We start from the raw sequence: 144,179 nt of genomic DNA, 5'->3' as shown, positions 1-144,179 counted from the left end.
CCTTACAGCAACAGAGAGAATCCTTCTGCAAATGTTGAGGGAGTTGCAGAGTCAGGTCCAACACCTGACAGATTGTTTCCCAAAGACCTCCCTTTTGGATAAGTCCTGCAGACACACCATTAACAATGGCAAGTGCACTGTACAAAAATGCTTTATGATCCATTTTAATTAAATTATTTTAGATTGATTTTGGAAATGTTTTTTTTCCCTAGTCTAAATAAAAGTTTCAAGGTGTTTTTAAGTTTATATTTCATACCAATTATATTTCTAAGTGAATTACTATTAACTCAATTACAGAGATTTTTAAAATACTTTTTACAGGTCTTTCTATAAGAATCTATTATTTTTTCATTGCACAGAGGATGTCAGGAAAACGTCGTGATTACATCACCTGGACGGAGCTGTTTCAACGCTGCTACGTAGGGCCAATGTGCAAACGTCTGAAATGCTACTAGATACCGACCTTTCAAAAAACGCATCAACAACATAGCACTGACATACTTGTGCTGACTGGGATGCTGCAGACAGACGTTTACATAAATCGTGTTAAATACCGCTCGAGCGTTTGAGTACGCAAGTTCTTACGCCCACGAGGACGTCAACTGCATGGGCGCTCCTTCAATGCAGCCCGGGACACATTCGCATCCACCCTCTGGTAAGAATGCGGCCATATGCGTCCCAGACTACCTCAGAATGTGGTTTGGGCAATCTGATTTTTATACGTTTTCAATGCGGTTTGGCTGCGTTTCCTGTTCACACCTGTATTTGGTGGTGTCCACTTGTTATCGGATCACCCAGGACACATGTTAACAGGTGTGAACAAGGTCATAGAATAGGCAGAAGGCAAAATAACATGCAAAAAACGCAGGCCATCTTTAAATCTCTGTACACTTTATTAGCACTGGAAAGAGTGGAAATATGATCACTTTTTGGTCTCTTCTTCCTTGGACAAAGTCTTGATGACCTCCTCTTTCTTGGCTTGGAGACGCTCTTCCCTGCGCTTGCGGGCTTCCTTGGTCTTGGAGCGGCGAGCTTCAGCCTGATCACTGTGGGGGGTAGGAGCAAAAAGTCAGAGGTGAAAGGACACTATCCTTACTAATTCCCCCACCAATCTAACTGAAGCCTGGTAGAAAAATAAAAACATAACAAAAAAAACATTAAGCATTTCATTTTTAAGCAGTTTCTATTGTGTTTAAATTTTCCCACAATTACGATGAAAAACTGATGCAACAGACGATTAAGCAGTATGTAAGCAATGTTATAAATATGTGTCAGACTGTTCTTGCCAAAGTATTTCATTACATTTTGTTTGGTCGTCGTTTGAGCTATACGCCAATCTTTAGTGTACTTTAAGTAATTTTACTTACAGGTCTGTAATTTTAAACAGTATAATGAAATTTGCTTATTGCAATGCATTTTAAGTTAGGTACCTTAGCCAGAAAAAAAAGAGCAGCCCCTCAGCGACCTAATCAGGCAGTTTTTTTGTTTCCCCATTCTCCAATGCCCACTGTTATTCACCATGCTACGCAATAATGCACATCAACGATCCAAGACTTACGCCAGGAGCTTCTTGCGAGCCTTGTCTGCCTTCAGTTTGTGGATGTGCTCCATCAGGATGCGCTTGTTCTTAAAAACATTACCCTTAACCTTCAGATAGAGGTTGTGGTACCTGGAGGACACATTTGGGCAGGGAGTATTGATCACAGCAGTGCCCCAAAAGCAGAGTATCATTCATAATCCTATTTGTATCTCCTAAAATACCAACAGTTTTGTGTGTAACACAAATTGACAGCCCCTAAAAGATCTGCACCTGTCAAACACACAGCTATCGCTCTATATGTATAACATTACGACGCAGGTGATCAATACATCACTGAATTTACATGTGCCTGTCGATCTTCTTGGATTCCCTGTAACGACGCAGCAGGCGACGCAGGATCCGCATGCGCCGCATCCAGCACAGCTTCTCTGGCATACGGGCGTTGGCTGTACCCTTCCTCTTACCTGAAGAAGGGAGGCACAAGTGTGTTAGCCCAGCAACAGACACAAATTCGTCTTTAATAGCTAAAATTTAAAAGCAGGATCATGGACACAGCTACATGTCGACAGGAGACAGAACTCACCAACACCCATATGGCGGCCTTTCCTCCGTGCCAGAGTGTTCTTACGGCATCGTGCTCGCGAATGCACTGTCACAGGCTTCCTTATGATAAGACCATCTTTCACTAGTTTACGGATCTGCTGGCCTGAAAGATCAAAGATCTTAAAGATACAGCCCAATCATATTCTAGATAAAAATCAGTTTTCAAATGTCACCTCAACTGATATTTTCAGTTTCAGAGGGGTTGACGGTGTCATCGCATGAAATTACTTACGGGAGTTGGCGTTAGCGATCTCATTAGTCTCGTTGGGGTCGAGCCACACCTTCTTCTTCCCACATCGCAGGACACTGGACGCCAGCCGCTTCTGAAGCCTGAGCATACTGGAAAGGGACGAGAAATGACTGGCCTAAATATAGGCACCCGGATGGGGACAGCAGAAAACTGTCACGCTATCAGTCACATTGACCATAACGTTACAGTATGTCGGAATTATACATCGATTTCCAATTCTCTTCTGATAAGTAAATGTGCAAGACTCAACAGATAGTATTATCTTCTAAAAGTGAAAATAAATTCAGTTCTCATTAGGATGACACAGGATCTGATCAATGTTAGAGTTAGCGGGTATCTTAAAGTAGAGTTAACACACGTTTTGGAATAACGTTCAAAGTTGATGACAAATGCTACAAGGATTAAATGTAAGCTTTCTGATAAGAAAATGATCTGCGGCATTTACGGCGCAAACGCAGCCGGAAGGTCTACGCTTGTACTACAGCTCAAGATCACAAATGCTCTATCCTGCACAATGATCAATTAAACGAATGATCAAACAAACAAACAAAAATCGTTAACACATTTTAACATCCACGCGAGGGTGACATGTCCAAGCATGGCACCGACCATTTTTAACATGGGTATCCAACCACATTGGCTAGGCCGAGAGTACCGATCTCACAAAAATGTCTTCCTTTCAGTTATTATATATTGGTGAAAAGGAAAAACGTTCATAAGGTAAAAAAGCAAACCCACTTTTACTTGAAATAAGTTTAGTTAATTCCCACGAAACCAACTGTGGATAACTTACCTCATGGCTACAGCGACTTGACAAAAATGAAAGAACTGCGGACGGGGGAGACGCTACCATAATGAGGGAAGGGAGGAGCCATAGTCAAAGTTCAAGATGAAATGGTTCAAACAAAATATCTTTAAGAAATAATAAAATAAAAATGGCATGATATTACTAATGTAAAAAACAGTTTTTGCATTGTTTTACAGCATTAAAAGTAAATAAAATTGGACTTGATGCAAAAATAATTTAATGTCGACTGTATTAGTCTATTCCAAAACCGAAGCGTCTCCATTGCATGATGGGAAGGGAAGTCTTATTTTAAAATGAATGCTATCGGTAAAGGAGATGGATCAGAAGATCACAGTAATGGCACTACAGTGGGTGGTGAAGATAAAAATAAGAGATACTGTATTCAGTTCGGGCGGGCTCGTACAACTGTATATGCTGAGAGGCTAAGGGTTTTCCCTTAATATTCGCTAATATTTCTGTAGCACTCATTCCCCTAGTCAAAAATTCCTTTAGGATTTTCACCTTTTCCAATAGAATCCTTTAGGATTCCAATAAATTTATCCAAATCCTATTGGACAATCTATCGACTTTATAGGAAATCTGTTTGGTTCTATAAGAATATTCACAGTCCTATTGGAAATGTATATATTTCTTATGGGACCACCCGTGACCCTGAATAGGATAAGCAGTTTCAGAAAATGGATGGATGGATCTTACAATATACTAGCTGCTTTCTATATGAATTACCAGTCTGAATGTTAATTCATACTGAGAATAAATTGTTTCTAATAATGCATTCAAATTAAATATATGTAATTTCAGTTCTGTACATTTATATAATTCTTCAAATTCACTAATTTGTGGACATCACAATCGTACTTAAGGTTCTGTTGAGTGATCGAACAACAGTATGTTTACTATAAAAAATCTATACATTTTTCACAAACAAATCCAAAAAATGCCGGTAGATAAATTATTTTTATATTTTTATACCAGATCCAAAAGACATAGCATTTAACAAACATTACTTAATTTAATCATTACATTTGAAAGATATTTGTCAATGAGGCTGCTAAAAAAAGAAATGTTCTTATTTCTAATTCTGTCAATGTATACATAGATTACATAGAAGTTCATATATCTCTATCTGAGTTAAAACCAACTAATCTATCTCAATACTGTTTGGTTGTAACAACACATAACACATCTTTCTGTTGCACTGTCCCATGTAAACAACTTTTCGGACTATATCACAGGGTTTGGCAGCTATTTGTTTTTCTGTTTGTACAACAACTTTTATATGAGGCAGTGACACAGAGGCAAACCTGGCTACCTTGGTATGAAAGAGTTGAATTAGAAACAGTGGATTATTTGCATTGTTTTTGGTGATGTTAACAATTGATTTAATCACCCTAATACAGCCATTTCTTAGTTCAACAGTGTAACTATTATGCATGTGCCCTTTTCCATAATTTTCAGTTGCAAAAACCTTCCCTCTAATAATTGCTCTCTCATACACTCTAAAAAACGCTGGGTTGTTTTTTCAACCCAAATGCTGGGTTGAGACTGCTGGGTAACAAAGTTGGGTTGATTTAACCCAATTTGGGTTGAAAATCGGTCTTGATCTATAACCCAGCAGTGCTGGGTTGGGAACGCGGACGTGAAAGAGAGCACGCACGTCACGTCAACATCCAGGGACATCAGCGAGAGTTGACGGAGTTTTGCGCCGTCTTTAGAGGGAAGCCAGTGAAATTCTGTCTGAAACGTAAGTTATTCAGTGTGTATTTAACAATGTTCATAATAAATAAAACATTTGCTTTACTGTATAATATATATATTTTAGGCTTTCGGTCAGTTGAACTGAGATTACCTAAAGACTAAGCGACGGCCGATCTCTTGCTCAGTGGACGGGAAAGCGCGCGTGACATCGTCATCGGAAGGAGCTTGGAAAGGATAACGTAAAATTTTTAAATATTACTTTTGTATATGTTAAATCTACTTTGTTTATTATTAATGATTTACTGTGTTAGATACGGTTTTGATATAGCGGAGTTTACTTAACTAATTTGATTTTGTCAGCACATCCACATAAATTTCCCGCTCTGCTTGTAAGGTACATTTCGTTCAATTCGTTTGACTTAGTTGTACATTCGACAGCAAACGATGTTAATTTACTACGAACATGTAATTTCTTTAATCCTGTAAATGGTTTGATGCAGGCGGGAATGTCTGAGCTCAGCTCAGGCTAAAGGAGGCTTGAAACTAAGCATGTTCGACGGACATTTTCTAAGCATAGTGCTAAGGCCATGGTCAGTGGTTAACTAATGCTGATAGCTTGGTGTGTTATGGTCTTTAATGCTCCTAAAGGTTTTTTAGGTGTTCTGAAGGTAGCTCTAACGATATTTAACTTTTACACATTTTTGAGTTCTTAATGAATCTATACCATTTCTTTTTTATTTATTTTTCCTTTTTTCAGATTGGGACCAATATGGCTGAGTACCTTCGTTCAGAAGAGTCCATTGAATTTTCTTATGTTCTCATGCTTGGAGACAACCACTGCTTTCAAGCCTTTGCTATAATAAATGGCACAGCATTTGAGCAAAGTACATTACTTGCTGCAGTGGACGTTTGAAATGTTTTCATATTTTAAATACATATTTTCTTGGAAGTAAATTTGACTTCAGTCACTTTATATCTCAGGATATATTGATGTTTGCACATAATTGTTAATGGGAAAGTTATAAAATGTTTTCCTATTTTTTTCTAATCTTAAATTTGTATTTTCTTAAGTTTTTTTTTCGTTTGTTTTTTTCAGTCAGTTTGATGCCGTTTCATTATTGCTTCTACATATTTTTTCAGTTGATGATTTATATATATCAGGATATGTTAATGTTTATGCACAAATTTGTATTTTAAAGTTAATCTTTCTGACTTCAGTCAGTTAGATGCTTTTTCATTATTACTTCTACATACTTTTATTTTTCCTCTACTCTGCAATTACATTGCAATTGATTCTTACTGATGATTCCTGTATATCTCAGGATATATTAATGTTTATGCATGATGTAAATGTTATGAAAAGTTTTCATATTTCAAATTGTGTTTTTCTAAAGTTAATTTGTCTGACTTCAGTCTGATGCATTGTTACTGACTTCAGTCACAGTGTTTCTGTGATACAGTTTGATACATTTTAATAGAAATTGTCTTGATGCTGAGGTGGAGATGGGAAAAATGTCTTAAATTCATATGGACACATTTTTTACATGTTTTGTCATAAATAAAATTCCATTACTGAAGTATGTATTGCTGTAGAATTGTTTTTATTTTAGTAATTTTAATCACCAAAGTTTCTAGATTAAATTTCTGACCCATTTTGGGTTACATTCAACCCAGCAGTGTAGTCATTTTTAACTAATAGTTGGGTTAAAAATCACAACCCAGCATGCTGGGTTAAACGTGTAACCCAACTTGTTGGGTCAAAATAACCCAGCGTTGGGTTAGTCCCTTTTTTACCCAGCGCTGGGTTACCAAAATAACCCAAATTGGGTTGTTTTTAACCCAGCAGTTTTTAGAGTGTAGACTTCAGCCATGGCAAGCTCATCTCCAGCAGATAAATCACACAATGTGAACAGAATGTTTTTTTCAGTTTGTTCAAGTATTTTCTGGTGGGGACAACCCAGGAAAACAATATCATGAATTTGTTTTGCTTTTGTGTCAAGAGGGTAGCCACTTACCCAGTCATTACCTAGCTTGTTAACTCTATGTGTGATATCAGAACTAGATGTGGATTGAGATAGCTGAAGATATGTAGGTATGGACTGGAGAGTGATGAACTGACGTGCAATTTGTGTTGATATATAATTAATACCATGACACATTTTTTTCAGTATCTGATTGTATCCTTCAAAACAAAATGTAGATGTGGACCACAGTGGCCCATGCCTTCTGACAGATGAGGGCAAATTGGTTAGTGGGTGAACATTGAAGGACATGTGGTACAAGCCATACATTGCTGGCATCTTTTCCACAAATGTTTTGATTTTGAAGGTTGCCTCTGCTAAGTCACATTCACAAATGTTCTCTTTAAGAAACAAGAAGATTGCAGCTACTAACAGCATCCAATGTTTCAAAAACTTGTCTGGTAGAATATTATCAAGTACAGGCACACTGTAAAACAGCAGCCAACTTCGGCACTCTGCTGCCTACCAATTATGTGCTTCTCTCACAGTCCTTGGCAATCTCGGTACATCAGAGGGGGGATTTATAGACAGCAACCTCTGGTCAACTTGGTATTTGTATGTCCCAATATACCAAGGACTATTGTTGTGCTTGCTATTGAACCAAAGGTCCAACAATTGTTTTGTCACTCCTAACGTCACACAATGCATGTAGTCAACAGGAAAACTCTTGACTAAATCGAAGCCAGTGGAGGGATTCAATAAAACAAGTGGTGAGATTACTTTTACCCGAAATACATGGTCAAGCCCATCCTCATGCAGTCACCCTCTTGCCACATTCTACAAGATGATCATGGGTTCTTGGCTCACCTTCAACAACTGGATAGACCCTTGTGAACCCTTTTCCCTTTGTCACAGTTTTTCCCTCATTCAGGCATTGGCCACAGCCATATGTACCATTGAACTGATGTATCCCTTGAAGCTTGCATCTAGCTACAGCATCCTATGAGCAAAGTATAGGAAAGACTTTTGAGGGTATCAAAAGTCTCTGTGTTAGTTTTTGGGTCTCTCCATTTCACCCCTTGTGTGTTGATTGTTTCAATATCATCCGCAAACTGCTTAAGGTAGAAAGACATGTCAGGTTTTCCTTTTCCAAACCAAACACCTGCTAAAATTGTTTTTGAAATGAATGTTGGGTGGGAGTTCATTAATTACAGATCTAATTGGCCACAGAGAATAGGAAGAGGAGTTGAAAACTTTGAGCCCATCACAGTTCCATAGAAGGAATATATCATCTTTTTCAAAAGGGAGAGTTTTAGGCATCTCTGCTCTGCACACATCACTCAACCTGAGCTCCTTTCGAACAGTAGCAGATTCTCTCTCTAGAATGTCTGTAATTTGATTTGACAAAGACAAACTAATAAAAAAGTTTCCGGTCTTCAAATGATCATTTTCATCTACTTCTGCACAGCAGTCAGGGCACTCTTGGCTCCTACCTGGCAGATAGGCATTGCATTCTTTACAAAATAAGTGTATGCTGACTGAATCTGATGGCGCTTTGAAGATTTTCTTAAAAAGGTGAAGAGACTATGGCAAAAGGTTGTTACATGGTAATAGAATATTTTAAAGCTTAAGGAGGTCCTGCATAGCACATGCCGCCATGTTGTGTCTTACAGAATATGACAGGAGAAGTACTACAGACTGGGCAAGAGTTATATCTGACCCTAGGAAAAAAAAGGGGCCCAAAATTTTCAAATTATGTAAAACATGCACTGCAGTCTTTATCAGGGTCAATGTCATGGCCACAGTGGTCACGAGTGTCCTCACAAATAAACTGATCACCACATCTGTCTATATCCACAATGTTCATTCCATCACCAGTTTCTTCATCATTGTAGCTTGTGGACATCTGACTATCAAGACATTCATCTGAACAAACAGAATGCCACCGACTGGTCTTAGGAAGTGGGCAGGATGAATCAGGATTAAGGAATCTGTCAACAATGAAGTAGGGCCACTGTAAAAAAAAAAAACCTGCTTGCTTTGATACATTTAAAAGATATATATTACAAAAATGATATCAGGCAGTTTAAGGATCATGAAAGAAATTTTGTAATAGCTCACTTGAAGGACAATTTACCTTTTATAAGAACTTTTCAAGACTTTGGACCAAACAGTTTCTATGTTAATGTCCTCCCTGTAAACTCAAAAAGATATAATCAATAAATATAATTAATCATATAAATAGTCAATAATTTTTGACATTACAGTACATTAGTAACGAAATATTTCTTATTTAGTTAGAACTGGCCTCTGATCTCGTTGGTGAGGTCACTTAGGATTCGCGCATCGGGTGGTCGCGAGCCCAGCTGGGAAGAGTCACCGGTGTTCGCGCTTCTCTCCTCAGGGGGGTCGCGAGCCCGTCTGAAGAGAGGTACGTTTGTTCGTTCGTTTACTTAACAATCCATTAATGACATTAAAAACTACGGTATAAAGTTTTAAAAGCGCTATGGTTTTATTGTTAAATAGATGATGAATTGTTTTTTTTTTTTATCTTGTTCGTTCTTGAAAAAGTGTTTTGCCGTGTACAGCACTAAGAAAAGGTCTGATGCTGGCCGCTTAGTAAGTTAACAGTATTGTCACGCCCAGCTCCGTCCGATCCTTGTGTGTGCCACGCCCCCTCATTACCTCGTGTCAATTCCCGGTTGTGATCACCTGTGTCCTGTTATTTCTGGCTAGTCTTATGTACAGGTCCTTCTCAAAAAATTAGCATATTGTGATAAAGTTCATTATTTTCTGTAATGGACTGATAAACATTAGACTTTCATATATGTTAGATTCATTACACACAACTGAAGTAGTTCAAGCCTTTTATTGTTTTAATATTGATGATTTTGGCATACAGCTCATGAAAATCCAAAATTCCTATCTCAAAAAATTAGCATATCATGAAAAGGTTCTCTAAACGAGCTATTAACCTAATCATCTGAATCAACTAATTAACTCTAAACACCTGCAAAAGATTCCTGAGGCTTTTAAAAACTCCCAGCCTGGTTCATTACTCAAAACCGCAATCATGGGTAAGACTGTCGACCTGACTGCTGTCCAGAAGGCCATCATTGACACCGTCAAGCAAGAGGGCAAGACACAGAAAGAAATTTCTGAACGAATAGGCTGTTCCCAGAGTGCTGTATCAAGGCACCTCAGTGGGAAGTCTGTGGGAAGGGAAAAGTGTGTCAGAAAACGCTGCACAACGAGAAGAGGTGACCGGACCCTGAGGAAGATTGTGGAGAAGGACCGATTCCAGACCTTGGGGGACCTGCGGAAGCAGTGGACTGAGTCTGGAGTAGAAACCTCCAGAGCCACCGTGTACAGGCGTGTGCAGGAAATGGGCTACAGGTGCCGCATTCCCCAGGTCAAGCCACTTTTGAACCAGAAACAGCGGCAGAAGCGCCTGACCTGGGCTACAGAGAAGCAGCACTGGACTGTTGCTCAGTGGTCCAAAGTACTTTTTTCGGATGAAAGCAAATTTTGCATGTCATTCGGAAATCAAGGTGCCAGAGTCTGGAAGAAGACTGGGGAGAGGGAAATGCCAAAATGCCTGAAGTCCAGTGTCAAGTACCCACAGTCAGTGATGGTCTGGGGTGCCATGTCAGCTGCTGGTGTTGGTCCACTGTGTTTTATCAAGGGCAGGGTCAATGCAGCTAGCTATCAGGAGATTTTGGAGCACTTCATGCTTCCATCTGCTGAAAAGCTTTATGGAGATGAAGATTTCATTTTTCAGCATGACCTGGCACCTGCTCACAGTGCCAAAACCACTGGTAAATGGTTTACTGACCATGGTATTACTGTGCTCAATTGGCCTGCCAACTCTCCTGACCTGAACCCCATAGAGAATCTGTGGGATATTGTAAAGAGAAAGTTGAGAGACGCAAGACCCAACACTCTGGATGAGCTTAAGGCCGCTATCGAAGCATCCTGGGCCTCCATAACACCTCAGCAGTGCCACAGGCTGATTGCCTCCATGCCACGCCGCATTGAAGCAGTCATTTCTGCAAAAGGATTCCCGACCAAGTATTGAGTGCATAACTGAACATAATTATTTGACGGTTGACTTTTTTTTTGTATTAAAAACACTTTCCTTTTATTGGTCGGATGAAATATGCTAATTTTTTGAGATAGGAATTTTGGGTTTTCATGAGCTGTATGCCAAAATCATCAATATTAAAACAATAAAAGGCTTGAACTACTTCAGTTGTGTGTAATGAATCTAACATATATGAAAGTCTAATGTTTATCAGTCCATTACAGAAAATAATTAACTTTATCGCAATATGCTAATTTTTTGAGAAGGACCTGTATTTAGTCCGCGTCCGAGTATGTCTCGTCAGATCCGTCATTGTAGTGTCAGTGGATGTCCGTACCTGTCAACCCCCCGTTGCAAATAAACCCTGTTTGCCTGACTTCACGGCGCCGCTCACCTGCTTTCCGGCTCGCCCGTCCCGCGATTCCTGACGGGTATATGGGGAGGGTTTCGTGTTCACTGTTATATTCTTTTAGAAGGGAAAGTGACTGAGACCTGTAACCCCAGATGTGCTGTATATGTGTCTTTTTTACTTTTATTATTCAGAATAAACCATCCGATCGGCAGAAGGAGACTGGGTCATCATCTCCTGTTCCGTAGACACACACAACCATTGTAGCCCGTGTGTCCAACACCCCAGGTTGACACTGGCTAAAATATTTTCTGCGGTGTGTGAGTGTGTTTAACACCCTTAAATTACATAAACATCGTATTAACATAAATAAACGTCACAGACAAAATAAAAGAGAGTTCACATACCTGAAAAATAAAAGTCAAAAAGACACATGTACAGCACATCTTTTTTACACATCTGTGTAAATGACAGTAATATAGTTACCTATATTCTTTCTCTATATTAACCTTTTATAATAGGAACTAACTGGTTCAATTAAATTATGATTTGTGAAATTTTCGGATTTGTTACAGAATGGCTTTTATGCTCATTCATTGGGTTGAGGACCCACCCTCATGTGACGTCCTCCCAACAACCAAAATCATAAATGGAATCTGCAAGATCAACAGTGTATGCGATGTATCTTATGGAAATTAAACAAGCCCAGCAAAGATACTGCATATAGGTTGGTGTTTCTATAAGAGACATTCACAAATTTTCCATTCCATTTCCTTTCCATTTATTTGTAGTTTTTTTTTTTTATCCAAAGTATTTTTTTGCCTTATAAATTAGTTAAGATGAATAGGTGACACATCAGCTGAGAAACAACAGTACATCTGCCTTGGTTTTGCAGTCTTAAGCCATTTAGCAAAATTTCATGTCCACTCCAACTACTTCTCTGACACTGGTGTTAGTGCTGACAGTGTGAATCTATCGCTGTCATGACCTACTCGTACGATCTTCCTGTGTGCCACGCCCCCCTCGTTAGCCTCGTGTGAAATCCCGATGTCATCAGCTGTTGCTTGTTATTTTCAATTAGCCTTGTGTATTTCAGTCCGCGTTCGAATACATTTCCCCAGTCTTGTCTTTGATGTTGTTTACCGTTCTGTACCTGTCTGCCTGTTTGCCCGGAATAAACCCCGTATTCTTGACTCTCCGGCTTCCCGACGCTGATTCCCCGATTCGTAATTCTCTTCTTGCGGTCATAACAATCGCGCTATCAACCCTGGTAGTGGTTGACAGTATAATTTGTGTATGCCATCACTGATGTATCTTTTGTTGGAGTATTGGATATTCTAGATCAGGGGTGTCTAACTCAATCGCATAGGGGGCCAAAACTCAAAGCACACTTTGGGTCGCGGGCCGGACAGGATAAACATTTATTGAACAGACTAACGTTTTTTGCACATAAATATGAATCGAAACAGACAGGATACAATATTATTCCAAAATAAACAAACAAACTTAAAATAATTAAAAATATTTTGCCCTCCATAAAAATATGTCCTGTCAAAATTATACAAATTAAAAATATTAATATGCTGCAAAAAAACCTGAAAATAAACAAAAATTGTGCCAAGCATCCAGCTCTGGCAGAATGGCATAAGAGCAAAGAAAATGGAATGTTTTGATTTATTATTTTAACTATCTATCTGTACTGATCTGTTTTTGTCAGTTTTTACTACAAGCGTAACAAAATTTCCTATACAAACTATTTGATGGAAATATTTAAAGTATTGTCAGCCTTTAAATATTTTTTTATATTTCACATTTGCTCTGCATAGGAGACATTTTTTCCATCAAAAGCAAAAAAGAAAAAGGAAATGTCAAACAAAATGTCAAGATCCATTTTGATGGGCTATAAGGAAAAACAAAAGGTAGCATTTTCAAAATGACTACGGTAGATATGTAATACTTGATAAGATACATTTGAAAATTGTTATGTTTATCACTTATCCATTTTTTGTTCTCTTCCTCAATAGGAAGCTTGTGGTTCAACCAAAATATCTGGATGTCCATCAGCTGAGTAACATAGAGTAAGTAACAGGCTATTATTAATTGTACATCAAATGTTTAACCTAAGTATTAATGTCTCTCAACAGAATTCACTTAATCTACTTCCTCAGAGATGCCATTCCAGTGCCACTGAAACTTCTGTAATAGCTCACTGAATAATTGTTTTGCTATTGAATGTCTAGATTAGTAATTGTTTTTGAGTGACTGTCATTCTAGTGAAAGGTGCCCTTAGTGTTTATTTACATATGCTATATGTTTATGCTATTTTTACAATTAACTAATGATGTAAAATGATCAGTCGCATATTAAGTGAATTAGTATATAAACATAAATTCAGCTAAAATTTTCCTGCTTAATATTTGTTTTATCACATCTTTTTACCCAGTTGATAATCATTGACCTTAATGACCATACCTTAATGATACATTGGCACTTCAATTATACTGAACTAGGGTTTACTGAATTGAATACGTGGAACATTATTTCTTTGTTTTCTGACATTATTTGCCCATCTGTTAGAAACAGCTGCTTTGTTCATAATTTTCTCCTTATTCAAGTTGCACTCTTCTGTTTAGTGTATTTTTACTTTGCTTGTACCTAACAATCTTATCTGCATATAATTTACTATGTACTGTAGTAGACTAGTAGTCCTGGCTATGTATAGTTGTCAAATTTGACTGTATAGTAAAAATACTGGAAAACCACAGCAAACTGACTAGTACCATTCCGTTAACATTTTCTACACAGCTGAATTTGAGTCTAATGTAATTTCATTAACAGAACACTCTTGCATGCACACAAGATAAATATATTACAATGAGGGAGATATATAATGTACATCCTGTGGCAACTTATTGAATACAACACAATCATACTGTCACGTTTGTGCAGGCAGGCGAGCAGGAAAACAGGCGAGTAGAGCCAAGCGGACGGGTAAGCTGGGTTTATTGGCTGGATAGAAGGCACACTAGGCACAACAAGCACGAGACACTACAACATCAATGACCGATCTCCCAAGACTAAATACACAGGACAAGTTAAAAGGAAAAGGAAACAGGTGATGACAATCAGGGATTAACACGAGGTAACGAGGTGGGTGTGGCACACACAAGGATCGGACGGAGCTGGACGTGACACATACGTTACTCTTTGTTTTTTGTATGCACAGTGAATCAGCTAAATTAACCGCTAAGAATATTGTTAAAGACACAATGTTTAGTTTGAACCTCATGCATATTCCTTAAAAGTAACTATACAAATTGTATTGTAGGCCCTAGTACCAGTGTAGCCTGCCCTGAGGCAGAACAGGAGCCCAATGAAGTTCCACCAGATTCCAGCAAAGTAGGCTTACAGAGGGAAGGGGTAAATACTTTACCACTTGTTGCTTTTTTAATCTCTTAAAATTTGAAGGAGAAAAAAAAATCCAATTGCATTTTAGAAAACAAAATTATTTTAGAAAAAAAACAATCCAAAAAAGACGATCCAAAAATTTAGAGTATGTTTGTCTTTAATGTATTGACAAGCACTTAACTTTAGAAACAGTATCTTTTTGCATGTTTATTCTGTAAACTCCAGCCTAAGGCATATTCATCGACTCCTGCAAATTAATCAGTGAATTTTCTAAATAGATAAAATTTATGTAGTTTTGTGGTCTTTTGAAGGTAACCATTGGTCCAAACACTAAAATAACAATGCACCTGTTTCCACATATTAAATGGGGGAGCTGTGCACTGCAGTCTTTGGTAGGCATGTACTTGCATCCCACAGTGTGACTGGTAAAACATCTAATGCATTCAAAGACAGAGGCAAAGTCACAGCTGGACCCTCTCAAAGTTTCTGACATTATTGGTAAGTCAAAATTTATTTCATATTCATTGATTTCTTCATCTGGACATCTTTAAGGCTTATTTTAAACAGTTATCATGCAATATGTGCTAAATAGAGATAAATTGCCCAAAAGCTGTTATACAGATTTTTATAATTTATTTTTTTCCCCACAGTTGGATAGTTTATCCTTCTTTAGTGTAGGCAGTGGTAGAAATGCTGTTTACTTTGGTTGGCAAGTGTGAAAATCCTGTTAAGAAAATGTTAATTTTATTATAGGTAAATAACACATTATCCTGCCTTGGTCAACATGAACTCCATAGCAAAATAAATCTACATATACATATGCATATTTTTGTTTCGTCTCCTATAAATCATGCTTATAAATTCTGAAGTCCCAACTACACGAACAAACTGTTCTGCTTAACCCATGGCTGAATATTTATGGGCCATTTTTTTTTTCAAATCTGCAGCATACATGACGGCCAAATCTGGCTTGGATAAAAATGAAATTAAGAAGTTGATTGCCCGGAAGTGTGCAGATGAAGACAAGATGAGTAGAAGAACTTTGTGACATGAAGGTGAGGTAGTTTTTTTTTTTTTTTCCCCCTAATATTTGTTTCTGCAATCTACTGTTTCACATGCCTCAAAATGATTTGAAGCAAAATTGGATACCTGCTTAAAATGAGTAAAGGCACCACATAAGTGCTACTGTTATGCCGCTCTGTCCGGCAAGCAGGCAGGGCGCGGGGAATGACAAGGCAGATAGCCGAAGATCCAAGAAACTGGTTTTATTAAGGGCGGACAGGACAATACGGAGACTAACGTTAATGACGGATCTAGGGATACTGACACAGACGCGGACTAAATACACAAGAAAAGCCGGGATTCACAGGAAACAGGTGCACACAATCAGGAATTAACATGAGGTAACGAGGGGGGCGTGGCACACACGAGGATCGGACGAGCCCGGCGTCACAGAACCCCCCCCCCAAAGGCGCACCTCCGGCAGCAGGAGGAGCCGCGGGCGACCGAGCGGCCGAAGCCGGAGGGCCCCCGGGCGACCGCGAGGCAGGAGCCGGAGAGGACAACGATGGGGCAGAGGAGGAAGCCGGAGGGACCAACGGAGGGGCAGAGAAGGAAGCTGGAGGGGGCACCAGTGAAGGCGAGGAGGGCAGGCGCGGAGGCAGGGGGTGGCCGTGGCCACCCCCCGCCGAACCCCGGCCACCCTATTGGCCCCCCCTGGTCTGACCACAGCCATCCATGCAACCACCCGCGCGACGCGGAACCTTTTTTGTACTGCCACAGCAATGCCGGACACTTTTGTGTGCGCACATCCTGGTACCGCCAGTGGAGTGGCAGTGGAGTTCTTTTACTGTCGTTGAGTGGAGCGGATATATTTCTATGAGTGGAGTGGAGTGGAGCGGAGAGGAGTCCAATACCACTGGCGGGAATTTGAAAATGCGACGGAACAAAAAATAATTACAGGTAATCTTGTTTAAACACTATTAATCTAATACAAAAGAAAAGATAGTAAAAGTATAAGCATTTTCTAACTTCTTTATGCCTCGGTGAATTCGTAATTAAACTGTTTAGTAAGCTACATGAGGCAAAAAAAGAGAAAAAAATAAAATTATGTCACATTTGTCATTTGCCACCCCCAAAATGATCACATAATCATCCTGGCCACCCCACAGAAAATTTCCTGGCTCCGCCACTGGAGGAGGGAGCAGAAGGGGAACACGGCGAAGGCAAGGAGGGAGGGGAAGCCGCAGCAGGCGACGGCGCAGCCACAGCAGGCGGAGGCGCCGTCCACCGACAAGCCAGAGTGGCGAGACCCGCAGGCGAGCAACGAGTCGGAGCGGGGGAACCCGCAGGCGGCCGCCGAGGCGTCGGAGGCGGGACCACAGGTGACACCGCCAACTCTCGGCCAGCAGGGATCGCTGCAGCAAGCGGCGCCGGGACCTCGGGCGCTGCAGCTGCAGCAGGCGTAGCGGGCACTGTCACCTCATGGCCAGTAGGGGGCGCTGGTGAGGTGGACAGGGCAGACGAGACAGGTGAGGCAGGCGTGGTGGCGGCAGCAGGCAGCTCTGACTCGCAGCCAGCAGGGGGACGCCTCAGCAGGCACCAACTACTCACGGGCAGCAGGGGGCGCTGCAGCAGCAACTGCCCCAGCAGGAACCTCACTGGGCGGTACGGCAGCCGGCGGAAGAAGCTGGACGGACAGGGCAGGTGGCGCCGGCGAAACAGGCAGATCAGGCGCCAGCAGGACAGGTAGATCAGGCGCCGGCAAGACAGGCGGGACAGACAAGGTAGGCTGGATGGGCGTGGTGGCAACAGCAGGCGTGGCAGCAGGCAGAGGCGGTGCGGCCGGAGCCTCGGGCGGAGTAGCAGGCGGGACCGCAGCTGTAACCTCAGGCAGAGCCACAGCAGGGAGCTGGGATGATGCGGCAGCAACCACCAACTTGGATCCAGCAGGGGGCGCCTCAGCAGGCACCTCGGGCGTGTGGCCAGCAGGGGGCGCCTCAGCAGGGGCCTCGTGCGCGGCCGGTCAGGAATGACGGGCAGGTCAGGAACAGGCGCCAGGGTTGCCGACGGGCGAGCAGGCGCTGCCCCTTTACGGGCCTTGGGGATCTGGGGAATGGCGTCCCAAATGGCCCTGATCCCCTCATATTCCAGGTGGCCACCTTGGAATATGGAGGCTGCTGGTGATGGCGGCTGCGGTGATCCCCCCTGGCTTCTGTGTCGGGAGGAGCTCCTCCCAATATTCAGCGGGGAGAGAGGCTGAAAGGAGAGAGCAAGCCCCCAGGTAAACGGTCGGGGTTTCCTCCAGGGCTGTGGAGTCGGAGTCGAGGAGTCGGAGTCGGAGACAATCTTGGGTACCTGGAGTCGGAGTCGGAGTCGGCAAAAAGTTAACCGACTTAAATTTAAATGGGAATGAAATGTCCCAATTCACAAACAGTCATAATGAACTACTTCTCTGCTGGAAGAATAAAGCCCAATGCATGCAGTGCATAATGTTACCACAAAACGAACATGTCAAGTAACCATGAAGCATGCTTTTCATTGACTGTATGCGTCACTTTATGCAGGGCTAGATATAAGCCGCGGCACCGCGGCCAATGGCCGTCGTGCCTTTCAAAATTGACCGCACGCCTCCTCAAAATTGAAGTACCTTACGGCCAAGATTGGCCTGCCTTTAATGTTTGTCTGGCCGTATGCCCCCTTTTTACCGAAAGTAACGTTCATTACACAAAAGACTTGCGCACGACACAGTCCACTTTACCTCGTCAACAATCGATGCATCTGTACTGAACCCGAACCCAACCTTCGATACGAGAAACGAGGTCGACCCGCACATCTCGTAATTCCCAACTACTGAATGAACCGCAATGAATTCTGGACTAATACGATCATGTGTTCATCGCATGATTGGCTGGTACGGTATGTATCGTCCAGCCTACTATGGAGCCACAGCAATGACAATGGTGCATCATCGGGGGTTACGTTTTTGATTGGAAAAGCCATCCGACAGTTTCCGAATAACAGATAGGTGTCCTCTTCGGTAATCATCGTGTATTTGTCGTCTGCTGCAAATGCCTCGCAAAGATCGAGAACGTAAAAGAAAGCAAGCTGAACTCGCGGCTACTGCCGCAAAATGTTGCAAATTATCTACTTTGTTCAGGTAAGTGTCAGATGGTGTTGTAAAAAAACATTTGCCGAGGCAGAGCAGATTTGACTCAGAGAAGTACCAAGCTCTGCTGGGAGGATATAGGACTGGTAGCGTGCAGTGTGCAAAAAACGAACGTCAAGTCAATTGTCATGTACACTAAAAGAATACGGGTGTTCTGAGCAAACAAATACAAAAATATTGACGGCTCCTTTATTGTTGGATTTTGTTTTTTGAAATAAAGCTATATATATATCTATAAATATATATATATATATATTCTGTCTCAAATCGAAGGTCGTATTGCGTAGGTTGTCTAAACTTGGTAATTACAGTAATTGGTAATTAGTGACTCAGTATTGGCCCAATGCCTTTTTGGAAAGTTTCTGCTTTTTTGAAAATAAAAAAATGCATCCTTTATGGAAATAAAATTCCTCCACAAGGCCCGAGTGTCACACCCTGCTCCGTCCACTCCTGATGTGTGCCACGCCCCCACATTATCCACGTGTGCTTTCCCGATCGTGCCCAGCTGTTCCTTGTTAGTTTGGCTTGTCTGCTGTATTTAGTCCGCATCTGAGTCTGTTACCCGAGATCCGTCATTAATGTTCGTTGATGTTCGTTGGTGTCTCTGTCCTGTCCGGAATAAACCCCGTTTGCCTGCAATCTCGGCTTGCTTCGCTTGCTTCCCGGTTCGCTCGCTCACCCCATCACAACAGAATGACGGATCTCCCCAACGCACCTCCGCCGGTCGATGACCAACACATCGACCTGCTCCACGAGGTGCTCTACTGGCTCCACCAGCCGGAGGTCCGGGAGGACTCCAGACTGCTGGTTTTAGCCAGCAAGAGCGGGACCCTCCTCCAGGAGGTCACGCCGCTCACAGCAGCGCCTGTCATGGCGGAGGTTCGAGAGAACCTCCGGCGGCTCGTCGAGGGGGTAACAGAGAAGCGGCTCCAGCCGCTCACGCTCCCTGTGGCAACCCCGCCTCCATTGACTGGTCCCGGCCGCAAGAAAAAGAAGAAGCGGAGGGGGAAAGGGGAAGCAGCCGCCCCGACGCTGCTCTTGGGGGCCTGCTCCTTACTCCCCGCCGGGGATGACATCGCCGCTGCACCGCCTGCAGCAACAGCGGCTGCTGACGCCGCACTGCCCGCGGCTGCGCTGCCTGCTGCAGCTGCCGCCGATCTGCCCGCGGCTGCGCTGCCTGCTGAAGCTGCCGCCTCTCTGCCCGCGGCTGCGCTGCCTGCAGCTGCCGCCTCTCTGCCCGCGGCTGCGCTGCCTGCAGCTGCCGCCTCTCTGCCCGTGGCACCGCAACAGCCTGATGCCTGTCTCGCTGCTGCTATCCTGCCATCGCAGGCGACTTCCCCCTTCCAGGGAACATGGCTAGCCCTTAAAGGGGCCAGGGCCGTCTGGGATTCGATTCCCCGGATCCCCAAGGCCCTTGAAGGGGCAGCGCCAGCACACCCGGCGCCGATCCTGGCGCCTATCTTGGACCTGCCTTCCCCGGACGTGCCTGCTGCAGCTTCTGCCGCTCTGCCAGCGGCACCGCCTGCTGCAGCTTCTGCCGCTCTGCCCGCGGCACCGCCTGCTGCAGCTTCTGCCGCTCTGCCCGCGGCACCGCCTGCTGCAGCTTCTGCCGCTCTGCCCGCGGCACCGCCTGCTGCAGCTTCTGCCGCTCTGCCAGCGGCACCGCCTGCTGCAGCTTCTGCCGCTCTGCCAGCGGCACCGCCTGCTGCAGCTTCTGCCTGACCCGCCTGTCCTGCCTGTGGTCCCTACTGCTGACCGCACGCCCGACGAGGCCGCTCTGCCAACTGCACCGCCTGCAGCTCCGGCCGTCGCCACTCTGCCCGAGGTACTCGCTGGGGCGGCCCCTGCTCGCCTGACCTGCCCTGCTCGCCTGACCTGCCCTGCTCGCCTGACCTGCCCGACCTGCCCTGCTCGCCTGACCTGCCCGTCCTGCCCTGCTCGCCTGACCTGCCCGTCCTGCCCTGCTCGCCTGACCTGCCCACCAGCAGCCACGCCCGCAGCTCCCCCTGCTGATGCTGCCGCGCTGCTTACGGCGGCCCCTGCGGACCGCTCGCCGGCCCTCCCCGTCTCACCGGTCCAGCCCGGCTCACCTGTCGGCGCGACTGCCATCGCCGCTCTCCCTGCAGCTGCCACCACTCTGGCCGCGGCGCCCCCTGCTGGCCGCGTGGTGGCGGCGCCCCCTGCTGGCCGCGTGGTGGCGGCGCCCCGTCCTGCCGGCACCTCAACTGCCTGTCTCGCCTGTCCTGCCGGCTCCTGACCTGCCTGTCTCGCCTGTAATGCCGGCTCCTGAACTGCCTGTCTCGCCTGTCCTGCCGGCTCCTGAACTGCCTGTCTCGCCTGTCCTGCCGGCTCTTGAACTGTCTGTCTCGCCTGTCCTGCCGGCTCCTGAACTGCCTGTGGTGGCCGCGGTGGCGCCCCCTGCTGGCCGTGTGATGGCGGCGGCCGCTGTGGCGCTCCCTGCTGGTCGCGTGCTGGCGGCACTCGCTGAGGCGCCCCCTGCTGACCGTACGCCCAAGGCGCCTGCCCAGGCGGCCCCTGCTGGTCGCGCGCCCGCGGCTCCGTCCGAGGCCCCTGCCCGCGGCCGCCTCTCCCGTCCTGCCCGCGGCTCCGGCTGCCCCGCCTGCGGCCACGCCCGAGGCTCCGGCTACCCCGCCTGCGGCCACGCCCGAGGCTCCGGCTGCCCCGCTTGTTGCCTCCCTCCTGACTCCCTCGCCCTTACCCCGGCAAGGCCGACGCCCCCCAGGACCCCGCCTGTCGGTGTCCCATAAGGGACGGGGACATAGGCGCCCTGCCCTGCCCCGCCCCGCCCTGCCCTGCCCTGCCCTGCCCCCTGGCTCGCCCGTTCGGCCCCTGGCTGTGGCTCGGTGGCTGCCTGCGGGTCCTCCGGCTCGGGGTCGGTGGTCGCCTCCGGGTCCCCCCCTGGTTCCTCGGTGCCGGTCCTCGGTCCCGCCTCCGGCTCCGTGTCGGCCGCCTCCGGGCCCCCCTGCTCCGGCTTGGCGTCGGACGGCGCCTTCGCCGGCTCCGGCTGCGCCTCCGCCTGCCGCGGTTTCCCCTCCTGCCTGCCTGCACCGGTGTTCCCTCCTGCTCCCTCCATGTCCCCTCCGTCACTCCCTCGTCCCGTTCCCTTGGTCCCTGGGTGCTCCCCTCCGGCTCCCTCCTTCCTCTCGCCTGCGGCCCCTCCGGCTGCTGCCCGTCGCCCGCCTGGGTTCCCTTGGGCTCCCCTGCTTCCTCCTCCCTTTCCCTCCGTCCCGCCTGTTTCTGCTCCTCGTCCCTCTGTGCCTCCTTCGTTCCCTTCTGGTCCCTTTGTCCGTCCTGTCTTTGCTCCTTGTCACTCGGTGTCTCCTGTGTTCACTCCTTGCCCTGTTGTTCCTTCTGTGTCTCCTTTCTCGGTCTGTCTGTCTGCCTTCCCGGTTCTTTGTCGTGTCCTGTCTTTCGTTTCGTCCTTGTTCTTGTTCTGTGTTTCGGTCTTGTTCCCTGTTCTTCGTTGATGGTTTTTGGTTTTGTCTTTCAGGTCCTGTTCCCCGGTCTCGTCTCGTCCGTCGCCTCCTCTCGGGCGCGCCCAGAGTGCGCGCCTTTGGGGGGGGTTCTGTCACACCCTGCTCCAGCCGCTCCTGATGTGTGCCACGCCCCCACATTATCCACGTGTGCTTTCCCGATTGTGCCCAGCTGTTCCTTGTTAGTTTGGCTTGTCTGCTGTATTTAGTCCGCGTCTGAGTCTGTTACCCGAGATCCGTCATTAATGTTCGTTGATGTTCGTTGGTGTCTCTGTCCTGTCCAGAATAAACCCCGTTTGCCTGCAATCTCGGCTTGCTTCGCTTGCTTCCCGGTTCGCTCGCTCACCCCATCACAACACCGAGGTGTCCTATGAAATTTAAATAAATGAAAAAAACATTTTTTCAAATTAAAATTTTTAATTTGTCAATGACAAAACAATACCACTGCACACTAGCTAATAAAATTTATGATCAAAATTCGAGAAAAAGATTTATGACCAAAGCTCTAATTTGAATTGGTGGTGCAGTGCACTAGGAAAAGATACCCAGTGACTCATATTTCTTTGTACCAAGAAATTAGATGGTCCAAATACTTAATTAATGTAAGCTTTGGAAATTGTCAAATTACTACATAGTCTGCGAGCCTCGGATATGTGGCCTTGGTGCCCTGGATTTACTCCAGATTTTGGCCTTGTGCCCAGGCTTAATGGCCTTGTGCCCTAGAAAAAATATGAATAGCCAAGGCCAAAGTGGCTGTGCCCTCCTAAATCCTTATGTCTAGCCCTGTATATGGGATGTAATGCACAGGTAAGGTGCAGCACCGCTTTCCATTGTGTCGTGTTCCACTGTTACAGGGAACTGTGAACCTAGCCTAAAGCCCCCCATACATTTACAGATGCACTGCCGATTTTTCGGCCGTTCAACGAGTCATCACGCGTCAAACGCCTGAAAAATCACCTGGTGTGTTCTCAGCTCCGTCGGCTTCCCTTCGCTATGCGCTACCCTTGAAACCTTGTTTTCATTGCGTTTGTCTTTAATCTGGCATTATAGTAGAGTTTTGGCTTCCTAGCCAGTAGTTCTGTGGTGAAATGACATGTATGTTGCCTTCCTTTCCTTCAATGGATGTAGAAAATACATTAGCATAGTATATACATACAGAGGAGTCGGAGTCGGGGAGTCGGAGTCGGAAGATTTAGAAACTGAGGAGTCGGAGTCGGAGCATTTATCTACCGACTCCACAGCCCTGGTTTCCTCCAGTCCTTTCCCCTTGCGCCTCTTCTTTCTCCGGCTCCGGCTGGTCGGTAGAGGCAGGGCTGTCTCGGAGAGGGTGAGTGGCTGGAGCCGCTTCTCCATTACCCTCTCGAACAGCTGCCGGAGGTAAGAAATCAAACCAAAGCGAAAGTACAAAGGGGCAAAACGAGAAATCAGAATCTGAAACCCAAAACCATCATACACAAATATGAGCAGAGCTCCTGACATACACCAGTCGTGGCCTTTTCTTTCCTTCTGTGAGCGGAGTAACCTCCTGCAGGAGGGTCCCGCTCCGGTTGGCTAGGTCCAGTGCTCCAGGGTCTTCCTGGACCTCCGGCTGGTTAAGGCAATAAATCACCTCTTGCAGCAGACCGATATGCGTGTCCCCGGTCTGCTGCGGCGATTCCTTGTTGAGATCCATCATTCTGTTATGCCGCGCTGTGCGGCAAGCAGGCAGGGCATGGGGAATGACAAGGCAGATAGCCGAAGATCCAAGAAACGGGTTTTATTAAGGACAACATGACAACATGGAGACTAACGTTAATGACGGATCTAGGGATACTGACACAGACGTGGACTAAATACACAAGAAATGCCGGGATTCACAGGAAACAGGTGCACACAATCAGGAATTAACACGAGGTAACGAGGGGGGCGTGGCATACACGAGGATCGGACGAGCTCGGCGTTACAGCTACAGTAATCTACACAGTTCAGTCAATCTACAGTACAGTTCATTTGATCAGTTCAGTTGAATGAAACATGTTGGGATAAAAAATTTTAATTGACAATACACTGTGCGGTAGTGTACTCAGCGACGCTTAACAGGTGCAGGTAGAGATGTATTGTTCCTTGAAGGTGAGCTTACTTCTTGTAAACTACTCTGTCTCTATCCTCTCTTATCTTTGTGTCATACCACCCTCCCCCACCCCTGCTTACATGGATTTTTCTTATTTTGGATGGACTAATTAATTCAGCACTATCATAAGTAATGTTTTTGACAATTGTTGTATTGAGTTTAATAAATTAAAGTGAAATCATGTATTTGGTTGTAGTGTTTTTTTCCTGGTAGTTACTAAAATGGTTCATGGAAATAAATATAATTATTTAACAAGCATAACATGTATAGGATTTATAATTTATTGTAATGCATTTAAACAAGAAATACACCTATATTCCTACAGTATATAATTTCAAATCTTTACATAGGTTTAGAAAATGTGGTATTTTGAACTTTTGTAGGACTTATTCTTATAGGATTAGATGCATGTTTATAGGGATAATCATGTGATCATGTCATATTGGTTTAAGAACATAAGAACTATACAAACGAGAGGAGGCCATTCGGCCCATCGAGTTCGCTTGGGGAGAACTTAACTAATAGCTCAGAGTTGTTAAAATCTTATCTAGCTCTGATTTAAAGGAACCCAAGGATTCAGCTTGCACTACGTTATCAGGAAGACTATTCCATACTCTGACTACACGCTGTGTAAAGAAGTGCTTCCTTAAATCCAGTTTGAAATGTTCTCCTGCTAATTTCCACCTATGGCCACGAGTTCTTGTATTTGAACTAATGCTGAAGTAACTATTCGGTTGAACAGCATCCAAACCTGTTAGAATCTTATAGACCTGGATCATGTCCCCCCTCAGTCTCCTTTGCTTGAGGCTGAACAGATTTAGCTCAAATAACCTTTCCTCGTATGACATTCCTCTAAGACCAGGAATCATTCGTGGCCCTACACTGCACCTTTTCTAAGGCCGCTATGTCCTTTTTAAGATATGGTGACCAAACCTGCACACAATATTGAAGGTGAGGTCTCACCAAGGAATTGTATAATTAATTTATTATTTATTAGTTTAGTTCTTATCCTATAGGATGTGACCTATAGGATTCTACACAGGATTTTATCCTGCAAGACAAAGGATTCAATTATATTGAATCTTATAGAATTCCTATAGGATAAAGGACAAAAGCTATGCAGTGTCAAGGTTGTGGGCGGCTCGGGCATGGGAACGAGGCATGGTGCAGGCACAGAAAGGATGGACGACCCACTTGCGGCTCAAAGAACAAAAATGGGGTTTATTTAACTGAACTAAAAAAAACACAAGGAAGGGCTAGCAAAAACAAAGGACCATGAGGGGTCAAAAACTAAAAAGGGATTAATTAACAAAAACCAGATACACATCTACCATCAAATATGAAACACAATCCACAAACCAACAACAACACACACAGAATACAACAACTACTACAATGAACCACTAGTGAACTAAACAGAAGCAGGAACTAAAATACTAAAGGGGTAACGAGACTAACACAGGATAGGTGAGACTAATTAACAAAGACCAGGGAAACAGGGCACAGGTGAAACTAATAACTCAAAGGAACTAAAAACAGGGAAACTAAGAACTAACCAAGGAATCATAAACCAACACTAGGGAATTAAACAGGTAAAGACACAAGCAGGGGCACAAGGAACAAAACCAAAACCCAACTACAAAATCAGACACTAGACCAGAACTAAAGAACTAAAGAAACTCAAATGAAACACTAGGGAGCAAAATACAAAAACAGGAGGTGGGATTCCAACATAGGACAGAAGGGTACTCAGGACAGAAGGGTACCACATGCTCAACACATTGAGCCACATGACCAGACAGGTAACAGGGGAAACTCAAAGACAAACATGAAGGACGGGATGACCAGCAATGACTGCTGGTCAAACGGGGAAGGGACACGGAAGGACCACAGCAGGGGCTGACCCTGACAGTACCCCCCACCTAATGCGTGGACACTGGACGCCCGCAAGGGCCACAGAGAACGGGCGGACAGGACAAGGACGTAGAACAAGACAAGGAACCCACTAACGAAAACCAAGGAACTGGACAGACAGAACCAAGAACTCGGACAAGAGGGGAACAAAAACAGATAGGGCAGACACCAGGAGCTGGGACAAGAACGCTAGACGAGGGATCACAGTAGGGGGCAGAACTTGGGGACCAGGAACAAACGGTGGAAACCCGAAAGGAGGGCATTACAGTAGTCCAATCTGGAAGTTATAAAGGCATTAGTATTAGTTTTTCTGCATCTTGAAAGGAAAGCATCTTCCGAAGCTTGGCTATGTTCCGTAGATGGTAAAATGCCGTACTGGTAATACTATTTATGTGAGCACTGAAGCAGAGGTCGGAGTCTACCAGGACACCAAGATTTCTGACCACTGTTTTAAATTGAGTAGGGAGGCCGCTAGGGTTGGGGTTTACAAACTTATTGCGAGCATCCTTAGGACCGATTAAAAGAACCAGTTTTTTCTGTATTTAACATGAGGAAATTCCTTGCCATCCAACAACGGATGTCTAGCAGACAGTCGGCTAAAGAAGAGAGCTGGGATGCGTCACTAGGTTTGACAGATAGAAAACAATTGTGTATCATCAGCATAACAATGAAAATTAACACTGTAATTTCTAATAATGTTACCAAGTGGTAGCATATATAGATTGAACAGTAGTGGGCCCAACACTGATCCCTGCGGGACACCATATCTTACTTTAGTGGCTATGGATGACTCATTGTTTACATGGACAAACTGGTAACGATCAGTTAAATATGAATGAAACCACAGGAGTGCTGTCCCTTTTTTTTTTTTTCCCCCTTTTTTTTTTTTATTGCCCACCACCACCCCCCCTCTTCGGAGGACAACTTTATTTTACATTACATTCATGAGCAAACAGTGTGGCCGCTCCAAACTCACCAGTACCGTGGAAAAAGGAGAAAAACAGGGGGGATACAGAAACAACAAGCGTCACAATAACAGACTTCAATCAACATGGGGAGAGGGGGAGAGAGAGAGAAAAAAAAAAAAAAAAAGGTATACAGAAATAATAACACTAATAATGTAGGTGGGATGGAAAAAAAATTAAGTATAGGGGAATACAGAATACAAACAACCATAAGAAACATAACACTCGTCAAACAACAAGAATTATAACAACATCAGTGATACTAATAATAATTAATACAAATCGGTATTATATATATATGTAGCATACACACACGTAATCGTACCGTTATATATGTATATATGTATATTATAACTCTATAACATACCCTAAAAAGTAATAATAATAATGATATTGATCGCTCAACCAGTCTTGTATGCATGTGCAAGTGTAGGTGTGACCTGATTTGTCATTGGATGTGCTGGCATTTAATGCCGTCAGGGGAGGCGGCAGCACCCCCCCTCCCCCAGGCCCAAGGCGAAGGCAGGAGAACCAGGCAACCGAGGCCACCCTACCGCCCCCCCGGCCCACAGCCACGCATCCCCGAGACAACCACCCACCCAACCCGAGAGGGAGCCCGCGAGGGACTAAGGGGGCACCAACCCCCGCACAGGGAGGCCCGCAGAGGGAGGACGGGCGGCGAGCCCCACCTGCCTCAACCCACCTCCTCAGCCCTAGTGTCATGTGGTGTCTAACATGCATGTAAAAATTGAGGGGCAGTGTCTCGGCGCACCTCCCCACCGCCCCTCAAGGCCCTAGTGTTGTGTGAAATGTGGTGTTGGGCCCAGGGGAGCAATAAGGGCGTGCCAGGAGTGGGGCCCCCCCCGGCACCGGGGCCAGATCCCCGACTGGCCCCGATTAGTCCCCATCCCTGACCCCGCACAGCCGGCAGGGAGTGCTGTCCCTTTAATGCCAATCAATGTTTCCAGCTGGTCCAAAAGAATATTATGGTCTACAGTATCGAATGCTGCAGTTAGATCCAGTAAGAATAATAGCGATATACAGCCACGGTCGGAAGCCATAAGCAAGTCGTTTATCACTTTGACTAAGGCCGTTTCTGTGCTATGATTGGGTCTGAAACCAGACTGATATAGCTCGTTAGCATTATTATTTTGAAGAAAGGAAGACAGCTGGTGAGCAACAACTTTCTCCAGAATTTTAGAAATTAAGGGAAGATTTGAGATGGGTCTATAGTTTCCTAAGTCACTAGGTTCAAGATTTGGTTTCTTTAGGATAGGTCTAATAACAGCCATTTTAAAAGATTTAGGAACATATCCAAGCCTAAGAGATGAGTTTAACAAGTTTAACAATATAGTGCTAATCAGTGTTGCGATTTCCTTAAGTAGATTGATGGGTATTGGGTCAACAAGGCTAGTAGTGGGTTTGCAAGAGGAAATTAACTGAAGGAGTTCTGTCTGCACTACAGGAGTGAAACATTCAAAGGTGTTATTATTAGTACTAATAGCACTAGCAGAAGATTGGTGGTTGTGTGCAACCGTGGGCGTGCTCGTGATGGTATGTCTAATCGTGGTTATTTTATTATTAAACGCAATAAAGGCATCACTCCTAAGAGCTTCTGGGACTTGTGAGTTTAACATTGAATGATTCTTTGTTAACCTAGATACAGATTCAAACAGGAATTTAGGATTGGTTTTGTTATTTTCTATTAGTTTAGAGAAATACATAGACCTAGCAGTCATTAGTGCCTGCCTATACTTAGACAGGCTCTCTTTCCAGGCAGATATAAAAACTTCTAGTTTTGTTGACCGCCATTTGCGTTCTAGCTTTCGTGAAGCTTATTTAAGTTCCCGTGTATGGTTAGAGTACCAGGGGGCAGGTTTCTTGTCTCTATGTTTTATTTTCTTGAGTGGTGCTACTGTACATGATCAAGAGTGGTACGAAATGATTCCACCATGGTCACGGTTACCTGTTCAAGTTCATTTACACATGACACTTCAGAGGTTAGGTTAAAGGACTGTGGGAGCTGATCCAGAAAAGTTGCAGCGGATAATGAGGCTGTGGAACGTCTAGTATTGTACCTCTGACCTGGGGCCTTAGGGGGGTCATGTTATATTTGAAATGTTAAAAGGTAATGATCTGAAAGTAGAGGATTCTGAGGGATAATTGATATGTGTTCTACCAGGACACCATGACTAAGAATCAGGTCTAGGGTGTGGTTACAGGCATGAGTTGGCCCAGTTACATTCTGATGTACACCGGCAGAGTCAAGAATGGTAGTAAATGCTTTTGTTAATGGATCACTTTCATTTTCCATATGAATATTAAAATCACCAACAATCAAGGCCTTGTCGGTAGTAACCACCAAGTTTGTTAAGAAATCTGCAAATTCCTTAAGAAAATTGCTATAGGGGCCTGGCGGTCTATACATAATAGCAATGATGATTGGAGGTGTAGAACTACACTTGGATGTGCTAGCAAGACTTAGAATAATAAATTCAAACGTACTAAAGTTATAACCACTATTTTCACGCACTCCTAGGTCGGTCTTAAATATTGCAGCAACCCCACCACCTTTGCGATTGGGTCGAGGATTATGTTTATAGCTGTATTCAGCTGGAGTGGATTCATTTAGTGCCAAGAACGCGTTCGGTTTAAGCCAAGTCTCAATAAGACATAGGGCACCAAGATTAAAATCAGTAATGATTTCATTTACGAGCAATGTCTTAGGAGCCAGCGATCTAATGTTCAGGAGTCCAAGTTTTAGGTTTACATTATACCTACTATCCAGAGCTGAAATAGGTCTAATTTCTCTAAGGTTTTTAAGACACGCACTACAGTGGAATGAACCCCCACGATTAAAACCGCGGGGAACAGACAGTCTCAATAATATGAACCCTGGGTGACAACCCTAAGCAACTAGCAGGCGGTCGGTTAAGCCGTTTTGCCTGCCGCCTTGGCTTGGCTCTGGTTAGTCAGCGATCTGCCTATGCTTTTTGACAGGAGATCGGCACCAGCCCACGAGGGGTGAATACCGTCCCTCTTCAAAAGCCAAGGCCTACCCCAGAACGTCCGCCAATGGTCTACATAACCCACACCATTTATCGGGCACCATTCCGACAGCCAGCGATGCAGCGACGATAATCTGCTGTACATTTCGTCACCATGTCTAGCAGGGATGGGGCCAGAGCATGTTACTGACGCGGACATCTTCTTCGCAAGGTTTTGCACACCTTTATGAAATTTGCTTTAGTGATCTCCGATTGCCTCAATCGGACATCATTAGTGCCGACGTGGATAACAATATGCGAATACTTACGTTTACTCTTAGCCAGCACTTTTAAGTTTGATAAGATGTCGGTCGCTCTGGCACCAGGGAGACAATTAACTACGGCCGCTGGAGTCGCTACTCTCACGTTTCTTAGCATAGAATCGCCGATTACCAGAGCGCTTTCAACAGGCGGCTCAGTGGGTGGTTCACTGAGTGGGGAGAACCTGTTGGAAACGCGAATGGGTGAATGGTGCCGGTGTGAGTCCTGTTTGGACTTACGGCTATGCCGCCGGGTCGTCACCCACTCGCCTTGCTGCGAAGGCCCTGCTGCCGGAGCGGGGGGAGACTGGCTCACTATAGCGGACATATCCGGAGCCGCTAACACTGCGTCAATAAAACTCTCACTCTCCTGAATCTCCCGTAACGTCCGGATGCGTCCCTCTAAGTCTGCGATCTTCTCCGTCAGCCTGGCAACTAGCTGACACTTATCGCAGACAAACATACCGCTAATGACGGAAGAAGAATAACTAAACATACTGTACTCGGAGCAAACGACAAGAGCCATAGTGATATACTTACGTTTAGCGGTGAAAAACTCCGGGGGCGGAGGCGATTAATCCGTCGTGGTTTGGAAGATTATCAGGAGACTATTAAGCTTGCCAAGATTTTTCCGATTGCTTAATTCTAATCACGACCCTGCCAGATCCACCAGGTGCCAAAAAACCTTCTCCAGCCTTCGTACCTCCTCTTCCGGAGATGCAGGAGAGAGCTGGAGAAGTTGGTTGCCGGCTTCTGTCAGGGCCCGGCACAACCACAGTGACTGGAGGACAGTAGCAGTCAGGGATAGCTGTTTCCAGATGGCCTGAAGAGAGCGGAGCTCCTCCAGACGAGCCTGGACGGTGACCAGAACTTCAGGGGGGGCAGGTGTTCCGGGACCTGGGGATCGTCCCTTGGAGTGGTTCATTCTGTCAAGATTGAGGGCGGCTCGGGCACGGGAACGAGGCATGGTGCAGGCACAGAAAGGATGGACGACCCACTTGCGGCTCAAAGAACAAAAATGGGGTTTATTTAACTGAACTAAAAAAAACACAAGGAAGGGCTAGCAAAAACAAAGGACCACGAGGGGTCAAAAACTAAAAAGGGATTAACAAAAACCAGATACACATCTACCATCAACTATGAAACACACACAGAACCCAACAACAACAACACACACAGAACCCAACAACACACACAGAACCCAACAGCACGCACGCACGCACGCACCCACTACAATGAACTACTACAACTATGAAACACCCAACAACAACAACACACACAGAACCCAACAACACACACAGAACAACAACACACACAGAACCCAACAGCACGCACGCACGCACACACACCACTACTACACACACACACACACACACACACACACACACACACACACACACACACACTACAATGAACTACTACAACTATGAAACACACACAGAACCCAACAGCACGCACGCACGCACGCACGCACGCACGCACGCACGCACGCACGCACGCACGCACGCACGCACGCACGCACGCACGCACGCACGCACGCACGCACGCACAACTACTACAATGAACCACTAGTGAACTAAACAGAAGCAGGAACTAAAATACTAAAGGGAGACTAACACAGGACAGGTGAGACTAATTAACAAAGACCAGGGAAACAGGGCACAGGTGAAACTAATAACTCAAAGGAACTAAAAACAGGGAAACTAAGAACTAACCAAGGAAACATATGTAGCCCCCCCTTAAGGTACACTGACTACGCCATCCTTTGCCTGGCCTGTCTCTAATACTACCCAGCAAAGGGACCAAGTTCCGACAAAATGTACAAATATAGAAAAATATACAATCTTTATTGAGAATTCATTTAAAGCAAATGAGCATCTTTGAAACTTGACCATTCCTAAATAAAAATAAATTTCTAATTAAAAAAGAACCAAAAATAAACAAAACAAGACAGAAACAAAAAGGGAAAAAAAAAAGAGGGAAACAATCGCCCGGTCGCTGTAACAGGAGCCCACTACCCCACAGAGAGGGACACACCAGAAGACAGGGTTACGTTAACACATGTGACTGCAGAGACCCATTGGCCCTGCTATCCACTGCAATTCCCACCACGGCACACCTCACAATACTCCACTACCATCAAAAGTGAACACCCAGGCTTCACACTGTCTAACACAGCAAGATTTGCAATCATTAATAAACGCAAAGAAACAAACTAAGAAACCCGGCTTTCGCACTGTCCTCTCCCTGGCCCAGTAGACTCTCTGCCCACCCGGCGCCCAGGCTAACGAGGAATAAGGGAAAGGGCAACAACAGGGAGCGTAAAGGAAGAAAAAAAAAAAAAGAAAAGAAAAAAATCCACTCTAGCCTGCGATACACAAGCAGTCTTCACACTGCGTAGCGTTATACAGTACAATCAGCGCAGGCTAGATTAAGACAAAAAAACTATACACAACTAATACAATTACGAAACTATGAGCAGCACCACATTCACGCCGTATATAGAGAACAGCAGCCATTAGGGCAACACAGCCACATAAACCTGCGAACCAAACACACACATTAATGCTTGTGGTTAAGTCCCGGGCTAACATTACAACTCAGTGGCCCAATGGCTAATGAGCAACTAGCGGACGCTCATAGTTTAATAATGAAAAAAACAATGAACACAAACAAAACATACCCACTTAACATAAAATATATTAAGTTAATACACATACCTGTCCCGGCCTCCACCGCGCACACTAGAGGTTGAGCTGGCAGACAACCCGTCCCGGTACAATCACAGCTACCGACATCTGCGCCGATCACACGCCAACTCGGCAACCGCGGTTAAGTTAGCCTCATATTCCATATTCAGTTTTCTAGCTTCAATAACTTTTCACGGAAGGTGGGGCGTTTTTAGTGATAAAATCGTGTTGTCCAGTCCACAGACAACAATGCACACCGGTTATTTTGTCGCTTCAAACCATTTCGTGATTTGTGCAAAATCGCGTTAATAGCTCATAAAATAGGTCCTGTCAGCTGTAATGACATGGTCGGTTAGCATTTTGGGCTCATGGCGACTGTTGCACACCCCTTTGTTTCCCAGATTGCTTTACGTACGATTTTAATTAAATTTTTGAATGTTCGAACGTATCCGTATAATGTGCTATGGGACAATACATGAATGGGTTAATAACTTTAAAACTAGACGAGATAAAAGCACACTTCACTAGATGTGCCTATCAGTGGACTACAGGGAACAATGCACACCCCTTAGATTTTCAGAATAACTTTCACTAACAGTTATTAATTAATACATTGTATGCATATTACATGGCATAGGGGCACTGCAATAAAGGGTTAATAGCTCTGGAGCAAAATGGGACAGCCACATTCTACCAAGTGTGCATGGATCAGGGGGACAATGCACACCCTTTAGATTTTCAGAATAACTTTCACTCTAACAGTTATTAATTAATACATTGTATGCATATTACATGGCATAGGGGCAATGAAATAAAGGGTTAATAGCTCTGGAACAAGATGGGACAGCCATGTCCCATGAAGTGTGCATGGATCAGTGGACTCTGGGGCACAATGCACACCCCTTAGATTTTCAGAATAACTTTCACTCTAACAGCTATTAATTAATACATTGTATGCATATTACATGGCATAGGGGCAGTGCAATAAAGGGTTAATAGCTCTGGAACCAATTGAGACAGCCATGTCCTGTGAAGCATGGAGCTCAAGCAATTCAGCTGCGATACATTTGCTTTGTTCCACGGTGCACTGCCTAATTCACACTTTACAACTTACTTATGGATAAATTTGTGTTATCAATTAACTGTCAATATGTATGAAATGGAGCAATGGCATGTAAAATGGATGCAATGTAATAATTAATAACTGCTAGACAGAAAGTGATCTTGAAAATCCAAGAGGTGTGCATTGTCCCCCAGACTCCACTGATGAAAGCACACTCAATTGGACATGGCTGTCCCATTTTGTTTCAGAGATATTACCCCTTTAGTGTGTTGCCCCATTGCACTTGGATGCAATATATTAAAAAATAACTATTACAGACAAAACTAATCTGAAAAAGTGAGGGGTGTGCATTGTCCCCCAAGTTCCCCTGATCAATGCACACTTCACAGGACATGGCTGTCTCAATTGGTTCCAGAGCTATTAACCCTTTATTGCACTGCCCCTATGCCATGTAATATGCATACAATGTATTAATTAATAGCTGTTAGAGTGAAAGTTATTCTGAAAAGCTAAGGGGTGTGCATTGTCCCCCAGAGTCCCCTGATCAAGGCACACTTCATGGGACATGGCTGTCCCATTTCGTTCCAGAGCTATTAACCCTTTAGTGCATTGCCCCTATGCCATGTAATATGCATACAATGTATCAATTAATAACTATTAGAGTGAAAGTTATTCTGAAAAGCTAAGGGGTGTGCATTGTCCCCCAGAGTCCCCTGATCAAGGCACACTTCACAGGACATGGCTGTCCCATTTCGTTCCAGAGCTATTAACCCTTTAGTGCATTGCCCCTATGCCATGTAATATGCATACAATGTATTAATTAATAGCTGTTAGAGTGAAAGTTATTCTGAAAAGCTAAGGGGTGTGCATTGTCCCCCAGAGTCCCCTGATCAAGGCACACTTCATGGGACATGGCTGTCCCATTTCGTTCCAGAGCTATTAACCCTTTAGTGCATTGCCCCTATGCCATGTAATATGCATACAATGTATCAATTAATAACTATTAGAGTGAAAGTTATTCTGAAAAGCTAAGGGGTGTGCATTGTCCCCCAGAGTCCCCTGATCAAGGCACACTTCATGGGACATGGCTGTCCCATTTCGTTCCAGAGCTATTAACCCTTTAGTGCATTGCCCCTATGCCATGTAATATGCATACAATGTATCAATTAATAACTATTAGAGTGAAAGTTATTCTGAAAAGCTAAGGGGTGTGCATTGTCCCCCAGAGTCCACTGATCCATGCACACTTCACGGGACATGGCTGTCCCATTTTGTTCCAGAGCTATTAACCCTTTATTGCAGTGCCCCTATGCCATGTAATATGCATACAATGTATTAATTAATAACTGTTAGAGTGAAAGTTATTCTGAAAAGCTAAGGGGTGTGCATTGTCCCCCAGAGTCCCCTGATCAAGGCACACTTCATGGGACATGGCTGTCCCATTTCGTTCCAGAGCTATTAACCCTTTAGTGCATTGCCCCTATGCCATGTAATATGCATACAATGTATCAATTAATAACTATTAGAGTGAAAGTTATTCTGAAAAGCTAAGGGGTGTGCATTGTCCCCCAGAGTCCCCTGATCAAGGCACACTTCATGGGACATGGCTGTCCCATTTCGTTCCAGAGCTATTAACCCTTTAGTGCATTGCCCCTATGCCATGTAATATGCATACAATGTATCAATTAATAACTATTAGAGTGAAAGTTATTCTGAAAATCTAAGGGGTGTGCATTGTCCGCCAGAGTCCACTGATCCATGCACACTTCATGGGACATGGCTGTCCCATTTTGTTCCAGAGCTATTAACCCTTTATTGCAGTGCCCCTATGCCATGTAATATGCATACAATGTATTAATTAATAACTGTTAGAGAGAAAGTTATTCTGAAAATCCAAGGGGTGTGCATTGTCCCCCAGAGTCCCCTGATCCATGCACACTTCACTAGAAGTGCCTGTCTTGTCTAGTTTTAAAGTTATTAACCCATTCATGCATTGTCCCATTTCGCATTACACGGATACATTCGAACATTCAAAAATTAATTAAAAATCGTACGTAAAGCAATCTGGGAAACAAAGGGGTGTGCATCAGTCGCCATGAGCCCAAAATGCTAAAGCACCATGTCATTACAGCTGACAGCACCTAATTTATTAGCTATTAACTAGGGTGACCAGATAATCCATGTCAGGGAGGACACTCTGAGCTAGGACAGGAATTGTAAATTACCATTTCAATTAAAAGTACCTGGATTTCACTTGAGCACTGAGCTCTTGCTGTGTGCTGATTGGTCAGTCTCCTATAATCATGCATGTGTCACTAATGCTAATGTGAAACAGCTGGATGAGTCTTTCAGTCAAGGAAACAAACCAGTCAAAGCACAAGAAGAGCTGAACTATTTAGCCGAGCACAGGAGCCTTTCAATTTGAAAGTAGTTTGTAAAACCCGAAGTAGCTCAAAGTGTCCTCCCTGACATGGATTATCTGGTCACCCTATATTAACACGATTTTGCACAAATCACGAAATGGTTTGAAGCGCAAAAATAATCGGTGTGCATCTTAGCCTGCGTACTGGACAACACGATTCTGTGATTAATAACGCCTCACCTTACTTCCGTTTAAAGTTATTGAAGCTAGAAAACTGAATATCGAATATGAGGCTAACTTAACCGCGGTAACTCGGCACTCTGTAACTCTAACAGCACCGGCCTCCCATTCATCATCCAAACGAATCAGCACTCACTATTTAAAAAGGGAATTACTAGGAGGACTCACCGTACCTGAGAGCAGAACCAACCGCATGCGCCACCAGGCTACACGCCCGCTCGGGAACCAGTATTTTTCCCCCGCCAACCTTTCCCGTCACGAAAGGCAGAAACAGCCCACCACACGCGGCACGCCACCAACTGCACTCGCCCTGGCTATAAGGACCCCACCTGCCTTTAAACTTAACTTTAGGTACCCACCCAGTGCCTGTCCAAATTCCCATCAACTACTCAGCAACTACATAGCTGCCCCTATCAGATCCTGATCTAAAATCATCCACCGGCTACACATAAACCAACACTAGGGAATTAAACAGGTAAAGACACAAGCAGGGGCACAAGGAACAAAACCAAAACCAACTACAAAATCAGACACAAGAACTAAAGAAACTCAAATGAAACACTAGGGAGCAAAATACAAAAATAGGAGGTGGGATTCAAACATAGGACAGAAGGATACTCAGGACAGAAGGGTACACAGACAACCCCATGCTCAACACATTGAGCCACATGACCAGACAGGTAACAGGGGAAACTCAAAGACAAACATGAAGGACGGGATGACCAGCAATGCCTCCTGGTCAAACGGGGAAGGGACACGGAAGGACCACAGCAGGGGCTGACCCTGACATGCAGTCCTACAGAATTTTATAGGATAGAATAAAATTCTATAGGATTGGTTCCAAAATCAAATAGATTTATTTTATTGGAATTTTCTTTTGGAATCCTAAATGACTTTTTGACTAGGGGATCGTAACTGCTCTTATCGTCTTATAAACTTATAAAGCAGTCAGTCCTTCAAGATAGTCTGTATAGCAACAGTTTTTATGCGACATACATCTCCTTCATGACACATATCAGCAACAGATAACACTGGCCAGGTGATATCTGAAATACCTCACAACTCATGCGGTATCTTGGACTGAAAGGCTTTACCTATGCACAACCCCATAATTCATTACACAGACTCACATATACTGTAGGCTTCACATCTAAACCAGTATTACTGTGTGTCAAATGTCTGAGTTTGTTTTTGGTACTTCAAGAATCCTGAACCAATCTACTCTACTATGTGGACTTCCCCCATATTTACTCTCTTTAGCTGTTTCGAACTATTCTTAATTTTTCCCCATATGGCCCACCAGACTTGGACAACATGAATAAATTCCAGGCATGCATAGAGTTCTTTTCCAATAAAGTGATTTTTACTTCACAGAAAACACTGAAACACAAGCATATGAAAACACTTGTTAAACGGGACTGTACGAGGTGATCTGTGTGGAGTTCTCTGTATGACGCAAGCGCCCTTCACACTCCACTCGCGCTCATTCCAATTTTACACATACAATTACTTTAAAACATTTGTGTCGATTTACATTTGCTTCGAAACAAGAATTAACACACGCAGATAAGCACATTCATTCTTTGCATGTACATTAAAAAATCATTCAGCAGCTTACTTCCCTCAACATACACACTCGTACAACTGTATAGGCTGAGTGGCTACGGGTTATCCCTTACTAGTATTCGCTAATATTACATTTGTCCTATAAACAGTTATGTGAGTATCACACTGTAAGTTTCACTTTCTCCCTTTTGAAGTTTTGCTCACCTGAAACACAAGCACATATTCAGGACCGCATTCGCTTCAAAATTGGAGAGATCATCCCCACTGTCAGTGAGAGACCCAATAAGAGCTTGGGGAAATGGTAAAGAGCAGAGGTGAATGATCGAGAGAGTGTGAAAGAGATGTTTGGCCAGGTTGAATCTTGGCTGCGAGCTCTGGACAGGAGTGGGCTACCTGGTAGGTTTAAACTCTGGGGCTACCAGCATGGAGTACTTCCAAGACTACTGTGGCCATTACTGATGTATGAGGTGCCATTAACAACAGTTGAAGCCTTAGAAAGGAGGATTAGCACCTTCCTGCGGAGATGGCTGGCAGTTCTCAAAAGCTTTTCTTTAGTTGGCCTGTACAGCTCTGGAAGCAAGCTTCAGCTACCATTAACATCTGTGGTGGAATAGTTTAAAGTGGCTAAAGCCCGCCAGGTGGTAATGCTACGGGACAGCAGCGATCAGTTTGTGAGCCAAGCAGATATCTCCATCCGCACAGGGCGGAAGTGGTCAGCCAACAGGGCCGTGGCAGATGCAGAGGTAAGGCTACGCCACAGAGACATCGTGGGAACTGAACCAAGGCAGGCTGGGGCTAGGGGTCATAACCAGGGCAAGGTGGAATGAGGCAAATGCCAAAGGTCGTTGCAGCCTCATCCAGGAAGAGCTTCCTATGGTGGAGGAGGAGAACAGACAGACGAGGGCAGTGGCTATGATAATCCAGGGGAGGTGGACATGCTGGGGCAAACAACCCCCCATGGACGCTGGGGTTAGCTGTCAAGCCCTCTGAAGGTGTTGTGGGTTAATTGACGAAACACTGGTGAAGGGGGATACCTGCTTGATGACCTGAAGAAAGCACCAAGGGCCCACACCACAAGCAATGTCAGGCGAGTATTGGCCATCATCCTCAAGAAAGTGGCTGGATGTCCATCCAGCCGTTGGGGGTGACAGTGATGAAACCATCGTATAACAGACGAGTAGCAATCAAAATTGCCTCTGTAATTTTCAGTACGTGCTGGGATCTAAGCAGATTATTACAGTAGTGATCAAAATTAGAGAACGAGTATCATTTTTGTAATTTATAAAGTCGCTGCTTATTCGAAATAATTCGAATGAATAGAAGAGATATATTTTAATTATATTTCATCAGTGAACATCCTACGTCATAAAATAGCCTAAAACGTTTAAATAAGAAATTCGAAGGTCCGCGATCAAAATTAGAGACAGGTTACTTTTTTGTAGAAGAAACCTACAAAAGAACTTAGTACACTTTGTTTCAAGTTGAATTAATAAAGTGCATTTTTATATTATTTTATAAATAGCGACTTTGTAAATTACAAGGATTACACTCGTTCTCTAATTTTTATCACAATAATCTTCTCAGATCCCAGCTCATTACTGAAAATTATAGAGGCAGTCTCATCCAACACCCGACCTGATGTATTGCTAGACGTTAGGCAAACACTGTACAGACACAAGTACACTGGGATTTCAGTTTAGTTTCTTTGAGTATCAGCACATAGATGAGTTAAAAGAAATTAAGATGCAGGCGAATTAGATAAAGAAGGACTGGCACAGGACTCTATCAACAGCAAGACAGATGCAAACTCTTTAGTATGGTCATGGACGGTGAATAGGTGGCATTAGGAGTGGGATAAAGATTCACAAGAAAGACACTTATAGGCTATACAATGAAAAGTAGGTAAAATAAGTTTTCATGGATCTAGTAGGAGGGAGGAGAGAGGCATTAGCACGCTAAAGATTGGATATACGGCACTGAACAGTACATTGCAAATAGTTGGAAAACACTCTACAGGCAATTGTCATAGTGTCAGGCACCAGAAACTGTTTTATTTCACTGTAATAAAAGCTGAGTGGTAGAGTACTTCAGGAGGACTGAGAGGATCTAGTTTATTGTGTGTGTGTGTGTGTGTAGGGGGTGAGAAATCTGACCCATGCTCCATCTTAGTAGACGCTGTATCTGAAATGCTATTTGCCAACCGTACAGAAGAGGGCGTCAAAGCAACAACTTATATGCCACGCGCTTAAAATGAACAGAAGTTTGATGTTAGTGTAGAATTTCATGTTTTAATGTAGAATAGGATAGTGACACTTTATTAACCCCTCTTTTCGCCTATCCCATAAAGACACACATGCAAGTGAGATCAAGCTTGGTGGGGGTCACAGTCGAGGGTCAGATATCATGCACTAGTGGTGGCTTAATGGTTAGGGAAGCACATTTGTAATTGTAAGATTGGTGGTTCAAATCCCTGCTGCTGAGGTACCCAGGAAAAAGTACCACCCCCAAGCACTGCTCATTGGGTGCTGAGTTAGCTTCCCCCTTCTAGGGCACGCAGTTACATATGGGTTAAATGCAGAGGGCACATATTGCTGTTGTGCACTGTGTGGTAACAATCATGTTACCTTAAAGGCCTTACTCTGGGGCCCACAAACATGCAGCTATTCTGCAGGGGTTAGGACTTGAACTGGGGACTTTCTGGTCATAGGCACAGAGGCTTTACCTACTAAGACACACATTGTCCTCATTTTAATAGAATTTTAAAATAATGTTCCTTAGAAATGAAACATAATCTATTGATTTTCACCCCATTTTGTTATATGGTATAGAGGACAATTAAAATGTGGTTTTACAAGCACCACGCCCTTTGAGAGATAAGAGTAATTATTACAGAGACTCTTTGCCTTTTTATAAAATTCGTATAAACAGTTCAATCAATGTTTATATGTTTTTGCTAAAATATTTAGTGGAAACATTAAAATGAGGAGAATCTGAAAAGGAAAAATTAAACCTGCCATCGATTTCTTGCTACTTACTAAGCAGAATAAAAAACACCACATTTACTTAAATTGCAGAATAATTATGAGTGTGATCAGCGTAAATTCAGGATTGACATCACTTACAGAAAAATGAAAACGGGGGACATTACATTGCGCAAGAATATTTATTGCACAAATAAGATGGACTAGCTTGTTTGTTCTAGGTTCTACATATTTACTTTATCTAGAAGAGGGCGTAATTTAGTATCCTTAATTAGTTGTAATTCTGGCGAGATGCAGAGGGCTCACATCAATCGGCTCTTTAAAGCCTCTGTACTGAGAGGAAGAGTTAAAGCAGTTGACTTAGCACACATTCCTTTTAAAAAAAAGTTTAAAATGAAGTGACCTAAAAACCTGTATCTATGTATGTTGATTCATAATAAATTAAAATGTTTAATAAATGATTAAGGACAAAACTCACACAATATAGACTTATTTTAGTTCCCTTTTAATGAAAATAGGGTGTACTTCAAGTGTTTTCTCCAGTTTTATGCTCTAATTGATATTTTGTTTTGCCAAAATCCCTGTAGGATTACAAACCATACCTATAGCTTTTTGCTGTATTATTTAGGCCTACCACAGGTTGGTTAAGAGGGCAGGATATGAGTGTAGGGACAGCATATTGTAGATTACAGTAACTTCAGATTATTACAGTGTTATTAAATTTTGTATGATTTTCCCATTTCTACAAGTATAATGTTTAGTTATTTTATGAGTATTATCAGTTAAAAATAATTTCACTTGTAAAATACACCGTGAAAATACATCTACATATACAGTACGGTGGTCGGGTGAGTAAATTTAAGGTATGGTCTTTAGATATAATTGCTCCACGGAGTGGCTGACCTTGCACTCTGATTCTCACTTGCACATTAGTTTGGGCGAAAGTGTCTGCTGAACAAGTAATGCAATGGGTGGCAAGTAATGTAATACATATTCTGGGTGGTATAAATGTCTGAATCCCGTCTTTGCTCTGCATGTGTTGTTTGAATGCAGTACCGGTCTTAGCCGATGTGACGCCCTAGGCGAGTATCACCGCCGTCGCCCCCGTCCGAGGCAAAGTGAAATTGGTTGGTAAGTCGGTGCCCCTACAGACATTGGTGTTCTGGTCATCTATTGACTGGCCCTATATGAATGTTCTACCCATGTCGAGCCATGGATGGATGGCCTGCTACATGGATAAGAAATAGTTACCTTCATGCGCTATGCACTAGGCATCGAAATATTAAACAGTCATTCGGTCTGTCCAATTATATCGTGTTCGTTCCACTGTGCTGAGGTATGATTGGTGCAAAGGTGGGAACTATTAAAGGGGCGGGACTCACCGACCACGGCTCCGGTCTGTGGCTTATTGTCCGCGTGATGGTTAGGACTATTGTGCAGTAATAAGCGATGGGAGAAGAAATAATACTGGACAGTATATTATAAAAGCATAATTACCTTACTATGTTTTGGCAACAGTACCAATATTAAGAAAACGAAAAAATACGTAGAATAATAATCTGTCACATTAAAATAAAATAAATGGTACAAAAAAGTAGTATGTCTACGACGCCTTCAACCTCGACCCAAGAGACCCAAGAGATCCAGATGGACATTTTTGATAATCCTGGTTCACAGGTAAGGAAGCCAGCTTACAAATTGGAGTTGCAACAAACCTAACGATTCGGTGGTGGTCGTGGAATGCATAGTGAGAACTCATGAAAAGTGCTATTTATGAAGACGTTTGCTTTCTAGATATCAACATAAAATCATTTGCAGCGACTGTGATAGATAAAGTTTAAATTAATTTACAGCGGTTATTTAACATCTTACCAGATCACCACATAATATAATTCAAAATATCAGTTAATGTTTTCTTTTTAATCCTTGTGGATATTGATGAATTCACCACGATTGCGTCGCAGGTTGTCTTTTCGGCAGAAATGGGAACTAAAACTGCGTCCCTTTTAATTTACCATATTTCCCCCAAACCTTGTTAAACTGTTGCTTTGGTCTGAATCTTTACGTATGATGGCGTAGGCAGTGCGGAGCCATAGCAGTGAGCGATGTTCTTTTTATGTTTCAGATTATCATCAATTAAGTACACACTGTTACTGTATAGGAGTGGCCTGGCAGTGTTGTATAGTATAGGACCACGGATCTTCACCGAGGAAAGCTTTTTAGTGCAACACTTGTCCCCCTTTGAGGAAAGACTTATTTAACCTTATACTGTATGTATACGCAGCTGCTGAATTTTATTTCGCAAGTGGGATTTTGATTGTGGAGAAACGGTTATGAATTTGAAGGCCATTATAGTAGTCAGCAGTAACGTCCTTAACATAAATTTAACGTGGGCATACCTGGCTACCATTCTTTAAGGAAATGAAGGCATATGCCATAATCCAAGACAGAATTATGAAGTAACTGTTCTGGTATGGAGTGGTGTCTGTTTTCACAAACATCGTTAGGTTTGCAAATACAAAATTGGCATGAAAACAAGAAACATCAGTTTACTTTTTATTTTCTATTTACATCACTGCCTACTGTTTTATGTTGCTTTCCATACTTATGTGGGAACATTTTGGCGCAGTAGTTTTGGGTTGTTTGGTTTTGTCCATTTATGCATATATATATATATATATATATATATATATATATATATATATATATATTCCATATGTAAGTCTAGGTCGTATACTCACTTTACATCGGATTCCACTCTAACGAGTCACATTTATTATGTTAACCATACGAATATCTCATGTTCTTTATTATTAATACAATGTTTTTTTTTTTTTAAAGATTCCACCCTATACAAAGTGTGCGCTCATTTTAAAAGGAATCAAACGTAACCAGCTGTTTTGTGTTGTGTAATCCAGACCACGACAGATTTGTTCTGTTAATTGTGAACTCGCCATGAATCATACATAAGCCCCCCGGGTGTTTGCACATAAGCTCCTGCAAACCACCCCACCGAAATGAGACCTATGTAGTTCACAAGGCATGCTGTGGTGATTCATTGCCATGCTGGTTACTGGTCGAAGTGACTGCTACAATCATATGCCCACACAGTCTACTGACTGCTGGACTGACAGATTGAACCCACAATCTGGAGACGCATACAGCACACCTTGCTCCAGTCCCAAGCACAATGAAGAAAGACTCACCCAAATGTTAATTCCCCTTAACTGTAGGGGAGACCTCTTGTTATACTTGTCACTGTATTTTATATATCCTGGGATCAATACATCATATTGTTTAAATAACATACCACATTAAGTAAGTAAGTTGTCACACCTGATAATGCAAGAAATAAAAACACAACCAATTCAAGTTTGATGCTTTTTAACTACAGAAAAGGCCCAGCTACACTCAACCGAAAACTCAGAACACGCAAAAAAAAAACACCTACTGAAACTTGTACAGATTGAGACACATCTCCGATGGGCTGAAAGAAAGGCAAACAGACCTACTGGGATGCTGATACCTATGAATTGCTCTCAGTCCCGCGGTTCCTCTCCACCGAGTTCGCCTTGTGAAAGCTGTGTTCCTGTGTTTGGTGTGAATTTTTTTGTGCTTTATCTACAGTACTTTTAGTAAATGTCATAATCATGACCCCTAAGAAAGTAAGCTGTGATAGCAGCAAACCAAAGAGTAAAGTAGTTGAGAGTAACTGTAGAAGTTAGGAAATTATGGGGAGACTTTAAGGTGGTGCACGTGTGTCTGCTTTCGCTTCGGAGTATGGGATTGTCATTTATTTCACGTTTATTGCTTTTGTATGTGTGCTTTTTCATGTGTGCGTTAGTTTTATGTTGATTGTTAATGTTTTTTGTCATTAGGTAAGTAGATAAGTTTAAATAGGCATCATGGGTGGTCTGGAATGGATGAAATTCATTCTCATTATTTTTTATGGGGAAATTTGACTTGGACTTCGATCAAATCACAACTTGACCAGCCTTCTGGAATGAGTTAAGTTTGTGTTCCAAGGTACTACTGTACTGCATTTGAAAACTTTTAAGCTTTACGGTTTCAGGACAGAGCAGCCACTCAGTTAGGAACATTATGGCTTTTTGGTTGAGTGTTAGATTCGCTGCTGTTATTAACGCTAATGGCACATCAGCCCAAAAAAGGGCTGCATAAGCCAAAGTATGTCTTGTGTGTGTAATTACACAAAATCTGTTTATTTTGAATTTGCTAATTTGCTATCGTGATGCCCTGTTAGAGTGTGTAATAGAAAAATCAACGTAGATAACATATACTATCTGGTTGCATATATTATATAAGGACAAGTATTCAGGTTAAAACTGAAGCTTTGAAGAAAATAAAATGCTTTATTTTTTATACACTCACCTAAAGGATTATTAGGAACACCTGTTCAATTTCTCATTAATGCAATTATCTAATCAACCAATCACATGGCAGTTGCTTCAATGCATTTAGGGGTGTGGTCCTGGTCAACACAATCTCCTGAACTCCAAACTGAATGTCAGAATGGGAAAGAAAGGTGATTTAAGCAATGTTGAGCGTGGCATGGTTGTTGGTGCCAGACGGGCCAGTCTGAGTATTTCACAATCTGCTCAGTTACTGAGATTTTCACGCACAAACATTTCTAGGGTTTACAAAGAATGGTGTGCAAAGGGAAAAACATCCAGTATGCGGCAGTCCTGTGGGCGAAAATGCCTTGTTGATGCTAGAGGTTAGAGGAGAATGGGCCGACTGATTCAAGCTGATAGAAGAGCAACTTTGACTGAAATAACCACTCGTTACAACCGAGGTATGCAGCAAAGCATTTGTGAAGCCACAACACGCACAACCTTGAGGCAGATGGGCTACAACAGCAGAAGACCCCACCGGGTACCACTCATCTCCACTACAAGTAGGAAAAAGAGGCTACAATTTGCACAAGCTCACCAAAATTGGACAGTTGAAGACTGCAAAAATGTTGCCTGGTCTGATGAGTCTCGATTTCTGTTGAGACATTCAAATGGTAGAGTCAGAATTTGGCGTAAACAGAATGAGAACATGGATCCATCATGCCTTGTTACCACTGTGCAGGCTGCTGGTGGTGGTGTAATGATGTGGGGGATGTTTTCTTGGCACACTTTAGGCCCCTTAGTGCCAATTGGGCATCGTTTAAATGCCACGGCCTACCTGAGCATTGTTTCTGACCATGTCCATCCCTTTATGACCACCATGTACCCATCCTCTGATGGCTACTTCCAGCAGGATAATGCACCATGTCACAAAGCTCGAATCATTTCAAATTGGTTTCTTGAACATGACAATGAGTTCACTATACTAAAATGGCCCCCACAGTCACCAGATCTCAACCCAATAGAGCATCTTTGGGATGTGCATCCCACAAATCTCCATCAACTGCAAGATGCAATCCTATCAATATGGGCCAACATTTCTAAAGAATGCTTTCAGCACCTTGTTGAATCAATGCCACGTAGAATTAAGGCAGTTCTGAAGGTGAAAGGGGGTCAAACACCGTATTAGTATGGTGTTCCTAATAATCCTTTAGGTGAGTGTAAATAGGCTGTTGTATAATTAGACTGTAGACTTCTGGCGTTGTTACCAGTACAGTGCAAATCTATTTCATGGCACACAATCACACCGGTAATGACTATGACACCAGTGTATTGCCCACCCCTGACTCAAACATCAGGAAACACTAAAAACACAGGAAAAGCAACAGGATGGCCAGTGACACCTGCTGGCCAAACAGGGAAATGACGGGGCAGGACAAGATAAGGCAGGGAGTATCTTGGCAAAGACTCCACATTCTTTCAAGCAACAAATATGTAATTCAGGGCATACTTTACTAGAAGGAAAAAACTGTATACAAGTTAATGTTCAAGTTTTCGACTTTAGAGTGTAAAAAATAATAAATCTGTGCTCACCTCAGCTCACAACATTGCTGGCCTGTCTCAGACAGAACATTACATCAGACAACGTAGATGCACAAAACTTGTATTCAGCTTTTAAGTAGCACCCTCTGGTTTTGTAAATATGACCAGTATGACAACTCATCCAAGTGACATCTAGTCATTCACTCCCTGTGTTCCATGAATGGGGAATACATGATCTTTTGGGACTGGTCTGCCACTGCTGCAGAGAGATATTGTTGAAAAAGTATTTGACTTTGCAGAATCATTATATGATGAACTGGAATTTTTGAGTTTTTGAGACAAATTAACCCAAAATTGAATTAGTGCCACATAATGATAAAGAAAAGGGCAGGATCTTGGTAGAACAATAACTGAAATATTATTTCAAGGTTTTTCCTCAAACTTTGTTGACACCTTATAGGGGTGAGGAACTGGAAATTATGACTGAAAACTCTGAAATTCAAGTATTGACTTATGCAAACTGGAATAATGGGTGTATCAAAAGGGAAGTGGGAGTACTAAAACATTTATGGGCATGATGAAAGGTTAGTGGGCATGTCAACCAGAACAGAAGCTGTGGCATCTCTGGCCTATGGATAATTTCCTGTTTGCGTCACCAGCTGTTCCTGCCCTTATCCTTGAGTCCCGAAGCATTACTCCTATCACCTAGTCAGGACACACCCACTCTATCTCTGCTCAATGAATCTTGGGATATGTTGGGCTGCAATGGATCCATTGGGTGCATCCTACGTGGAGTGGGAAAAGAAGGACACATTTCTAGACTGTATTTGGAGCCTTCAAAATGGTATGTACTTGTCCACCTCTGTGATGCATTCCATCATCAAATTCGGGCAGTGGTGACCTAATGGTTAGGGAAATGCACTTGTATTTGAAAGACTGTGGGTTTGAATCCCTGATCAGCAAGGTACTGCTTCCCGGGCACTGAATTAACGGTCCCCTGCTATGTCAAATATTGGTTTAAATGCAGAGGGCACTTTTTGTTGTTGTGTGCTGTGTCAACAATAATCACTGATCACCAAAGTTACTAATTATAAAAATTTGAATGCAGCCTTAGAAGGCTGCAGCCCTTGAATTCGGACACAGAGTGTGGCAAAGAGAGTAGAACCATGCCTATAATTTGCTTTGCGCTTTTTGAAAGTATGACAGAAAGTGTAAACAAACATAGGAATTGTCTTACGCTATACGAACAAATATGAAACAGGCATTTAATTATAGATATCTGTTAATCATAGTCATTGCTTGACCTATATGTCTGGTAAATGTCTGGTCTCTCTGAAATAATGTGTATTGACAAAATGTTTGGCAATACAAATAACCTTTTGACACGCTTGCTTTATTTCACACGTCACCTTTGCCCATGCCCACTGTCATGTTTCGTGCGTGCGGGCGAGCAGGCAAACAGGCAAGCGAAGCCGGAAGTGCAGGCAAACGGATTTTACTAGACAGAACCAAGGCAACAACAAACATTAACGAACATTAATGACGGATCTGGGGAAGACTGACTCAGACACAGACTAAATACAAAAGACAAGCCGAAATAACAAGGAACAGCTGGGCACGATCGGGGAAGCACACGTGGGTAATGAGGGGGCGTGGCACACATCGGGATCGAACGGAGCGGATTGTGACACCCACCTTTCAATACACTCACTACTCCATTCTGCAGAGACTTATTTCTCCCAAAGTTGAAGTAACACCACTTAGTGGCAGCAAAGGAAAGGTGAAAGCAGCCAGCATTTTATGGATCCAGAGAAACATTTTATGGATGAAGATCTACACTTGGTTTCATTTTCAGACAAATTGCCCCAAAAATGAAGCAGCAGTGCTTTGTGGCAGCTGAATGAAACGGTAGCTGTAGGAGATACTCGATTTTGTGATCAAAAAGTATTTCAAACTTTGCAGATACAAAGGTTGTTGTTATGTTCTTATGTTCTTAATGAGTGAAGATGTGTTCAAATTCTGAGAAAAAAAAATGCACTTAGTGACAGCAAAGAAATGATGTGATTAGACGCTTATCCTCGTGAACAGGATAAATCTATTTGTTGTTATTTCCTCTTTTTACCCTATTTGGTTTTTGATGGATCTTATCACTTCAGTAAAACATTATATGGATAAAAATATACACCAAAAATGTACACTTTATCAATTCCAAAATTCTAACTAAGACAACAGGCCAGCAAAATTGGAACTGCCAGGATAACACGTCCAAGGCCTTGGCAAGAGGCTGCTGGGATTGCTGTAGAGGCTGCTGGGATTGCTGTACTGATCGGGAGTGGTGTAGTTGCTGTGTGCACTTGTGTTGTGTTGTGTGCCTGTTGAAGCGGTTGATTTGATTTGAATTATCTGTAAAGTATATTTGAGCGTTTGTGTGCCAGCACGGTTACGTGGGTGGTTGTTGTTGTTTTCATTTTTTACTCTTATTTTTACGTGTGTACTTGTCTGTCCTTGTGAGTGTTACCGACAGCTGCGGGTGCGAGCGGCGTTTCTGTTTGCGTCCTTCGCATCAAACACCCGCGGGTAATATTATCGAACATCGGTAACATTAACTCTAAAAGGTCAGTTGCTCCGGAGCTTTGCTCGGTCGCCGGTCGGGGCCGGGAGGACATTTTCCACTTTTTTCCCGCTCCGGCAGTAGCCTGCTTTGAGAGGGTTTTTGTGGTTTTTTGGCCTCCCTAGAGCAACTTCGCTTTAGTTTAGCTAAACGTGGTTCAGCAGGAAGTTAATCTCGGGTAAGTAATTGTAAATTTGGTTATTTTAAAAGTAAAATTTAAAGGTTGTTATCGCTGACGCTGCCGGATAATTTATAATAAAGTACCGATTTAACGCAAGTGTTAATTTAGTGTTTTAGTGTACTCGGCACTTTGTTTTAACTATACGTTAATTAATTAGATCAACTAAAAGTTTAAATATTCTCTATTAATATACTGGGCTGGGAGTAAAGGACGGGGACATAGTGAGTTAGGTAATTATGGGGCCAGCTCAGTGTTGTGTTTGCAAGATGTTTGCCCTTCTGGATGCTTGCGTCCAGTCGGACTTCGTCTGCGAGCGATGTGGGTTAGTTGACTCACTCATGGTCCAGGTTCGTGACCTAGAGGAGCGACTGGCTCTCATCCAGCATAGCAATGAGTTAAAGGAGAGAGTTAATACGCCTTCTAGGGAGACTATGTGTACGTCACAAGCGGGGAGGGGGGAGAATGACGAACAGATAGGTCGAGAGAGCTGGGTGAACGTAGGTCGTAGAGGTAGAAAAGGACGTACACAGTTCACAGAGGCGGCATCACCTGAAGTAACGGTTTCTAACCGCTTTCAGGTGCTTCCAGCTTTAGAGCCGGAAGAGACTGGGGAGGCAGGTGGGCCCTTGGGCACCAAGGAGCCACCTAACCCCAGTAGGAGGGAGGTTGTGGTAGTAGGGGATTCAATTATAAGAGGTGTAGATAGTTATGTGTGCACCCGTGATAGAGGGTCCCGTACGGTGTCTTGCCTGCCTGGTGCCCAGGTAGGGGACCTTCCAGATCGAGTGGACAGGCTTTTGGCCCCAGCCGGGGTGGATCCAGTGGTCGTGGTGCATGTTGGCACCAATGACATAGGAAAGGGCAGAAGGGCTGTTCTGCAAGATAAATTTATAGAAGTCGCGGATAAGCTTAGAAGCAGAACATCCACGGTGGTATTCTCTGGAATACTTCCCGTGCCACGTGCAAGTCAGGCAAAATTAGCTGAGATAAGGGGATTAAATGCGTGGCTAAAATGGTGGTGTAGGAAAGAGGGGTTCAGGTTTATGGGGCACTGGAAGACCTTCTGGAACAGGTGGGACCTGTTCAAGCCGGACGGGTTGCATCTGAACCATAGGGGAACCAGTGTATTGGGGAGGCGTATGTGCAGAATAGTTGAGGAATGTTTAAACTAGGGACTGGGGGGGCAGGGAGGTCAGTTATGAATTTATGTGGGGAGAGACGGAAAGCCCAAATAAATATTAAAAGTAGACACTGTAAAAGGCCTACCATTAGTGGTCTGTATTTGAATGCTAGGAGTATTAGAAACAAAATTAATGACTTAGAGGCTTTAATTTCTTCAGACAATTACGACATTATAGGAATAACTGAAACATGGATGAGTGACAATGATGGTGATGAATATAATATGGATGGTTATACGTTGTTCCGTAGAGACCGGATAGGCAAGAAGGGAGGTGGTGTTGCAGTATACGTAAAAGAAAACTTGCAGGCAAGGGATCTCACTGATAAAAATAAAAATTCAGAAGCTGTATGGATCAAACTTGATGCTAAAGATTCAAATGGCCTAATTGTCGGGGTTTGTTATAGGGCACCTAATGTAGCTGTAGAGGAAAGCAGAATATTATATGATGATATCAGGATTATGAGTAATAAAAATGATGTGGTGGTTATGGGTGATTTTAATTTACCTGGGATACAGTGGGACACAGTATCTGGCTCTTCTGTAAATGAACTTGAGATGGTGGAATTAGTACAGGATTGTTTTTTTACTCAGTTTGTTAATACTCCTACCAGGGGAGAAGCCCTTCTTGATCTCGTTTTTTGTAATAACCAGGATAGGATTGGAAAATTAGAGGTTTTAGACCCATTGTACGGTAGTGATCATAACATGGTTAAATTCGAGGTTAATTTTAGTGTCCGAAGAGCAAAGTCTAAATTAAAAGTATACAATGTTAGGAAGGCTAACTTTAATGGTATGAGACGGAAATTAGAAACTGTAAACTGGACAGAGTTAAATAGCAAAACAGTTGAAGAGGCATGGGAATTTTTCAAAAGCACATTGTTGCAAGTGCAAGAGGACTTCATACCTGTTTCCAGCAAAACTAAATCTAGGAAACGACAACCAAGGTGGTTTACTAAGGAAATTAAGAATAAAGTCAGGAGGAAAAGGGCTCTGTTCCACAACTGGAAATTAACTAATGATTTCAAAATCAAGCAGGAGTATCTAAGTCTACAGGCAGAGTTAAAAAATGACATTAGGCTATCAAAGAGGGATGTAGAAAGAAAAATTGCATTGGAGGCTAAGCATGACAGTAAAGGTTTCTTCCAATATTTTAACTCTAAGAGAGCACTAAAAGCTGAAATCACTAATTTGCAGGATAGTAAGGGCCTTATAATTGATAATGAAATTGATATGGTAAACGAGTTTAATGATTATTTTTCAAGGGTGTTCACAATAGAGAACACAAGTAACTTACCGCCCATTAATACGAATACAGCATCGTCTATAACCAATATATGTATAACTGAGGTTGATGTGATGCTAAGCCTAGCTAAACTCAAAATAAATAAATCGCAGGGGCCTGATGGCATCTTACCTTTAGTCTTGAAAGAGATGAGGGATATTATTAGACAACCTTTGACTTTAATATTCCAGAAATCGTTATCTGCGGGTGTGGTACCATCAGATTGTAATCATGCTAATATATCACCCATATTCAAAAAAGGGGATAGAAGTAATCCAGCAAACTATAGGCCAATCAGTTTAACTTGCATTACTGGAAAAATAATGGAAGCTATAATTCAAGTGAAAATGGTAGATTACCTAGATGCAAATAACATTATAAAGGATAGCCAACATGGATTTAGGAGAGGTAGATCCTGCTTAACGAATCTGCTTGAGTTCTTTGAGGAAGCTACAAGTGAAATTGATCACAAAAAGGCCTACGATGTGATTTACTTAGATTTCCAGAAAGCCTTTGATGTTGTCCCCCACAAACGGCTCTTGTTAAAGCTTAAAGCTGCAGGAATTTTAGGACCTGTGGCAGCTTGGATCAAAAACTGGCTAACTGATAGGAAGCAGAGAGTAGTTATTAGAGGCACTATGTCACAGTGGGCCTCCGTTTATAGTGGGGTACCGCAGGGTTCAATTTTAGGACCACTATTGTTCCTAATTTACATTAATGATATTGACACGAATACATATAGTAAACTGGTTAAATTTGCAGACGACACTAAGGTGGGCGGGGTAGCAGATACTAATCTAGCAGCAGAGAGGCTTCAACGGGATCTGGATTTAATTAGCGAATGGGCTGATACTTGGCAGATGAAATTTAACACAGATAAATGTAAGGTAATCCATGCAGGGAGCAGAAATATACAGTACAGATATTTTATGGGTTCCACTGAAATAAAGGTAGCTGATTACGAGAAAGATCTCGGTATGTATGTTGATGCTTCCATGTCCCACTCTCGCCAATGTGGGGAAGCAATAAAAAAGGCGAACAGAATGTTGGGTTATATCTCTAGATGTGTGGAGTTTAAGTCAAGGGAGGTGATGTTACGCTTATATAATTCCTTGGTAAGACCCCACCTAGAATACTGTGTGCAGGTTTGGTCACCATACCTCAAGAAGGACATTGCTGCCTTAGAAAAGGTGCAACGAAGAGCTACGAGAATGATTCCTGGTCTTAGAGGAATGTCTTACGAGGAGAGGTTAGCGGAACTGAATCTGTTCAGCCTTGAGCAAAGGCGACTAAGGGGGGATATGATTCAGGTCTATAAGATTCTAACGGGTCTGGATGCTGTTCAGCCAAATGACTATTTCAATATTAGTCTAAATACTAGAACTCGTGGCCATAAGTGGAAATTAGCGGGAGAACATTTTAAAACAAATTTGAGGAAGCACTTCTTTACACAGCGTGTAGTCAGAGTATGGAATAGTCTTCCTGCTATTGTAGTGGAAGCTAAAACCATGGGTTCCTTTAAATCAGAGCTAGATAAGATTTTAACAACTCTGAGATATTAGCTAAGTTCTCCCCAAACGAGCTTGATGGGCCGAATGGCCTCCTCTCGTTTGTAAATTTCTTATGTTCTTATGTTCTTATAGAGCTGCGAACTGCGAAAATAGAGCCTAACATCTTGTGAGCACATATTCTTTAGGTCTTGGTACAGGTTATTCTGAAACTATGGGGTGTGAAATAATTTCTGAATATTCTATAATAATTCTATAATAAAGTTATTTTGATATTTGGTTGCTAGCCTGTCACGCCCCGCTCCGTCCGCTCCCGATGTGTGCCACGCCCACCTCGTTACCTCGTGTGATTCCCTGATTGTCTCTTACCTGTGATTCGTTACCCTTAGCCTGTGTCTTGTATTTAGTCCGTGTCTAAGTCAGTGTACCCCAGATCTGTCATCGTTGTATTGTCCGTCGATGTCCGTCCGTGGTGAATTAAACCCAGTTTACCTGACTTCCTGGCTACGATCGCCTGCTTCCCTGCTCGCCTCCTTTGCCTGAACGTGACATAGCCTCCCTGTTTGGCAAATTTTGCCCATAGCAGTCCAGTAGCCGGTTAGTGAAATGTAACGTGTCGACCTTGGCAATGTTTATTATAGGAGAATTTCATCTCATCACTTTTTTTCTAGAGATGTGGGGCTTGTAATAATATATTCTTTAGACTGCAGTATTTTTCAGGGTCACTCGATAAATTGTTTTATCGTGCACTCAGACCACAACCATCAGTCAGCTGTAAATAAGCAGGTTTTAGCTAAAGCTTAATTAAAAAAAAATATATAATTTGAGTTGACCTCCAGACCTGCGCAAAATCGCAGGCACTAGGGATGCTCATTTCGATTAATTTTCTCAACCGACAACCGCCGTTCGTTATGCGAACATTAATCGTTAACTGATCAGATTAGAATATTAAATTAGAATCGAATGAAAATAGAACTGAGGAGTGTCTGATTAAATATGCGAACATTTTTTTCAGTTTTATTTTAACATGTGCGAACAACAGAACACAGAACATATCAAGAACAGAATCTGGATTCGCACATCGTCAAATTTTCACGCACCTGCAGTGTTTCCGACAACAGGGAAAAACAAATTAATATAAATAAAAAGAATAAGTACTTCTTTTCGCTCTTTTTGCTTGCCCGCCAAAATATGTCTGAAGGCACGTGTGGTTGCACGTGATGACGCCCCATGAGTTAACAAATAGCGTATGTTTAGCATATTTATGCCGCAAAACTTTATACTACTACTACTGTACTAATAATAATAATTTAAAAAATGTATATAAAAACATTTTAAACCGTTTAACTGATAGTAATAATCGGTCAAAATTCATTATTTCGGTTAACGGTCTATATGAGCATCCCTAGCAGGCACCTTAAGAACTTGGAAAATATATTGTCTAAAAATGCTTTGATTAAAGGATAAAAACAATACCAAAGCCACAACCATATGCTGTATCTTTCGTTTATGAACATGAATACTGTACATAGTAGTGGTGGCTGGATCAAATACTTCGATCTGGTTGCACAGTTTCAGAGCATTGATATCAGTGAAATTATTTTTTGTGATTGCTTCTTCAGCTACCACTCAGTCAAGTAAAGAGTGCTTATGCTGGGACTATAGCCTGCATATTTTCACTTGCATACAGTATTCTTCCACACAACTTCAGGGGGGACCATGGATGTAGTGTGCATGTGTAGGCTCTCAGTTAAATCCTTGGTCATCAGTACTAGTGATGAGCGGTTCGTCTCGTAGACTTCTGAAAAAACTGTAGAATTCAGTTTACAATTTATAGTTTATTGTTGGTAAATTCAGTACACTTCTTTATTTATAACAGTGTCATTGTATTGTCATCATTTTGCCACTTTTTAAATTTTTTTTAAAAAAGTGATTTACTAATAAATTGATATATTTGATGTTAATTAATTGAAGTGAAGTTTTTTTGAAGGCACCCCAACAGAGGGGTATCTGTGGTCTGAAATGAGCCAGACCATATGACCAATATCAGTATTATTGGTGTATCAGATTGTAACATAAGTTTTGGATTTCGCTCACCTGTTGTCACGGCAGGGTATTTTGGAAGGATGATCCATAGTACAGCTTATGACAAACAAGAACTGTATTAAAACAGAACTCAAACATGAAACAAAAGGGACCACAATGGTCAAAACAGAGGAAGCTTTGTTACACAAAGATAAACAAGAGATGGAACTACACGTGAGGACAAGCAGAAGGACCTCAAGCAAAACCATGTACAAAGATCACATAGAAACACTGGCAGGTATCACATGCACTAACTAACAAAGGGCAAAGGCAGTCACATATATACACAGGTAACAGGACTAAACAAGAAGCAGTGGCAGGCCATTGACAATAACCAAACACTGGGGCTAGGAATAACAAGACGCAGGTTAGGGTCATAATCACTAAACACTAAAGCCTAGTTCATACTTTTCCATGTGCACTTTTGTGTGCTTTTGGGCTGTGGATGGTCGTCTGCACAGCAGCTTGTGTTCATGCTACATTTGGCTGTAGATGTGGATGGTCACAGTCAGTGCATGCAGTAATATTCCACCAGACCAGGAGAGGGCAGATGTATTTCAACAAACTGAAATACAAGCAGTGTAGTGACACAGTTAAACTTTTATGAACAGTTTTAAAGTTATTAGCAGAGGTGGAGATTTCAGGTCCACAGAGAACAAATCCAGACCAAGATTTTGTTTCAACCAACCAGTTGAGTACTCTGTGACTGACTCTTTATACTCAACTGGTTAGTTGAAAAAACTCACACTGTTACATTGGACTAGTGTGGTGCTAAGGTATCACACAGCAGCGCTCAGGTTCTCATCCCTGAGGTGGTTTGTTGTGTGGTGAGTATAGCAACCTGCTGTAATCAGCACATGTTCCATATCTCACCTCAGTGAGACGAAGTGACGTGGCTCCATTTTATACAGGTTACAATAATAAAGGTTCTTGTGAATAGAAAGAAACATGCAAATAATTGTAATTATTTGTGACCGTGAATAGGACAAACGGCTACAGAAAATGGTTGGACTCTAAACAAGAAATAACAAAAATGTGTATGTACAATTAAGTACTGAGGATATTTTAACATTCAGGACTTGTGCAAATGTTGCATCAGCAGCCTCCATCAGCAGAGTGGAGGACAAATATAAGCATAGTCTAGAGTAATTATGTTTTCATTTTGTGTGAGTATGGTCAGTAGCATTTCAATATAGTGTCCAGTACCTGTAACATTGGTGTGTTTTGTGCATGTAGCCCTGAAGCAGCATATTGACTCATGTGTAAAGTGCAAAGTGCATAAACAAAGTCAATTGACAATTCAGATGTGTGTGTGTGGGAGTAGGGGGGCAGGTAGTGTGTTCAGGAGTCTGATGGCTTTTGGGAAAAAGCTCTCGCAGCTGTTTTGACAATCCTTTGCAGTCTCTTGGTCTGCAGCACTGGCACTGCTATACCAAACGGAGATGCAGCTGGTCAGATGCAGCTGGTCAGGACGCTCTCTATGGTGCCCCTGTAGAACAATGTGAGGATGGAAGAAGGGAGGTTTGCTCACTTCAGGCATCTTAAGACACTGCTGTGCCTTGTAAAGATGAATAAATGCAATAAATGCATAAGTGTAGTTTCACGACTAGGACTAGGTAAAAACGGCTAGGTGAAAACACATTTATTGCCTTTCATATTTCCCATTGATCCAAATTGTACAGGTTAGCAGGTATGGGGGGAGACTTACAGGGGAAGGGGTGACAGTGCTGTCTAGGGAATACATTGTTGTAGTTCCAATAGCATCTTTTCTAATTTACACTTCACTTCATTCAGTACCCTAATCCTTATAATTATTGTTGTTCTCAAGGAGCCCAAACTAATTCCAAATACATTTCTGTTTGTTATCTTTGAAGAAGTTTCACTAAATGCAGGGGAACTAGCTCTCTGGCTGGGAGACGTAACTGTAGTTAATTTTTCAGTTGTGCCACTATATAACAGCAATGTAGCCGTAGCTGTCTGTGAGTTTCCATTGTTTTCTTGAAGGCCACTCCTGGCTGTGTTGTATTTGATTATGAAGAGCAGGTTTGCCTGTAGTCTCTGTTCATAATGCTTTATATTTTCCTTTTTTGGAATAACCACTTTGGAGATTCAAAATGGTCTCACCCTGAAGAGCACTTTCCTCATTCTTTGGGTTATAGAGTTTTGGATACCTGTTTTTTAAAAAGCTTCAATGCCTTATGAAAGACAACTCTAACCAAATCTGATGTTATAAGAGGGATACTAAAGAATACCAGTGATGACTCCTGCGCAGTCCAGTTATATTAAGTACCTTTTTATACAGTGCCCTTCACTATGGCCTTCCCAGAGTCTTCATTGCAGATGTGTGTTACATGCAGACTTTGAAAATGCTGAAGTTGGTGGATGAGAAGAAAACAAGGAAGGAATGAGAGAAAAAAAATCCCTGGGTGTTTGAATGATCGCAGAAGCACCTGGCCAATGAATAACAGATAGTTAATCCTGTTGTAGTCTCTGTTTGTTTCTTCTGCTTGCAAGGCCCATCGCTATTATGGAATGACTAAGACTAAGCTGGATAATGAAAACCTTTGCATATTCCAAGATGTACTTCTGCACATAAATAATGGAAAGTTCCTAAGAAGTAATTTATTTTTGAATCAAAGGACTTCTTTAAAATGAAATCAACAACATTAGCGGCAATGTTATGTATGTTGCTTCAAAGCTTCTATCACAGCTTGAACACACACACAGCTCAGTTAGCAATATACCTACCAAATTGGTGTACTAAAAATCACTGAACTTGAAAATTAAACAAACTCCAAACACAATGATAATGACTTTATTTACAATATTTACAAATGCCAGTAGTGCAACATGATACACAAAAAACTGTCACTCTTCGTTGCAATAAAATGCTTATGTGCTGCTTCATGTGACAGAATGAATGAATCAACACCTCTGACAACCTGTGAAGCTTGTCATTTGTAAGTGTTAATGTTATAAGTAGTTGCAATGTCTCCCAAACAGCATGCAGAGAAGCTTGGCTTCCAGGAGAATCTACAATATCTAGCTGCAAGTCTATCTGTCCAATCAACATTGCCTAAGCAGAAACTATGTATGAAGCTCTCATAGACTCCCAGTGAAGCACAGCATCAGTGGGCATCTATGGGCTGTATATATCATTCATAGTTTTAAAAGGAAAGTTAACACATATGTTGTCAAAAGCCAAATGCAGTGGTTCAGTTAATAATAGATTACACTTTTAATTGCAAAAGAAATAAAATAATTTAGATTTACTCATTGACTAATTCAGTTCTTTCAGCAGTTTCATAGGGAAAGTCATGCTCCTACAGTATGTCAATTCTTAGAGCAGTGTTTGTCAACTCAGTCCCCAGGGACCCCCAGATGGTCCATGTCTGCCAAACAGACTGTAAGGGAAAAAATATAGACTATCTTGGGGTTACCAAGGATCGGGTTGAGAAACAAATGCTTAACAGCAATCACTTGGGCTTCAGACCCTTGACCAACATTTGCTGAAGAGTGTAAGAGAACAGTGTGATTGAATCTTTTTGAACAACATGCCAGTTTTGTGTTCCAGTCAGCAATCTAGGCTAGAAATTGTGCACCTATTAGAAGAATATACAGTAGTCTTAATTATCTGGTTCCGGATTAGCACAAAATGTAATTAATGGGAAGTGTGTCTCCATGGCAATGTGGCCATAGTCAGGGCTTAATTTAATGGAGGTTACTGTTTGAATCACATAGGGAATTTGCTAGGATCTGAACATTTAAATCACACGATCCCAGGCCACAACAAACACTAATTAGGAAGAGCTAATGGCCGGCTAAATAAGATGCAAGCATTGTTGTCTCCAGTTTAATGGGACTCATCTGTAGTACACTGCCCAGAATGGTTTCGTCAGACAAACTCATGATTAAGTTGAAATTGATGTTTTCCATGTTTAATAACCCATTAACAACCTTTTATCACAATATGTCAGTTATCTAAGCCTAAAACTTTTTTTTAAGCAAATTTGTTGAAATCCTGTCTGTTGGATTAATTTATAATTATTGTAATTTATTATTGGAGTTTTGTTTACATAACAACAGTGGCCTGTGGCCTGTACTACAAAGCGGGGTTACTGGCTTGTCAGTATTTAAGGTAGTCTGGCAAAATTTAAGTTAACGAATATGAAGTCCATGTAAACAACATTAATATCTTGGAAACTAAAGCAGCACAAAGGACAGTTTTAACGGCACAAACCAGCACGGCACAAACTGGTGTCACGTGACCATGTAAACAAACATTAATATCTCAGAAACTAAAGCAGCACAAAGGATAGTTTTAACGGCACAAACCAGCACAAACGCAGCACACACGATTGCGATCGGTCTGGTGGAAATCAGATGCAAATGGGGGGCCAACTTCACGCTGATGACGCCACCATGTAAACAAACATTTATATCTCAGAAACTAAAACAGCACAAACAAAAATTTCAAACGGCACATTCTGGCACAAACGCGGCACATACGATTGAGAACAGTTTGGTTGAAATCTGAAACATATGGGGGGCCAACTTCACGCAGGTGTGATACCCTCATTTTATCGGTCTCAGCATAGCCAAAACGGTTTATGTTTTTTGGTTTATTATGCCGAGATGCAATTACATGGGAGAGAGTTTTGGGGGGCAACTTAAGTTAAATACAGAGGTTTGTTTATTGCGTGGGAGGTGAATGAATCCAAATTCATAAATGAAATATAATGGGATACATGTTCCCCTGCCCCCCTGGTACCTGTACCTGTGGCCGGATGTGTAGATAAGGAGGAGTGACCACTGCAACCCTTTTTCCTTGTCCCCTGGTCCTTTTGGGTCTTCAGACTCTGTGGCCAGCGGCAGAATACATGACAAATGTTGAATGTTCACTCAGTGCCAATCTGAAATATATTATGTGAGAAATGAGGAGGCCTCTTTGTCTTATATTTATATTAACTCATGGGATACCCCACCGTAGCAGGTTGGAGAGAACCTGTGCAGGTTGTTGTAAAGAGCAACTTCTACAACTTATGATCACATTTTTATCTTCCATGTAAGTATACTGGGGTAATGTTGCCAAACACCTCTGGGGATTTGGTTTTATTTTTTGCCCCCAGATTTCAGCGTGGTGTTGTCATGTTCTTTCCATATCTGTGGGTAGTTCAGTTTCTTCCCAATTTCTTCACATAATGTTAAAAGTATCAAAATAGCCAGCAAGGGACTGGAAGCCCATCCACAATGTCTTCTGCCTTGTGGTTCCTGGGATAGGCTCCAGGATCATCGTGACCAAATGGATGGTTTTATATAATTATTTTTTTTCATATACTTCGTTTTCTTTTTTGCAAGACTTTGTATGAAATCTGTACTATAAAGAAATGACATTACTTGTATAGCCTGCTTCACAATGTGTCACTGACCAATGGTGTGAAGTGATTGGGATTATAATCACAGGGCAACAAGTTATAAATTGTGTGTGGCTGTCCTCAACTGTTAATTCTAACATTTGTGTCAGGACTGGTTACACTCTCAGAAAAAGATTTTTACCTTTGTCAATAGGGTTATGTCCTTGTAATTGTACCTTTTAAGGTACAGAAATGGAGTCTGAGGAGCAACCTAAAAGGTACAAACAGCATTAATGTACCATCAATGGTACAGAAATTTTTCTTAGTGTTCATTTCTGTGCCTTAAAAGGTACCATTACCTACAGCTAAGTGTTAAATTTGGCAGACCCTTGAGGGTACAGCCCCAGGGAGAAGCAAAGATACACATATTTACCCTTTTTTTCTGAGAGTATAGAAACATGCCTTCTGGTCTGCAGAGAGTTTTGGAAGCACCAACAGTAGCAGTCCAGAAGCTTAACTTTAATTCTTTATATACTTATATTCTTGTTAAAGTTTTGTGTTTTTTTGTCTGGCAGTAGAAGACATTTCAGATTTAAGGATTGATTTATTGATTGATATTGTGTTTTGTGTGTGACTTGCGGGGATGTTAATGAATAAGCTTTGACATGATACTTATGCAGAGGTCTTGAAAGGCCCCAAGCCTGCTTTCTGACCCCTGCCCCCTGGGAGATACCCAGGCATCTGTCCCGGGGAACCCAGCATTCCGACCCCTGCCTCCTGGAAGACGCCCAGGTGCCTTGTCTGGGGAGCCCAGCATTCTGACCCCTGCCTCCTGGAAGACACCCAGGCATCTGTCCTGGGGAGTGCAGTAATCTGACCCATACCCACTGGAAGACACCCAAGTGCCTGTCCTGGGGAGCCAATTTTTCTGACCTCTGCCTTCTGGAAGATACATAGGCACCTGTCCTGGGGAGCCCAGCTTTCTGACCCCTGCTTCCTGGAAGATGCATAGGCACCTGTCCTGGGGAGCCCAGCTTTCTGACCCCTGCCTCCTGGAAGATGCGTAGGAACCTGTCCTGGGGAGTCCAGCTTTCTGACCCATGCCTCTTTTTCTCGCCAGGGCAAGTATGGCAAGCGGAAGGGCCGCTTCAAGCGCTCTGACGGCAGCACCTCCTCTGACACCACCTCCAATAGCTTTGTCCGACAGGTAGGCCCCACTCTGCTGACCCTGCTCAGCCCACTCACTCTTCCTGCCTGCTCCTATTTTCATCCCATGTCATTTGGTCTGAGGTAGAGGAGTAACACTGACATGCCTGGTTTCTGAGGCTACAGTTTGATCATTTTGTACTGTTTTACCTTCTAAATACCTCACTGTGGTGTTTTAATAGGGATATGATAGACACCAGAAACACTAGACCAGCCATCCATTTAGAGGCCATAATTCTGCATCATTAGGCCCAAAGCCCTGTCACAGTGCCACTTGTTAGAAATCATATCATTTGATGATCACAATATAATTCAAATCATTATTTCTTTACTTCAGTGCTCAACTTAGGGCAGTTTGTTTCTGGGCTTTTTCTCTGACTGTCCCGCTGCTCATTTTAGGCCACCGGCTCAACTGTGCTGATGTCTGTGATAGTAAGTGCTTGCATTCTGTATGTCCTGGATTGCAGGGCTAAAGGGAGTGAAAGAAGTTTCTAGTATTTCCAGTTTTAGATGGCACAAATTTTCAGCAGAGTTTACAAGGCACAGTCTGCTGACCACCACACCATGTCTTTCTATCCATATCCATGATATCTCCTTTTTCAGAAGATGTTGTGGCTGCTGAGCTGTTGCTTTCTTCACTGGCACTTGACGCTTGACACTTGAGAAAGCGCTTATCTCTTCCAGGATATTATCAAAACAGTAGTATGTAGGGTGCTCCGCTAACTCAGTCATCCTTGCTGTGTGTTTGTTGGTTGTAAGTTGTCCATTCTTCAGAGACTACAGTATGATTGTTTGGATTTGCATTCATTTCTGTGATGTGACATGTCCTGATGTGTGATGTCAAACCATGTCACTTATAGACAGTAAATTGAATTTTCTCATTTTCTTATCATTTCAATTTTATATGATGTCAAGTGTATATACTGTTTATACAGTATAGTCCAGCCCTATTGATTGTAAATGTTATCATTAGTGGTCTTTGCTAACAAGTGGCTTTCCTTGAAGTAAGCCTTTGTTTGTCAAATGTTTGGGTTGTTCTGGTTAGCCCAATTCGGGGTATTGGGTATTGTTTTATAAGTGCTTTCATTCAACGAGACATCACTCACCGTGGTTGGAGCATACACTGAGACAACAGACAAGACACCCAAGGAGTGCCTTAGCCTGAGTCTCATAATACGCTCGTTGAAAGGAGTGACATCAGACACCATTGGAAGGAGCCAATCCACTACAGCAACAGCTACTCCCGAAATACGGAGTTTACAGAGCTCCTCTGACAGCAATGAAAGATGGACATCTAGCTGGATAGACAAGATGTTCCACGCGCTTACCTGGATGGGCCACCTCAAACTGGGACCCAAGTACTGCCATGCAGCAGGAGATGGCTGAGCACCACACCAGCCCTGATCCTCAACAGGTCTGACCACATTAGCTCTCTGATGGTTTCGAGTAGGCTGTAAAATTATTGTTTCACCTCAAGATACTGATTCATTAGGCAGGCAGTGGTGTGCACTTCTGCCACAGAGTTCTTCTCCATAGCAGCGTTTCCTCTTGTTATAGGGCCACGCTCAGCGTGTGTGAGGGACTGAGCATGAGGAGCTGTGCGTGAGGTGCTGGTACGGGGGGCCGGTACTGGAAGTCAGGGTCAGCAGGGAAGTACAGATTGGCAACTCAGCTGACAGAGATCATCAAAAGAATCATGGGGATTTACCTTCATTAGACTGAAGCATGTTGGACCTATGGCCAATATGGAAATGTATGTTAAATATGGTTCCCTCTTTAAAATATGCTAATTAAATGTATATAGGTCATTGGTAGGAGTTAGTAGTCATGATGGTCTGTGCATCCAAATGAATGCATATGTATTGGCTGCACGCTCAGCCAGGCGGCATTTGCAAATTGCTCTGGATAAAAGCCGACAACAAAACGTCACCTTAAAGAGAGAAGTAGCGACTTTAATGAAAGTTAGTCTACAGTCATCAAAGAAGATGATTCTTTGACTTGGAGACCTCCTGATGTCCTTTGGGCTAAAAAGCCCTGGTTAATTAAGACAGTACTTTGTTGTCTGAAATATATGGGTGATTCCTGTTTTGGGCAACATATTCATGTCTTTGTGTTTACCTGGCTCTTATTCTTTTATAAAATTAGACAAATCTTTATAACAACCTATTTTATTATGTGTTTAGGTGTTTTCTATTGCTCTAACAAAGATAAATTATTGTTTTTATCTTTTTACATCTCTTTAAAGCACCATTTCTCTGGAATATGCGCTCATTTTAGCATGTCCCAAATGCAATGTATTCAACTCAGTATATTTCTTAATTATTTATGTTACTACAGTGGTATTATTATTATTATTATTATTATTATTATTATTATTATTATTATTATTATTAGTTGTAGTAGTAGTAGTATTGTTGTTGTGAATCTGAATCTAGTTGTTAGGAGGCCTACTCCATTCCACCCTGTTATATTCTATTCCACCCTGCTAGGCAATAATTTAAAAAAAATATTCTAATCACAACAGTAAGTGTTTGGTATATTTGTATATTGTTTTGTTAAATGAGGTACATATAATGCATCTACATATACTTTTATTTCTAATTAATAAAATTCCTCATACAAGACAACAAAATGGGGACACAAAATGCACAGATTCCATTATTATGACATTTTACTCTTCAGAAAATTAAAACTGTTAATGCTACAAGAATGAAAGTTTTATCATAGCAAAAGGGGCACATTGTATCCCAGAAAAGTTCAGTATTGTTCGACTTGTACATTATTTAAACTCTGTGATTACCATGTACATGTCCCTAACAGGGTGGAAAACGTCTATAGAAATACAGTATATACAAAAAACATCCTATAGTTACAATATGTTCAACCCCTGAGCTTGGCAGACATGCATTCCTTATAGCTAAGTATGGTATAGTCCTGACAAAATGTTTAAACCATAAAATACAATCATTCCAATTTTCAGAAAACAGACAGCCAAATATGTGGTCCGAAACAGGAATCACCCATATGTATTTTAAAGCAGTATATTAAGACAGAATAAAATGTATATTCATGTTACAGGGGAAATGACCTTGGATCTATGGAGAAACATGGAGAAAATGTGAGTTTGCAATCATATCTCCATAGCCAGGCCAGGACAGAAGAGCTGAGTGCACAGGTCTTAACAGTAGCTACTGCCCCCCAGTTATGAAAATATTTCACACAGCATTAATAAGCCTACATTTGAAATGCATCATGCATTTAATTTGCATGAAATCTTTAGTTGTGTGTTACTGTCATTTAGCAATGGGCTTTCCATCCAGTTTCTGCTGTGCCAGCTTCAATAGTAATTTGAGATTATTTGCCTTAAGAAGCTCCATTATACTGATGTCCTTTCAAAGCTGTACCTCTGCCTTGTGTTCTACATTCCCAGCCTGCCATGACCGCAGTATGGATGGATGGGTGGATGGACTCTAAGCTTTTGCTTTCCCTTTAAACTGTGCTGACACATGCAGGGTACTCTCTGGCTTTAAGTGCTTTGGCTTGGGGTCAGGGAAGCCTGCATTTCCACCTGGATGCATCTGGTATTGCCTGGCCTTGACCGTTTCCCTCTGTACCTTTATGCTAATTTGATTTTGGGGCGCAAATGTGACTCCCATGTGACATTATTGTCAAAAAAAGTCCATGAGAGCCGACAGTATAGTGTTTTAGGGCTGTGTTTCTCAGTCCTCGGTGACCCATACACAGTCCTCATGTCTGCTCCTTCTCAGCTCCTTGTAACAGGTGTTTGGTGTTTTTGATTGGCTGGGAACTCAAAGGAATCAAAATGTGGACCATGTGGGGGTTTCCGAGGACTGGGTTGAGAAACACTGGTTCTGGAGGTAACCTGAAGGTTGTTGGTTTGAATTCTGGAGTTAGAATCATAGTATTGAACTGTGTGTAATAACTGGCAAATGTAAAGTAAAGGCCTAGTCTATCAACTAGGGCTAGGCAATTAATCAGATTTTAATTTCAGTTATGACTTTGGCTTCCAACGATAATCAAAACAAAATAATCAAGATGAAACAATTATTGTGCCTCATTTGTGTTACAAATCCAGGGCACCCCCTTCCAACCCCTTTATATTTGCTTCTCATTTGAATTATATTTACAGTTCAAGGAAAACCACTGTTAAATAGACAGTTTTTTTTTATTTCCAGAAATGCCTGATGTTTCCAAAGCCAATGAGTAATTGTGTTAAATAATTGTGATTTCAGTATTGGCCAAACTAATTGTGTGATTATGATTTTTATCAAAATCGAGCAGCCCTACTATCAACCATCTTTCAACCACTTAAACTAGTCAGAGTTGCAGGGGGCCTGGAGCCTGTCCATTACAAAATACAGTCATATTCCACTCTTGCCAGTTAGCTTCACTGCCTGTTTTTGGCCTGTGGGAGAAAATGCAAACTACAGAAACCCCCAATCCTGGAGGTGTGAGCCAACATCTCTGTCCACTGAGCCACCGTGCAACCCATAGATCTTCAGTGATATTCACTCACTGGACTTCTGATCCATAATTCTTTAAATCAAATGATTACCCAAAGGTAACTGTTATTCTGACTTGGTCTTTAATTTTTGTTTAACATTAGGACTGTCTGTATGGGTGCTGTATCTTTAACCTATAAACTGCTGTTCTACAGTACATCCACTGCCCTGCTTGCCTTCTTATATGAAATGGGCCCCCAAACACTGCCTGCTGCTGGAGCACAGTCCCCAGCGGACTGTGTGATTTGTGGACCCCATCACCCCCATCCCAAAGCTTCTCCAGTTAGCTCCCATGACAGAGCTGAAGGCTCTTTTAGCCTGATTGAGGCTATGCTGTGTTAGATGAGGGGGGTGATTCCTGTAGCTTCTGTCTGGGCTTCATCCTACAAGGGCTAAATATAATACAGAACTTTGCAAATGTAGCACAACTTCTGCAACCTGACCTGCCTCCCACCACCGCCCACCCTCCCCCATTACCCTCTCTCCCGTTCTCCCTGTGGTTTGGTTTTGGAGGTTTGGGATTTGGACTCGTTCGTCTTCTTGGGAACTCGCTCTGTTAGCTGCCTCCTCTCTCACGCACAAACGCGACCCTTCCAGGGCACCTCATCCACACACACCTTGGCCTGAGCCGGCCGCTCCATCTGCCAGCGTGCTGAGGTGTGCTGTGGAGTGTCGAATGCAGGACCTGAGCAATGGAGAAGCATGTGGTCACTCTGGTAAGCCTGGCAGCTGGGCCTTTATGCTGGGGGGGTGTGTTTCCATCCTTCATGCAGCGCTCTGCATGCTTGCCTGTTTGGGTCCAGTTCAGTTGGTGGCAGTGAACATTTACATTTGGTTTATCCCCCCCTTAGTTTCCTCTGACTACAGTATCTTCATTTTTAGATGATCCACGTCGCTAGTTTGTAAATCCCTTCCAGTTCTTCTTACTGCCAGCTTATTGTGTTACAGAGTTTTGGCAAACTTACTCACTGGCCCTACCATAAGTGTGGACATGAAGGCCATTATATGTGTATGCTTCATATATTTTATCAATATATCCAAACCCATTTCCTTTTAGTAACCTTTGTATTTTAATTTCACACTAATTTCTTAATTAAGATTTTTAAATTTCTTCAAAACAGGTATTTTGCACTGAGATTTAAAAGGTTCTTTCCATCTTCAGCTATTAAATGTCATTGAAAGTATGCACCAAGTGTGTTTAATGTGACTTATGCTGGTGCATTTATAGATATAGACAATGCCTGTACTTTCTGTCCACTGTGTTTTTTTGGGTTTCAGTTTGTGCCTGTTTTAAATATGAATAGTCCTACACAAAAGACTGGCTTGGATGTTCCTGATTCCAATGCTGCAGGTCAGCATGAGGGACCAGCGAACTGTGATACAGGACAGCAAGGGACATAGTGACATAAATAGACAGAGGGACACCAAGGAACAGACGGACACCAAGGGACATATGGGCAGTAATGTAAACAGGAACAGTAATGCAGACAGTAACTGTAGATGGACAGATTGCTTTGAGTCGCATTTGTTACTGATACTTGACCGTTGATCAAAAGAGTGCCTTGCTCTCTTCAGTGTTGTTGCTTTTGTATCTTTGAATAGACAATCATTTAGTCTTTCAGCAGTTCATCAAATCTCAGTATCTCTAAATGTTTATTGTCATTGGTATCGCTATAAGTACTAAGTTCAATGACATGTTTACTTGCCTGTTTCCTGCAGACTGGGTAAATGAGCACAGGGTAGCAAGACATAGAACAAACACAATGGTAGAATTAATATCAGTATGAATATGCAAAAATAAACATGGATATGGAGACATATATGTATATGGAAGAATAAATATGGTATAGATATCATGTTATGGTATAGACATCATTTCAAATATTGTGTGACACCAGAGATACAAACTACTAGGGTTGTAATTCAATCCAATTCAGTTCAGTTTTATTTGTATAGTGCATTTTCACAAGATTACATTGTCTCAAAGCGCTTTACAGCATCCCTGCCCAAAGCCCCCATTGAGGAAGCCGGAGGCAACAGTGGCAAGGAAAAACCCCCAAGAAAGAAGAAACCTTGTTAGGAACCAGACTCAAAGGGGGAAGCCCATCCTCCAGAAGCTGGCAGAGGAAGTCAAATTGAGCAAGATAGCGAAGTCCAAATTTTTACATTTGAGTCTCAAAGTGAGGGGCAGGCAGGTTCCTGGTGCTGTTTTAGATGACAGGACGAACAGTGGTACAGCAGCAGGGCATACAGGGAAGACGTCACAGACAGAAGGGCAAACAGGCTGGAAAGACGCCACAGGTAGTGGAGATGTTGCAGACAGCACCTTAGGAGGAGTAGGGGGAATAACGTGCAATTAGCCAAAGTAGGGGAGACTAGAGGCAGTGCAAACCGTTAGGTGAGTGCAATATGTAAGCTCTGGCAGATAAGGTTATGGCAGCGTAAGTTGGAGGGAGAGGAAAGTGGGAACGCAGGTATGGGAAGTCCCTAAAACGTCAACATTTCAATTTCACGAGGGAGTGTGAAGCTAGAGTGACAGCACTGACAGTTCAGTTCATTTAAAGCCAATGGCACCAACCCCACCCAGGTCTAACTGAGAGTGAGCAGTTAGCTAGAGCTAGAACTAGAGTCCCTACAAGCTAGACTAAACAAGTTGCTTTTAGTCTGGACTTGAATAATGTGAGTCTGAATCTCGCACATCCAATGGAAGACTATTCCACAGCTGAGGAGCCCTATAAGGGAATGCTCTGCAGCCTGCTGTAGTTCTTTGTAACCTAGGTACTAATAGATATTCTGCTCCTCGAGATCAAAGCAAACAAGGAGGGTTTTATGAGGCCAGTAGATCTCTAAGGTACTTTGGTGCAAGGCCATTAGTGCCTTGTAAGTTAATAGCAGTATTTCATAGTCAATCCGAGACTTAACTGGAAGCCAGTGAAGGGAGCATAGAACAGGGCTAATATGATCAGTTTTTTGTTTGTGTTTGTAAGAACTCTGGTTGCTGCATTTTGTGCTAGCTGGAGTTTATGTAAAGATCTGGATTGGCAACCAGAAAGGAAGGTACTATACTAGTCCAGTCTGGAAGTTATAAAGGCATGTGTAAGTTTTTCTGCATTCCGAGGCTTGGCTATGTTCCATAGATAGTGGAACGCAGGTTTAGTAATACTACTTATGTGAGCATCAAAACATAAATCTGAATCAACCAGAACAGCAAGATCTCTGATCACTGTGTTAAGTATTGTAGGAAGACCACTGAGGTTGAGGTTGTCAAACCTATTTCGAAGTAGCCTTGGGACCAACTAACAGTACTTCTGTTTTTTTTTTTTTTTGGGGGGGGAGGGAGGAGGTTAACATAAGGACATTTTTTTGCCATCCAGCACCAGATATCCAGTAGACAATCTTCTAACAGAGAGAGCTGTGATGCACCATTTGGATGCATCATCTATATATAATTATGTATCATCAGCATAACATTGAACCCAACACCGTTTAGGATTGTTTATGTTCTCTTCTATTAGTCTGGAGAGACACACAGACTTGGCAGTCGCTAGTGCTTGTATATACTTAGAGAGGTTCTCTTTTCAGGCAGATCTGAAAACATCTAATTTAGTTGAGCCCCATTTTTGCTCTAGCTTGTGCAAAGCCTGTTTAAATTCACATGCATGATCAGAGTACCAGGGGGCAAGTTTCTTATCTCTATGTTTTATCTTAAGTGGAGCTACAAGATCTGCGAAATGATTTCACTATGTTCACGGTTACCTATTCAAGTTCATTTTCACACGAGGCTTCAGATGCAAGTTAAGTTTGAAGGACTGTGGAAGTTGGTTGAGAAACATTGTTGTGGTTAATGAGGCTATGGAACATCTGATACTGTACTTTGGAGATGGGGCCGAAGGGAGGCTATACTGTATTTCAAACATTAACAAGTAATGAAAGTAAAGGATTCTGAGGGATAATACTGTAGATACATGTTCCACCAGGATACCATGGCTAAGAATCAGATCCAGGGTATGGTTACAGGCATGAGTAGGCCTGGCTACATTCTGACATACACCTACAGAATCAAGAATAGCAGGAAATGTTGTTGTTTAAGGATCACTCTCATTCTCCATGTGAATATTAAAACCTGCAAACTCCTTAAGAAAATTACTGTATGTACCAGGCGGTCTATACACAATAACAATGGTGATTGGAGGTGAACTACAAGGAGATGAGCCAGCTAGCCTAAGAACAGGAATTTCAAATGTGCTAAAGCAATAGCCACTTTTCTCAGGGTCTCCTAGGTTAGACTGAAATATTGCAGCAACACCACCGGTCAAGGGGTATGCTTATAACTGTAATCAGCTGGAGTAGATTCATTTAGTGCCATGAATTCATTTGGTTTATGCCAAGTTTCAGTAAGGCATAAGGCACCAAGACTAAAATAATTTCATTTATTAGTAGTGCCTTAGGAGCCAATGATCTTACATTAAAAAATCCAAGGTTTAGCCTTGCATTACACCTATTATCTAATCATGGATTTGGTTTAATTTTTATTAAGTTATTATGCTTAAACAGTATAAGACTACAACTTATAAACCTGATAAAGGGCGCAGCCATCTTGGATTCTGAACTCGGGAGTCGGGATCCTCTGTGCTGCTCCGAGTTATTTCTCGGATGTCCGAGAAACGGGAGCGCATGTAGTCACTTCCGGCTTCAAAACTCCAGAATGCAACTCCGAATACAAGTTCCGAGGGGAAATGGAACGCACTAAAACTACCCGAAATGAGTTGACAGAGACATTTCAGTGATTTAGAATCATTCTGCGCTGCAGATGGGTTAATTGCGTAAAAAATTTTAATCAGATTAATCATGATGATGGATTAATCTGCGTTAATCCGTTAATTTTGACAGCCCTACTTTAAACTAATGTTAAACATACAGTCATGTGAAAAAATTAATACACCCATTAAATATTTAGTACTTTATTAAGAAATATCAACATATCGATAGTAAATCTTGTTTCAAATTATATTTGTAGAGAAAAGTGATGTAGTTGCATCACATATGCAAAACCAAGAAACAAATTACCTAAGATGTCAATTCCTACTGAGGAAAAAGTTAGGACACCCTATGCCTAATGTCCCCCCTTGGTTGAAATAACCTCACATTTCTAAAACTATATATCAATCTGTGAAATCGCTGACAGAAAGTTTTCCCCACTCTCCAATGCAAAATTCCTTAAGCTGTGTGATGTTTGAAAGGTGTCTCACATGCACGGTCCGTTTCAGATCACTCCACAACATTGCAATAATATTCAGATCCGGGCTTTGAATTGGCTATTCCAGAACTCTCCATTTCTTTCTTTTCTTGGAAAATTTACTGACATGTTTTGGGTCATTGCCATGTTGCATGGTCCACCCCCACAGCTTCAACTTCTGGACAGATGATCTCACATTGTCCTCAATCACCCTCTGATACTGTCACGATTGGCACAGAGAAACAGGCGAAGGAAGCTGTGGATACAAAAAATGGTTTTATTTTCAGGGTAACACACTCCAGGACACATGCAACGTTAATGGCCGGACTGGGGAAACAAACTGCAACGTGGACTAAATACATTGAACTAATGACAGCAACAGGAAACAGCTGATGAACATGGGGAATCCACACGGGGTAGATGAGGGGGCGTGGCAAATGGGAAGATCGGATGATCGGGGCATGACAGAACCCCCCCCCCCCCCCACAAAGGCACAAACTCCAGGCGTGCCTAAGGGGAGCTAGGAACGGGGACACGGGACCTGGAAAACAAAAGCAAAACATCAATGGGGCACAGGGAACAAGACAGACATGCAGAGCAGACACAAAGACAGCAACCCAGACAACAACTGACAAACAACGGGAAAAGCTCACAGGCACAGGGGCAACAACACTGGAGACACAGGGGGAACACCAACGGGAGGAACGAAGGGGCCAGGAGTGAATGAAGGAGAAACAAGAGGACTAGGAACAGACACAGGGGGCACAAAAGCAGAGGGCAAAATTGGGGAGACGGAGGGAACCCCATGCAAGGGGGGCGGAAACCGCAGGGGCCACATGAAACTGCAAGGAGGGAGCAGGAGGGAATGCAGAAGGGGGCAAGGAGGAAGGCAAAGGGGACACAGGCGGAGAGGAGGAGGGAACAACAACCGTGGCAGGCAAAGGCACAGCCGGTGCCGGCCAAGGCATAGGCGACCGATGAGCCGAAGATGAGGGACCTACAGGCGACTGACGAGCCAAAGCCAGGGTGACCGAATGTGAGCCAGGGGGCAGGGTGGGCAGGACCCAACCCCGGCGCAGGTGTCCTCTCCCCTTCCGGGAGACTGAGAGGCGGGGGCCTGACCGAGATCTCTCCTGCTATGATGGTGGTGGTGGAGGAGTTACTGGGGGGGGTCAGGGTGATCCCCGAGGGGTCCCATTCAAGCTCTTCCTCCAACTCCATTATGGAGGGAGGAGCAGTGGTCTGGCAATCAGGGACCTCCTCGGGGACTGGGGCCATGGGAGCTGGAGGCATGGGGTCAGGAACTGGGGGGACTGGAGTAGGGTCCGGGGGAATCAGGGACGTCCTTGGCACATCAGCTGCTGGCACAGAAACCACGGGGTACTGAGCAGGAACCATGGGAACCACAGGGGCCGAAGCAGGAACCGCCGGCATAGGAACCTCGGGGGGCGCTGCAGGAACCGTTGGCACAGGAACCTCAGGGGGCGCTGCAGGAACCGCCGGCACAGGAACCTCAGGGGGTGCTGCAAGGGATCGCGCCTTGTCCGCGGGCGTTGCCCCTTTAAGAAGCTTGGGCACTCCTGGAATGGTGTCCGCAAGTGCCCTTGCCCCTTTAAGGGTCGTTCCCACAAACGGGCAAGTTGCCAATGCTGGCAGCAGAGCGGCAAGTGGACAGGCTCCGGGCATTTGTTCAGGTGGGGCGATGGCGGCATGCCCGGACACTGCTGGATTAAGCACCGGGAGGAATTCCTCCCTTCATGCAGCAGGGCGGGCAGTGGAGACAGAGATGGCCCCTAGGAGTACCTCCTGCATGTCCTTCTGTCTCCGGTTCTTCCTCTTTTTCCTAATTCCTGCAGCAGCGGAATTTGGGGCACCTCAGTGAACAAACCATACGGCCAGCCACTGTCCTCAGCCACCTGCTTCATGTTTTCTTCAGCCACTCCGCTTCTCAACCACTGAATGTCTGCATGCACCTCCACCGCGATGAGCGTGTCTTCGGACAGGGATGCCTCGTCCAGCTTGTCCCATGTCCGAAAAGCGATGGCTTGCAGTCCGGGGTCGCCCCTTACCTCGGGCTGCTCTAGCCAGTATGCCACCTCTTCCATTAGATTAAGGTATTCCTCTTCAGTCAGGCAAGGTGTCTTTTTGTGGAGTCCGGTCATTCTGTCATGATCGGCACAGGGAAGCAGGTGAAGGAAGCCGTGGATACGAAAAAGGGTTTTATTTTTGAGGTAACACGCTCCAGGACACACGCAACATTAATGACCGGACTGGGGAAACAAACTGAAACATGGACTAAATACTAACAGGACACAGCTGGTGAACATGGGGAATCCACACAGTGTAGATGAGGAGGCGTTGCACATGGGAGGATCGGACGAGCGGGGCATGACAGATACGATGAAAACTTCATAGTGGATTATATGATGGTGAGCTGGCCAGGTCTTGCTGCAGCCAAGCTACCCCAAATGCTTCAGAGTTGGTATGAGGTTCTTTTGCTCAGAATCTGTCTTTGGTTGACACCAAACATGTTCTCCATTACAGTGTCTGAACAATTACATTTTATATTGATCTGTCCAAAGCACATTATTCCAGAAGTCCGGGTCTTTGTCTAGGTGGTCTCTGGCAAACTGCTGTCTTGTCCATTTCTTTTTTTTGACAGCAAGGTTTTCTTCCTTGCACACCTCCCATGTAAATCAAACTTGTGCAGTCTCTTTCTGGTGGTAGATGCATGTACCTTGACAACAACTGTGGCAAAAGCTTCCTGTATGTCCCGTGATGACATTTTAGGATTTTTGGAGACTTCTTTCATTATCTTGCAGTCTGCTCTTGGGCTGAACTTGCTAGGATGGCCGCCATGGCCAAGTTGCCAATTGTTTTAAATGTTATCCACTTACTGTAGTATGCAAAAGTTTGGGCACCCCTCGATAAATAACATATGTTGGTCATTTTTTTATGGAAAAGATGTAAACACAGTCTCTGTAGGAAATGGAGAAAATGCACAATATTTTCACCAAACATTGATGCATAGTTACTTTTTATGTCATAAATTGAACAAAGATAAAAAATAAAAACATTATTATGGCACTCTGCAAAAGTTTGGGCACCCTAAGAGTTCCAAAGTCTCTTCTTTTTACAAGGTTTCAGACCTTAATCAGCTCATTAGATCTGATGCATGGCAACAGCTGTCATTAGTAAATGTCAGCTCGTGCCAATTTCAAAGCTTTACAAATACACTGACTCTTCAAACCTTGTGCACACACTTGTGGACACTCAACAACCATGGGTTCCTCTAAGCAGCTGTGTAAGACTCTGAAAATGAAAGCTATTGATGCCCACAATGGAGGAGAAGGCTACAAGAAGATAGCAAAGCGTTGTCAGCTTGCAGTTTCCAAAGTAAGAAGTGTAATTAAGAGATGGCAGTTCAGGGAAACTGTGGAGGTCAAGATGAGATCTGGAAGACCAAGACAACTCTTGGAGAGAACTGCTCATATGCTGGTCAGAAAGACAAATCAAAACCTCCATTTGACTGCAAAAAAACTGCAGGAACATTTAGCAGACTCAGGAGTGGTGGTGCACCGTTCCACAAGACCTTCATGAAAGAGTCAGCAGAAGAAAATTTTATCTGCGTCCCCATCATAAAATCCAACGTCAGAAGTATGCAACAGAACATCTACAGAAGCCTGATGCGTTTTGGAAACAAGTGCTGTGGACTGATTAAGTTAAAATAGAACTCTTTGGCCACAATCAGCAATGGCATGTTTGGAGAAAAAAGGGGCAGCATTTCATGAAAAGAACACATTGCCAGCTATTAAGCATGGAGGTGGATCTATCATGCTTTGGGGTTGTGTCGCAGCCAGTGGCACAGGAAACATTGCACAGGTGGAGGGAAGAATGGATTCCACTAAATGCCAGCAAATTCTGGAAACAAACATCACACCATCTGTTGGTTTCTACAACAGGACAATGACCCTAATCATACCTTGAAATCCACCATGGACTACCTCAAGAGACACAAGCTGAAGGTTTTGGAATGGCCATCACAGTCCCCTGATTTAAACATCATTGAAAATTTGTGGGTAGACCTTAAAAGAGCTGTGCATGCAAGACGACCAAAGAATATTACAGAACTAGAAGCCTTTTGCAAGGAAGAATGGGAGAAAATCCCAAGTACGAGAATTGAAAGACTTTTAGCTGGCTATAAAAAGTGTTTGCAAGCTGTTATATCTGCCAGAGGTGTTACTAAGTACTGATTATGTAGGGTACCCAAACTTTTGCACAGTTCCACAATAATGTTTTAATTTTTTTATTTATTTTTTACTTTGTTCAATTTATGACATAAAAAGTAACTATGCATCAATGTTTGGTGTAAATATTGTGCATTTTTTCCATTTCCTACAGAGACTGTGTTTACATCTTTTCCATAAAAAAATTACCAAAATATGTTATTTATCGAGGGGTGCCCAAACTTTTGCATACTACTGTATTTTCCAGACAGTGGAATGGCTGATTTCAAACTCTCTTGAGATCTTTTTTTATCCCTTCCCAGACTCTAACGCATCTACAATATTCTTTCTGTGAAGGCCTCAGAGAGCTCTTTGGATCTCACCACGGTTATACCACTCACTTCAACAATTAAGAGCAAACCAAATTAAATGTCTGTGGTTTAAATAAAACAGTTCTAATCATTTTAACCAGATGTGGTGCACCAGAATCTAATTCTAGGCATTTTAAATAGTAATGGATGTGAGGGTGTCCTAACTTTTTCCTCAGTGGAAATTGGCATCATAGTTTTAAATTTGTTTAACTACACTACACTACACTTTTTTAAATTTCAATTTTTTTTTTCTTTATATTCCCTCCACCACCCCCCCTCTGCGGAGGACTGCTTTATCTCTATTTAAATATTTATTTAATTCTTTTCAGAGGTGGACATTTCAGGTCCAGAAAGTAAAAATCCAAACCAGGATTTTGTTTCAACCAACCAGTTGAGTACTCTGTGACTGTGGCTCTATATACTCAAATGGTTGGTTGAAACAAAATCCTGGTTTGGATTTTTACTTTCTGGACCTGAAATGTCCACCTCTGTTTATTTATTTATTTATTTATTTTGAATACTGTGTTTATTGTTTTTAATTAAGCAAGACAGGTAACAGAGAAACACATTTCCATTTCGTCACAATTATTTCCCACCCCAACAAGAGAACATCACTCTCTTCTCCCCTATAGAAATACACAGAATCCTCTTACAGGAAACAACTTAAATGCAAAACAAATATCGCAAGGTACCCAAAAACCAAATCTACAGTACTATATTTTACACATAAAAGTTTTCCAACCAAACAAAACGAAACAAAAACAAACATACATTATACATAGTTACACCCCTTGTAATAAATGACCAATATTATTGTTGTTAATGTAGTAATTAAACGGCTTCCATATTTCTTCATATACATCCATTTTGTTTTTAATAAAATATGTTACTTTTTCCATAGCCATACACTGTGCCATGGCATTAATCCAAGTTCCAATAGATGGCGGATCAGGCCTTTTCCAGCTAAGAGCTATCATTCTTTTAGCTTGTAATATAGCATAATCTATGAATTTGCGCTGCTGAGGATTTAGTTTAAGGTTCTTCGGATATATATGTAACAAAATCATTTTCGCATCTAGGGGAATATTCAAGGATACGCTTATCTTTGTAATATTAATCACTTCCACCCAAAAGTTTCTAATAATATTACATTTCCAAACACCATGCACAAATGAACCTTGAGCCACTCTGCATTTAAAGCATGTATCAGGAATATTTTTTATTAAACCTGTTTAGTTTGACAGGAGTTATGTAGGTCTGCATCAACCAATTGTATTGAAGTAATTTTAAGCTAGCGCTCCCTAACTGTGTCTGAGAATTTTTACAGACTTGTCTCCATTCATCCTCAGATATATCCTCATTCAATCCCATCTTCCATAATTCAAGTTTCGGTAATGATGATTCAGTAGACCCTGATACAAGCCAGTTGTAAAAAACTGATATTAATCCTTTATTATTGCATTTCTTAGTAATTAATTCCTCTAAAGGAGAAAGTACTGGCAAGATTAGTGATTGGTTCTGCCTAGAAAGAACAAAACTCCTTATCTGTAAGTATTTAAAGAAGTGTTTTCTTGGAATATTATACTTAGTAGACATCTGCTCAAACGACATCAACGTTCCCTCCTCAAAAAGATCACAAATTTTGCTTAATCCCTTTTCAACCCACAACCGGAATCCTGAGTCCTTCGTACCTGGTTTGAATAATGTGTTGCCCCAAATGGGACTATACTGGGATATAGAGCCAGCTATTTTCATGTACTCTCTAACTTCATACCATACTCCAATCATATTACAAACTATGGGATGCTTAGTGACTGTTTTCAGTTGTTCAAACTTATCTGAATATATATACAAGTTTAAAGGTAACGCAAAACCACATGACTCCATATCCACCCAGGATGGTTTATTTCCTGATGAAAAATAAAACATTATTGTTCTTAATTGTGCAGCCAAATAGTACCAGTACAGATTGGGACATTTCAGCCCTCCAGTGTCAAATGGAAGGTAGAGAAGAGAAAGACGAACTCGAGGGCATTTCTTGTTCCAAATAAATTTCCTGAGTAATGAATTAATCCTTGAGAACATTCCCGCTGGTGGCGCCAAGGCGATATTTTGCAATAAATACATAAATTTAGGCAAAATATTCATCTTCAAAATATTTATCCTTCCTATCAATGAAATTGGTAAAGATAACCATCTCTCCAGATCTTTAGATGTTAATTCCATTATAATATTATAATTTGTAGAAACTATATCTTCTAATTGGGGAACAATTTTGATACCCAAATATGTAAAGCTGGGTGATAGTTTCAAGGTAAATAAATGTGATGTATTTGGACAGCTATCTTTATTAAGCAGCATCAACGATGACTTTGATGTGTTCACTTTATAACCCGATATATTTCCAAATTGATCGATCAGGTCTAAAAGTGCTGGAAGAGAGGCGTTTAATTGTTTTAGGAATAACACTACATCATTAGCGAATAAAGCTATTTTTTGTTCCTTGCCACCCATTTTAATCCCATGTATGTGCTGTTTTACCACCTTTTAATGTCTTTATAGCCTCCATAATTTCAATTGTCGTAATCTCACCATCTAATTTAATTTTAAATTCCTCAGATATTTTAGGAATGTTGAGCTTATCAAAAAACATGGAGTGAGCATCAGTCGTGGCCTTACATTCAGAGCAATATAGGTTTTCGTAGAAGTTTCTAAACACTTTATTAATTTCCAACGGATCTACAGTCATATTTCCATTTTCATCTTCAATACTAGTAATTGCTCTTTCTAATTCCTGTTGCTTTATACGCCAAGCAAGAAGTCTGCCTGGTTTTTCTCCATGATCGTAAAATTGCTGCTTTAATCTTAATAAATTGGCTGCTGCTTTTTCCTGCGTTATTTTATTATATTGGGTTCTTAACAATAGCAATTCTTTCAAAATATTATCTATATTTTGGCCTGCTTGTAAACTTTTTTCCTCAAGTAAACGAATTTTGGTTTCAAGTGATTTATATTTCTCCTGTTTCTCTTTTGTCTTCCTACTCGTATAGCTTATAATTTGTCCTCGTATAAAGGCCTTAAAGGCTTCCCATCTAATTATAGCTGATGTTTGTGTAGTGTTATGTTCAAAATAGTAATCAATTTGATCCCCTAAGAATTCAAGAAACCTTCTGTCTTGCATCCAGTGTATTTGAAATCTCCATTTAGTATGATTATGAGAAAATTTTGGTTCAACGTATGTCAATGATACAAGAGCATGGTCTGAAATAAGAATACTACTATATTGACAATTTCTGATACATGAAATTAGTTCAGCTGAATTCAGAAAGTAATCTATTCTTGAGTATCCTTTAGAAGTACTCGACCAACATGAATATTCCCTTTTTATTGGGTTTTGAGCCCTCCATATATCCACCAGGTTAAGTTCCTTTATAAAATATTGTAAAGCTTTTCTAGACCTTACATGGGTGTTATCCATACCAGATGATCGGTCCTTACTGGGCTGCAAAACACAATTGAAATCGCCTGCCATAATGTGTTTTCCGGGCATTGTGGAGATTCTCAAAAATAAATCATTATAAAAATCTACGTTATCATCATTAGGTCCATATACATTTATCAGATTAATCCAAGTTGATAGAATGTTTCCCTGTACAATCAAAAATCTACCTTTGGGGTCTTTAGTTATTTTATCAATGCGCAAAGGAATAGACTTTATGTATCATAGTTATAACTCCTCTGGAATTCGAACAGTAATTTGAAGACAATACCTGACCTGGCCATCTACGCTTAATTTTAATTACCTCATGCTCTAACATGTGTGTTTCCTGCAGGAACACAATTTTGGCTCTTATCTGTTTCATTCTACCCAATACTTGTTTTATTTTAATTAGTTTACGTAGGCCTCTACAATTCCAAGATACACATTCAACCAAAACTTCTGTCATTTTTATAATGTCATATTTAACATAAAGAAAGGTAAATTACCTTAGTGCAGGAACGACAATAAAAACCTATAGAGGGTACCATTTGAAATAAAACCCGAAACGAAAAGGAAGAGAGCAACCCACCCAAGACCCAGGCCTGACTCACTAGAACATGCAGGCTCCCCCAAACCCCTAAATAACTTCCCTCCATTATCAGGAGTAGGTCCACACTATACTGAGGAACTATTCTCCTGTAAACCAAAACTCAGCTCAATTACTCGTCTATGTAGAAAAAAATAATCCAGATAAGATATTTTATCTATCAACTGAAAATAAAATATGTGTCATACTACACTCACGTGCTTTTCAGCCCTCTGATAAGAAGCACCTAATTGCACTTTAAGAAGAAAACCAAAGAGAAAACTGAATAAAATATATCTTTAAACAGTATTTATTTAAAACTTTATATTAGTATTCTAGGAGACTCAAATCTGTAAGTAGTGTGATGTCACGTTTCCAGTAAATTTAGGCCCAACATACCTCTTTGTTTCCCGCGGTCGCATCTGCCAAGATTTTAATTTCAATAAAAGTTCTCATCAAGTCACACTTAATTTAGTCATCCTCAGTCACAGGTTCCAGTTTCTTGATGTACTTATTCACGTCCGTTGGTGTATTGAAGATGACAGTACGGTCATCTTTGGTCAACAGGAGCCGTGCAGGATATATTACCCGGTGCTTATCCAGACCGAGTTCCCGTAACCGCTTCCTCACTCTGTCGTAACTCCTCTGTCGCTTATACACCTCCGTTGGCAGGTCGGGAAGAATTCTTATTTTGTTGTTTTGGTACATCACCTCTTTCTGTATCCGCACAGCTTTCAAGATAATTTCTCTGTCCTTGTAGTTTAAGCACTTGATGATGATAGTTCTCGGGTACGAAGTAGAACTTTGGTTCGCTGTTATCCGGTGCGCTCTCTCCAAAACCGGCGGCGTTATCTTCAGAGTATCCCCTATCCATTTTTCCATAAAGGAACAGGTATCATTGCCTTCTACTTTCTCGGGTATGCCCAATATACGCAGATTATTACGTATACTCCTCCCTTCTAAATCTTCGACTTTATTTTTGAGGTTTTCTGTCTTGTTTTCAAGTTTTTCGATAGTTTCTTTTAGGTTTTGTATCTCGTCTTCTGCCGTAGATATTCGCCTTTCGGCCTCCATGATACACCCACTACAGTCTTTCACGTCCATTTGGACAATTCTTATTTCCGTCAGTACACCATCAATTTTTGTATTAAAGTCTTGTTTGAATGAGGTTATGGCAATCATGAGGTCCTTTGTTGATGGATTTTCCATGTTTATAACTTGTTCAGCGTCCGCGGACCTGTCGGCGTGTGCCTGCTCCATTGAACATGGCTCTCCTTCAGCTAGCTCCTGACCTACTTCCTCACAGCTTCTCCTTGGCCGCTTTTTTTGGCATGTTTGAATTAACTTACTCTTACACTTACAATTTTGTCTCTTTATATGACCTCTCTCTGGAATATTATGCAGGATTTATTGAAAAGCAATTAAGCACGAGGAAAACGCGTCTGCTCACCTTGCCGCCATAACCGGAAGTCCTCTTTATTTTTATTTACTTCCTTAAGAGAAGGAGAGGGAGAGAGAGGGGGAAAAAAGGAGAAGAATGGGGATAGAGAGAGAGGGAGAGAGAGAGAAAAAAAGATAAAAACAGATAATCTGCTTCAATTCCTGCTGATGAGAGAAAACAACAACCAACATCTGTACGAATCACATCGAAAAGCAAATGTTAAATGCTGAACAGCACACACAATCAGCATTACAACACAACCCCAGAAGCAACAGCCGATCAAGACAGCGCGCGTCCGTGAGCACCTGTCCGCACACCTGTCCGCACACCTGTGTGTGTCAGCGCGCTGGTGTTCACAAGGTTTCTCTCCATGTAAATGTCTAGTAGTGTGTGTGGGGAGCCACAGCCCCGCCCCCCCAGGACATGAAGCTGACATGGAGGAGACCCGGGCACCAGACATCCAGAGGCCCCCCAGGGCACGGGAACCCCAGGAGGACCACCGCAGGGACAGTTGCAGGCCCCACCCAGAAAAGGGCAGAGGAGCACTCCGGAGGGGGGCCATCCGGCAGCCACATCGCAGGAGCCCCAGGGGGCCGTGGCTGCCAGCGGCCGGCCACACCAGGGCAGACCAGACCCCGAGCCCAGAGATCCAAGGGCCCCCCCACCCCCCAGCCGGGGCCCGACAGAGCCGGGAGGGCCAGGCCCCGGCAGGCAACCGCCAAGAGTGAGCCAGCACACACCAGAGCATCCAGCCCCGGACACAGAGAACCACCAACGCATCGGCAGCCGGGGGCCCCATCCACCGGCAAGGAGTGTGGTGGGGGGGAATAGAGCCTGAGATGTTATTTCAGGTGGAGTCTAAGACCCAACCTGACACATGCGTATAGACAAACAGGCGCACACATACACAAGCATACGCTCCCACCCTCATGCACACATAAACAAATATTCACACATTCGCCCAACATGGAGACACACAGAAATGAACGCCGTATACACACTCACACTCCCCATATATACTCTATACTCCGAGATCCAGGCACCACCACCCCCAGAGGTGCAATCCGCCACCAGACCCCGGAGATGGACCCCTTTTTTCCTCTGGCGTGGGGACAAGAAGACCACCCTGGACCCCGCAGCAGCCAAGAAGCCCATCTGCCCAGACCTCGACCGGACGGCCAGCTCTTCTTCTCAGCCCCCAGCTCCAGATGGCAAACAGAGAACGGGGGTGTGAAAAGACCCCATGCTTTCCTTCGCCTGCTCAGATGTGGTGTTGATGTGTGTTGTTCTAAAGTGCTTTAAAACAGGGGAAGGACATGGCACTAACCACCCTCTGCCAATCAACAGTTGGTGTCAGCTCGGCCCCTCCCCAGAACCCTCAATGTCTACTGTATGTGCGACTTAAAATTGAGAAGTGGGCACTGGCACCAGAGGTAAGGCTGAGTAAACAGACCGCCCTCTGGATGCCATTTTGTGTGCCCACCCCCAAATGTATGTGTCATGAGAGAGTAAGTAATGAGAGTGTCTAAGTTGTGATGTATGATTGAGACACAGGTGGTTACGAGGGGACAGAGGAGGAATACTGTACCTCCCCTGCATCCCAGCGACGCACCTGCACCTCAAAGCCCTACACTACACTTAAATAAGTGAATTTGTTTTTTGTTTTTGCATAGATTATACAATTACAACACCTTTATCTACAGATATGATATCAAAGAAGATTTTATATTGATATGCTGATATTTCTTAATAAAGAACTATGACTGTGTACAAGATAATCCTGAAAAGGAGTGGTTATGAAAATTGCACAGCTTGCTAAGTTTTGTTTCCTATAACAATATAAATGTTCGAGCGAACTGTAAACCCCATACTCTTGGCGAATTTTATAACCAAGATTTATAAAATACTGGAACTGTGTTGAATGTTGCTTATGAAAGTAGGCAAGTCAGAATTTCAAGTTAGAGTTTCATTGCACTCCGTACACATGGTATTGCTTTCTTGGAAACTTAAATTGCCATAAAATTTTGAAGACGCTGTACACAGAGGGACACAATAGTGCTAGCAATATTTTCTCTCTTGCCTCTGAAAATATTTTCGGTGGTACTGCATCTCATGTACGCGTCTCGTTAATTCCTCTCGTAGGTGCACTGTGGAATCCCATTGGGGTCAATTAAGATATTGAAAATGAACGTACATCTTAAGACATCGAAATTGTCAACACATTCATCTTTAATGTCTTAAGATGTGTTGATTCAGAGGGTTTTGACCCCAATGGTGTTCCATAAAAATTAACGTGTAAAAGGTTAATTTTCAAGTCGTAAGACGTTGAACTGTTAATCCAATCCAATCCAGCTTTATTTATAAAGCACTTTAAATAACCTGTACAGGACCAAAGTGCTGTACAGTAACAAATAGATAAAACAAAGAACATAAAAACATAATATATAACTAACTAAAACAATCAAAAATAAAAGCGCAACAACAAACATCTCATTAGGTGTTAAAGGCCAGATTATAGAGATGGGTTTTCAGAAGTGATTTAAAAACAGACAAAGAAGAGGCCTGTCTGATCTCTAACGGGAGATCATTCCACAGTTTGGGAGCTGCCACAGCAAAAGCACGGTCTCCTGTAAGTTTATGCTTAGTCCTGGGTAAAATGAGCTCCGCTGATCGGCAGACCGGAGAGAGCGGGTGGGCGTATAAGGTAGTATCAGTTCCGACAGATAGGATGGGGCAAGGCCATGAAGGGCTTTAAAAGTAAACAAAAGAATTTTAAAATGAATCCTAAAAGAAATGGGCAGCCAGTGGAGTAAAGCTAAAATAGGGGAAATGTGCTCAAACTTCCGAGTGCCAGTTAAAAGACGAGCGGCAGCATTTTGCACCCTCTGGAGGTGAGCGATGGATGAAGCACTGACCCCTATATATAGTGCATTACAGTAATCCAGCCGGGTGGTCACAAAGGCATGGATTACGATCTCAAAATGTTGCCGGGTAAGAATTGGCTTTATTTTAGCCAGCTGCCTCAGCTGGAAGAAGCTTGATTTTACGACTGCCTTAATCTGACTGTCAAACTTGAGCTCAGCGTCCACGTTAATCCCCAGGTTTCTAACAACTTGCTTTTTGTACTGATCTAAGGAATCTAAGTACACACTGGGGGCCCCAGTAGGGTTACCAAAAACCATCACCTCGGTCTTCTTATCATTAAATTTTAAAAAATTAAGAGCCATCCAGGCTTTAATGTCATCGAGACACTGAAGTAATGGCTGCACAGAGTACGTGCCTTTTTTCTTTAAAGGGACATAGATCTGACAGTCATCAGCATAAAAATGAAAAGCAATGGCATGTTTTCTTAGTATAAAACCAAGAGGGAGTAGATACAACGAGAAGAGGAGGGGGCCTAAAACTGAGCCCTGTGGGACACCAAATAGTAGACGAGCGGAGTGGGACACATGATCACCTAGACTGACACAAAAGGTTCGCTCCGCCAAATAGGACCTGAACCAGTCTAGTGCTGTGCCTCTGAGGCCCACCCATTGCTCCAAACGAGAAAGTAAAATGGCATGATCCACTGTATCAAACGCAGCTGTCAAATCTAATAATAAAAGAACAACACAATCGCCAGAGTCAGTAGCTAAGAATATGTCATTAAAAACTTTTAAAAGGGCTGATTCAGTGCTGTGTAAGGATTTAAAACCAGATTGGAAAACCTCTGAAACATTTTCCTTTTCCAAAAAAGATGTCAATTGACTGTGAACTATCTTTTCAATAATCTTAGAAAGAAAAGGCAGTTTGGAGATAGGCCTGTAATTTGCAAGAACCGTGGGGTCAAGAGAAGGTTTTTTAATCAGCGGTTTGACTACCGCATGTTTAAAATCCATAGGGACCACACCTGACACCAAACTGTGATTTATCAGTTTAAGAACCAAAGGTCCAACTGTGGGCAGAACCTGTTTAAAGAATTTAGGAGGGACAGCATCGTTTGGAGACCCAGCAGGCTTCAAACGACCAACAATCTCCTCTAAATAGAACAAAGTCACAGGCTCAAACCTGTCAAGCACGGCAGGGCAGGGAACAGAGACTGAAGGGTCAAGAGTAAAAGGAGAGATTTGAGCCCTAGTGAAGGAGACCTTCTCAAGAAAAAAGCGTAAAAAATTCTCACATGCTACAGGGGAGGGCTCGATAAAATTTGTCTGCGGTGCATTAAGAACAAAATCAATGGTCTTAAATAAAACACAAGGATTATGACAATTTGACAGAATTAAGTCAGAAAAGTGTTTTCTTTTGGCCTCTTTTACAGTTGATTGATAATGGCACCAACAGTCCTTTAATATCTGAAAAGAGACTTGCAGTCTGTCTTTTTTCCACTTGCGCTCAGCTCGGCGACACTCGCGTCTGACAGCTCTGGTCGTGTCGTTCAGCCAGGGCTCCGATTTAGCTTTAGGCTGTCTGGTTTTTAATGGAGCCACCGTGTCCAAGGCAGTCCGGCAGGTGGAGTAGAACCATGAACTAAGCTCCTCAGTCTGGTTATTGAAAAGCTCCGGGATTTTACAGTTCTGGTTAAACACTGCTGTAAACTGCTCAGCAGTGGAGGAGTTAATAACACGACAGCGACGAGCAGCAGTGCGAGGTTTAACTGTGGCACAGACGAGGGCAACTTCAAATATCACAGGCATATGGTCAGAAAACACAGCATCACAAATCTCTAAGTTAGAAACAGGCAGACCATGAGATAAAACAAGATCAAGTGTGTGTCCACGTTCATGTGTGGGACCGGCCACACATTGCACAAGATTAAAAGAATCGATAAGGTTTAAAAAACCCTTTACCATGGGCATATCAGGACAACACACATGAATGTTAAAATCTCCCACAATAAGAACATGATCATATTTTGGCATGTATTCAGCCAAGAAGTCAGCAAAGTCATTCACAAAGTCTTTATTGTATTTTGGGGGGCGATAAACCACCGCACACAACACAGTGCGAGAGCAGCCCAGCTCAAACACACTGAGTTCAAAGCTGGCGAATGAGAACCGTATTGATAGTTGCTTACACCTAAAACGATTTTTAAAAATCGTTGCTATTCCCCCTCCTCGGCCCAACATCCGCGGGGAATTAAAATAGCAGCAATCGTCAGGTAAAAGTTCAGAGAAGATGCTGCACTCACCAGCACTCAGCCACGTCTCACACAGGCAGAGAAAGTCCAATCCTCGGGAAGTGAAAATATCCTTCAGGATAAAAGTTTTGTTTGTTAGGGACCTAGCATTAACCAGGCCAATCCTGATAGGAAGCGGTACATCCGTATCATCAGCCGTCTCGGCAGCCCGACACACAGGGCGCAGGTTCCGCAGATTCACCCCACGCCAGCGGGGACGGGGAGAGCAGGGTTTTCGGTGCTGGAACGTACCATCAAAACCAACAACCGGTACCAGCCAGGCGTTGACAGGTTCCAGCGAACGCCGAGGTACAGTATAAAGAAGTGAGGCTTCCATACTATTGGTTGGCATCACATACCGACCCCATTTGGACACAGGAGCTGCGTTGGGCTTTCAATATACAGTACAGCTGTTTCAAACATTTCTCAAATTACAGTACTGTACACATTACTGAATTGTATATAAAATTGTATATCAAATACACTATAATACAGTCCAATACTGTACATAAAATACAGCTTTTTGCAGTTTCGCCACTGCATCTTGGTGGCTCATTTCTGGCACTATTTGGAGTACTTGAGCAAATTATTTAAACAGCATTTGTACAGGAATGTTTCTGTCCCAAGCTTTTTTTATTTATATAAGTAGTTAACGTGCTGTCAACATGAATTTTACGTGTGAAAAATTAATGTGTAGAATACACGTGAACAACACTGCTTCATGTTGTTAACGTGTTGTTCACTTGTATTCTACGCATTAAAATTCACAAGTATTGACCTGTTTGGCTTTTCATACGTATGCGTTGTGAGCATCAAGTATAAATCAGCCCTTACACTGCTTTTGTTGTGTACGCATCAGGTTGCATCACCCTAAACTTCTCTGTCAGCCTAGCGATTACAGTAACTGAAACTTCTCACAGATAAATGTACCGCTATAATGAGGGGAGAAGAATAACTAAACATACTACACTCTGAAAATGGAACAGAAGCCATGGCGATAAACTTACATGAAGCAGGGAAAAGTTTGGGCTTTGAAGGTAAAACCCTGGAAAAGTCGTTGAAGGTTTGACATTGTGCTAACGACTTGTTATACACAGATTATAGAAATTCACGCTATTTAGCTATGTATTTTTTTAAAGCTGTTAAAATTATATATTTTAAAGATTTGTAGAGCTTAGCTTGTTTAGCTGCTACACGTTAGTATCAAACAAACTGTGTTGAGTTCAAACTAGTAATGTACTTCAAGAACATCATACGGGATCACTGACGAAATTCAAGCTGTTAGCCGTTTAATCCCCTCTATAAGGCTGTGTGTGTAATTAACCCTGCAATGTAAAATATTGTTATGGATCTTACTTAAACAACTGAACAACCACTTGCAGTGCTGAGTAGTTTAATGCAAAGCTGCTTTTTGAAGACACTTTTCCACATTTTCTCCTCACAGCTAGGTGACCATTTGGTTTATTGCCATTGTTCTTGATTTGTGTGTCTTCATTAACTGAACTCCACTCGGGTTCCACAAACAAAAGCATCTCTCCAGGAGATTAATTTAAATGCTGTCATATCGTTGTGCTGCACAGATTAGGGAAAAATAGCTGATGGGATGGGGGACCTGTTGCAAATTGATGATGGCAACTTGCTCCCTGCCCCAAAATCCACAAGAACACACAAACAGAAACACAGACACATTCCCACACACACACAACTCTCTTCCCCCCAACATGCACCCACACTCACTGCTGATTCTTTTCATTTGTTTCTCAGGTGATGTTCAGTGGTTTTGCTAGAATATATAAGTTCAACAAGGGAACAGTTGTCACAATTCCATACTCTGACCCAGTATGCACCTGGCAGTTTTATGGAGGTTTACTGGCTGTGTGGTTGAGAGTGCGTCCTGTGGATGCTGAAACTGGCTTTGGTGGATGTGGGACAGTGTACATCAGCATACTTCAGGACACCCTGAATTTCTGAGAGTTGTCTTTTTCCACTGTGTCATGGCAGTGAGTTGTGTCAGCACAGTGCTTTGGGGTCGCCCCACACTGGCCAAGCCTAGGCTGACCCCTGGCCAGTGTGCTGTCATGGACTGAGCTACTGTGGTGCCGTGGCAGGTGGCACATTCAGAAACAAAGCAATACTGGGAGCAAGGGTTCCTCCTGGGGCTGCACTTGGATCAGCGGTGGCAGAGTTTGTTATTGTAATCACAATTCCATATATAAAAAAGAAATCAGCGTGACTGTTTATCAAGGCTAGCAGACTAGCAGTTTTGCTGGTTCTGGTTTAGTGCTGTCTTGAATGTTTTCTCAGTGCAACCTTATTTGAAGTAGTAATAGAGGCACATCATCTAACCAGTATTTATGAGGGCCTACAGCATAGAACGGCTGCTTTGAATGTCACAGTGGTGAATAACTTGAGGAGTAGCACCAAGCAGAATGAGGAAATACCAGTCTGTAACTGTGTGTAAATTAGGGGTGTAAATCACAGCTTTCCTTACGATACGATACAATATGGATTCCTTCAGCCAATGGTTTGATTTTTTTTATACCTCAGAAATTCCCAGGATACGATACGATTCAGTTCGATACTGGGGTTAGTAGTCAAAATGATCAAATTTCACACAATCCTTTACATTTCAATGAATTAAAAAAGGCAAATATAATTAGCATTTTATCATATTTTATTGGGAACTGTAAACAAAATGTAGTGTAGTCAAGTATGTCCCATAAAACAAGCAAAATAAAGTTAAATAAGGTAAAAATAAAAAACATTGCATGGACAGACATGTAGAATGAGGAAGATTTAACATGACTGACTTCTGCGGTGAAACAAGTATGTCAGTAAACATCTTTGAGAGGTTTTTTTAAGAAAAATGAAATGGTCAACGTGTTCAGGAGATTGTGTGCTCTGAGCATGGCATCCTATGTCACCTGCCGTACTAAACACACGTTCTGAAGGTACGCCAGCTTGCGAGCTACTTATAAATGACCAAGTCAAAATGATCTACTTACTATAAAAATGCAAGATTATATATTTATGTATAACAATATGGAGTATTCTTTATTATTATTATTATTATTATTATTATTATTACTATTAATTTCCCTTTGGGATAAATAAAGTTTTTGAATTGAACTGGAATTTTAGTTCCTTCACCTTTCTCTTTCTCAGCTCGCTTTTCGGAGGGAAGTTAATGTCGAAAATGCCGCTCTGCATTTCCTTTCTTCGGAATAGCGAAGGTACACTGACAGATGAAGCAAACACACTTCGAATAAGACATTGTGAAAAAAGTCCTCCTCGCGTTCGGTATGGAAGTGGTAGGTTTTTGGCTTCTTATTACTTGGTCCAGCTCTTTCTGTGGGGTGGAAACAAAACTTAACGACATGGGGATAGAAAGAGGGACTATGGTCGCTAAAGGGCTACAACAGGATTCAGGGTCTGTGTGCATTTACTAGAGTACAGGGGAAGGAAAGATTTGTTTCATACACATATATAGCCAGGAAGATGTGAATAAGGGAGCAGTCATATGTGCTGGTTTACACTTGTTTAATCTTTTGGTGTGTTGATGTACACTCCCCTGCAGGACCGAAGTCATACATAGTTTAAATCCCCATGTGGGTTCTTTTAATTTTATCACGATGGTTACTCGTATTTAATATCACAGATCATTTTTTGCAGACTGGGCACATCTGGCCAACCAGTGTGACACTAGAACAGAGAGAAGCATTTCTGCCAGCCAGCACTAGGGGTATCTGTGCTTGGTCACCATACGTTAGTTCTCTGGTTGTGCAGAAGGTTAGAGCTTGCAGGCCACACCACAGAATAGCGTTGTGTGCAGTACTCCTTGTACGAGTCTCAGGTCATGTTGTCAAGAAAAGCTATGCGAGAAATATCATGCACCCATTTCATTTATTCAGCCAACCATATTAAGTATAGGTTATGGATAAAGGTTTTTGGTAATGATTTCCATTAACTGGCCTTTATAATGCATTCATAGAACATTCATAAGCAGTGTGTAAGTATATCACAACATCCTAACATCCTTTTTTTTTTTTTTAATATTCCCTCCACCACCACCCCTCTATGGAAGACTGCTTTATTTCTATTTAAATATTTATTAATTTATTTATTTATTTATTTTCTTCCTCAAGAGAAGGAGAGGGAGGGAGCGGGGGGGGAAAAAGGAGAAGAAGGGGGATAGAGAGAGAGGGAGAGAGAGAAAAAAGAAAAGAAAAAAAACAGATAATCTGCTTCAATGTCTGCTGAAGAGAGAAAACAACAACCAACATCTGTACGAATCACATCGAAAATGTTGTCGAACAGCACACGCAACCAGCATTACAACACATGCCCAGAAGCAACAGCCGATCAAGACAGCGGGCATCCGTGAGCACCTGTCCGCACATCCTGATATCCTAACATTAGCACATAGAATACAGTGGTACCTCGGTTTTTGAACTCATTAGAACTCGAATTTCTTAAAAGTTGAACCAGCCAGTTAGAAAAAAAATGACCTAGAACTCGATCTGAATCTCAGGAGCCGAAACGTGAGCACCGACCTAAGATAACTTGTGCACATGGGGAAATGAGTCACGCGGCACGTCTCTCAGCGGAAACAAAGGGTTGCGATAGCATCGTGCATGTTTACACTAGCTGAATACATATATTTAGACAGTAAAAATACATTTAGACAATGATAGACAGTAACAGTAATTATTATATAATAAAATACATTTAAAAATAAAAAAAATCTTATTAATTATTTTAATATTAATAATAAACCATTAATACATTTCATTATAATAATATTGTTGTGCCAAGCTGGGACAGAACGGAGACAAAGCGCAGACCTCAGGGTGTCAGGGAATACGTGGTTTAATTACAGGTAAGGCAGGCAAAACGCAGACGGACAATACAATGACCGGACTGGGGAAACTGAAACGCAGACGAAATACAGAGGACTAATGACAACAACCAGAAACAGCTGATCACATGGGGATTTCATACGGGGTTAACGAGGGGGCGTGGCACACAGAAGGAGCGGACGATTGGGGCAGGACACATTGTTTTTTTTTTACTTTACACAATGTTTGGATACATTTATTTTCTTACTTTACAAATTACTGTTTTGATAAATGTGCTTAGATGTGTTTAGTACAGCTTCTTGCTTTATCCTGTTCATTTTGTGTTTAAATGCTAAAAAAAAAAAAACATATTTCGATGTAATTTTTTGAGGCCGGGAACCAATTAATTGGTTTTCCATTATTTCTTATGGCGAAAATTCGATCACAACTCGAACTTTTTAGGATTCGATCCGGAGTTCTGAACAGATTAAGTTCGAGTTCTGAGGTACCACTGTATCTAGATTATACCATAGTAACAAATATTAGATGATAATAAATTATAATCATATAATTGTATAATGTTAGCGATTAATATATATTATAATAGTCTGGAGACTCTGGACATTTTAGTTATCTCATAGGATGCTTTTGATGTGCATTGTACGTTTAATACCAGTACACATAGCTTAGTCTATTGATAACCCTGGTGGGCATATGTGTCCGGACTGTAAATGTGAAAAAATAGGGCTGTCTAGCTTGAATATTGGCTGTGTATATTTATAGGACCCAGGTCGCATTAGTTTCTCCATTCTGACAGTATGTACACAAATCAATAGAACAGCAGATTTTTCTGGACATCACATAGCTCCCCTTCATACATTTAGTGTTTGCTATAACATAAAGCCTTCATGTTTCCTATCAGATCCCATTAACTTTTAGATTTATTCCGTGATCATATTTGTATATTTTCCCATTTGGGGAAGCAGCACACTGTTCTCCTCTGGTCATCAGGATTTTCCTCTGCAAGATGCAGTCACTTTTGATGTCAGAGGAAAAGTTCAATAATAATACTGAAAGCAGATTAACAAGATTTGTTTTTAAACCCCACTCAACAAAAATACCAAAACTAGACACATGATACATATTCCTTGACTGCTGAATTTGGATTGTGCTGAATTCAACTTTTTAAAATTTTTAAATTACTCAGTTTTTCTCCGAGTGTTGAATTGCATTTTCTACACTGGCCCAAGTACAGAGTACAATGGTAATGTCACATATGTAGATCAGCTGAGGTCTTCAGCTGTACCTTCACATAAATGGATTGCTTGTGTATTAAATGACACAGCATGGTATTTCAAGATGTCATTTTTCTCTTTGACCCCATTGTTTTGAACCTGAAAAGATACCTGTGGCTCATTTCCTAACTGTGGTCAGCCAAGCAGTTTCTTTTTGGTCTGGTTTCACTTTACCTGGAGCAGTATGTTTTGTTTTCTTGACAGACCTTTTTGCTTTGTTTGATTGTAGTCTTTTGGTTCTTTTATTGGGTGTGATCTGCAAACTGTGAGCCTGGCTGGGCCAGATCCCATTAAGCTGATGTTCAGTCTGTTTGCTGGGAAAGAGATGAGGGTATAGCGCTGATGTTTTCCACTGCCTTGCCGAGTGACAGCCTTTCCTTAATTGGGGTTTAGGTCTTCTTTTCTGTGAGGATCAGGTCTGTTTGCACTGACTGGCAGAAAGCAGAGCTGCAGGTCTTCTTGTCTGGTTTGTAAAGTTTGCCTTCTGGCCTCAGATACCTCACAGGCTGATGTGAAGAATGTAAAGTGTTGAGAGAGGCAAAAAACACCATTCATGCCACCTGGCCGGGATTTCTGTTAAAGGGTGGCAGACGAAACAGGCACCATATGCAGGTTATGTAAGTGTCAGTTGCAGCATGGCACAGACAGCATTGGCAATATGGCCAAGCATATTCACTAGCACAGCAGCCGATCTCGACCTGGACTCCTTAGCTTGATACAGATTTGGCGAACAATTTGCTTAATAATATAAAAAGAACTTTGTTTTTGTGAATAAATAAAGCAGATGCTTTTTTATTTATTGCCTTCCAATTTATGCTGAAAATGGGGAATGACATGAATAGACAACAGGGAGTTTGTGATAGCTCAGGGAGTAGCTGGATTTGAGAGACTGAATCTTCTACCCTGTTTGTGCTGGCACACAAATCTCTTCCTGTAGCACAAAGCCTTGCAGTGAGACTGACTGGTATCTTTAAATTGCCCTGAGTGTGTTTGTGCTGCAATGGACTTAGAGGAATGTCTTATGAGGAGAGGTTAGCGGAACTGAATCTGTTTAGCCTTGAGCAAAGGAGACTAAGGGGGGATATGATTCAAGTCTATAAGATTCTAACGGGTCTGGATGCTGTTAAGCCAAATGACTATTTCAATATTAGTCTAAATACTAGAACTCGTGGCCATAAGTGGAAATTAGCAGGAGAACATTTTAAAACAAATTTGAGGAAGCACTTCTTTACACAGCGTGTAGTTAGAGTATGGAATAGTCTTCCTGCTAGTGTAGCGGAAGCTAAAACCATGGGTTCCTTTAAATCAGAGCTAGATAAGATTTTAACAACTCTGAGCTATTAGTTAAGTTCTCCCCAAATGAGCTTGATGGGCCGAATGGCCTCCTCTCGTTTGTAAAATTCTTATGTTCTTATGTTCTTATGACTGCCTTTCTAGATAGTCCCATGCTTAGTACCCTGTGCTTCCTGGCATAGGCTCCAGGATCACTGTGGTATGAAAATAGGTGTATTCATGTGTCTGCATCATGTTGGTTTGCATATTTAAAGTTTAAACTTGATCATACCATTCATAGCAATGAATAAAAAATATTACTGGAGGGTATTCCACGAAGCAGGTTTATGGGAAAGTCTAACTTATTTTGACAAGTCTGGCTCATTTAAGTGGGTGTTCTGTTCCATCAATGTGTCTTAAATGAATCCCCACTGAGCTACCATGGTAACTTAGGCGAGTGAACAAGTCTGCTCTGGACCAGGTTAACAGTCTCGTTAGTTAAGCGTTGTCTCAAAGAAAGGCCGATGTGTGGGAACAGATTCCCAAAAGATTGTTGTCGGACAAAATTCTGCGCTCTCACTACTCATGTCATGTAATCTGTTGAATTATGTGTCCTCATTTGTCATAATATTTTACATTACCAGATTAAATTATTTTGTTAACCTGTTAGGTGTAATGTACCAAAATGACATGCCCCTATATCTTTGATTTTATGACCACGTGGGCGAGTTTATTACCTACAGTGCGTTTTTCTGTTTTAAATGACATTTTTGTTTGAGTTAGCGGGAGAGTGAGTCTTGTATAAATGTATATATTTTAAAAAATGGAACCCGTGGCCTCATGAACTGGGGAAGGCTCTCTTGCTGGCTTTACTCCTGTGCTTACTGCCCTGGTAGTGCTGATTTCAGTGCATGGTACATTTTAACGTTATGTACTTCACTGAGTTCCTTTGGGGACAAATAAAAGAACAATAGGCCTACAGTATATTGCCTGGGTAAGCATAATGCAATTTTTTTGCTGTTAAGCCATTGCTTCTGTCTAAGGCATTGTCCAGGGTCACAACAACATAGCAAGTTAAGGCAATATACTAGACCATAAGCAGCACATTACCTTAGTTATATGTATAATATATACAGTGGATGTAAAAAATATGCAAAAAGTGACTTGGGGATGTGTGAGATTGGAAGTGCAGTTTTCATGTGCCCCATAACTACCTTTTGGAAGCACTTCATGATGACCAGTGTGTGAGTGAGATGGAGTGATAGTCATTGAAGCAGCCGACTGTTGACTTCTTTGGCAGTAAGATTCTTGAAGCATTTGGGGATGACCACCTGGCTCAGGGAAATATTGAACTGTTGAAATGCTCCTGATGGTACTGTCTTGAACAGACGCCTTCTGCAGCAGCTCCCATATCTATAATTGATTTCTTTGTTCTTTATGTACTATAAGTTAGCATTTTTCTTAGTAAATTTTTTAAATACTTCTATGACTATCATATAATGTAGCAGGAATGTTCTTCTGCTTTTGATAGCTCTTTGTATGTATAGAACATGTGAGGAGAGATTGCTATTCACTTACAGTGGATATAAAAATTGTGCACACCCCTGTTAAAAAGGCAGGTTTTTGTGAGGTAAAAAATGAGACCACAATAAATCATTTAAAAACTTTTCCCATCTTTAATGTGACCTATAGCTTGTACAATTCAATTGTAAACCAAGATGGCAGCTTCATTGAGAGCTCCTTTGAGCAACAGCATTTTTTTGTGTTCACTTTTACTTTACTTTTATTTTTCTGTCAGTTCTGTGTTTTATCTTATTATGTATGACCGGCAGACTCTACCGGACATAAGATCTGGAATTACTCACTGTTTTCCGAAGTTTAAGTTTTGCAATGTGGATCCATCGTTTGGAAACTCAATGTTCATCACGCCTGAGGCGCTATTAACCTGGGCCCCAGGAACTCATAAATGTCAACAAAAAGGCAAGAGGTTCCTGGTTCGGCAGTGTGCTAACAGATCACCACTTCCGAGCATACTTCTAGCCAATGTACAGTCTTTGGAGAACAAGCTGTATGAACTTCGGTCAAGGATTTCATTTCAACAAGAGGACCGGGACTGCTGTGTGATCTGGCTTACAGAAACCTGCCTGTAGAACAAGATACTGGACTCTGCCAACTACCGGGATACACCGTGCACCAAGTGGACAGGTCGCAGCAGTTGACCAGGAAAAGCAGAGGAGGCAGCATGTGCTTCAAGTTCAACAATTCTTGGTGTGATCGCACTAACATGCACCAGATCGAGTCCTTCGGCTCCTCAGACCTGGGGTATCTTATGCTTATGTGCTGGTCCTTCTCGCTTCTAAGAGAATTTACAGCAGTCGTTATTATGCCTGTTTACATTACCCCACAAGCCGATACCGACTAGGCACTCAGGGAACTGTACAGTTTGATCAAGAGGCAGGAAACCGCTCACCCAGAGGTGGCGTTCATCACAGCTGGGGATTTCAACAATGCCAACCTGAGGAAAGTTCTACCGAAACTCCATCAACACATTCAGCACAACACCAGTGTAGGTCGGGTCCTGGACCATTTGTACACCCCCTTCCGGGATGCATACAAAGCCCTTTCTTGTGCTCCATTTGGCATATTAGATTACAGCTACATTCTGCTCCTGCCTACCCACAGGCAGAAGCTGAAACGGAAAACACGGGTCAATCTGAATTTGCGGTACGTGATTGTTTTGATCACACAGACTGGGACATGTTTCAGACGGCTGCTGACATAATCGACAAATATGCTGAATCAGTCTGCAGATTCATCAAGAAGTGCGTAGACAATGTTTTTCTGTCCATAACAATGAAAGTTTATCCAAACCAGAAACTATGGATCAACAGTGACGTTCTCATGGCATTAGCAGCGCGGAGCTCCACATTTGCTTCCGCAAACGCATCAGACTACAGGCACACCAGATACCAACTCTGGAAGACAGCGAAATGTGAGTACAGAGACTGAGTTGAATCACAATTTTACAACCCCAGGAGCATGTGGAATGGACTAAACACCATCACAGACTTCAAAGGGGAAAACAGCATGCTGCAGATCAAAACCTCTCTGTGCAAAGAGCTAAATGTGTTTTTTGCTTGATTCGACATCGCAGACACTGCGAGACCGGTCAGCGTGCACACTGCAGATGACATCATCACGTACACTATGTCCGAGGAGGATGTGTGTGAGAGTTTCAGGCGAGTGAACGTAAAGCTGCTGGACATGATGGAATCCCCGGCTGTGTCCTTAGGAGAACATCTCATCTGACTGGAGTGTTCATGAACATCTTCAACCTCTCCCACTCACAATCTGTGGTTCCTGCCTGCTTGAAATCGGCCACCATTTCAAATTCAACAATCAAATCATTGAATGACTGGTGACCAGTTGCCCTGACCTCCATCATAAGCAAATGCTTTGAGAGGCTGGTCAGGGACTTCATCTGCTCTGCGCACCCGGACTGACTAGATTCACTGCAATTTATATACTGCCACAACAGGTCCACTGATGATGCCATAGCCCTGACTCTCCACACTGTCCTATCCCACCTGGAGAAGAGGGACACATAAAGTATGTGAGAATGCTGTTTGTAGATTACAGCTCAAGGTTCAACACCACTGTTCCCTCAAGGCTGGACAGGAAACGACGGGATCTGGACCTGAACAGCACCCTGTGCAGCTGGATCCTCAACTTCCTGTCGGACAGACACCAGGTGGTCAGACTGGGCAGCATCATCTCACCCTCTGTTATACTGAACACTGGTGCTCCCCAGGGAAGTGTACAGAGCTCTCTCCTATACTCACTTTTCACCCACGACTGCTCAGCCACTAACAGCTCCAACATCATGAAGTTTGTAGAAAACATCACAGTGGTGGTCATCATCACCAACAGTGATGAAACAGCATACAGAGAGGAGGTTAGCATCTTGATACACTGGTGCCAGGAGAACCACCTCACTCTCAGCATCACTAAGACCAAGGAACTGAAAGTACACAGAAAGAAGCACACACCCCCATCACTATCATTGTCACTGCTGAGGAGATGGTGAGCGGTTTCTGTTTCCTCAGGGCAGTGTTTATTTTGTTGAAAAATTTTCGTCATAGTTATCGTCAACAACCTTTATTTTCATACTAAAACGAGACGATAACTAAATAAAAATGGTTTAAAAATAAAGGAATCAGTGAGCTTAATAGCCTAAAGAATATACAGGCTAAGCATCCATGTTTTAAATTCCTCAATTTTTTTCTGTTAATGCTGCTGCTGCGTCTCTCTATAAAATAAAATTTCACTGACAGCGTTACATGAAATAAAAAAATCCGATTAGACCTACTTTGAATGACAAAACTAATTTATTTGATTACCAATATTTACTTTATAGACTTTTATACTTTTATTTACTTTATAGACTTGATATGCTACAACCATATAAAACTTGCTCACATTTTGTTCTGGCTTCCGCCTGTTCGCGTAGCACACTCTCATGTTTCTGAGAAAAGTGATTCCAAAGTGAATCTTTACTCACCGAAACAGTTTCACCACATAGTTGTTCTTGCTCTACATTATTGTCATCTATACGTTTGATAAGAATAGTACACTTGTATCGATCAGTTTCCTTTGTGAAATACTTTGCGAATTCCATCTCGGCCTGTTTGTGTAACAGTCTTGATAATTGTACAGATTAATTCTGGGTAGATTTGGGCACGTCTCAGAGTCGTAGTGTGAGTGGTACTGAAGCGAAATTGGAGCGAGACAGGGCGACCGCTCCAGCCTTAAGTGAAAAACCGCCCTGCGCTCTGACAAAATTCCGCCCGCTCCGCTCCTCGGTCACGCTCCGCTCCACTCCGCTCACATGCTCTGCTGCACACGTATGTAACAGTTCTTACTTTATAAATAGTACTGCTTCTGTATTTAATTGTGTAAATACACTTTTGACGTAGCTAATGTTAGGTTTATAATGGAATACGGTAATATAGATTTGCCATAAGATTTCCTGTGTGAGTCTGAAAGCGAGAGTGTCATGCAAGATTCTTGAGATTTGGCAATCCTGAAAATGTACATTTTTTGTTTCACCTGAGTTGATTTATATAACAAATAATTTATACAGTTGTTAAAAACTGGAAACTTCAACGAACATGAAATCACCAATAAACTACTGCTACAAATATTTATTGTAATATTTCTATTTTAATATTCAGAGAGAGCAGGCCTGTGAAAGCAAAAGAAAAGTGAGAGAAGAAGGGAGGTGGAATTGCAGTCTTTGTCATTGACAAATGGTGCACTTTATAGTAAAAGCACAGGTTTGTTGTCTGAATGTGGAATTGCAGGACTGTGGAAGTATTACATGCTGCAGGAGTTTATGCAGGCCATTGTTTTGGCCATATACTGACCTCCATCAGCAGACACTGCAGTAACTACAGAGGTAATGCATTCTGTGTTCAGCAAACTCACCACTGCCTGTTCCAGTACTTTTATTGCTAATTCTTGCAGCTTCAATTATATTTCACTCCTTGCACACTTAACAAATTTTATCAGTTTGTGGGCAGTTCAGATCTCAATGTGGTAAAGCATATTAAATACATTTTTTTCTCAAATTTATCTTTTTTTACCAAATTTTGATCTGTTTCGGATGTTAAGTTATTTATGAGACAAATGTCACATAGTTTTCAGAGTATGATACATTGGGCTGACTGTATCCAGTTTTGTCTCCTTAAAGCAGGGGCGTCCAACTCCAGTCCTGGAGGGCCAGAGCCCTGCGCATTTTTGGGTTTCCCCTCATTTAACACAACAACAACAACAACAAATAAATTTTTGTATAGCGCATTATCACAACATTACATCATCTCAAAGCGCTTTACAGCATCCCCACCCAAAGCCCCCAGTGAGTAAGCCATAGGCGACAGTGGCAAGGAAAAACTCCCAAGAAGGAAGAAACCTTGTGAGGGACCAGACTCAAAGGGGGAGCCCATCCTCCAGGGGCCAGCAGGGAGAGTCAAATTGGAGAGATGGCTAAGTGCCATGTCATTTGATACACAAACGGGGAGCAGGGGGGAGATGACAAGCTGGTTGCAAACGCTCCCTCCAATCGCCAGGCAACCAGAAGGCAGGCAGCGGGTCATACATGGAAGATGACACAGGCAGAACGGCGAGCTGGATGCACAGACGTCATTGGTAGTGGTGACATCACATGTTGCAAGGTGTGCTGGACATCTTCATAGATTGAAGTCTCCAGGCAGCACCCCCTAGGAGGAGTAGGGGAAATAAAATATGCAATTAGTCAAAGTAGGAGAGACTATAGGCAGTGCTAAAAGTTAGGTGAGTGCAATATGAAGTGCAGTGTGCAAGCTCCGGCAGATATGGCTATGGCAGCATAAGTAGGAGGGAGAGGCGAGTGGGAATGCAGGCATTCAGCTCCTTGTGCTAATTACCACACAGCTCTTGAGCTGAATCATTTATGGTGGAACAGGGAAAGAACTAAGGTACACAGGGCTCTGGCCGTCCAGGACTGGAGTTGGGCACCCTTGCCTTAAAGGCCCTCAGTCTGTGTGTGTGAGTTGGTGGAAGATTTAGACTCTATGGACCATCTCACACCCTGAATAACTCCCAAAATATATTGCTATTTCTTGTCAGGTGGACAGACATCAGAGGTGGTGAAGGTAGTAGCAATTCACCTAAACTCCAGTCTTGATTTAGAAGCAGCTGGAGTGATGCTGATCTCTCTGCTACAGAGATTCCATTGTCAAGGTGTGGGCTGCCTTGTTCTTCCCATGATAGAAGACAGTAAGCTGAATAAAACTGCATTTTCTCAGTGCTGTGTCATCAAATGAGTAATTTTCAGTTGGCATCTTGCTGGCATTTTTCTGCTGATAATTGTTCTTTGACACTGCTCAGTGCCCTCATCACTTCTCAAAGCAGCTTGTCTGTAACCACCATTTGCTTTTTCTATTATTTATGGAAGTCAAGGTGGAGATTCTCAATCCCACTTTAGATAGTAATGTGATGCTGAGTGGTACATGCAGCTGAGATGTAAAACTTTTTTTGACTTTACTCCGCTGGCTCCTTGAGCAAGGCCCTTAACTAGGTATGTGAAGAGCGCGACCAACATGGCCGCCTTTTTTGTTCCAGATTCCTGTTCCACCATCGGGTCATCTGAGCGCTGGGTATACCCCGGAAAATACGCATTCTTATTGTATCACATTGCGGAATTCCGCGGTATTCCCACTGATAACATAGATGGGGAACCCCTCTTCGTCCTCCGTTTTGAATTTTTCAATTCTGTGTACATTTAGGTCTTTTCCGGAAACGTTGAAAAATACACTCGATTTCAACATACAAAAACCACTTCAAAGGATTAAGTGACGCTTTTGAAAGCTAAATTGACATATTGTTTATCATTTCATCTTTCTAATCCTGCAGTTTCATAGCTTTCTATGGATCAGAAAAAAAGTTTACTGACCCGGACCGGCAGCATACAGGATCGTCACAGGCCAAAAATCCTGAAATCTGCTGTATGTTCATCAGTGATTTGTTGCATCAATATGCCATGATATTAGGGAAATATCTTAAGATGTGAAAAAGATGATTATATCCACTGAGTCGCATTTAATTACGCAGAAGATAAGAGATAATCATATGGTCACGTGACCTAAACCAACAGCGGCGCCTGTTGATACACCATTCCAGTCTTCACCTTGTATCAATTTTATTTCAGACTAAGGACATACTTGGAATATATATTATTCTTTCAGATTGAAGAATATAAAGAGATACACCTTCCCTGAAAGTTTCATTGAGATATCTTGATTATGAAGGAAACTACAAGCGTTTTTATATAAAAAGTTAGGTATTTGGTCACAGTTTTCTACACTCATTCCATTTTAAAAAATAGGGCTAATTAGCGAAATTCTTTTGCCAATAATTTCCTTATTTGTTAAGATATCTGAGTGATTTTGGTGTCATTGTCTTTGTTTATTCAAGCTCTTTCCAGTGGTGCCATTGGCATTTAATTTGGTTGAGTTTTAAATTTTTCTTCACATACCTACCTTAACCTACAATTGCTTTGTCCTGGGCATGACGTTAATCTACATCCAGCCCTCTAAGGAGGTCCTCCAACTTTAAGGGAAAAACTTGGGGGTTGGTGGCAGGATTGGTACTCCAGCCACCAGAAAAAAACTCACACTGGTCCATTCAGACTAGTGTGGCGCTGAGTTATCATCCGCCACATGGCTGGACTGGACTGAGATGGTTTGTCGTGTGGTGGCACTGTAATCAGTGCATGTTCTTTACCTCCTTACCTACCTCAGTTGCCCCCCCAGCAATTTTGATCATGGTGGACCCCAAAAGCCTGGTGGCCTCCTTTATTTCTTAAAGTTGAAAGTGGCAACCTCCGTGAGGGTTGATAATTACATCAACAATGGCATGCTTCTCCAAACACAATGACACTGAGGAAAAAAACATCTTCTGAAAAGGCTGATTAATGTCATTTAATTCTAGGGTCATCAGGAGCTGACATTTAGGGGACACAAGGAAGGTATGAACTCTGATGGCAAAGGAAACTATAGATGTGTTTTCCTGCTATGACAGTGTTCTGGCTTTTGTTGTGTGTTTGTGTTGCACAGTAATGTAGAGCAAAACAGCAAAGCTGTGTAACCTGCTCATCAAAATAAAAAGGTAAAATTCATAAAAAAAATCTACCATCTATATGTAAATGGTAACTAAATGATCACAAAGTGTAGGTTTACTATTATAAAAAGTACAGGAGAATAAATTTGTGTGTAAAGTAGGCATATACCTTATTGTAAAGATATGAGCTCAGAGATGCATGCCTATATTGATTATTGCCATGAGCAGTATTAAGAATTACATGAGCATAACACCTAATTTCTGCCATAGAATTGGTTTAAACTCGCAGCATAACACCAAGTTGGATTGGGAGACGTGCATTATTACAAAGATTTGAATAAATATGATAATTAGAAATTCTTTATTTGCATTTGCACAAAAACATACACTATATTGCTAAAAGTATTGGAACACCCCTCCAAATCATTGAATTCAGGTGTTCCAATCACTTCCATAGCCATAGATGTATAAAATCAAGCACCTAGGCAGGCTGCTTCTACAAACAGTTGCAAAAGAATGAGTCGCTCTCAGGAGCTCAATTCAAGTGTGGTACCATGATAGAATGCCACCTGTGTGATCCATTGACAAGTCCATGAAATTTCCACTCTGCTAAATATTCCATGATCAACTGTTAGTGGTGTTATAAAAAAATGGAAGAAATTGGGAACAACAGCAACTCAGCCACAAAGTGGTAGGCAACGTAAAATCACAGAGTGGGGACAACACATGCTGAGGCGCACAGTGTGCAGAAGTCACCAGCTGTCTGCAGAGTCAATAGCTACAGACCTCCAAACTTTATGTGGCCTTCAGATTAGCTCAAGAACAGTGCATAGAGAACTTCATGGAATGGGTCTCCATGGCCGAACAGCTGCATCCAAGCCTTACATCACCATGTACAATGCAAAGTGCCAGATGCAGTGGTGTAAAGCGCACTGCCATCTGGACTCCAGAGCAGTGGAGAGGTGTTCTCTGGAGTGACGCTCCTCTGTCTGGCAATCCGATGGACAAGTCTGGGTTTGCCGGTTGCCTGGAGAATGGTACTTGTCTGACTGCATTGTGCCAAGTGTAAAGTTTGGTGGACGAGGGATAATGGTGTGGGGTTGTTTTTCAGGGGTTGGGCTTGGCTCCTTAGTTCCAGTGAAAGGAACCTTTAATGCCATTTTGGACAATTTCATGCTCCCAACTTTATGGGAACAGTTTGGGGATAGCCCCTTCCTGTTCCAACATGACTGCGCACCAATGCACAAAGCAAGGTCCGTAATGACATGGATGACAGTGTTTCCCCTAGGTTTACAGCGTGGGGGGGGGGGGGGGACACCGACAGGATTCATGGTGTTCATGTGTGTCTTTTAATGACAGCAGTCAATATAACAACGGAACTAAACATCAGAACTAGGGGTGCACCGATTGCAGTTTTCTGGCCGATCAACGATCACCGATCCTTAGGCAACCTTACCTGCCGATCTCGATTTTTTTTTGCCGATCTTGTTTCTTTCATAACTAAAAGACAGTTACTTCAATGTTTCCATTTTTATTGAGTAAATTGATATGAATACTCACAAAACATGAGGTAGTGTCCTCAAATATAAATGAACATATAAATGAGCATTGCTGTTTGAACTACAAAATCATATTTTTTCTTCCAGACTTTAATTTCTCTAATTTTGTAAAAAAAAAAATATATATATAGCTGTTATGACACACTTGTCCAAAAAATAGGGAGGGAGGCAGCCTGCACTGCACCTCTCTCGGGAATGGGAGAAAAGGCTGATTTAACCCTCTGGGGCCTAGGGGTAGGAAACACACTTTCACTGACTGGGGCATGATCACACATTTCATCACACTTAATTCATGGCAAATAAATTATTTCTTATATATTTGTTTTGCCATTACACTCATCTTTATTTTAATATATATTGTAAATATGTCAGATTTTTGTTAAGTTTGAAATTTGACATCAAAGTATAGACATTGCAAAATGCAGTTTGGAACACTTGCAGAAACATTATAAAAGTACATAGTAAGCAAAGCTGGCAGTTTGTTTTGATCCCAGATATCTGATCACCAAAGTCTTGGCTACATGAAGATGACTAAATGGTGTAGATGCAACATTAATTTGGATAAATAAATAAGAAAAACCTAACTCATGTAACTATTTCTGGCTCCTTTCATTGAATATGTAGCAACTTTCATGTGTATGAATGAGCCATTGTCACCTGGCCACGTCCCCAACCCCCTTTTATGGCGCTGAAGGGGATGTATCTGGATCGCGTTTCACCGTTGCGCTGTTAATCAAATTACCATGCGAATGCGATTTGAATACGCGCTAATGCGGCTATTTAGAATGTGAATAGCGATCTTCGGGTGAGAGCGGTACTACACGCCCCCGATGCAGGTAAAACAAAGTAAGATGACATGGTTTACTTTTTTGCCGATTTAACCTAATTAAAAAAACTTTAATACTTCCGACAATGGACGTTTTGAAAAGAAGACAGATTACGGATTTAGCCAGCGTTTTTTTCATGATTATACATTAAGATTTCAGCGAGATATTTATAAACTGAAATAGACGCGAAAAGTACGCGAAAAGTACGCGATGTCGTCGACGACATACTCGACCCCAAAGAGTTAAAAGCATATAACTAAGATCGGTGGATCTCATGGGAATATGGTCGATTTCTGATCCCCTCAAATTAACGTGATCGAGGCCGATCGATCGGTGCGCCGATCGATCGGTGCACCCCTAATCAGAACATTTCTTTTTATGACAATTATACACAAAGTGTGCAGCTTTTGTCACTGCAGTGTATCTTTCTGGGCTTCTGGGAGGACATTTATAAATTCTCTTCATATGGGAAGTCAGAAACGTCTGGCCCATTTATTGAGATCCGCATGCAGGATGCAAGATGGTCTCCTTGCAGCCTATTGCGGATGTTTGTCTTGACCTGCAAATACATTAACTGTTAGGCTTTAAAAGTGATAGCAGATATCTTAAAATTGTAATAGTTTAAAGCAGAAAATCCCATTGTGAAATGTATTTATTACCCTGTTCATGGTTGAGAAGTCCCTCTCACAGTTTACACTGCTGACTGGGTGGTTGACGCGACATATTTTCCGACACATGCTCTTTGTCCGCTGGTGGGAGTGTGATCACCTGTGTGTGCGTGCACGCCATGTGCGATACAGAGAGCAGAGGAGAATTGTAAACGCGCGACCGTGTAGAGACAAAAATGACAAGCTGTTGTGTAAATAAGATAAATAGCATAAGGCTACAGTATTTAGTTTCTTTAGTAAAACAACAATGTATAGACCTGTTCTATAGGAAAGGTAACCTTAAATTACTTCTGTTGTAATCTGGCGCTATATAGAAAATAAAATTAATTGACCTTCAAGGGGGGGTGGGAGGTGTCGTTGTGGGGGCAGGACGCCCCCCTAATATAAAGGTAGGAGAAAGTCTGGTGTGGAGGAACTTGACTGACCTGCACAAAGCCCTGACCTCAATCCGATAGAACACCTTTGGGATGATTTAGAGTGGAGACTGTGAGCCAGGGCTTCTTGTACAACATCAGTGCCTGACCTCACAAATGCACTCCTGGAAGAATGGTCAAAAATTCCCATAAACACAATCCTAAACCTTGTGGACAGCCTTCCCAGAAGAGTTGAAGCTATTGTAGCTGCAAAGGGTGGGCCAACTCCATATTAAGGCATATGTATTAAGAATGGCATGTCATAAAAGTTCTTGTGTGAGTAAAGGCAGGTGTCCCAGTACTTTTGGCAATATTGTGTATATTTACTACCCTACAACCTATAGTATCTGTGCACTTTGCTCCAACCTCTGGCTTTGCAGTCATGTTTTCTTCACTCAACAATACAAATAACCAAAAGTTTAATGTTAGATTTAATACATCATGTCAACAAGAAAAAAAAAAGCCAGCACTCTGTCTATGCCATTAGTGTATCTGTAACAATTCTTACTGTTACGTCACAGAAAATGTTAGTCATGGTGCAAATGAGAAAAAAAATAGAATATAAGTATGTAGAAATTTTAAAGATATGAATAATATGAATATTGCTTTAAGACATGGACATTAAGATATGCACAAAAAAATACAGGTATTCACTTTATTGGTGGGGATAGTCTCTGCAAATTGGCTTGTCAGTAGAATTTGTAATAAATTAATGTGTAGTGTCAGAGTTACGTGTCACAACTAGGACTCAGAGCATTCAGGTAAAATAACATTTATTTGTTTTCACATTTCCAGTTGATCCATCCAGTATTTTTAGAAATTGTACAGGTTGGTCATTGTGTGAGGAGTATGGATTTCATGGGGTGTGCAGGTGAGAGGGCTGTCCCGGGAAGACAATGCTGTGAAAAGCCCCCCTTTCTTGTCATACAAATTCATTCACCATGGGGCATGAGGGGAATAATTGTAGTAAGCATCATTCACCGGGAACTAATTAGGCTAAATTGAGGGGGATATACAAAATACACAATAAGCAATTAACTTTTCTGAGCTCGAACTGGAGCTAAATTTGCTCACTTTACAATATATTCCTTAGTCACTGTTCCGCAAATGTAAAAACATTTTTAAAAATTAACATTTTTACAACATCCATTCATAAATGCATCATTTCTAGATTGACTATTGGCAGTGCTGTAGTGAGCAGGCTCCATCTAATGCACAGGAGAGTGAGTGGTGTGGTGGGTGCATCTCCTTTGTGATTTGGGGAGTAGAACCAATGTGGCCTCAAGTAAATCTAAGAGCCAGAATGCTTGGTATAATTCTTAAAAGGAGCTGGAGATTTTATAATGGTTTTGGAGCTTTTCGGTGGCCTTCCCAGGATCCATAATTTGGTCTCCTGCATCTGCTGATTTTTTTATGATCTGAGACTGGCACAGGCTGATGTGTGCAAGCTCACAGCCACTCCCATGGCATGGTGGCAAAGGACATGTGTATCCAATAAGGACAGTGCGTTGTACCCTCAAGTGAGGTATTTAACCTATATTGCTCCTGTTGTGTAATTGAGTATAAGGTGCTTTAGGTAAAAGTGCCTGAAATGGCACCTCATTATAAACACACAAATACATTGCTGCGAGGATTGCTGGGATTGCTGCGAGAGAGTGGTGTTGAGCTGCAGCGATTGTTTGGGATTGTTTTTTGGAGTGTTTTGAGTGTTTGTGTGCTTTACCTGTTTACGTGGGTGGCTGTTTATTTCTATTTATTGTTCTTATTTCGGTCAGCGTGAGTGCTTGTCTGTCCTGTCTGTTAATTAACAGCGCGATTATTACCGACAGAGATCTGCGGGTGTCGCGTGAGCGGCGTTTTTCTGTCCGCGTTTAAACTCCGTAACAAACACCCGCGGGGCGATAATAACTAATAATATCTAACATCGGTATCGCTACCCAGCGTCGGAAAAGGACAGTTGCTCCTGAGCTTTGCTCGGTCGCCAGTCGGGGCCGGGAGGACATTTTCCACTTTTTTCCCGCTCCGGCAGTAGCCTGCTGTGAGGGGGTTTTTGTGGTTTTTCGACCTCCCTAGAGCAACTTCGATTTCGCCTTGTTTTTAGTTCATACTTGGTTCAGGCAGAAGTTCTTCTGGTAAGTAGTAGTAAATTTATCAGGTTTAAAATTTTAAATAAAATAATAATTAAGTTCCGTTTTAACACAAGTAATAACTTATTTTAGTGTACTCCGCACGTTACTGCATTTATTGTTACGCAAATTAATCTTTATAGTTAAATACACTATATAAATTTACTGGACTGGGAGTACAGGGTCATAGTGAGTTAGTTAATTATGGGGCCGGCTCAGTGTTGCGTTTGCAAGATGTTTGCCCTTCTGGACGTTAGTGTCCAGTCGGACTTCATCTGCGAGCGATGTAAGCTAGTGGACTCACTCATGGTCAAGGTTCGCGACCTTGAGGAGCAACTGGCTCGCATCCAATGCAACAGTGAGTTAGATGAGCTAGTTGATACGCCGTTTAGGGAGATGGTGTGTACGCCACTAACGGGGGGGAGGGAGAATGAAGAGCAGAGAGGTCGAGAGAGCTGGGTGACCGTAGGTCGTAGATGCAGGAAAAGGCGTACACACGTTACAGAGGCGGCATCACCTGAGGTGTCTGTGTCTAACAGGTTTCAGGTGCTTCCAGCTTTAGAGCCGGAAGGGACTGGGGAAGCAGGTGGGCCCTTGGGCACTGAGGAGCCCCCTCCCCCCAGAAAGAGGGAGGTTGTGGTAGTGGGGGATTCAATTATTAGGGGAGTAGACAGTTATGTGTGCACGCATGATAGAGGGTCCCGTACGGTGTCTTGCCTGCCTGGTGCCCAGGTAGGAGACCTTCCAGATCGTGTGGACAAGCTTTTGGCCCCAGCTGGGGTGGATCCAGTTGTCGTGGTGCATGTTGGCACCAACGACATAGGCAAGGGTAGAAGGGCTGTTCTGCAGGATAAATTTATAGAAGTCGCCAATAAGCTTAGAAGCAGAACGTCCATGGTGGTATTTTCTGAAATACTCCCCGTGCCACGCTAGTGAGGCTAAGTTAGCTGAGATAAGGAGATTAAATGCGTGGCTAAAAGGATGGTGTAGGAAAGAGGGGTTTAGGTTTATGGGGCACTGGAGGACCTTCTGGAACAGGTGGGACCTGTTCAAGCCGGATGGGTTGCATCTGAACCGGAGGGGAACCAGTGTACTGGGAAGGCGTATTTGTAGAGTAGTTGAGGAATGTTTAAACTAGGGACTGGGGGGGCAGGGAGGTTAGTTAAGTATGTAACTGGGGGGAAACGGAAAGCCCAAAAAAATCATATAAGTAGGCACTGTAATAGGCCTACCCTTTGTTGTCTGTATTTAAACGCCAGGAGTATTAGGAATAAAATTCATGATTTAGAGGCTCTTATCTCATCGGACTCTTATGATATTATAGCAATAACTGAAACGTGGTTGAGTGAATAGGATGGACAAGAATATAATATGGATGGTTACACATTGTTCCGTAAAGACCATATAGGTAAGAAGGGAGGTGGTGTTGCAGTATATGTAAAGGAAAACTTGCAGGCAAGGGAGCTTACTGATATAAGTAAAAGTACGGAAGCTATATGGGTAAAATTAGATGCTACAAACTCAAATAGCCTAATTGTCGGTGTTTGTTACAGAGCACCCAATGTAACTGCTGAGGAAAGCAGATTGTTATACAGTGATATTAGGATTATGAGCAATAAAAATGATGTGGTAGTTATGGGTGATTTTAATCTACCGGGGATGCAGTGGGACATTGTTGCTGGCTCTTCTGAAAATGAACTTGAGATGGTGGAATTAGTACAGGATTGTTTTTTTACTCAGTTTGTTAACACCCCTACCAGGGGAGATGCCATTCTTGATCTTGTTTTGTCTAATAACCAGGACAGGATTGGTAAATTAGATGTTTTAGAACCACTTGACAGTAGCGATCATAACATGGTTAAATTTGAGGTTAAGTTTAGTGCCCGAAGAGCAAAGTCCAAATCGAAAATATATAATGTTAGGAAGGCTAACTTCAATTGTATGAGATTAAAACTAGAAACTGTGAACTGGATGGAGTTAAATAACAAAACTGTTGAAGAGGCATGGGAATTTTTTAAAAGCACATTATTGCAAGTACAAGAGGACTTCATACCTGTTTCCAGCAAGAATACATCTAGGAAATTGCAACCTAGGTGGTTTAATAGGGACATAAAGTATAAAGTAAGGAGGAAAAGGGCTTTGTTCCAGAGATGGAAAATAACTGATGATGACATAATAAAGCAAGAGTATCTAAATCTACAGGCTGAATTAAAAAATGACATTAGACGAGCTAAAAGGAATGTCGAAAGGAAGATCGCATTGGAGGCTAAGGATGACGTTAAAAGTTTCTTCCAGTATTTTAACTCTAAAAGAGCTCTAAAAGCTGAAATTACTAATCTGCAGGATAGTAAGGGTCTTATAATTGAAAACGACATTGACATAGTAAATGAGTTCAATGATAGTTTTGCACGGGTATTATAAATAATAATAATACATTTTATTTTCAGCGCCTTTCAAAACACCCAAGGTCACTTAACACAACAAATCACAAATACATAAATAAATAAATAAAATTAAAAAAAAAAACATAGTAAAATATAAATACACAAAATTACCCATAAAATGCACAAAACTATAAAATAAAGATTAAATTGTATATGCCACCTTAAACAAGTGAGTTTTTAAACGTGATTTAAACATGCTAATGGAATTAATCCTGCGAATGTCCGGTGGAAGTGTGTTCCACAGATAGGCTGCAGAATAACTAAAAGCTCTACCACCCATTGTAGTCAGACGAGTATGTGGAACTGTAAGATGGAGAGATGATGAGGATCTGACGGAGCGAGATGGTCGATTGATTTGGATAAGATCCGACAAATAAGATGGAGCAAGGTCATGGATAGCCTTAAATGTCAGGAGCAGAATTTTAAACTGAATGCGATATGTAATGGGAAGCCAGTGAAGTTCCTGCAGAACAGGAGTAATATGAGCTGTAGAAGGAGTTCTAGTAATGATCCTGGCAGCTGAATTCTGGACCAATTGAAGTTTGTGTAGTGATTTTAAAGGCAAACCAAATAGAAGAGAATTACAATAATCAATGCGTGTTGTGACCAGTGTGTGAACAAGTATGGCAGTTGAATTTGGTGAAAGAGACGGACGTAGACGATTTATATTACGGAGGTGAAAATAAGCAGAACGAGTAACATTATTTATATGAGCTGTGTAAGACAACGTGCCATCCAAGATGACACCCAGGCTCTTAACCAGAGGGGAGGGAGAAACAATGGAATTATCAATATTAATGAAACAACTGTCTACTTTGCTTAATGAAGATTTAGTGCCAATGAGGAGAACCTCAGTTTTATCACTGTTTAATTTAAGAAAATTTGAGGTGAACCAAGATTTAATCTCATGTAAACAATCAGAGAGGGAGGTAGGTGGAAGGGTAGAGGTAGGCTTAGAAGAAAGGTATAGTTGGGTGTCGTCGGCATAGCAATGAAAGTTAATATTAAATTTGCGGAAAATATTACCAAGAGGAAGCAAGTATATGATAAACAGAAGGGGCCCCAGGACAGAACCCTGAGGAACCCCTGTAGTGACTGAACAAGACCTGGATTTAAAAGATCCCATCTGAATGTACTGAGTGCGATCAGAGAGGTAAGATTTAAACCAATTAAATGATGTATCGGTAATACCGATAGACGCTAGTCTTTGAAGTAAGATATCATGAGAGATGGTGTCAAATGCTGCACTTAAATCAAGAAAAGTAAGAATAGTTAATAGTCCAGTATCAGCTGCCATAAGAAGATCATTAGATATTTTAACCAGAGCAGTTTCGGTACTATGGAAAGAACGGAAACCTGATTGAAATTTCTCGTAAAGGTTATTATTAGCCAAATGAGTGTGAACCTGAAGTGCAACTATTTTTTCAAGAATTTTTGCAAGAAAGGGTAAATTTGAAATGGGACGGAGGTTATGAAAATCAGTGGGGTCTGAACCAGGTTTCTTAAGTACTGGAGTTATAATAGCTGATTTAAGCAATGTAGGAACAGTACCAGTAGTGAGAGAGGAGTGAGTAATGAAAGTAAGTAGAGGAGACAGAGAAGGTAGACAGGCCTTCACCAATGTAGTAGGGAGAGGGTCAAGCTGACAAGTAGTTGACTTTAATTTTAGGATTAGGTTGGATATTTCTATAACGGAAGGAAGATTAAAATGTGAAAGAGAATGAGAAACAGGAGTTAATAATGGCAGTGAGGCCAAATTCAGAGGAGTGTTAGTAATCAGTTGTTGATGAATCTTGCCTATTTTGTCTAGAAAAAACTGCATTAAGGAATTACAACTCTCAGTGGAATAAAAATGCGGGGGGAACATATCCGGTGGTCGTAAAGTAGAGTTTACTAAAGAAAACAAAGCTCTGGTGTTCCCTTCACCAGCCATAATTAAACTAGTATAATAATTGGATTTTGCAATAGAAATACAATCCTTATATTTGATAATATGGTCCTTGTACATATCTTTATGAACAACAAGCCCCGTTTTCTTGTGAAGACGTTCCAAACGACGACCTTTTGATTTCATTTGTCGGAGCTCTGATGTGAACCATGGAGCAGAATGAGTAAAATAAACAGTCCGGGTTTTTATAGGAGCTAGGTTATCTAAAAGAGTGTGAAGACCATTATTATAAAAGGAAACCAATTCATCAGTAGAAGAAGAACTGTTAACATTAAGATTACTAATACCATTACAAAGCAAAATAGGATCCACAGACTTAACGTTACGAAATGTCATAACACGTGGCAGTTTGTTTTTATATAAAGTTAAGCTAGTAGTAAAAGTGATTAGCTTATGATCAGAAACAGGAAAATCAACCGCCTCACAGTTACGAGGTGTGATACCAGAGCAACAGACCAAATCCAATATATGACCCTTAGAATGGGTGGGTACATGAATGTATTGCTGTAGACTAACACTATCAAGGCAAGATGTAAAGTCCTTGGTCATAATAGATTTAGGATCATCCATGTGTATATTAAAATCACCCAGTACTATTACATTAGGACATTGTGAAGAAAGATAAGAAATAAAAGCAGAGAATTCATTTATAAAATCATTATTAGGCTTGGGCGGACGGTAGACAGTACAGACTATGACCGGAGTAGACCCATTCAATTGTATGGTGATTGATTCAAATGAGCGATATGAAGGCGGGGGCACCGTTGAAACGTTCCACTTTTTACTGTGAATTATCGCAAGACCACCACCTCTTCCTAATTCACGGGGCTGACAAACATATGCAAACCCCGGTGGAGTACAGTCATTAAGTTGTGAAAAGTCACCAGGTTGTTGCCAGGTTTCAGTAAGACAAAGAAAATCCAATTTACGATCAACCAAGACATCCTGAAGGAGGGGACCCTTACTCGTGAGAGAGCGGGTATTAAATAAACCAAAATTGACATTGTTGCAGTCCATTCTGGAGTTGACCTTTGTCGAGCTGGCTAGGCTGGCCAGCACCCTACGGTCAACTTTCCCACCAGCAAATTTAGAATGATGACGAGTAGAGGACCAAATAGATGGTATTAGCTTGGAGTTATCAACACTAAAGCCCCTACGTGAACCACGATGGATGTATTTCCGACGAGGGTAGCGAAGAATATCTAAACAGTGGTACAATACTGACGGTACAATTGTGGACTGGGGGCATAATTGCAGAAGCTCAGCAGCCGTGTATCGCAGTATCGCTGCTGATGGGTTAACCATGAAGGACAAAATAGTCCAGGCAGCGAGTAAACCACAGACAAACGGCATACTTATCCACATGATTGCCGGTGAAAGCAGAGGAGAGCAGCAACAGATCCAGTGGTATCTTTCTCAGCAATGGTGTGATGAGCACAGCTTGGAAGCGCATACGGCAGCAACGCTGGCAGCGCATTCAGCGGCGGCGTAGTAGGTGTTCAGGGAAGCGGCGTAGGCAGCGCTCTCGGCGGCGGCGCAGGCAGCGCACTCGGCGGCGGCGGACGCAGCGCACTCGGCGGCGGCGGACGCAGCGCACTCGGCGGCGGCGTAGTAGTGCTCACGGCGGCAGCCTTGGCAGCACTCTCGGCGGCGGCGCAAGCAGCGCACTCGGCGGCAGCGTAGTAGCGCTCACGGCGGCGGCGTAGGCAACGCTCACGGCAGCGACGTAGAAATTGCAGGTACTCACGGCAGCTGCGTAGGCAGCGCTCGCAGCGGCAGCGTTAGCAGCGCTCTTAGTTGCGGTGTAGAAGGTGCGTACTGCGGCAGCGTTGGCAGTGCTCTCGGCGACGACGTAGTAGGTGCTCACGGCAGCGGCGTAGGCAGCGCTCTCAGCGGTGGCGTGACAGGAAGGCCGGCAGGTAGCAGACAATGGCAGTAAGCGGCGAAAGGAGAAACCGAGAAGCAGCGGCAACCAATTTGCGCCAGCGTCCGCTTCCGGTTTCCATTCACTGTCGAGGACACTAGTAACTTATTACTAATCCAACATCGTCTATAACTAATATATATATAACTGAAGCTGATGTTTTGCAAAGCCTAGCTAAGCTCAAAATAAATAAATCACAGGGCCCTGATGGCATCTTACCTATAGTGTTAAAAGAGATGAGGGATATTATTTGCCGACCCTTAACATTACTGTTTCAAAAATCCTTATCTGAAGGTGTGGTACCTTCTGATTGGAAGCATGCCAACATAACGCCCATTTTCAAAAAAGGGGATAGAAGTAATTTGTCAAACTATAGGCCAATCAGTCTAACTTGTATAACTGGTAAAGTTATGGAGGCTATAATCAAAGAGAAAATGGTAGATTACCTGGACTCAAATAACATTTTGAGGGATAGCCAGCATGGATTTAGGAGAGGTAGATCCTGTTTAACAAATCTGTTGGAGTTCTTTGAGGAAGCTACTCAGGAAGTTGATGATAAGAAGGCCTATGATGTCATCTATTTAGATTTCCAAAAGGCTTTTGATGTTGTTCCCCACAAGAGGCTCTCACTTAAACTCAAAGCGACAGGTATTTTAGGAACTGTAGCGACTTGGATTGATAACTGGTTAACGGATAGGAAGCAGCGAGTAGTTATAAGAGGCTCGATGTCACAGTGGGCCTGCGTTCATAGTGGGGTACCGCAGGGTTCAATTTTAGGACCACTTTTGTTCCTAATTTACATAAATGATATAGACACCAATATATACAGTAAACTGGTGAAATTTGCAGATGACACCAAGGTGGGTGGTGTAGCAGATACTGAACTAGCGGCTCAGCAGCTACAGCGGGATCTTAATTTAATTAGTGACTGGGCTGACACCTGGCAGATGAAATTTAACATAGACAAATGTAAGGTACTCCATGTAGGGAGCAGAAATATAAAGTACAGGTATTTTATGGGACCTACTGAAATAAAGGTAGCTGATTATGAGAAAGACCTTGGTGTGTATGTTGATGCTTCCATGTCTCATTCTCGCCAGTGCGGGGAAGCAATAAAAAAGGCCAATAGGATGTTGGGGTATATCTCCAGGTGTGTGGAGTTTAAGTCAAGGGAGGTAATGCTAAGATTATACAATTCCTTGGTGAGACCTCACCTAGAATATTGTGTACAGGTTTGGTCACCATATCTTAAAAAGGACATAGCGGCCTTAGAAAAGGTGCAGCGTAGGGCCACAAGAATGATTCCTGGTCTTAGAGGAATGTCATACGAGGAAAGGTTATTTGAGCTAAATCTGTTCAGCCTCAAGCAAAGGAGACTGAGGGGGGACATGATCCAGGTCTATAAGATTCTAACAGGTTTGGATGCTGTTCAACCGAATAGTTACTTCAGCATTAGTTCAAATACAAGAACTCGTGGCCATAGGTGGAAATTAGCGGGAGAACATTTCAAACTGGATTTAAGGAAGCACTTCTTTACACAGCGTGTAGTCAGAGTATGGAATAGTCTTCCTGATAACGTAGTGCAAGCTGAATCCTTGGGTTCCTTTAAATCAGAGCTAGATAAGATTTTAACAACTCTGAGCTATTAGTTAAGTTCTCCCCAAGCGAGCTCGATGGGCCGAATGGCCTCCTCTCGTTTGTATAGTTCTTATGTTCTTATGTTCTAAGCATCTTACAATGAGGTAGCCATCTTTTCTGGAGATTTTAATATTACGGAGCATGTTCAGGACTGGCAAACCGCCAGGACCCTCCCCAACCTCCCCATTAGTGCATAACATACCATTCGAGGGAATGATGATGCTTCCTGGGCACCTAGGGCTCACATGGGCTTCAATTGGCCCTGATGAAAGTGGTGCTAACAGTGTCACATATAACCATTGCAAAAGCTCCTTCCTTCCATGGTGCATCACATTCCTGCTGCTCTGCTGCCACATAGTGGCCCACCAGCAGTCATTATTTGCCTTTTCTGTATTAGCAGCTGTACTGGATAACCCTAACCTTCAGTCAGTATCTCATCTCAGAGGTCAGAGCTTATGAGACCTCAAAGGTGCTATTCTAGTTCCTCATGGGTATTCTGCTGAAGCCAACAACATTGACAGTGAAAGTGAACGCTACAGTTTATCGAAGCCAGACAGCATTCCAATGGTTTTGGTTCCGTTATCAAAGAGTGGAAAACAGATTTTCCATATAGTCCATTGCTCCTTGACCTCACAAGTTCCCTCCTGCCTTTTCTTTCTTCCTTACGAGTTCTTGATAAAACAAGCTCCCTCAAAGGATTTTGATTTTAACCAGTATTAGAGGACTGCATGTTTGTCTCTGAATCTCATTTGCATGACACCTCCTCACCACACCACATCCCTCCCACCCCACACACACACTTTTTTTCTGTTTGTACTAGGACTCGTTACTGTGGCATACTTGCCTGGGTCTCTCACCCAGGCCCAGCCAATGGCTGAGTAGCGATGGTGTCAGCTGGTAGGGAGCTATTTTCAACAAGATCTGTGAAGTGAAGCAAGCAGCTAAATTAGAGACAGATCCCATTGACATGTAGAGAGAGAGAGAGAGAGAGAGAGAGAATGTGTGTGTATCTGTTTGTGTGAGAGAGAGACAGAGAGAGAGAGACAGCAAGTGAGGGAGGGAGAGGAAGAAAGAGAGAGCGAGAGAGACATCTTTCCAAGCCATGTTGGCTGCTTCCCAGATTGCTTCTTGCTGTCCTCACCAGTGGGATGCAATTGGAGTATCTCCTGCCTGTCTCCACCGTTTGGCGTCCCTCTGACAAATCCTCTGTGCATTTGATGTTCTTATTTCCATGTTTTGTAAACTCTCGATCTTCTTTCCTTCTCATTTTGTTGCAGAGAAGCTTGAGTGACTCAGAGCTCTTTGTTTTCCCAGCTTCTCCTACATTATAGACCTGTTGCAGGCCCTTTTTAATTTTGAAATAGCTCTTTAATTTCATCTGTGCACCTGGCTTGGTCCCCTGCTTTGAATCCCTTCCCTCTGTTTGCTGCTGTGCCCGCCGCTGGCCATCCATGTTGGGATGTACCTGTATGGTTTAGATGACTCAGAGCCGGTAAGTGGTCGTCGTTATTGTGGCACCATCCAGCGCCCACTGATGCTTGGAGGGGAATGGAAATTGAAGTTGGCGGTTGGGACAATTATAGCTGATATTGTTATGCTGGCTGTGTTTGTGGGTTGTGTTTTTGGGTTTTTTGTATTTGTGGCTGGATTGACTGATTGTCCCTGTGAGTGACGGGAGTACTTTCCGGGAGTGTGGAGGGGACATGGTGATGGAGGTGGGGGGATTAGCTGTGCACATAATGGGGGGCCTGGATAGAAATGTGGTGGGGATCTGAAGCAGGAACAGAGCAACACATATGTTGTTCCTCGCTGTCCATTCCGCTTGTTCTGGCCTGCCATAGCGATGCCACGGAGCAGCGTTGCTGGATGAGTCTCAGGTGTTTAACCTGTACTGAGCTGTCTTCCTGTGTACTGGCACAATGGCAATGGGGGGGGGGGTGGTTGACGCACAGTAGAAGGATGAACAAGAGGGCCTTGAGTTTGCCAGCAGCAATGTGGGACCATGTGGGCGGCAGCCACTCTAAAGCTTTGAAATGTTTTCCATCCACATTTCAGTTTTAGTTAAACATTTTAGCCTGGATTCATGGTGAGTCACTGAGAAAGCTGACCCTCACCTCTGACCTCCAGTGGGGGTGTGTTAAACCAAGGTGGGCGGATGTGTGTGTGTGTCTGTGTGTGTGTGTGGATTATGTTCATATTACATTATGGCCCCCACAATGTGATAAAAACCTGTTATTTTGACTTTGTGGGGACCGTTTTTCAGGTTCCCACAAAGATCTGTGAATGTAATCAAAATACTAGAAATGCCAAAAGTCTTGTATTTTTTTTAGTTACTAAGGTTAGGGCTGGGTAGGGTAGGGTAAGGGTAAGGTCGTCATGTTGGGATTAGAGTTTTCCTCATAGAACATAAGAACATAAGAAATTTACAAATGAGAGGGGGCCATTCAGCCCATCAAGCTCGTTTGGGGAGAACTTAACTAATAGCTCAGAGTTGTTAAAATCTTATCTAGCTCTGATTTAAAGGAACCCAGGGTTTTAGCTTCTGTTACACTAGCAGGAAGACTATTCCATACTCTACACGCTGTGTAAAGAAGTGCTTCCTTAAATTTGTTTTAAAATGTTCTCCCGCTAATTTCCACTTGTAGCCACGAGTTCTAGTATTTAAACTAATATTGAAATAGCCATTTGGCTGAACAGCATCCAGACCTGTTAGAATCTATACACCTGGATCATGTCCCCCCTTAGTCTCCTTTGCTCAAGGCTAAAAAGATTCAGCTCAGCTAACCTCTCCTCATAAGACATTCCTCTAAGACCAGGAATCATTCTCGTAGCCCTCAGTTGCACCTTTTCTAAGGCAGCAATATCCTTCTTAAGGTATGGTGACCAAACTTGCACACAATATTCTAGGTGGGGTCTTACCAAGTAATTATATAAATGTACTGTAGTATCACCTTGACTTACACTCCACACACCTAGAAATATAACCCAACATTCTATTGGCCTTTTTTGTTGCAATGGAGTGTCCCTACAATGATATAATTACAAACCTGTCTGTGTGTGTGTATGTGAGCGTGAATGTATGTGTGTCTGTGTGTGTGTGTGTGTGTGTGTGCGTGCGTGCGTGTGAGAGACCTGATTCGCTCCATGACCATAGTTTGAAAACTAGTGCTCTCTGTTAATATAAAATGTACATCTCATATATTGAAGCTACAGTTCACAGGAACAGTGTGACTCCTATACCACTCTGGTAAAGAGGGCCTTGTCTCTCAGTATCTTTTTGGTATAAAGTGACCATTTATACTTTCCTCGATACCTACTGTTCTCTGACACTAGCTGAGCATTTGTGATGTTATGGTTTCATTCAGGCTTGTTTTATTTCTCTCTCTTAATGCTCATGTGCTCTGGTCTTGGTCCCCTTGTGTGAATGAAATGTAGTATTTAAATGTAATGTGTGGCATGCCAACTCAATGCTCAGCACCATACCTGCAAATCTCCTGGGTTATCGGTAAAGTTCCCAGCCCTAGCTGAGTGTGCCTTGTTCTCTTGCAGTTTGTGACTGTGTGAGTGTCTGTTATGTGGTGGGACGGCATCTTGTAGAGGCTGTCCCATGCTTATGCTATACACTATTTTGGGAAGGGCTCCAGGCTCATTGTGATTTTGCACTGGAAAAGTGGTTTGAAAATGTGTCCATTTAAATATAATCTTGAGGGAAAAGACAGGGTCTGATTCAGCACTAAAGGTGCTGTATTCCTATGACACAGTAGGTGGTGGAGTGTTCTGCTGCTATTTTTGTGCGTGACATGTTCACCGTCTCGCAGCAAATCATATGACTTACGGGTAGCAATGGGTAGCAAGTCGCGTGGCACCTTCAGGACAGCTGGCTTAAGTTTTAAAAAGCTAGACTTACGGCTCACATGTCCTATTTTGCAGTCTTCAAGTAAGTGTGAAACTTTGAAAATATAACAAAGCAGATGGAGGGTTACATAAATCCCCTTTTATATGCCTTACAGCTGATAGAAGAATGTAAGTTATTAACACGCAGGATGCATCAGTCCGAAATGCTGTGAACTCAAGTGTAATCTAAGGATGTTGTATTTACAATAAGGCTGGTAAGATAGAATATCGTGTGTAGTAATGTGAAGAAGCAGCCAGCATACTGGAGTGGTGCACCATTTAACAACTATAAACTGAATGTAAAACAGCACCTTCAGATGTTCTCAAACTTCACCTATATTCCGTTTCCTTAAAAATAACTACCTCACTTTATATAGCAATTTTTTTAGGTAAACCACTGCCCCAGAATACAAATCTAGATGAATGTATTAGTTAGATTGTTCTAGAAAATGTTGACGAGTCGCTGCTTTTAGCTGAACTACTTCAATGCATATTATAGCTGTAGTGTACCACTTATGATTTAACCAGGTGGAACGCCCCCTGACAGGGAGGTAAGCTAACTGCACTACTGTTGGCGCTTTGTTTTATGTAATGATTCAGAATCAGAATGTCGGGGGGCGGGGATGGGGGGGGGTGGGGAGGTGTTATGGTACAATGAAATGTTTGCTCCAGGCTTAGGGGGAATGGGTTTGTGGGTTTGGTCACATCAGGATGGACTGGGATAGATAATGTCACTGACTGCTGTGATAATTCCTACATGTCCACCACCTGAGTTCCGGTATGACTGCCAAACTCACCATGTAATGTGCCTGTTACAGCTCAATACTCAGTGGCAGACTGAGTCATGTGAAGAGAGGGTCAAACAGACTAAGGTGGAGTGTTTCGGAGATGAGAGCGAGAGACTGCAGTCCTTTGGTTGGTGTCAGCTGATGTGTAAAGCACACCAGTAAGGAATAGGAGAGACTAATCACCTGGAATAACCACAGTTTACCTCCTGAGATAGCCAGAGGCATTGCCACATCCTGTTCTCACTTTGCATACAGTGATCTAAAGAAAGCTAGACAGAGAAATAAAGCGGACCGTTCACAGATGATACCGCAGAGCGAAGTGTTGGACGTCAGGTTTGTTCATCTCGCCAAGCTTGCCATCCTCTGCCCCCAGACAGTACAGTCATGAGGTCCAATGCATCAGCACCAGAGTGCCCTTTCTGCACTGCTCCACCAGCCACTCACACTAGGCAGAGACTCCCGACTCTTAATAGGACTTCAGGACTCCAGTCTCATGGGCCAAGAGAAAACAGCCCATTGTCGTGGGCAGTGGATGAGAAAAAGGGTCTGTTTTTCACCACTTGGCACTTAATGCAGCTTATAATCCTGCTGGCTGGGCCCATCTGTCACCCCCAAGGGCAGAGACTCACTCAAATGTGCTCGTAAGCAGATATACACACAGACAGCCACACAGACACCCCCCACACACACAGATGCATGCAAAAACCAAGAAATGTCTGAAATGCACAAGCATTAATGACATTAACCCCAGCCCTAATGAGACCCCTTGAGTTAGGTTCTTTTCTGAGGCAGTTCAGTGTCATCTCCCCCTTCTCCTAGGGCTCTGCAGACTCCTACACTAGCAGGCCGTCAGACTCAGATGTGTCCCTGGAGGAAGACCATGAGGCACTGAGGAAGGAGGCAGACAGACAAGCCCTTGCCACACTCGAGAAAGCCAAGGTGATCACTGCTTGTGTCTGTGTCCCCTCTTGTTTACTGTGAGGTCTACAGTAAACAGTGATTGTCTTTACCTTTGATTCTCCTTTATTCTTGTTATGGCTTCAGTCCATGTCCTTTGGTTTCGCGGTATGGAGACACTGAAGTGTTGAGAAACCTCACTCCCTTCCTGTCTCCTGCCACAGACCAAGTCTGTGGCCTTTGCCGTGCGGACAAATGTGAGCTATAACCCGGGCCCCGACGATGATGTCCCAGTTCAGGGTATGGCAGTCTCTTTTGAGGCTAAGGACTTCCTGCACATCAAAGAGGTCAGTGTCCATAGCATTGCTGCTGGCCTATTTATTTCACCAAAGGATCGTCACACACCTGTAGGCCTATTATGAGAACCATTGCATCATGGGAAATTACAGTTTCCTGCAGGGCTGAACTGGGATTATAATTCAGCCCTGGACTTTGAGGTCCCCCACAACAAATTTTGCTGCCCTACAAACCTCTCGGCCTGCCAGAAAAAATGCCCAGTATGCCAGACCGGCAATCCAGCCCTGGTTCCCTATGGGAAAATACCTTGGAGTAGAGCATGCTGTCTCCATCCAAGGGCCCGGGTGCCCACTGGCTCTCTCTCCACAGAAGTACAACAATGACTGGTGGATCGGGAGGCTGGTGAAGGAGGGCTGCGAGGTGGGTTTCATCCCTAGCCCAGTCAAACTGGAAAACGCCCGCCTGCTGCAGGAGCAGCGCATGAGGCAGAACCGGCTCAGCTCCAGGCAAGCACCACCCCGTGGCTGGCCCGCATGTTCACATGCTCACCATTATTGTTAAGGTTCTGGTGCTCATGTGTGCGTTTACCATCCTGTCCTCCTTTCAGTAAGTCGGGGGGGAACTCCAGCTCCAGCCTGGGTGACAGTGCTGTCGGCACGCGCCGGCCCACCCCTCCTGGCCCAGGTGAGCACAAGGAACCCCATAGGTTTGCCTGCGGTGTTAGATTCTCTGTGTTTTGCCCAAACAGTAGCATGGTAGTTAAGGACCTAATTTTAAAATAGCAAGGTTTCTGGTTCAAGTCCTTTTGGGGCCTATGGTGTTTTTGAGGAGCCTGCTGTTGATTCTGCCATTACTCAAAAAAGGTCATTTTGTCTGTGTTGATCTCATCATAATTTATGGAATATTTGTGTTTCTAAGCAGAGCTACCATGCAGAGATGAAGATGATAATATTTTGGAAAATGCACGTGGATGTGGCAAATGAATGTCAGATCCCTTCATAATTTTTTTTTTATTTTGCAAATTCTGGCAGATATATTTGCTCACATAAACAGACTAAAATAATGAAAACAACAAAGAATTATTAAATAAAAGTGGAATCATTCTATCTGAAACCACAGTGTTATATATCTGTTTGCTGCTGCTGATGCTACAATTCATTCCATACTGATGATACACTCCCACCCCACCCCAGCCCAGTGGCCTCATCCTGGTCTGCAGATCAGCTAGTCATCATAGTCACAACAATGACAGGAAATATTGAGTTTCAGACCCAAAGGTGGGATGCGTATTGTGTGCTGTTATTTAACTCTGACCGGTGGAAATTTGGGTTAAACCAGCCAGTGAGTCACTGTGCTCCGGGGTTTTGAAGCTGTTCTTCTCCCATCTGCAACCAGTGTTTGTCCTGCTCTCCAAGCTCCATGTCCCGCCTTTATTGTGGGCACCATGAAGGATGCAGCATATGACTGGTTGTCATGTTTCCTCTCCCTCTCTTACCTGCTTTATGTTTCTCTCGTCCCTTTTCCTGCCTGTACACTCTCTCTCTCTCTCTTCTTCTCACCCCTTCTCTTCTGCATCTGCATCCATGCCTTCTTTTACTTCTTCCTCCACCTTCAACGCCCCGCATCCAGCTGGCCATCTCCCTGCCAGTACTGCCCCTCGCCCCCGCACCACCACCCCTCTGCCACCGCCGTCTCCCGGGGTGGTGCCCAGGGTGCCGCTAGAGGATGAGCCCTTTGAGCTGGACGTGGAGGAGCCTGCCGAATCGCAGGCAGAGCCTCCCTCCCCCAAGCCCAGCAGCAGCTCCCCCCTGGCACAAATCCTGCCTTTCTTAAAGAAGGTAACCCTAGAGCCCCCCATGCTGCTGCAGCCCAGCCCTCCTCACAGCCCCCGCTATAATGCTACCCCTCTCTCTAACTCCTTTGCTGCGATCCTGCCACAGTCAGAGCCAGATCTGTGCTGAGCCTGCTGGGAGGAGGAAGCTGGCTGGCGGCTGTTGCATGGGCCTGGAGTGTGACTCTGGAGAACCCGACCACACTTGGCCAGTGAAGGGTGCTAATGAGCACTTCCTGGTGCAAACCTACCCTTATTATAACATGCCATTAACATTTAAAGTTTAAGGAAACTGAGTGCTCTTCCTGACCAGAGTGTACCAGTGCCCCCCCCTTCCCTGCTCCTCCATTCTCCAGGGCCCCACCCCCAGCTCCCCACCCATGGTCCATACTTGGCACTAACACTTGTGCTCTGTGTTCTTGTTCTTTTCTTTTTTGCCCCCCTCCCCCCTTGGCTGGGGCTGTATTTGTTGAATGGTAGGTGTTCCAGCCAAACAGAAACAGAAATCGGTGAGTGTCTCCAGTTTGCTTTCTTTGGGGTTTAAAGCCATCATGTCCATTGTCATCAAGGGCACCCTCCTCACCACAGCCGTCGCCTACCCCTCACGTGCATAGAGCCCACATTTATCTAACCAGCCTCACATGTGAGCATTACACCCAACTGTCCTCATAGCCACACCTCATTTTTTGTCTCTTGGGACTAAGAACTAGGCTCCTAGTTTATGAATTCAGCTCATATATAACAAAATCCTCAGAGATTAAAATAAAACAACCTGCTGGCCTCCCAGCATACATCACATGTGAGGGGGCTCATTAGATGGAGGTCCACAGGAAGCCTGTGTGTGCCGTATTCGATTGGTGCGCTTTCACATCTAATGGGGAAGCGGTTGAGGACCTTCCTCCTTTGATTGGTCCTTCATATTACTTTCCATGCTTGTTAACATAAACATATATGAACAGTTATTCTTAGTTTATAAAGCTGTGATAAATAGCTCATGAAGGGGGTGTGAAGTTCTCATGAAGTGTTACCACAGGGCAGATGAACATCTATATGAAAAAATAACATATTCTCAGATTCTCGATTATCTGTATCCCACTGTAGAATTTGATTGTAGCACTCCACAGAAATTTATAGAACTGGGTGTATAAGCCCTTGAGGAGGGATACCACTTAGGGAACCAGCCAGATTTAGAAACAGGAGTGCCAGTGCACTCTACAGCTATTCCACGGTAGGTTAGCATCAAGCAGCAAACTGGGAGGTCCTCGGTGTGTTATCGCATTACTATTTCGTTTTACCACAGTTTGCGCAGGGAGGAATGTTTATCAGACAATAAGACATCTTGCTCACACAAGCGCCCGCACTCTCGTATTTGTAATGTGTCTGATTGTGCCTTTGCCAGGGATCTGAGCATGGGCCATAGCTCCTGATGTTAAAACAGCCTTCTGGCTGTAGTGGCCTTTTCTGGGCAGCAACTACAGCAGCGTGAATACCCACCCCCATCTCGCCCTGAGCTTAAAGGGCTGCTCGTGTTTCATAAAAGATTTCTTCCAGTTTTTAACGCTAGGGCATGCAGTGTCACAGCTAGTCTCTTGGGTTAAGGACATATTAAAACAGTGTCAGTGGCTCATCTTTACCCTCTGCCCCCTGTCCTGTGCCCAGATGGAGCACGTTCCCCCCTACGACGTCATCCCCTCCATGAGGCCCATCATCCTAGTGGGGCCTTCGCTGAAGGGGTATGAGGTAAAATCATGCAGCCGTGTTTCTTTGTAGCTGATGATGGTATATCTTACTAATACAATCACTCAGAGACAAAATGCACAAAACACCTGAAATTGCCCTTTGGGAAAAGTGTGAGAGGGTGTGGAATCTGCTATTTTCTGGATGAAATTTCCCAGCTTCCAAGTTCTGTCCAGAAAATATGTTCAGTAGGGGTGGGAATTGGCAGAGATCTCTCAAATCAATATTATATTGATATTCACTGATTTGATATGTATCATGATTAAATAGTTTTTGCTAAAGAGCAATTCAGGTCTACATTAAGGTAAAGGCAAGGGCTGTAATGGCACACATATTTGTTGTGTGCTGTTCAGTCACAACATTTTCAGTTCGGTATGCACAATGAAACAAATCAATACATTTCTTGACATGGGTGAAACAAGTATAGATGTTTAACTGGAAAACATTATGTTAATTTTGGCTGTAAGTTTTCTATGGTTAGTGCTGGAGAGCTCAAAGACTCTCCTATGTTACTTAAATTAGTAGTTTGGGAATGTTTTAGTTTCCCAATAAATTACACCAACCCTGGAGGGAGAGTAGTTGATAAGACCAAGACTTTTGTCCTGTTATACTGTACTTGGATATGTTGCTGGAAACACATCCAACATGCTAACTCATTTGAGCAACATCATCCGAGTGTGTGCATGACCAGAGAAATCAGAAACAGCCTCTTCAAGATACCCTGTGGCTTTTATGGTGCTTTTGCTAAGATATTCAGACTGGATTAAAAAAATAACTAAGGTTAAAGGGCTGTTTATCACTACAGATATACAACCATATTCGGTATTAGAGACCACAGGATTTAGTTCATTATAACCATTATGATGTGCTGCTCTATTTTTACAGATTTATTTTTACTTTTTAATTGAGCCTTTCTTAGGTTTTGTTATTCAGACACATCTACACATTGCCGTATGTTTGGTTTACAACTGTTCCTCTATTGTGTTTGCAGTTTTAAAAATAAATGATTTCAAACTGTGTTTCCAAGCTGTAACGAAATTGCACTGAACCGTGAACTAAAGCAGATTGCAGTACTCATGCCTAGGTGTCCATTTACTTGATAAAGTTTACCCAAACTTTCAGCTTACATTAAGAGGGTATTGGGAAAATCTCCATACGCACTTGCACATTCATGGTAGCAGTGTGCCAGACTTGCGCATGTCAATCGCTTAACAACTGTGAAACTTAGCAAATGAATTAAAGTAACTTATACTACGGGACCGTTGAATGCTTTAATCTGATTGGCTGACGAACGTTCTGAGGTGTGCAATTATTTTCAGGGAAACGCACGGCAAACGTAGTTCCAGGCAGCTCTCTTGACCGCATTACAGTTCCATATCACTTCGCATAGTTAACTGTAATAATGGAAATTAGCGTACAGTACCTATACAGCACACAGGACTAACAAAAACAACAACATGACAGACGATTTTCCGAAAGTAAATTTTAATATTTACGGTGAATATGAAACTTTCAACAACTGGGCTGCAGCAGTATTAGACAGTCCAGATGAAAAACAACATAAACGGAAGCGGACATCAAAGGCAGCCGGCAACAACAAAAGACATAATAACAGCGCTGCATCTTAAAGCAGACTTACAGTTTAGAGACGGTGCTTCAGAACACTGTTGAGGGACACACAGAGGTAGCCTAATTCATACAAGCTCTCTCTCTCTGTGTCTCTTTCTCTGTGTCTCTGTCTCTCGCTCTCTTTCTAATAACTTCATTATTAACTGCATTAGTCTGCTATCAACGGCTCAAGCCTCCATTGCCAGCTTTAAAATGACGTTTTGGAACTAGCAAAAGAGTCGTTGGATGAGATGCGGAAGAAATAACCCTACTCACAATAGCGATTTAAGTAGAAAAACCGGACGAATCCCTTGAAATATATCATCTGATCGATGTCTTGAGGTGTGGCAACCGTAGTATACCGTAGTATAAGCGGAATAATTGTAACGCCCTCGGGTGTGCATTATTTTTCTAATAATTCAACGGCCCGTCGTCAATTATTCCTTACTTATACTACGGGACCGTTGAATGCTTGAATCTGATTGGCTGACGAACGTTCTGAGGTGTGCAATTATTTTCAGGGAAACGCACGGCGAACGTAGTTCCAGGCAGCTCTCTTGACCGTATTACAGTTCCATATCACTTCGCATAGTTAACTTTAATAACGGAAATTAGCATACAGTACCTATACAGCACACAGGACTAACAAAAACAACAACATGACAGACGATTTTCCGAAAGTAAATTTTAATATTTACGGTGAATATGAAACTTTCAACAACTGGGCTGCAGCAGTATTAGACAGTCCAGATGAAAAACAACATAAACGGAAGCGGACATCAAAGGCAGCCAGCAACAACAAAAGACATAAAACGATCAGCGAAGAACAGCTAGACATACTCGAGGGAGAAAAACACGAAGAAAACACCAAAAAAAACAACAGCTAATGACGTTTTGGAACTAGCAAAAGAGTCGTTGGATGAGATGCGGAAGAAATAATCCTACTCACAATAGCGATTTAAGTAGGAAAACCGGACGAATCCCTTGAAATATATCATCTGATCGATGTCTTGAGGTGTGGCAACCGTAGTATAAGCGGAATAATTGACTCCGGACCGTTGAATTATTAGAAAAATAATGCACACCCGAGGTGTAACCACCTCGGGTGTGCATTATTTTTCTAATAATTCAACGGCCCGTCGTCAATTATTCCTTACATATGTGACCAACATAATTATAGTAACCTACACTTAAATAGATATTTAGACATCAATTTTTAACTGTGGTAGCAATCAAAGAATCACCACCTCAAAGAATCTTGAGTTTGTAACTGAATCGAATCCTCCACCCCCACCCCTAGAGCTCATGCTGAAAGGGGATTCCACAAAGCTGGGGAATTCTTTTTTGTTAGTTCTGCTGTTAATATTGTCAAAATTTACTGGATATATCCAAGTAATGGAAAGTTACTTAGTTAACTGGGGAATATCAAAGATGAACATAACAGAAAGCAGTGCAGATTCTAGAGCAGAGAGTGCCTGAGATGGGGGTGGTGCGATGACTCAGTGGGCAGCGCTGTGTCCTCACACCTCCAGCGCTGGCGGTGGATATTCTCCTGTGGTGTGACCCTATACTCTCTGAGTGTTGGGAAAAAGGAAGGATGATTATATTATTTTCTCTAATGTAGTTATTTACGTCACTTCCTACAGGTGACTGATATGATGCAGAAGGCACTCTTTGATTTTCTTAAACACAAGTTTGAAGGCAGGTAAGGTGCATGCTTCAGATATTTATACTTGGGTAGACGTGGCTTGTGGGACACTGCACATGAAAATAAACCTACGGCAGGATCTGTTGTTGATTTCTCATTTGCTACATCTCATGACAGAAAAAGAAAATGGTTCTAAAAAATTCTCCATCGCATGGCTTCCATTGTTGAGAGTGTACTATTTTAAAATATTTTAGCTCCAAGCTGGTGTTGGCCTTGTCTCCTCAGCTGTTCAGGTTCCTTCCCGGTGGTCTCTGCTGCTGCTCTGGAAGATACAGGCCTGCTTGTCATGCACTAAAGTGGTTCTGTCCACCTCTCACCAGGCAGCTCTGAAATCTTAACAAAACATGCAGGGTTTCCCCCTTATGGCACCCGATTAATGTAAAGCAAATTAGAAATTCATCATCACTCTCTGGTTATTAGCTTACAATGCTGTGCAATTAATTATTAACACATCTGCCTGGCTGGATGAGGTCAGGTTCAAGTGCCCCTGCTGGGACAGTAGAGAAGGCTATGGCCACATCAGCTGTAAATCCCAACGAGGTGTGTGTTACATCTGAAATGGGTTAGGGTGTGTCTGTGGAAACCTGCACAGCAATCTGTTCCTGTGTGTGTGATGATGCCTGGTGTCTGTGGACAGATGCAGAGGCCTGCTCTGGGCCAGCAGTCTGTTCCTGTGTGTGTGTGATGGTGCCTGGTGTCAGTGGACAGACCCGGAGGCCTGCTCTTGGCTGGCAGTCTGTTCCTGTGTGTGTGCTGCAGAGTTTGTCTGCACTTCTAAGGAGGAAACCCAGTTATAGCATCAGGTCAGCACCTGAGAACCAGCCATACAGTTAAGCAGCCACTCTTTTTAGGATATCTATCACTCGGGTGACAGCGGACATCTCCCTGGCCAAACGCTCTGTGCTCAACAACCCCAGCAAGCACACCATCATCGAACGCTCAAGCACGCGCTCCAGCCTGGGTAAGACTGGCCATGTCTACTCACGCTTACCTGTGTCCTCTCTTTACTGTGTGCCATGAGAGATTGCACTGCAGATAATTCCAGATAATGCAAAACAGTATTGTAATATATGTTTTTTGAATAAGGATTCAAGACCTTGAAAATAAATCTATTTTCATGCCGTTGAAGGGAATAAATGCATCCCCTATCATTTCTCATCCATTAAAATGCAGCCAAAGATGACTGTAATGCGTTTTTATTGGTTAGAAATAGTAATACTGTGTACATGTTCTTTCCTTTAAAGCGTTTCATTGGCTGCTCATTAATTTCTTCCCTCATGCATTAGGGAATATTTCTCCATCCATATCTTATATACATAAGTACTGTTGAAAGTGGTCTTTTAAAGGCCTGTGTGGATGTGCGTTCTGACTGCTTGTGACGGCCCCTTTGTCAGGGTAACACATGGCTTTCCCTGGGCCTTCTGGCATTTTCTGATGGCCGACAAATGAACATTTAGATCGTAATAACTGACATGGCAGCCCCCACCACCACCCTGAGTGCTCATGCCTGTCAGTGTTCTTCACAGGGCTCTTCAGTAGCCCAGCACAGTGACAGGGCAGCTTTGCCTATTGTCGCCTGTGAGGATATGGCCCCAGAGTAACCCCCCCCCCCCCCCCGTTCACTAGCCTCTCTCCTGAATGTCTTACATGGCTTCTTCTCTTGTTTCTCATTCTGTCTCTGTTCTGCACCATCCCGCTCCTCCCTGCCTTCCACTCTTCCCTTACTCAGATGTTTTGGGTACGTATCTCCCACTGCACCCTGTGTCTCCTCATTCTGTTCTCTAAACATCCTGCCCACCTGCCTGTCAGCTTGTCTACTCTGTGCTCTCCATCCACACACTTGACTGAAAGCTCTAATATGCCTGCTGCTTGTACAAAATGAATGATTATGGTGCATGGTGGCTCCATGTTCAGCGGAGGAGAGCTGCAGGTCATACTGCTGTCTCCTGGTGAAGAGGATCTTACCAAAAGTCTTACCAGAGATCTTACCAAAACTGCTCTTCCTGTCAGTACCAAGTCCCATACCACTCTCAGTAATGATAGAGAATTCACATGTTCTTTTCCTTCTCTGAATTAATAGTTAACACACATTGCACTGCAATTTATGCATATTTGTACACAGATGCTTCTAAAATAATGGCTAAATGATTAAGATTAAAAAAACACAGAGTCCCCATGGTGTCCAGAGTGAAATCTATTGATTAGATGAGAATCAGGTCTGCAAGCATACTATTTATACACATTTTACATACAAAGGCATCCTTAAACAAAATGGAGATTCCAGGAAATACTGTAAAAGTTTTGATATCAACAAGATAATACAGCATATTTTGTTGAACCACTGAGAGGTTACCAAAGGTACAGTGATGTTATGTATATAATATGTTGGTTATCTGGTCTTGGGGTAGAATTCTTGCTCACTGCCTTTGCTATGGCTGGTTTTCAGAAAAAGCTACATATCAGAGTTTATATGCTAATACTTAAAAGAAGCAGGCTACACACACCTGCTAGGGAGAATGTGTTGTGAGCTGTATAGCCTGAGGAACACGGTAGAGACAGTGACTGTGGGAGGATCTCCAGCAGGGGGCAGCAGAGTGTGGCAGTGGCAAGGTGGACTTGTGTACTGCCTGAGGTGAGATTCCTCACCTGAGCAGTGTTCTCCTAGATGTGTGCCTATTTTACTGCATTCAAGATTTGTTGAAAGTGTTGAAATATATGAACACTTTAGTTGTTTTTGAAGATTTCAAATAAATCTGGAAGCGATTTTAAGGATATTCAGCATATGCCAATGCAGATATTACTAGTGATTATGTCCTGGCTTCTGAGTGTCTTTTAGTGTAACAAAGGAGGATTTATAGAGCGGTTGGGGATTCTGGGCAGTGGTATAGGTATCTGCTATGTTCTATGGCTCTCTTTGGCGATGTATATGTGTGTTCTGCTGAAATGAGAGGTAAGTGGTTTGATCTTTAGCTATGGAGCTACTCTGGCATTTCTGCGAGGTGCGTGTGTGTGTAGGTGTCTGCTCCAGCGTGAGCTCCATCACATGCACTCTGTCTGCCGCCGTCATCATTTTGCGGTCCCATCTGGCCGTGGGCCCGCTTTTGTAACCTTGCTTCTCTCTTGTCTGGATAATTTTTTGCCTGGTCCCAGTTGGTTCCAAGTGGTTCAGCTTGGCTTAGCCCTCAGTGCTTCAGCCTAAGCCCACCAACTGCAGCTGTCCATTTAATCTCAGATGGAGAATAGCCTGGCTGCCTGGTGCAGGCACATCATTGCTGCAAAAAACAACCCTGAAAACCTTGAAATACAGAAATGAAGATAGTGAAACATTTCCAGGCTTCACAGTCTATTTTAAAATGTTCATTTAACAAAATTTGTTACTTATTTTACATTGTGCCAGCAGTAACACAGCCCTGCTGAATTAATATTTTGAAAGTATAAGCTGGTAAAGTTATAAAATGACAATATCCTATATTGAAGTTTGTTTTTTATTGAAAATAAGAAAAAAAATGTAATTAATTTTTAAGTCTGTGTTTTAAGTCATAATACTTTTCCATCATCAATCCATGCATCTTTCAACCTCTCTTCCTGAGCAGGGTCACGTGTGGATCTGGAACCTGTTACAGACAGCACAGGGCACAAGGCAGGGGCGCACCCTGGACAGGAGGCCAACTTTTCTGTTATTTTCTAAGCAATCTAAATGATGTCAGTAGTTCAGGTTCATCCATTACACAGCGTTGTTTACAGCTAATAGTTTGTATAAGTCTGTGTAAAGGAGGAAAACTCATAGAGGCATTACAAATTTTTTTGGCTTTTGCTTTTTACAGCTTGACCCTTATTCTTACTTTGCACAGCAGTATACTTTTGTTAATACAGTAATAATAATAATCACCATCATCATCACTGTCATGGACAGAGAGGGAAGCAAGCCGTGTGTCCAGAACACGCAGTCCCGACTGCATTTTGGCAAGCTTCCGCAGTCCCACTGCATGCTGGAATTGGAGTAACCGAAGGTCTCAGTGAATCATGTGAAGCTGCACCCCCACACTGACCACCCCCCCTCCCCCGTACACACAGCTGAGGTACAGAGTGAGATCGAGCGCATCTTTGAGCTGGCCCGCACACTGCAGCTAGTGGCCCTAGATGCTGACACCATCAACCACCCATCCCAGCTGGCCAAGACCTCTCTGGCCCCCATTGTGGTCTACATCAAGATCTCCTCCACCAAGGTACTGCTCACGCCTCCTCCCCCTTACCTACTGTATATGCAATTCTGTAGGAGGTGGACAGGTGCCAAACACGAAAAGGCTCAGTGATTGCATCATGCTAAATGTTCTTACAGACTTACTGTTCTGAGATGACAGTAAGCAAACCAAACCATTTATAGAGGCAAAGCGTACTTTATTAATGGTAAAATCATCTTTACTGAGTGCTATTGACTTGATCAGCTTTGGTGCACATTATTCCAATGAGAAGCATCCGAGAGTTTCTGAGATTAGAAAAGTAAAACAGCCTTTATCCAAAAACGGAGCAAATCTAAAAGCAATACCCCGGTCCCCCAGCTAAAACCATACCAAAATATACTACTAGCACCTCCTTCTACAGCAGTTAGAGAAAACATTTGTTGTAATGAAGTGAATCTTATGGATGTTGCCCCTCCCTCCCCCACCCAGGTCCTGCAGCGGCTAATCAAGTCGAGGGGCAAGTCTCAGGCCAAACATCTGAACGTGCAGATGGTGGCAGCAGACAAGCTGACCCAGTGTCCCCCCGTGAGTATCTACCCAGAACAAAATGGGTGCAAGTTCTGGATTTAAGGAAGCACTTCTTTACACAGCGTGTAGTCAGAGTATGGAATAGGCTTCCTGATAACGTAGTGCAAGCTGAATCCTTGGGTTCCTTTAAATCAGAGCTAGATAAGATTTTAACAACTCTGAGCTATTAGTTAAGTTCTCCCCAAGCGAGCTCGATGGGCCGAATGGCCTCCTCTCGTTTGTATAGTTCTTATGTTCTTATGTAAGTTTACTATATGAAATAAAAGTTAATATCAGAGGAGTACCATCCTTTTGCTGAGCCCCAGGTACACAGAGTAGGTACAACAGAGCTACATTAATGACTGTCTGCGCAGTGCAGACTGCAAGAGTAATTGCACTCAGGCAACTTAATGGCTCTGGATGGCAAAGGGCACGGTGCTAACAGGGGTGAGTAATTAAGCATGAGATAATAATGAGGGTCTGTAAAGCTGGGGGTGCGTGCTTGTTGTGAATGAGCTACCGGCTCGGTCTGGGGCAGAAAAGGCCCTCATCGGGAGTCCAGAGACAAGCGGCACCTCCATTATCTAACAGAATGAACCCCAGCAGAGCAAGACTGGATGTGATGTATGTAGGATAGCAGCCTTAAATAGACCTCCATGTAGAGCTTCTCCAGACAGGTGCTGTATGTACCAAGCAGAGGAGGTAATTTTGCTTCCCCCCAAACCAAACCAATCTTGTAGGAGATGTTTGACATCATTCTGGACGAGAACCAGCTGGAGGAGGCCTGTGAGCACTTGGCCGAATACCTAGAGGCCTACTGGAAGGCCACACATCCCCCCAGCAGCAACCCCCCCAACCCGCTGCTGAACCGCACCATGGTCACTGCTGCGCTGGCTGCCTCACCCGAGCCCGTCTCCAACCTGCAGGTACAGGTGCTCACCTCGCTGCGCCGCAACCTGGACAAGTGGCCGGGCCTTGAGGCTCCAGAGGGGGAGCACACCCTGTAGCGGGAAGGGTAGGAGGCCTGGTGCTGGGGAGGGGGCAGGAGGGAATGGTGGAGGGACAGCACTGTGCAGCTGACATTGTCTGCTTATGCAGTCCACACACGCACGCACACACACACACACACACACACACAGAACAGTAACTGGAGCACAAACACAAGTGCCAGTGTGACCGCAGCATGGCAGTGACAGACAGAGACACAGCCAGTAATGCCTGAGTGACCTTTGCTTATTGTTTTGATTGTTTGGAGAGGTCATTATATCTAGAAATAGGAGGCCCTCTAAAACAGCCATGAATATTGAATAACAGGAAACATTTCTATCTGCAAAGGATTAACCTGGTGACCATCAAGTGAAGGGACTGGTATTAAGAAATCAAATTCAAAAATCATGATAAATTGAATTTAAAAAGCAGAACTTTAAGCATTCAGTTAAATATGTTTGCTTATATAAGATATATACAGACATTCTGTTTCCAATTAGCACATTATGCAGACCTGCATAATGCAAGGCTTGCTCTACAAATATTCCATCATCAATAATCCACAATACCTCCTTTCAGGTTAATTCAAAGTCATTGGCAGACAAAGAAAATGATGTTTAAATGCTCTTTGTGTTGGGTTGTGATATTATGTCCGTCAAAGTGTCAGGTTAGCATTTCAAAACTCTGCTGAAGTCAGTCCAATATTTGCAACAACTGGTGTATTTTTTGACTCATCCACTAACATACTGTGTTTGGCTAATCAATACCTCATTGAGTTATTTAGCAAAATTAATTAATTAGATAGTTGTTTAGCTAATTAACTGAATACTTGAAATGGTTGAGGTGCCCCTGAGGAAAGGTTTGTGAACCAAAGAGGTGTTCTTTAAGCCATCTAACAAGATATCAATAACTTTTTGGAGAAAAGAAGAAATTCTTGTTTGCTTTTATTGTATTATCCTTAACTTGCATATGTTCGAATGTTAAATTATATTTTTTTCTGAGCAATTATAAACTTACTATGCAGATAAATGCAGTATATGAACAAAAGCATTAGAACACATCTCTTAATCATTGAATTCAGGTGTTTCATTCACACCCTCTGCCATAGGTGTATAAAATGAAGCACCTAGCCATGCAGACAGGCTTACAAACATGTGTGAAAGAATGGGTGCAAAGTCCTTTGCAATAAGTCAGTTTGTGAAATTTCTTCCCTGAGGCACATACTGTAAGAACATAAGAACTATGCAAACGAGAGGAGGCCATTCGGCCCATCGTGCTCGCTTGGGGAGAGCTTAACTAATAGTATGTAATAGTATGTAATTAAATAGTATGTAAAAGTCACCAATGCTCCATTGATTCCATAACTGCAGAGTTCCAAGCTTCCTCTGGCATTTAACCCAGCACAAAAACTGTGTGATAGGAGCTTCATGGAATGTGCTTCCATGGCTGAGCAGCTGCGTGCAAACCTTACATCATCAAGCACATTGCCAAGCGTCAGATGGAGTGGTATAAAGCACGACACCACTGGACTCTGGAGTAGTGGAATTGTGTTCTGTGGAGTGATGAACCGTGCTTATGTCTGGCAGTCTGATGGATGAGTCTGGGTTTGGCAGATGCCAGGAGATCGTTACCTGCCTGACTGCATTGTACTAACGGTAAAGTTCGTTGGAGAAGGGATAATAGTATGGGGTTGTTTTTCAGGGTTTAGGCCCCTTAGTTCCAGTGAAGGGAACCCTTAAAGTCTCAGTATAATGTACCAAGACATGTTGAACAATTCTATGCTTCTAACTTTGTGGGAATAGTTTGGGGAAGGCCCTTTTCTGTTCCAGCCAGACTGTGCCCTGGTGCACAAAGCAAGGTCCACAAAGAAATAGCTGGGTGAGATTTACTGATTGGCCCACACAGAGCCCTGACCTCAATCCCATCAACGAGAACGGAGATTGCGAGCCAGGCGTTCATGTCCAACATCAGTGCCTCACAAATTCTCTTCGGGATGAATGGGCAAAAATTCCCAGAGACAAAATTTTATGGAAAGCCTTCCCGGAAGAGTGGCAGCTGATATAACTGCAAAAGAGGACCCACTACAGTGTGCTTGTGTGTGTCACAAGCAGGGTGTACACCTGCCTTACGCGTGTGCTATGCTCTTCAGGATAGGCTCTATACCCCCAGTGACCCCGTATGGGATGAGCACTGGGAAGGATAGAAGCGTAGCAAGATGTTTGTTTACAGAATTATTTACCGGTGCTTGTGTGAGCCCAGGATAATGTCTAAAATCAATTGATAAACTGGTAGCAACCCACAGCTAGACATTATCTAGACATTTCACAAATAACAAAGAATAAATTAAATGTGTTCTAGATGTGAATTGCAGTTTTGTGTATTTTACATGCATTTAAGGATGTTGGGATTTATATCAAAACATGTCACTTTTATAATGTCCTGAGATTATCCAAATTGTTCCTCTCTGTAATCAGTTACTTAGTAACATTTTTTTGAAGCAGTTCTGAATTTGTGCCCCACACACATTGACTAGTTGAATAGTAGTCATAGAAGACAAAATACTTCTTTAACTGTAGCTCAGAATTTATGGCTTTCATAAACTCAAGGCTTTCATAAACCCACAGCAGAGCTAGGTTGAACACCTAGCAAAGCTGTTTCCTCTTGTTGCATGACATCTTTGACTCAGGCCAAGGGTCTGGATTTAACTGCAAGGTCAGAATAAATATTCTAGGCCCCAGAAGAAATGCACCACCTGGCTTTCTCTCCCTTGTATGTGGAAGGAGAACCATTCTGGGTCTGGTTAGAAACTATAGATTTTTACATAAAATTGTGAGTGTCAGATGGGTGCTGTGCTTTGCTGTCATTGGTGTGTTGACAGTGTCACTAACACCACGCTTGCCTGTGCATCCATGTGCTGCATGTTTCCCGCATGACTTGTGCGGCACCTTGGTAGCAGGGACAGTGCCTGGTATGTGGAGAGCAGGACGGGGCGCTTCTGGATCACGGACAACTGGAGGAGCTCCGGGGAGAGCCAAGCAGGAAGCAACAGCTGCAGCAGCAGTCCCAGCACATGCAGACTCAGCTGCGCTCGCGCTCCGAGCCCCAGGGGGGGCGCAGCCTGTCTCGACAGGACACCTTTGACTCAGAGACACAGGGCAGCCGGGACTCGGCATACACAGAGGCTGGCGACTCTTGCATGGATGTGGAGACAGACCCCTATGAGGAGCCAGAGCCCTACTACAGCAGGGATGGCAGCCTGCAGCCAGCGAGGCCCCAGACCCACCAGGGCTCCTGGGAGGATGAGGGCGCAGAGCCGGATCAGGAGAACATGAACCCAGCCCCACTGCAGGAACAGCACGGCCAGGTCCGGCAGAGGGAGAGATACTGCCAAAACCAGGGAGATGACAATGTTATATTAGGTCGCAACCAAACCCAGGAAGACTGGCCTAGGGATGTCTACATCCATTAAAGATTTCAGAGTAGGGGCTTTCTGACCAGTTGGACAATTATAGGAATATAGGAAAAGAAGCTTTAATCCTTATCAAACTTAACTGGCACTGTCATATACCAACTATATATGGATATTTTGGGCTGTAGTATTAGTGCCATTTGAAACCATTAACCATCTAGTACCGCATGCTTCTCCTGCATGAGTGCTTTGAGTAGAGTAGTGGAAGGAGTTCTTTGCCCCAGTGATATCTGCTCAGTGAAACACTATTTTCACAAGGCAGAAAGCGATTGATTTGTTCTCTGTAGAGCATTTGAGAGCAGCAAACATCATGTGTAGTTTCACGATCTGTCAGGTACTATTTATTCCTTCCTATTGTCAACAATATTCCATTTATTATTATTTTGGTCTCTAATGAACTGTTTTTTCTTGAATTACAAAACTCCAAGCCTCTGAGCTTTCCAGTGGTGCACAGGCAAACACTAATATGGTGAACTCACCAAGGGTTCAGAATTTTGTCAAACTGGAGTCTCCTCCTTGGTTTCTGGAATACAGACACTGGAGCCTTAGTTTAACTGGTTTCCCTGATATTTGGACCCGACTTATTCACTGAATTGTTTCTCTAGTTACATCCTGGAATGCGAGTCTCACCATCCCCCAGAGCATGTGTCCCTTCACCACTACACGTGTCTAATGTTCTTGACCACGGGTACCAATTGGATTCTCTTCGGTTGTGCTACGGCTCCTTTTGAATTTACAAACCATTGGGACCCTACCTGGAACATCAAGCTTTGTGCAACACATGCAAACATCCTGGTGGTAAGCTTTTGGTGGATCCTGGTGGTAAGCTTTTGGTCAGGACATCTTAGCAGTCTCCTCCTGTTACTGTGCCTGAAATCCAATCTTCCTCAATGTGTGAACAGCACAGTGCATATGTATTGTTGACAACTCGTTTCACAGCAGTTGCCCTGTCATTATGTAAATAGGGGGTGCTGCTTATTAGAATAATGAGAGATGTTAAGTGTGGAGACTGGAGTTCTGTCTTTATGTTGGAATCTCCCAACGTAAGACCCCCCAAATACTCAGTAATGGTATTACAGAATGTACACTTCAAATACAGATAGTGACGACTTCACAAACAGTTAAAGGGTGCTTTTAAAATAACTCATTCACTTGCAGACGATTCAACAGCAAAACAGAAAAAGGATGTTTTAATGTTTATTTGACAATATAATTGGCAATATAACCCTCTCCAATCTGAAAAGATTAAACTTGTCATTACGAGAAGATTGGAGCTAGCCTTCTCTCCCAGTCACATTGTCAGGCTTTCCATTCCTCATGTTAATTTAGCCTGCCAGTTAATTCCAGGTAGCTGTAATTGATGGCCAATGAAAGGCGGTGGCAGCAGTGTGTGGGTGTACAGCTGCCAGAAAGCCACAGCATACAGAAAGCTTCCCCAAAAGGCTCCGGAGGAACGTGTGGTGGGGGACTGGGTATCAGCCTCCACTTTTATGTCAAGAAGGAGACAATGTAAGTTACAGCAGATCAGTCAGGCCTAAAGATGTAGATTCCAAATTCAGTAGGGCACAGGTGTCTGTCACTGCATGGCTTGGTCCAAGAATTCTGTGGTTGGGGTATCTAAGTGTGCTTTTGTCATTGGCTGTGGTTGATGAGGTTATTTTGGTGTTTATGTAGCCTTTTCTTTTTTCTTCAAAATAATGAAATCATAGATCAGCCCATGTTGTGTGTAGCACACTGCTGTTTTAACACAGCATTGATTAGCCATTAGCCCGATGCTGTGCGCAGTCTGTCCCACAAGTGCCTGCTTACTGTGCTCATGGGTTGCTGGTTCCAATGTTTACTAACTGCAGAAAAGTGCACACCGAGGGGGTGTGTGCCAATCCCAGGCATTAAAAGGGCAGGGTGTCACCGTTTTGTCACTCAACAGATCAGCTTAATTTTGAGTCTTTATGCTAAAATCTCTTACAGTATTTGTTGGATTTCCTGAGGTCTGCCTTCATCCTTTCATGATTGCCCCCTTTCTCATCAGCCTCCCAAACAATCTCTTGTCCCTATTTCATGAACTCTAGCGTCTCTCGTGGCGGCTTCCCAGTGCAAAAACCAATGTTTGTTTCACTAATTCTTTTTGTAATCTTTATTCTGTTCTTCTGCATGAAGATGGTAAAATCCCTGCTGCAGTAAATTTCACTTTCCAAGGATAAGGTGAAAGAGTGAAGTACAAACCAAACTGTATTGCAGGATTGTGAGTTACTAGACCAGTTACGAATGTGGTCTCACTTTTCACATTTTGTTTACAGCCATTATATTTTATTTCACTGTATTTTCTACTTTATTCAATGCATGTTTGGCTGTTTAAATGCCTGAGACAAATACAGTATATATTTATATATTTTTTGTATGTATATATATTGTGAGGGTGCTTGTGGCTTTGTTGTGATATAGATAAATTCAGGTAAATGTACATGTAAAGTGTACCGGCTGTGCCACACAGCTTTATACTGTCACACTGCCACTCCTGGTCCTGGAGTGCAGGCTTATATGCCTCGCTTACTCGTGCCATGCCCCCACCCACCCAGCCCACCTTTGTACTGCCCTCTCACGTTTTGCACACACCTCTACCACTTGCAGTATTGTCTTAGATTGTGTTTCTCTGTGCCATTGTCACCACAGTGCCACAATACACCACTGTCATTACGATATTTTGCTATCCATTCTCATGTATCTTTCAGTTTATTCAACTGCAAAAGTCCCTCCCCTGTTTAATTAAATTTTACTTTTTTTTTTACTAGTTTGAAAGCAGATATTAAGGCTTGAGTCAGAGGCTTCCTGGATTGTGTGATGCATTTTTGAGTCTTTTACCAAATGAAATACCACTGTATTTTTTGTGGTGTAGAGTACCGGGTTCAATATACTTTTTGTGGAAGAATGAATCAGAAATTAAATGTTTGTACATCATCTCTCATTTGTAAATCAGTCAGCAAATAGTATTGTTTCTTGCAAGTATTTGCAAGATTGTAAATGTACTGGATTTTTTCCCCCAGAATTTTCATATAAAAAGTTAAATTAGGTTGTATTCAGGGTTCTCTAAACTCCAAATTACATTTGTGTGTTTCCACTGGACTTTTAAAACATTGTTGTAAAGGTACTGTCATCTGCGTTGTACATTAAGCTGTTAATTAGCTACTATTTTTGGCAAACAAACGGGTGTTTTTTATTGAAAGAAACAGCATTTGGAGTCAGCTATATGTTTACAGCTCAAGCTACCTAACTCTGTTTTTCTCCTAAACAAGCCATTGAATGTTTATTAGCGCCTTTGTCTGCTGCTGTGACTTTGCACACTGAAGAAAAGACACACTTTAACTGTCGCTGAGGGGCTGATTGGGCCACAGAACAGTCCCCCCCACTTGGTGGGGTTCACATCTCAACAGAAATGAGTCCAGGCATCTGCTCTCTCCTGAATGCTTTTGCTTATTTCCTACCTGTGACTTCCATTTGGCACATCTGTGACTTTTGCTTTTTATTGTCACTTCATTTAAGGGCTTATGCTGTGCCATCTAGGATCTCTCATACTTGCTTCCACATATTTATATATTTGTAATTCTTTACCACCTCCCTGCCGTTTTTTCTCAATAAACGGTTACAGGTGCTGTATGTTAGAGACATAAAGACTGTTCTGAGGTCAAAGATCAGTCCCCAGCCGTTTACTAATTGCTCTGGGACAGGGTTTTACTAAGCATTTATGCTTTAAAACTTGTTTATATTACTGAGGGTGTAAACTACCTACTTACCTATGTAATTATGAATATATAAATATATTAATATTCATATGGATTTTATTTGAATGATGATAAATATGAATGATTGCCTTTTAATGCTGTTTTCTTTGGGAATGTTAGAAAAACTTAAGTGTTTGTACAATCATTCATTTGAAACAGTAAATGTATAAAAGCTGATGTTTGGCATTTTCCAGCTCTATAAACAAAATGCATGTTTTCACTCTTACAGGTATGTTAAGGAACAAATCATGCTATTTATATCAATGCCTCTTTCTGGAAAAGTGCTAAATAGAGATGTCAGTATACCCGATCTTGTGATCTTTTAAAAAACAATGAGACATTTTTAGTAAATCTGCCCTTGCTTACACACTGTTCCACTTGGGCTCTGTTTGTTTGTATCTTCAGCCAAATGTTATTTTTGTTCCAGTCAACTGTAATCTCATATGTTTACTCTGGTACAGTGTGTAAGATAAATGCTGAATCTGTTGAAAACTAAAAGCAACAGATTTTTAGAGGCATTGGCTAATGATAGGGTCAAATGTTTCATTTAATTTAAGATTGCAGAACATAATTATTTTAATACAATGATATCTCCACTGCATTAGCAGTTTCTCTATGTACTATAGAATTCAAATACAAATTAATCACTCAGTAGCATGTATTATCTATGGAGAGAAAAACAAATTTGTCTTGTACACCATTAAAATGAACAAAACCCATGATCAAAAATAGTAATATCTGTAAACTGGATTTAGTACAATGTGTATCCATGTTAGCAGCTTTGTTCATTCTGCACAATGTGTTTCTCTAACAATCATTTTGTGGCAACAATAGCCAATATATTTTTGTCCACTGTCTGGGGGTTGAAAATTGTGAGGCTTGCAGGAGCAGATTAGCAGGATGACATTACATAGTTTTTTTATTCTGTGGAAAATTAAAAATCAA

General features: G+C 42.6%; 3 protein-coding genes and 2 long non-coding RNA genes across 7 annotated transcripts; 4 read left to right on the top strand and 1 right to left on the bottom strand.

Moving 5' to 3' along the window:
* Positions 1 to 870: 870 nt before the first annotated feature.
* LOC111837806 (large ribosomal subunit protein eL19) lies at positions 871 to 3,269 on the bottom strand. The gene is made up of 6 exons (XM_023800153.1): positions 3,187 to 3,269; positions 2,376 to 2,482; positions 2,124 to 2,246; positions 1,884 to 2,004; positions 1,559 to 1,669; positions 871 to 1,046 (listed from the first exon to the last, which is right to left on the bottom strand). Exons 1-6 carry the CDS (start codon positions 3,189 to 3,191, stop codon positions 923 to 925), a joined length of 591 nt encoding a protein of 196 aa, XP_023655921.1. The 5' UTR covers positions 3,192 to 3,269; the 3' UTR covers positions 871 to 922.
* A 1,423-nt stretch (positions 3,270 to 4,692) lies between these two features.
* Positions 4,693 to 6,476, top strand: LOC140590948 (uncharacterized). The gene is made up of 2 exons (XR_011991850.1): positions 4,693 to 4,945; positions 5,657 to 6,476. It is a non-coding gene; the product is annotated as an uncharacterized lncRNA (long non-coding RNA).
* A 36,496-nt stretch (positions 6,477 to 42,972) lies between these two features.
* On the top strand, positions 42,973 to 136,010 carry LOC111842587 (voltage-dependent L-type calcium channel subunit beta-1-like). 3 transcript variants are annotated; one of them, XM_072712754.1, is made up of 13 exons: positions 42,973 to 43,238; positions 62,780 to 62,866; positions 122,996 to 123,115; positions 123,298 to 123,420; positions 123,740 to 123,876; positions 123,978 to 124,054; positions 125,682 to 125,710; positions 126,861 to 126,941; positions 130,193 to 130,251; positions 131,106 to 131,215; positions 134,329 to 134,480; positions 134,925 to 135,020; positions 135,743 to 136,010. In XM_072712754.1, exons 1-13 carry the CDS (start codon positions 43,143 to 43,145, stop codon positions 136,007 to 136,009), a joined length of 1,434 nt encoding a protein of 477 aa, XP_072568855.1. In that variant the 5' UTR covers positions 42,973 to 43,142; the 3' UTR covers position 136,010. The 3 variants fall into 3 exon arrangements, with proteins under 3 accessions (XP_072568855.1, XP_072568857.1, XP_072568854.1); XM_072712753.1 differs by lacking the exons at positions 42,973 to 43,238; positions 62,780 to 62,866; positions 125,682 to 125,710 and adding exons at positions 87,670 to 88,193; positions 125,000 to 125,208 and having other exon boundaries at positions 123,006 to 123,115; XM_072712756.1 differs by lacking the exons at positions 42,973 to 43,238; positions 62,780 to 62,866; positions 125,682 to 125,710; positions 134,925 to 135,020; positions 135,743 to 136,010 and adding exons at positions 87,664 to 88,193; positions 125,000 to 125,208 and having other exon boundaries at positions 123,006 to 123,115; positions 131,984 to 134,379.
* Positions 64,175 to 67,785, top strand: LOC111837805 (uncharacterized). The gene is made up of 3 exons (XR_002836740.2): positions 64,175 to 64,279; positions 64,423 to 64,618; positions 65,944 to 67,785. It is a non-coding gene; the product is annotated as an uncharacterized lncRNA (long non-coding RNA).
* Positions 136,011 to 139,059: 3,049 nt separating the features above from the next.
* Positions 139,060 to 143,608, top strand: LOC140590946 (voltage-dependent L-type calcium channel subunit beta-1-like). Its single transcript, XM_072712761.1, has one exon. It carries the CDS (start codon positions 139,060 to 139,062, stop codon positions 139,456 to 139,458), a length of 399 nt encoding a protein of 132 aa, XP_072568862.1. The 3' UTR covers positions 139,459 to 143,608.
* Positions 143,609 to 144,179: the final 571 nt, after the last annotated feature.

This window comes from Paramormyrops kingsleyae, chromosome 5 (assembly GCF_048594095.1).
Source record: "Paramormyrops kingsleyae isolate MSU_618 chromosome 5, PKINGS_0.4, whole genome shotgun sequence".
NCBI classification, from domain to species: domain Eukaryota; kingdom Metazoa; phylum Chordata; class Actinopteri; order Osteoglossiformes; family Mormyridae; genus Paramormyrops; species Paramormyrops kingsleyae.
The sequence above is the reverse complement of the archived record's forward strand: the minus strand, read 5'-3'. Positions and strand labels throughout refer to the sequence as shown.

What these genes read in the sequence shown, in the direction of transcription:
- LOC111837806 (XM_023800153.1), bottom strand. An exon ending in GATCGCTAACGCCAACTCCC is followed by an intron (nt 2,247 to 2,375) that starts GTAAGTAATTTC and finishes TTGATCTTTCAG; the next exon opens with GCCAGCAGATCCGTAAACTA. An exon ending in GCTCGCAAGAAGCTCCTGGC is followed by an intron (nt 1,047 to 1,558) that starts GTAAGTCTTGGA and finishes TACCCCCCACAG; the next exon opens with TGATCAGGCTGAAGCTCGCC.
- LOC111842587 (XM_072712753.1), top strand. Translation starts at nt 87,884, where the DNA reads ATGCTGCACTCACCAGCACTCAGCCACGTCTCACACAGGCAGAGAAAG. An exon ending in TCCTGCCTTTCTTAAAGAAG is followed by an intron (nt 125,209 to 126,860) that starts GTAACCCTAGAG and finishes TCCTGTGCCCAG; the next exon opens with ATGGAGCACGTTCCCCCCTA. An exon ending in CTTCGCTGAAGGGGTATGAG is followed by an intron (nt 126,942 to 130,192) that starts GTAAAATCATGC and finishes CACTTCCTACAG; the next exon opens with GTGACTGATATGATGCAGAA.
- LOC140590946 (XM_072712761.1), top strand. Translation starts at nt 139,060, where the DNA reads ATGCAGACTCAGCTGCGCTCGCGCTCCGAGCCCCAGGGGGGGCGCAGC.